Below are 144,179 nucleotides of genomic sequence, written 5' to 3' on the forward strand. Positions count from 1 at the left end.
CAAAACCATACATGCCAACTGTGATGCTCCTTTTGTGAACTCAAGGATTCCCTTGCAACAGTTTGCTTTTACGTACACTCTATGATTAGGTTGAAATGAATTTATTATAAAAATTTGGCTTTAAACTTTTAGTTTTAGGCAAAATAAATGTGATTCATTTTTAATAATTGCAAAATAAATTTAAATAATTCAGGTCCATGCCTTGAAAAAGGTGGTGGGGGCTAACAAAATGTTGGGGGTTCTCGTGCAGAGTCTGTTTTTTTCCTTTATACTTTGTATTGTGTTTTGGTATGTATATCATGTAACATGAAACATTTTAAATGGAATGGTTGGTATAATGCATTAGGTGACTTATAGGATTTATGTAGAGTATTACTTTTTGGTCTTACCTTTTGAATTGATAAACAGATATTCATAACAATCCACTTTTTGTTTAAAAAATTGTGATTTCTTTCCCAAACTCTCCCTCTTTTGGAAATTAAAAGCACCATCTTGCAGTCTTAATAATTTACAAATCCAACAATCGTAATACTAAAACTTATTTTTTTATTTAACTTATTTATTAGAGCCCATATAACCTTAAGACACATTTTGTATCCACTGGGACTAAAGTATAAAAATAATTTCATACCTTGAGGTTCTTGTTTGCCAGGAGAAATGAAAAAAAGCAATCATAGCTATTCCCTTCTCTGATTATATAAGGCTAGAAAAAGAATTTACTTTTCACTCAAATAAAATTGTTTTTTTGTATATCTCTCAGTGTGCCAGAATTTAAAGGGATAGGATTCATCATGGAGCATGGAAACAGAACATGGTCTCAGTTTTGTTGTATTGCATGGATGTAAAGGAAGATTTGATTGTTATTTTCTGATCCCTTATTTAGAAAGCATTAATATGTCGCATTCTGATTTACCAAGGTAAATATGGGATACATGGAAATATACAGGAAATGTAATTAATACAATATTACAAAATAAATCAATGTTTACTGCTTGAGACAAGTCAGGTTCTGCAATAAGGTGACAGGACTAGAAAGGTAACCTAAGATCCAACCACATAAACAAAATAGGCCATTGCCTAGGGCCATTAATTGGTAGAGGAGCCATCGTAATGGAGCCAATAATAATTTTCTCCTAAAATAGCAAGCATGTGTATGCAGAATACATATTTCACTTAGAGACTTAGAAACACGAAGGCCAGCGCTGCCTACATCCACAAGCAAGGTTAAGTATTAATTTATTATTTGTATGGCATCAGTGATCTCCTATGAGTGCCAATTTAGAATCTGAAATCATAGGGTTTGGTGTGTTGACTGTCTAATTCAGGACTCAGAGATAATTTACAGGACATCCCCAATTGACATTGTCATTAAACAATTAGCCTCTTTAAGAAGATTCTTCAATCTTATGCATTGATAGTGTGATAGGTCACCGGTCAGCAAGCAAGGCAAATGTGGCTGCATTTAAGGCTATGATATACCGTGGACTAAAAACACATTATATGCTACATTATATGAATTAAAATCATATGAGTATACCTTGGGGCATCTATCCCAACTTCTTATTCTGTCCGGAAGGGCTGGCAAAGGCTGAAAAGGGGCAATTTCCCATAGGCAGTTATGACAGAAACATTTTATGACATTACCTGAAAATTTTATGGAGCATTTTACTTGCAGTTCTCCATTTGGCCACCTGGCTGTGAAAAGTAACAAGAGCTTTAGAAAGCAATGACAAATGTAATTTATGCATTTGAGTTTAAGTGATGCATAACTACCTATGACACAACGCTAAAAAACTGTAAGAGGTTATTAAAAGATATATGTCCGAAATACAAGATAGAAACTTCAATCACAAAGAATTTGTATGCATTGTTAAAATAGAAGCAAAGGGCGGTAGCAGAGTAGGGAGGATTAGGAGAACCTTCATACAAGGTGACTCAGGTTTATATAGAAAAATAAATAAGTTGTGTTTCATTGTCATGATTATAGGGACGTGCCTGATGGAGAGGGACGTGAACTATTAAAGCTCTGACTCATGGCTTCATGCCCTAAATACATTATATTACATGGAACCAAACAAATAGAAGTTTGCCTATGCTGTTTCATGGGGAGGCATTAAAGGTTTGGAAATCATTATGCACGTTTTGAAATGAATGAAGTGAATTTCATATTTAACGCTCTATATTTCCAGATATATGACAGACACTTACGTTTATTATACCAACAAACGGCATATAATTCTGAAAACTGTTGTCCCACATATATATGGCACGGGCAGCAGCTTTAACCTGCAGCATTTGAAATGTGTTTGGGAAGTTCATGGGTAGGAATCAATTACTCTATTAACACCACACAATCTGTAGGGCAGCATGTTACATGTGTAACAATATGTGAAAAAAGGACACAGTGGTCACCCTAGTGAGAAAACATGTGCAACTATCCAGAAGAGAGATCTGCGCCTGCTTCAGCAGGGCCGCCAGATGTCCTCATTTTCAGGGTACGGTCCCCTGGTTGGACTTATTGGCTTCTCTACGTCTTTAAAAAACAGCCCCTAAGGTTTTCTTAAGCCTCAAGTTAGAGTAACAATCTTAAATAAAGCCTTATGGTGTTTAACATAAATGCCCTTATAAAATTCTGAGCAGAAAAGTTGTTTATTGAAAAGAAACCTTAAATAATATAACAGTAAAATTTAAAAAATAACCTTAACCAATAGTTACCAATTGTGTACCATTTGCTGACGGCCCTGACCAATATTGAAAGTGGCCAGAGTTTTTCTCTTTCTTCATCTCGACAGGACTGAGAAACCAGGACTGTCTAAAGTATTTAGTATAAAAGTGACCCTTGATTGTATCTAGTAAATCTGCCAAACACTAATCAGATTTGATAATAAATCGCAGGTTCAGATTAAAAAGGAGGAGTAGCTAGAACAAGTCTACAGAGTGCATGTGATTATGTTCTTCCTCAATATGTACATGTTGAAAGGGAAATTCCAAAATATTTAGTTTGAGCATAAAATACAGTATTATTTATGTGCAATAGCCCTGAAGAAAACTTGGTTTTATTTAATTTTCTTCAAATAAACCTCCTTTATCTGTAGACCTAGAGGCTGCCATTGTAGGCAGTCATGATATTTAGGTGGCTTTCTCTGTTTAATCCCGCTTTGTCACAATGCTAAATAAATCTGTATTAAGATCAATATTACCCTGGAAATACATTTTTCATAATCATCCCCAGTTAAAGTAGTCATCTGATGACCTTGCAGTATGAGGCAAAAATGAATAGCTTGCCTTGGGCATGGTGGCCAGGTTTCACCTTTAACTGAGGACACTTTAGGAATCTATATACTGCAGAGTTGCATTAATAATGTTGCCCTGTATGATGTATTGTTTTCATTGTCTTCAGTTAAAGGAGCCATCTGGTACCAGCAGCCTTGGGCCTCGTTCAAAGTCAATCCATCTTTGAATGACATATGTGGACTGCAGTGCACAGTTAATACATTGCTATTCACCCTTATCATTTCACAATGTACCTTTATCCTTTAGCCTGTATTGCTTCCCACGTCTGCCCACGTTGTACTCCTCCTTACTTCCCAATACTTTATTTTATTTGCTTGGGGTACTTTTTGGGGGAGGGGAGGTGTAATGTAGAGCCCTGCGTGAGACTGTTTTCTTAATCCCACTCCCGCTGAATTTCTGACCATTACTGCCCGCTCCCGCAACATGTGTGTTCCGCTCACGCAACATATATGTCCAATCCCGCCCGCTCACGCAACATATGTGTCCAATCCCGCCCGATCACGCAAACATCATTCACAATCATTCATTCCCTCATTCACAGATACTCATTCATTCCCTCATTCATGCATACTCGTTCATACAAACTCCCCCACCCCCTTACCTGAACTGCAGATTTCCTACGGACTCCTGCAAGGCTGCCTTCGCGTTGCTCGCATACAGCGTCTTTTCTTTTGTTCCGCCCAGGGAAAGCAGGAACTGAGCAGAGTCATGTGACGTAAATTCAAGTGACACTGGGTTCCTGGGCAGAACAAGAGAAGAGATGCTGTGTGCGAATAACGCGAAAGCAGCCTTGCAGTGTGCGCGGGATTACTGGGACCAGCAGGTACATTGTTTGACCGCCGGCTCCCGCCCACAACACCCGAAAAACTGCCCGCACCCAAAAGTTTTTTGACGGGTCCCACAGGACCTGCAGGACCCCCATCCTGATGCAGTCCTCTAGTGTAATGCAGCACCTCTGGTGGAGTGACTAAAGTAAGGTAAGATTGGTAGATGTTCAATGGAGCTGCTTAATGACTTAGTCTACTGGTGAAACTTGACGTTTTCAATACCTAACAGGTCAGCAGTAAAATGTATTGTCCACTACATTGGCACTGCACACTAATTGGAATAAGAATATTAGAATGATAGGCATGGTGTACATATATAATATATGCTACCGGAGTTTTGGGACACAAAAAAAACAAAGAAAATTGAATTAGAGGGACTCAATTGGCCTATCTATTCTGCTCATTTTTCCCTGATGTAAAGACTCAGACCTTAGTCAGTCCTTGGCCTTGTCTTAGGATAGCTTTATGCCTATTCCATGCATCTTTAAATTCTCTCAATGTATTAACCTCTACCACTTCTGACGGAAGCTTCATTACGTTACAGCTAAAGCTCTGGGACTATGACCAATTGTTCTCCTCAGAAATAAATGTCCTTCCTATACTTTGTTAAATCTATTTAGGTATTTAAATGTTTCTATTACATCTCAACTCATTCTTCTTTTCTCCAAGTTATACATATTAAGATCCTTTAGTCGTCCTTAATAATGTTTATCCTGCAAACCATTCACCATGACTTGTAATCCCTGTGTGTGCTCTTTACAACATAATAACATACAACATAGTCTTTGCAGCTATGCATTGGAGCTGAAGTAGAGAAAAGATGTATATGTCACAAGGCTACATATTCTCATATTTAGGTGACAAGGAGGCCCACACTGGCCATCTTGCACAACGGGCCTTTGACCAACAACTCCTCATACTCACCAGATCTGCAGCTCCAGTTGCAGATCATGTGCTGCAAGGTTCACGTCATGTGAGCATAATAATGTACTTACATCATTAGGCCTCTGTCTGCCTTAAAGTGCCAGACTAGACCGGGTCCAAAACTTCCTTTGAGTCTTGGTGGGTGATTACAACTACAAACCCACCTATGACCGTAGTTATGCTAGAAGGCCACAGTCTGATTTGAATGAACTTGTAAACATCACTAAACTCTGCACATTCTACATCCGTTAAAACATTGCAATTTGTTTCAGATTTTTGTAGAATGTGGGTAGTTATGTGCCCAACATTGGTAAATAATGGATCCAGGAAACTGCTAAATCATTTTAGGAAATGAAAATAACATAGAGACTGTCCTTCCTAGTGAAACTATAACAGTAGCAACAAGTCTTTCATAATAGTAGCCAAAAGATCCTAGCAACAAAGTTATAAGTTTAGGACTTTAGGTAATTTTGATGAGACACTCTAACCTCAATGAGAAAACATATACTATAAATATTAGGATTATGCGGTTGTTTTTGTTTTATTTTACTCATAAATTTATTTTCTGAGACCTCAAATATTTTATCTTAAGAAAACTTCCTGGCCCTGGAAAGGTCTTATCTCTTTTTGAACGATGGGTACTTGATGTGTTTTCCTGCAGGCAGCTCAGTGGAATTGTGTGTAAACATTTACACAATGCAGCTCGAGTATTTTCGGAAATACACCAAATTCTTAACTCTCTACTTACAGTGCAGGCTGCGTGTGCATTCTATTGTAGAAGAGCGAGAGCCAATAGGTGAGCCAGCTAATGTTCCTCCCACTAGGTGGCGCAGTTGCCCCCTTCCCTAGTGCACTAGAATGTGTGTATATGTATATAGCGTGCTCTGAACATTCTCACAAGCTCATTCATACAGATTGTGTCAGCTGCTCACCACGCTGCTTCCAGTGCCTGATTGTTTGCTTGGATTCCTTTTCTCTCTGTCCCGTGTTTCTCATGCTGCTGAGCGGACACTCCTCGGCTTCAGCCAGCAGTGCTCAGCAGCAGGCAGCAGACTCCTCAAGAAGTGTCCGAGCGGACACCACCATTACTACCAGAGGGAGCCCCCCACCAGCAGCCAGCACGGGACAGCAATGTGCAGGCAGCATGGCCAAATGGATCAAGGAGCACCTAGGGTTCAAGAGCTCCAAGCCACCGCCTCCAGCCCCTCCTAAACCGGATTACCGGCAATGCCTAGCTGGGGGAGCCCCTATTCATCATCACCACCACCATCATCATCTTCACTCCACTGGACCTCAATTCCCAGTAGCTCCAGCAGGACAACCGGATATTTTGGCTGCATACAAGCTACAGAAAGATAGGGACTTTGAGGACCCCTATACTCCTGCGAGTGCCACAGGTTCAAGTACCTCTCAAAACTCCTCCACAGCCCCTACATCAGTGCCTGCTGCTAATACAGCTCAGTCGCCTTCATCACCATGTCCTTCACCTGACGTCAAGTATGTGTCTCCCAAACACAGGCTCATTAAAGTGGACACTGGGGACAAAGGGGGCTCAAGTCCCACCAGTAGCACTAACCCGGGAGCCTCTAACCCAGGACAGCAGCCCTCTGTGGTATCCAACATGGGAACACCAGGGATCAAGTCTCCCCCTGCCACATCAGTTGTCTCCCAGTCTGAAGACTGCAAGCAGGATAAAGTAAGTCTGACGTATAACCGAGCTCTTTTGCTTCTGTTGATTGTTATTGTTGTGAGCTGAATCAAGTGGGTGCAAAGATTTTTTGTGAACCATCCCACAAACTATTATTGTTTACTTTTCATCAGGCTACTGTTCATTTCTATGGTGTGTATATAAATACATGTATATTATACACACTTTATTGGTCCACAGAAATCTAGAAGACATTTCTCACGCTGCTTATACGTCTTATATATGCGATATCATTTTAACCCTTTCCCCGTCAGTGGCATAAACAATACGTTTCGCACACTTCTAAGCACTAAAAGGGTTACGTTTCATCAGTAGGCTCTGCTACAGCTCATTACACACCTGGCACTCTTTCCTTACCCATGTGTTAACATCACATATATATACTACTACCTCTAAAGTGTATGATGCGAACTTTAACCGTCAATGAAGACGGGGAATGGGGAATGCAAGGACATATATGACCCCAAATAAAGCCTAAAGGAAAATGGCACAACCTGGGAGAATAATATAGGGGTAGGAATGTATGAAGGTACTGCAGTCTGAATGGGTCATTGTTTTCTTTTGACATGTTAGGTCCTTTGTCTCTCACCATTCTCTCTGGTCTTTTTGTTCCCATTTAGTGGAGAGGAGGGGGGTCTTGCATATACTTCTCTCCCATTTTCTGCCATTCCTTCCTTCTTCTTGTCCCTGGCTGTGCCTCATTGCTGCTCCTTCTCTTTCACCTCTGCAGTACTACAGAGGGGGGCATCCATGATCCCTTAGATGCTTTGCCCTTGTGGCACCCTCTTTTGTAGCCCCCCAAAACTGATTTATAATCCTGTGAATACAACTACTAAGCAGCTTGTCTTTAGGTCAGGATTCTTTCTACATGTTGTCCTCCCACTGATCATTACGTTCATATGGTGTAAAGTTTATAGGTCTGACTTGGCAATGGTACAGGTTCTACAAATTGTATCTGTTCTGATATCAATTATGTATTTTGTGCCTGTATGCAAGTAGTATGCCTCCCCCATAGAGCTTGCAATCTAAAGCTAGTGCTAGGGACATAAAATGCTAACAGAAGCCTTCAACAAAGCTCTACTCTCCCATACCTGCATGAGTAGATGTGAATGCAGATTTAGACAACCAATTGGACTAAAACTCCCATTACACCCATTCAGCTTTGTCTTGGTTAAGCATGATTTGTGTTGCTTTTCTTAGCAGCAGGAATGTCAATAGGCTGCATCTCCTTGCACATTAGTTGATATGACATAGGGTTAGCATTTTGTTTTGAAGACACACTGAATTGTAAGAAGAGGTCGCCTTGGTAAATTTGCCTTGTATTCAGAGAACTGGAAATGAGATGCTGAATTAATACATCCAACTGTCATGTGTGACTAATACCTTCTGCCAACCACATTTTAATCAGCAAGTTTGACTTCCTTGTATCGGAATGCCTTGGCTTTCCTTGGTGAAACTGACATAAAGATATCAAGTGTTATTCATTTTCATGAGCCAAGGGATGAATAATATGTATGGTATCTGTACAACATTGTTTAGAACAGGGAATTTAAAATAAGGACAGGCAGTATAAAAATTACTAATTAAGGGGACGGAATATCGAAATGAATCTGTACACAGCTAGCCTGAATTTCGCCTGTAAATTAATGTCTTAAATTGACTGTTTTTATAAAGGGTTAATTCTGCATATAGGCTAATTCCAAAAATCTCTACAGGAGATGTTTAATGATATGGCATTTTAATATTCTCTAGATCAGTTTCAGTTGGACAAAAGCCACTTCATTTATTATCTTTGAATGAATTAGAGAAAACATTTATATTCTCTCTTCTAATCGAAAACCAGTTTAATAATAGAAATTGCTGTGAAACAGTGGAATATATAGAAACAGTGCGCTATCGCTGACATTTTCAAGGGTGCCATTGATTTTATCACTAAAATGTGAATTTATAATAAATTATTTGCCAGAATATTGCTCTATAGAGGCTTACTGGAATGTCTCAGGATATGATAGGATGCAACATGGTGGGATAACCCAGGAGATGCTAGACAGTGTGTCAGATAACCTTTGTTGAGCCTGCAATGTGTGACTGATCTTTTAATGGGGAAAGAAATGTGTTACCATTATCTAAGTGTCAGTGAGTGATATTGCCTGTGTATCGCAGATTTAGTATGATGATTTTCTTTTCTTTTTATTTTTCTAACTATGTTTGTGAATGTAACATTAAGACAACTTTAAAGCAATGATTATTATATTTATAGAGCGCCAACAATTTACACAGTGCTTAATACAATACATATATTCAAGGGGTATGACAAGACGGGAATTGACAGACTAAGACAAACCGATACATTAGGTGGAGAGAGCCCTGCTCGCAAGCTTACGATATATATTTGTGAATACATATTTTGGTGACTTAGACTTTACTATTTAATTCTGACCAGGCTTTAGAATGATACATGTGCCTAATTATTGTAGAAAAGCCTTCATGTATATAGGGGCACTAAGGGATCCCATTTGTCAAACAGATTCACATTTTAGACACATTTGGTGAATTTGAAATAGAATTAAATAGATTCATATCTTAATCACACACCCTTAAGGAAAAGAAATGAGCAATGCTGAACATGTCTCCTTAACACACTGCTTAAAAAATATACTGGTCAATATTGGGTCATCCTGCAGGACATTAAGTGTTATATATGTTTGTGTGTACACACACACACACTAACACAATGGACAGGTGCTGTTGAGTGATTGTATCGCTATAAAAACCAATTAACTGCTGTTGCTTATTTTAATGCTGAATTTGATTCTTTTCTCTCTACCAAAATCATTTTATCCATAACCCCCATTATATTATGTCTAGGTCTGTCTTTTTTGTAGATTTTTTTTCTGTAGTAATTTATAAATTCAACTAATTTTACTAATTTAATTTCAAGGCCCCCCTACATGTTGATCTACCTACTCATATTGATATTCATGCCTTGTGCAAGGGTAAGGTAACCTCTAACAGTTTAGCTGTTCTGAACTATATCTAACATTTACGCTGTTCCAAGCCACTCAGAGCATCTGGAGCTCTCCAAAGATTGCCTTTTGCAACAGCTAGGAAGGGACATGTTCCCCAAATACTCTGTCAAACTAGTCCACAATTCCCCAAGAAGTCTGCTAGTAACCCACTCACTTGACTTGTCTGCAGCTGCTTTGTTTGAAACACTGCTAACAGCTTCCACTTACCAAGAGGTTGGAAAGATATTACATTATTAAAATATCACAGACCCCCCCCCATGTTCTCTTCCTCTTAACACAATTGCTACTATGACTTGCCTTTTAACCTGATGTACTTGATGTTCTACAATGACAAAACCTAATGATTTTATGCCTGCAGATGTATTTATCTTGCAAGGTTTTTTTCTTTTGAGTTGGTATGATGTCATGTAAGTTAACTTTCCGATACCCAAGTCATGCATTTCTGCTGATCAAACTGTAAACACACACACTCTCTCTAACACATGCAAGAAGAATGTAGTGTTTATTTGATGTGACATACATGTGGTTTTGGGCCCATGTGAAATGATCAGTTGTCATAACTCCTAACTTATCGTACATTCCAACGCATGTGATGGAAATAACACATTATGTAGCACACTTTAGAATAAGGCCATGTTTTCAACAGTGTGGTAGGCACCATCCTGGTTCTGAAATACCCTGGAAGAAGCACATGTTGTAACATGGAGATGGATTAAGATGATGGGCATAGTGTTTTTTCCACATTTAAATTGTGAGCTATCAGAACAGAACAGCTTTCAAACTATTTAAGGAGCCATCCTACAAAGGATTGACCATGGTCATAAGCATTAAGGAAGGACTAAATGAAGCCCAGACTATACAGCTAACACATATGCGTAAAATACGCAGTGAGCTTAATAGTAAGAAGAAGTATTTGTTTTATTTCTATGAGTTTTAGTGTTGGTCTAAGGTAATATAACTTAACTGGTTTGACTGACCTTTTGACTGTTAAAATGATAAATGTATAAATATTTAATTTTTCTGACTTGGATATTGTGAATGAAGTTCTGCCATGTTCCTTGCAGTCCTTCTTTCGACAGCATTGTTCTAAAGGATGTTGTATCCAAATATACAGAAAAACAATGGCAATTTTTCATGGAGTAGACCATATGATCTTAAAATGTTCTTTTTATTTTTTAAATTTAAATATTTGTTATATTGGAGCTCTTATTGAGAGCCTTAAAAACCTGTTGAAAGCTCTCCTGATCCTAAAGGCACTATACTGAAAACCTGATTCAGATTATACCGTACATACATATTTAATACTAGAGATGTATCCAACCCATAGAGACCATACCAGGTGTGCCATGTTGATTTACAAATGGCATCCTGCTCTACTGATTAAACTAGGATAGATACTTATTAACTCCTCATTCATGTGTGGCATCTGAAATACTCATAAAAACACTTGCATTGTAATTACTGCTTATCTACAAATCGTACTATAAAATAACCAGTTCAAGATCAAGACACTGGAAAAAAAGACCCAATTGAAATGCTATAACTAGGTAATAGCTACCAGCAAAAAGGCTAACATTCATTTTGAAGGTGCAGCTGTTCACAACAAAACAGAATTCTCCCCATCTGGCCTTCCTCTGGGGGATCTTTTGTTCCAGGACTAATTTATTGTGGAAATTGGTTGTGTTTTGGGCCAGCTACAAATGGCCTCCAGCTAAAATCAAACCTACGGTTTACGCGATACCTCCTCAACTGCTACACTGCAATAATTTTCACAATAATTTTGCAGTGTTCCAATTAAGTGTGAAAACTTTACATGTTATAACAACGTAATTTTATACTCCCAGCTTTATAACCAATTTGGTATAGATTTGTATATTTTAATCAAATAGATCTTTGTCAGTTATGGTGATTTGTTTCTTGTTTATTAAGTGTATTGTATGTTCATTTTAGGAAAAAGTATTTGAGCTTCATAGGCAACATAGTTTAAATAGGCACAAAACAGTTTCCCTTTAATACAATTATTATGGGAAACAACCTTTCTAGTATATGCAGTGGTTAATTATTTCTTGAATGTTAAGGCATTCCACGCCAAACCAGAAGAGCACTGTTGACTCTTAGATATTCTATTCTCGGCTTTTAGTTATCATAGCTTGGTACTCATCGCTTATGAGGTGTCCACTGATGTTAACAATAACCACAGCACCATTCCTTTTAACATCCTATCTTCCAGAGAACACCAAAGCAGTCAGAATTAAACTCTTCATTGCTGAAGAGACCCACAGAGCTGTAGTAATGAACTCTTTTATTGCTAAAGAGACACGCAGAGCCGCTTTAATTAATCCCTCCACTGTTGTGCAATTTGCATACCCACAGAATTAAACGGCACTTCTCTGCTGGAAGAAGCCCTGGAAATCTGTTACAATTCTTCTTACTACTTTTGAGACTTACTGTATAGATTTTTCAGACTTCTCTACATCCATACAGTCACCCATTAGCTACAAGTACAATGCATAAGATAGACATTGTCTTATTGATGTCTCGCAACGCTAAAGCTTAATTTTAGAATGATACCTTTATTTCTCCAAACACTCCAAAAACCACGTATTAACAATACACTATGAATGCCTTCTGCCTTTCTGGTAAGCAATATGGTCATATCACATGTGATATAGTCATACACAATATTACCACAAATAAATGGTGGAGGAGCGTTGACAAGTATCACACATTAATGGTACGCAAGGTCTCCTTTCTTTATTGCAGATTTGGTACCTGCCAATGAATGTGGTAAACAGGAGTCCATCTGCTTTAAGCAACAGCGTTATTGATATGAGGTTAAAAAATTAAAATTAGATATATTTTTATTCATCATTTTCTCACCCAGCATTATATTCAAGCAGGTATAAAATGAAAAAGTCTGGAGGCTATAGATGTAATATGTTCGATATCACAATAACGCAATGCAACATAATAACTGGGGGGAAAAATAAAAAACTGCTTGTAAAATAGACTTGTTAAAGTTCAAGATCTTTACAAATTTTAAATTAGTCTCTTAAACCAGTGTTTGTTTTTTCCACTTTGGAACTCTCTGTCTTTGAACCCATGCAGTTAACCACAAAATAAAACCAGAGGCCTACTTTTTCTTTTTTTACTTGTTTCAACTAATCGTTGAAACAATAAACCGATTCCAAAGTTTTTACTTTTTTCCCAAGGAAATAAACTGTATCTATGCTGAACTTTATGAAACCAGATCACTGATAAAGAAAAATAATGGTATTTAAATTACTATAATAATCTAAGACCAGGCCAAGGTCTGATTAAGGCCTGAGTCTTTACATTAGGGAAAAATGGGCAGACTAGGTGGGCCAAATGATTATCTGCTGCCAAATTCTATAATTCTGAATGCATTTGTGAATAAACCTAATTTAATCTCAATATTTTATTTGTTACACTAAATAATATAATGACCTGGGATTTATCCATTTTTTTCAGAGTTTCAGGTTTCAGAGTAATGTACTCTGCGCAGTCAAAGGGGATAAAATGTTGGCAAAGGGAGCTAATGTCTCGCATACACAGAAGGAACACATTAGATGTTTTTAAATTGTGAAGCAACAAACAATGCATCTGAACAAACTGATAGCTTCACTGTATATTTTCATGCAGATATAAGTATTTTTTTAAAATTGTAAATCACTTTGAATCTCAAATGAGACAGATGCCCAAAGGATTAACACCTTAGGAAACTACATGAAGGTGGTTAAGCTAGAAGGCTAATTGGATGGGGGGGAGCTCCTAGTGAGCTAACAAAGGCGGCAATTAAAGACAGTTATTCTCACTTTAATAAATATATATATATATATATATATATATATATATATATATATATAATTTGCTTTTAACCAAAATACAGTATATAACAAAGCAAAGAACCCACACATACCCAGTAAATACTATTTTTAAAGTCAGTTATCTGAAGCATTAATATTTAAGATTCTGTCAACCTATCTGGTCATGTATTGCTTCGATTGCCATGTTAAAGTACCCTATATGTGTGTATGCAACGTGATATACGCACACAAACGTGCAAACAGTAAGTTATAAGGTATATAGCTGTACATGTTATAATAAACGTTACCCTACCCAACAACTGGCTTATAAATAAAACAAAAGGTCTTAGTTTTTCTTTTTTTGTTTTTTAAATTTTCTCTGCATAGGAGTATGGGAAGATTGTTGGACTCTCTGATGTTGGTGGTGCCTTCTTACAACTCAATCAGTCTTCCAAAGCGAGATGACTTTATCTCTCTCTTATCTTATCTAGAGGAGTGCTATATAATCTGTTCAATGAACTTACGCATATGTTCCATTCACCCTTCTCGAGTCTTTAAAAAATCATTTACTATAAAAATCAAGTATTTGACTACAGTTTGATACAGTTACAGCGACTTTACAAACACATTATTGTGGTAAATAAATAATTGAGTACTTTGTCACCCCATAACTTATCACTTTTTCTGACATTTCCGATTGGCAGTCTTGTCAACAGGACCTAAAGTATACTCTTGCTATAGAGCTGTATTGTTTTTTTCTAAGCAGCTGCACCGTTCTGTTGTGGGCCTTGCAAGAGCACAAACTAATCTGATCAAGGTCATTATATGGGTTGAATCATGGGATATTTCATGTGTCTGGAACCAAGTATGTGTACCAACAAGATTTTTTTTTAATGTGCACTAGCATTTTTACATAATCCCCCAAATCTTCTCCTTTATTAAACTGGGAAAATCAAACACAGATACTATTATAATATACTTTCTATATATAATGCTCTTAGCTGACATTTGTTTTTTCATATATCTATATTGAGAAGAACTAATACAAAACTCTAATAATAAAAAAAGCCAACAATTCATAACATAGCGAACTGACATTGACTAATACTGTTATGAGAACCGAGTTATTACCAGTGTTTGTTCAATTACTAGTCTCAACTTTTTAAGTGCCTTTTGGAAGTTGACCAAAGATTTTCCCAGCTAGCTTTATTCTTTATAAAATAGTTTTATTGATGAGAACTGATCTCCGCCTTGCAAGTAAAAGAACAGGGTGTGAAAGTAATAGCTTTTAATACACACCCTGTTACCCTTTTACTAGCTGGAAATCGGAAACCTCTAATGAGTGATGCATTTTGTTCTTTGACAGTAGGATATTGTAAACATGAATGCTTTGACATGATTAGATATTCTGTGTCTGTTCTGTGTTACATTCCATTTGCTTGCTTAACGCTGGTTTCTAACATTGTTATGCACATAGTAATGGCATATATCATTCTGAAATGGCCTTTTCCATCCGTCATATTACTTGAAATAACTATTGAGGTCAAAATAATTAAAGGCTGTAAAAACCAGTCACTAAACTCATAATTAAAGTATAATATATAATGTTTACATTCTGGTTTTCTTGCCAAAGTAATTCACATATGCAATATAAAAAGACACAAGTAGCAGTATGGGCACAAATTCTGTGGAAGGATTAATTTGTTACTGTTTGAATACAATTTAATGCTCTGAAGTTTTGCTTATGGACAAATAACCAAGGTTACACAAATGTTATATGGGGCTGAGTTTTTATGGGTGCATAATTATTTTAAATGGTGTTCACTCTGGGTCACTGCCTCTGTCCACATGCAAGTAGTAACTGGTTTCCAACAGTCACTCACTGATCCGTAGAAACATAGAATGTGACGGCAGATAAGAATCATTCAGCCCATCCTGTCTACCTGTTTTCCTGATGTAGAGACTCAGACCTTAATCAGTTCTTGGTCTCAACTTAGATTCAAGATAGCTTTATGCCTAACCCAGGTAAAGAAAAGAAAAAAAAAAAACAAAAACAAAAAAAAAAACATTATGGTACTCCACAGAATTAATCATTACAGTTAACTTGTACATCAAGTTTTTCTCTAATTTCTTTTTGTTTATTTGTAGCCTGATTTTCTCATGATTTAAGTTTATATTTTTTTTATAGGCACAACACGTTTTCTAAATTAAACAAATTAAATATGTTGCATACAGAGGATTCATTTTCATGAAGAATGCATGTTTGTAGTCTTCAATAATTCAGCCAGGTTTTAGATTATAGATATTTTTTGAGCAGGGTCACACCAGGTTAAGCATCTGGTTCTTGTGCTGTAAGAATAATTACTTTTCAGAAACAAAAAGGTAAGGAGGGTCCTGCTCAAATAAACGTACAATCTGGCAATTTGAAGGGTATCCATTGCTCTGCTTGCGACCCAGCTAAGGATTTCTATGTGTTCCTCTGCATGCTTCGGTCCTTAGTGCTTTTGGGGGATTAGAGATCAGGGGGAACCAAAGTATTTACAACACTGATTGGTGGCCTGACATCAGAGGGCCTGGTTTTACCAGGAGTATATTAATTACTTTCCTTATTCACGCCACAGGGGAACAGTGTTTGATCATACCCACTTCCACTTACTTCCTGCCCTTTTAAAGGCCAACTGGGCTAACCTGGCTCCCACACGCAGCTAGCCCTGCTCACTGCCTCACCACCAAGAGAGGGGAAACGCCAGGGAGTCCACCCTGGAAAGATCTCGGGTGTGAAAGTAGCATCTGTTGCAGAATGTTTCACTACTGTATCGTTTTATGTAAAACAACTTGAAAATGAAGTTCTATAACAGGAGAGAGGGCATTCAATAATGTGTATTGTGTAGAACTGAGATCTGAAGGCAGAAGGAAAAGAAACCCCACAAACAGTTAAATTTATTGTGGGTACAGCAAATTAACTGGTATGCATCATCATTAAAACACTTTGACGTAAAGAGAAACTGGGCTGTGGCCTCCTGGATGAATATTTACAAATACCGAGGCCTGTCTGCATATACATATATACAACATTTTCATTCAGGCTTTTAAGACCGGTTTAGCAGGAATGGTTCAATGTTAGCAGGAATGTTCAAATGCCACCCACACTACAGATTTGTGAAATCGCTTAGGGACTTATGATTTAAGGAATGTACTGGGTTTTTTTTCTTCTTCTAACTAAATGATTGAGGGAATTTGCTGGATGCCTCTGCATTTGCGCTTTAAAAGGATATAAGTTGCACTAGAAAGTGTGTTTGTTTATTTGTGGTACAAGTGGCCAGGATAGACAAACAGCAGAGTCCTTGGATACTGAGGATTTACGACGACCTTCAATTCATTGAATAAATGCTATGTGTGATAGTGGAACACCACAACATCATTGTAACACCATGTAGGTCGTTAACACAACTTAGCAACACTCTTATTAAGAAGAAAACACAAGGAATACTGATAATTAATACTCAGTTTATTTAGAACGCAAATGAAACTCCCATGTAGACACTCATTTAGACTTAGCTGTGGCTGTTCTTGCAAGTGATGTACTAGTCCAATTACTTTATTGTCTAGCCTTTCTGTTCCCTTTACTTGTCTTTTTGCTGCAATAGGGTGTAGCTTCCTGCCCTGAGGCTTTAACGCTAACTGATGCTGCCCGTCCTTGTTATATAGAATATCTAGTATTATGCATTTTTTTTTTATTTTTTTTTTTTTTATTTTAAGGTGTGGAGTTTGAAAGAGAAATAATCCAGCATGTTGCATGTTAGGGCAAACGGCTGTAGCAGCAAGTTTATAGAAAGGACATCTGGCATTTATAAGGCAGTTACTACCTGCTGGAGCCTCTGCAATAAAAGCCTTAATGATAATATAATTAGTATCTGAGATACAAAGTTTTCTTTATCTGTTTTTAATGAGTCTATCAGTCATACATCAGAGAGAAATATTAGTGACACAGAAATTCAGGATTTTTGTGCAACATATATATATATATATATATATATATTTTAAATATAATTAACATTATTATTTTTTAAGATTTTTATGACCATTTAATAGCTGAAGAATAAACCTTATATTGCTGCAAGCATCATTTAAGATAAATAGGAAGGAAATATATGTTTATATACATTGAGAGACATTTGCGTGCAGTAAGGTAATGAAGGCCAGTTCATTCATAAGCAGAGGTCATGGGGGTCCCATTCTGAAACATTGTTTGATTCCCTTCTACCACTGCTTGTATTATCCCTTATCCCATCCCATGTGTATTTACCTGTAATCCTAACATTTCTTGAGGTTAAGCCAATGATTGTCATTCAGTTGATTAGAAAACATTAAAAATGAAACCCTTGGCAAAACTCTAGGGGTGGGAGAGCTTCATATTTTACAGATAGTAAACTCTTACTCAACATCTCATTATATGATATCAAAGAGTTTGCAATCTGAATGTGGCAGAGGCGTCACCTTTTAGTGGACTGAAGAAATGCAGTGCAGTTTTGGGAAGACTTTCTTTTAACGCCATCATACAGTCGTCATTCATTTTACTATGTAGTGTTAAGGTGCTTCTGTCTTAAATTTGATAAGGTGGATAACCTTGACTAAGAGTTTAATGAAGGTAAGGGGTACATATGTGTACGATGGCATAAGAAAGTTTTCAGACACCTGCTCGTGAAGAGTTTAGGGTAGAATTTAGTAGAAATGTAAGCCATTTTTGTAGGTGATCTTTACATTAAAAGCTGGCAAAGGCCTTCTTTATGTTATGGATCGGGTTGCCAGTTTTAGTGTGTCACACACTATGTGATTATGTAAATATCTGGGTAAATTGTTGCATTATATTAACGACACTAACAATAATCAAAATGCCTGTATCTCCATAGTCCACTGATGTCATTACGGGCATGTCCCCCAGAAAACATTTTAGACCCCATATATCGTCTCCCCATGCAATAACTTTGCTGCAGGCTTGCGTTTACCCTGTGAAACAAACCAGGTAATGACATACGATTGGGTGTAACCCACTTACAGCTTCCTTTCCTATGGAAATAATATGCTGAATTGACATGCTGAAACCACTAGGAAGTGTATTGTATTTTCCTGCACAGAAGTCACTGTGAGGTTAATGTTATATTTTGCTCAGCATTTCAATTCTAAAAAATAATTTTCATTATATTGTGACATTCTTGTATACTCTTCTAATATGTAACATGGGTTATATCAGAACTTGCTTTCAGAAACTATATAACAAAATATTTTATATACTGAGTGGGCAAAAACTAAGGATTTAAATCGGCACTAGTACTTTGAGTCTTTTGCCTATGGGCTTGATGGCCTTGGCATAATTTGTAGCTTTAGAGTGCGTAACCTAATATTTTGACATATTTTCCTGGCTATTCTATGAACTATAGTAAAGTATAGATGCCAGCTGAGGGAGTACTGAATTTAGTTTTATATTTAAACAATAAAAGCTACCGTGCGGTCTTATATTTCACACATTTAGAATTTTGTTTCAACAAATAATTCATATTTTCAAAAGTATATTAGGAAATGTTACTGCTTATGTGCAATATCTGCAGACCTTGGTCAGTAACTCGGCAGCAGATAATGTTTCATTAAATTATGAGCTCAAATATGCTTCAAAACTTGTATATCATTTTAACCTTAATCAAGTGTTAAATATTTAAATATCTCTCTACAAGGGTGGGGTTGAAACATGGGCTTTTAAAATTGGGTATGCTTCTTTTAAAGGAAAAAAAGATGAAAAAGGAAAGGAGAAACATCATTTTATTACATTTTCAGTTTTAAAAGTGCCACCTCTCATATGTGTGGGATAGGCTTCATTTGTAGTTTGATTTCTATGATTCATATTGTTTAAACAATATCTCACAAGTGAGTACACCCCTCACATTTTTGTAAGTATTTTATAATATCTTTTCATGTGACAACACTGAAGAAATGACACTCTGCTACAATGTAGTAGTGAGTGTACAGCCTGTGTAACAGTGTAAATTTGTTGTCCTCTCAATATAACGCAACACACAGCCATTAATGTCTAAACCTTGACAGCAGAAGCAAGTACACCCCTGAGTGAAAATGTCTAAATCTGGCCCAAAGTGTAAATATTTTGTGTGGCCACCATTATTTTCCAGCACTGACCTTGCGCTCCTCCACGTTGAGGATGCCCCACAGATAAATAGGGTTTAGGTCTGGAGACATGCTTGGCCAGTCCATCACCTTTACCCTCAGCTTCTTTAGCAAGTCAGTGGTCGTCTTGGAGGTGTGTTTGAGGTCGTTATCATGTTGGAATACTGCCCTGCAGCCCAGTCTCTGAAGGGAGGGGATCATGCTCTGCTTCAGTATGTTGGCATTTGTGGTTCCCTCAATGAACTGTAGCTCCCCAGTGCCGGCAGCACTCATGCAGGCCCGGACCATGACACTCCCACCACCATGCTTGGCTGTAGGCAAGACACACTTGTCTTTGTACTCCTCACCTGGTTGCCGCCACACACGCTTAACACCATCTGAACAAAATAAGCTCATCTTGGTCTCATCGGACCACAGGACATGGTTCCAGTAACCCATGTCCTTAGTCTGCTTGTCTTAAGCAAACTGTTTGCGGGCTTTCTTGTGCATCATCTTTAGAAGAGGCTTCCTTCTGGAACGACAGCCAGGCAGACCAATTTGATGCAGTGTGTGGTCTGAGCACTGGCAGGCTGACCCCCCACCCCTTAGACCTCTGCAGCAATGCTGGCCTCATTCGTACGTCTATTTCCCAAAGACAACCTCTGGATATGATGCTGAGCATGTGCACTCAACTTCTTTGTTCGACCAATGGCGAGGCCTGTTCTGAGTGGAACCTGTCCTGTGAAACCGCTGTATGGTCTTGCCCACCGTGCTGCAGCTCAGTTTAGGGTATTTGCAATATTCCTATAGTCTAGGCCATTTTTATGTAGAGCAACAATGATTTTTTTCAGATTCAGAGTTCTTTGCCATGAGGTCCCATGTTGTACTTGCAGTATCCAGTATGAAAGAGTGTGAGAGGGATAACACCAAATTTAACACACCTGCTCCCCATTCCCACCTGACACCTTGTAACACTAATAAGTCACATGACTCCGGGGAAATGAAATGGCTAATTGGGCCCAATTTGGACATTTCCACTTAGGGGTGTACTCACGTTTGTTGCCAAGGTTTAGACATTAATGGCTGTGTGTTTAGTTTATATTTGAGAGGACAGCAAATTTACACTGTTATACAGGCTGTACACTCACTACTTTACATTGTAGCAGTGTCATTTCTTCAGTGTTGTCACATGAAAAGATATAATAAAATATTTACAAAAATGTGAGGGGTGTACTCACTTTTGTGAGATACTGTATATGACCATAGAGTGCTTTATTCTTAATATAACTAGTGGCTGGATTCATTATCTTAAACCTAAAATGCTTTTGGATATATACAACCCCAATTAAATGATGTACTAAATACCATTTGTTAAATGAACATGACACCAATATGGTTTTGTCAATTTTCTCTTAAAAGCATGTGGACATTTAACCTTTAAAAAAAATCCTGCTTTCTGTTTTCTTATATTTTGAGTCTTTCAAGAAATACACTGGAACTAAATATTCTAACAACCTGCTTAACCTATTTTAGTGACTGTAACAGGGCAGCATTCATCTGACATAAAACATGTTGTTGAAGCAAGTATTCTTTGTCCCTTTGCCATTTGAAACGGAATCATTCGCATTTCTCTAGGCTACTTTTGGCAGTATTGTCCAGGGGTTTAAATACATGATTAATTCAATGTTAAACTGAACTTAATTAAACTCTCCTTAATTTCTATTGACATTTTTATTCGTTTTGTAATTGTCAGTGCTATCTCTTAATGCATTCACACTGTGTTTTAATTGGAATATACAGAAGCTGTGATTTTAGGCTGTAGCTAGCCTTTGTGTAGGTGGTAAAGGTGGTACCCACATGCAAGACACAGATTAGTAACACAGCCTCTGTTCACAAATACACATCTTGCTTAATGAAAATTTTCAGTGCTTTCAGATCACTTGGATTAAGTAAATTTGCTTTTAGTAAATTGGATGTACATTAAGATGCCCCTAATAATGGGGTAGGTTCCAGTCATTAAGTAATAGGTTAAACATGAGCGCAAATATTTTCTTATATATATTCTATTCATATTTTTGAGCTGATTGCATATTGACAGCAAAGTGACAGGGGCATTAAACTAAGCATGGAAAAGGGAAATATGCTCTATATTGAGAGTTTCTCACAGCCCAAGGGCACTACAGGTAAATAAATTGCATGTTCAGAAAAATAATCAGACTGGTTGCAGAAACTGACATTGGAAAAATAGAAAGCTCGTCGGAAAATACATGCACGTATTTATTTCTCCAAATACTTACATAAGAACTGTCTGGAGGTGCCGTTTTCCCTCGTGTTCACTTGACAATAATGAAGAGTAGCTATTGAAACCTAGCTTGTGCATGAAAGCAAAGTAGATATTATTATGTAGCCACAAGCCGGTTGAGAGTCTGAGAGTTTTATCGTCATTATAATTAAGGGTTAAATTCACATAATATTTCAGTACCCTAGATGAGTGATTTACGTTATATGTGGTGCTACCATAGACAAGACCAACTAAAGTATTCATTTATAGATTCATAGGAAGCTTTTTTTTTTTTTTTTTTTTTGGACGTTTGCATTCCCCCTTTTCAGATGGTCTTCTCTTCTGACTACTGTTTTTGACATGTATCCTTTAAATGAAAAATAAATGATAGTTCCATTTTCTTACCCATTAGAGAGGCAGTATGGGCAGCATGTCTCATCTTAGATGCAGCATGAAAATCAATTGCTGCTTTGTAGTGACTGGTTATATGTAGACCTGAAACAACGAATCGATAAAATCGATAATAATCGATAACGGGAATCGTTGTCGACGATTTCCGTTATCGATTAATCGAGTGATGGATTCGTCGTTGGAGCGCTCGGCTCCTTTCACTTACCTCCGCCAGCGTTCCCCCGTTTCTGCTGCAGAGCTCTGTAGTGTCCGTCTGCTTGAAGTTACGCGTAATGACGGATGTGACGCGCGTGAACGATGAAGATTTGAATAAAGTTTTGCGGTTGAACGTTGTAAGTGGAACGATTTGGTAGCGGAGGCACGTATAGAGAGAGAGAGAGAGAGAGAGAGAGAGAGTGTGTATATATAATTGCCGGGTGGGAAACTGATGGGGCAGAGTGTGGGTGGGTGCAGGGCATTTCATTAAATTATTAAATATTGGTTTTTTTTACCCGATTAATCGAAAAAATAATCGGCCAACTAATCGATTATTAAAATAATCGTTAGTTGCAGCCCTAGTTATATGTTACATACCCCCCCCCAAATGAAACGCAGAAAGAGTGTGATGGTAGATATGAACCATTTGGCACAATTTTCTGATCTAAGGACTCTGAGCTTAATCAGTCCTTGGACTTCTGTTGGATTCATCCCATGCATGTTTAAATTGCCTTGCTGTTTTAGTCTCTACCACTTATCTACCACAGCCTCAGTAAAGAAAAGCTTTCTAAGGTAAGAATGTCCCTATTTGAGTAGATCCTTTACAACTAACCTCCATCTGCCTCTTTTTTCTCTAAAGGTATCCTACTCCAGGAGTGTAGGTTGTTTTGAGTATATAAAAAACAAACTATTATAATCAACAAAAATGAAGACCAACATAGTTCATGTGGGAACTGGGCTCTTCATTAGTCTTGTATCTGTATGTCAATTACTGTATTGTACTTGTAAAATGTTCATCTTGTACAGTGCTGCGGAATCTGTCGGCGCTTTATAAATAATAATAATATTATTATTATTAAGTATGTGTTCCTTTTTATGGTCTTGATATCGTACTTAGTTTGAAATATACACATGACAAGATGCTGCATATAGGTACTGCAAGGCAGAATCTTGGCTTATCAGACCGGTGCGTTGTAGACAGAGGACAAACAAATCTGTGTGGACGAAGCAAACAGTAATAAAAGACTAGTCAAATTCAATATCTCTTTGTTTTCAGCTGTGTTCGTGTTATGGGGTGTGGTGGCGCAGAAACCTGACATGCTTGGAAATATAAAAGCTGTCAGATTTTCAATAAAGAAACCGTTGCCTTTTATTGCAGCCCCAATTACAATAAACACTTTGTCTCTTCTGAATGCGCTCTGGAGAGGAAAATACAGAATCATGCTGTTTATCTATTGATAGCCTTGTTTATAGGTATAACACTTAAGCATCAATTTACCCTTGTTTCCATTTTCCAACCTTTTTAGATTTTCTTTATTAGTTAAATTTTTTTAACCACTTTTTGTTTGCATGAGCATTCTGTTTACTTGCCATTTTACAGCAATAAACCAAAGCCAAATCTAAAGGAATATTCAAGCACATTTTGTAAAAGTAAAGTTTTAACTGAACATTCAAAACCATCTCTGTCCTACTGACAAAAGCATGTATTTATTTCTTTATGTCCCATAGATTGTACTTTTTATTTTTGTACAAGCCTAAACACTGGGTTTCTGGGAGACTCAAGTACATACAATGTCACGCACAGGTCCACCCATAGAACAACTTGTTTCTATATGTTGTAAGATGCACCATACCTATACCTAGGACCAATCCAGAGCTGTCCCTAGTCTGGGAGTTTTTTCCAGAAGGGAGCAGGGAGAGTGGGTTATGAGTAGGCAGGACATGAATGGGGAGTAGGCCAAATGCCACCTGTCTGCCTGGCAAAAGACAAAAGGCATTAAGACTCGTAGAAGCCAGGCTTCACCTGGAGACTCCCGGCCTTGCAAAGCTTTATTTGCCCATGGTGCTCCAAAAGCTGAAAACAATGGCAGTAATTGTGACACTGGCCATGATAGTTGGCAGCTATAACCAAGTTGTTATGAAGGTCCCAAAATAATTGGTGTGCTTCAATTGTCCAGAGTATAAAATGTTATGTCAGTTATTAAATCAACACAATCACAGAAATAGGTATAATTTTTTTTTAAAATTAAAGAGAAACATGGTGAATATGCTTGTGATATATGAATTTTCTCAATCTGACCTACATCTACTCGTTGATACAGACCCAGTCCGCTTGTTTCCTCACAAGTAGCACTCCATGAGAACACTCAATGCACGTCTAGTTATGCTTCGTCCCTGATGAAAATAAGTTGAATGGGTACTCACAACATCTCAGAAAGATAACACAGGTATGTCTGCTCTTAATCCACATACCTAAAAAAAAAAAAAAAAAAAAAAAAAAAAAGTTGAATCATAGCAGCACGCCTCTAAAAAGCATGGGACACCCTTCAATTTTAGCAACTGAGCTGGAACTTCATTAATAGCAACTGCTGTGTAATAATTATCCTTAAAGAGCACAAGAACCACACATTTTTAATTCAACATGAAATGATAAGACAGATGGTGTTAGACTGTAGAGGAACCCCTACTGGCACAGTAATGTAACATGCGTGTCACTTAAAGTGTGTGTGTGATGTTCTTCACCTTCAACACTTCTAAGAAAGCATCATCTGGTGCTGTGAGAATTAGTTTTTTTTGTAAATATAGTATAGTTTTAATAGGGGTGTTAGGTTTGGAAACATATGACATTTAATTTTGCACTCTTATGAAAATTTTTGAATCATATTCTCAATCAATATAATTACATTTAACAGGAGCCAAAAAAGAGTCTGCTGGGACCAGGCTGAATATATATGTTGAATATGTATGCCTTAAAACACATAAGGACAGTGTGCATAGTTGTGTCTTAAATAGCAGTGTGTGCATCTGTACCACATTGCTACCCAGTGGGCAGCGGCTATTCGTATTGAGCTGGTGGCCATGTCATTTGACGGTCTCTGGTTTTAAAGTGCCAGGGCCTCTTAGTCATCCCCTGTCTGGCCGTGGTGGGTTGAGTGCTGCTGACTAGTCAGTGGTTAATAAAGCAGGCAGCCTAAGATGGCTACTTGCTTCCTTGTCAGTAATATTGGAAAAAAGCTTTGTCTGCGTACTACCATCTGATATATACTTAGATCTATCATGGGGTGGTCGGATATTATGGCATACCAACTGCCCACCCCTCCAACATATCTGATCTCCTCAATGGAAAAAAATTCCAAGAAATTGGAAGGTAAAAGTTTGCAGCCTATAACGCCCATCACCTTTGGCCAGGCTGATGGTGGAAGCTGTAGTCTACAAAAGCAGGTACACCAGAGGTGCAAAATATTTCCCCTAAATTGTGTAAGTATATTCATGCTATTTAACCTTGTGTTATATGTGCCTAAATTGCCATCTATGTCGAGTGTCTTGTCACCTGCTAAAATGAGTGGATTATGCGAAGCCTAGACAAAGTACACTAACTACCAAAAAAAAAAAAAACTATCTATGTATGTGGGGTATTTATGTAATTATGATGTAGTTGGAAATGTTTTGCCTTTCCATGCAGCTGCATTTAATGTGCACAATTCTAATCAATGCAAATGTGTTAGTGAAAAAGGGGTAGAGAAAATCTATATGATGGCTATATTTGTCAGAGATTTGTGGCAAACGAGATATAGGCCTTGCAGAATAAACAAATTCATGGTTAGGAATCGGAAATCGGAGGTTGGTGGCCACCCATGACAAGTGTTTAATCCTCCTAGTAAAATACCCATGGTATTTTCAAAATCAAGACACAGTTAACTTGACTATTTTAGAAACAATTACAGAGGTAAGCCACATGTGTTTTGTTTGTTTTTTAAATATTATTAATAATATTATTATTCATATTACTGTTGGACTATACTATCTGAATGTGATATCAAAAGAAAGCCCTCTCTGTCCTGGTAAAAAATGATATATAATGTGCATGGATACACTAAATTTAAAAGAGCAGAATTATGGTTTTCTAAACCTATGGTAAAATGTGGTGGAAAACAAGTTCCAGGTTTAAGGTAGTTAAAGAAGGAGTTAAAGGCTGGAAAAAATAATGGGCTCAGGGTAACTTCAGAAATCCCCTAATAATTTAGATCTGCCTTGGCGCCCAAAGGCACAGCAGGTGGAAACTGTGTACCTTTCTTTAATTTGGCACCAGTATTCATCATACATTCCTAGCCAAGTTCAGTTTCTTGCTTCTGGCTTATTAATTCAAGTTGCAGCTATAATGTAATTTTACACTTGAGTTAAGCCTATGCTTATAACCTTGCCACTCTTTTTTTGAAGGCTAAATTAACTTCCCTTTGTTCTTCACGACACCTCGGTTAAAGATAAGCATTACAGTTTTTTTCCAAAAGAGCAGAATCATTTTACAGTAATAAATTATTTTACTTGACAACATAATTTTTGCTATATATTCGTGGTTTACAGGTGGAAATTACCTGTTTAATAACTATACACACACAAAACTGATTTCAATGGGAGCACCAGTCAGTGGCCCACTGTGGGGCTCTGGTACTCCTACTTGTAATTTATTTAACAGATTGAATATTGGATATCAAAGTACTTCCAATGTATGCATTCTTTGTTGATAAGGCTGTATGGGACACTAAATTGTCCTACGAAGGTTTTGTAACAGTTTTTCATATCAAAATCATGTATACAACAAGAATAACCATGTGTAACAGGTAGATCTTAACATCCTAGTTTGTATAATTTCAATATTTAAAATTACCTCACTAGAATGCAGGGAAATACTTGCCTATTAAAGTATTTGCCATTGACTTATATAGATCATTTTATTATTTAGAAATTTATATATTTTTTTTTTACTTGGTTCTGTAAGTAAATGCTCAGTACTATGTGTGGGACTTCAAATGGAAAAGTACATAAATGAGATTAAAAAAAAAAGCAAATACTGCGGCCTTCATAAAACCATGTGGTAATAGACTGATTTATTAGGAACATAAAATAATTTGTCTCATCTCATCTGCCCATTTTCTCCTGTAAATACTTCAAACCTCATTTGGTGTTTGATCTTCTCTTATATACAATACAGCCTTATGCCTACAGTGCACATGAAGTTAAATATTCATACATTACATCTAAACCTGTTACACATCTTCTGCACAGTAACTAGCAGGGGGTGAGGAAAGGTTAAAATGTGTATGGGGTGGTTCTGCAGAATCCCCCCATGCGTTTGCAAGGGGACGCCACTAACATACTTGCATTTAAAGGGTCCTCTCAGCTATTATATGCACAGTGGCGTCGCTACAGGTCTCCCCCCCGGGTTATTCCTTGCCCAGTCCCCCCACCACCACCGGATTTGGAACCACCCATCCAGGGCCGGACTGGCCCACCGGGATACCGGAAAATTTCCTGGTAGGCCGGCCGGCGAAGGCAGTCTGACCGCCGCACGACGGCTGCTTTCAATCCCGCTCGCAGCCGCTCAGCGGCTGTCAAGAGTTCCTCGTGACAGGGAGAGGAGGAGGAGAGCAGGAAAAACAAAACACAAAAATGTAAGTATTACCAAAAAATAGAAGGTTAAAGGAAAGCAGACCCATATTCAAGGGAATTGAGGCAGAGAGAAGGGGCTGCTTTACCACTGTGGCTAGCCGAAGCTGAGCTACACCGTGGGGCTATTGTCCTGAAAAGGACAATTACATGATCATAGCAGGGCACACAGCTCTTCAGGAACCTCGGCGGCACTGTAGTATACAGTGAGGTTTACCTCAATAACAAGACGAGACTCATAGTGAGGTAAAACAGGAACTCTTTATTTGGGAAACTCACAGGCTTGTATACAATCCAACACAGGAAAAAGGGCCATAAACCATGTCCACATATCCCCGCCCAGCCCAGACAGTCCAGCGCCATACTTGGGCCACCGGGTCCCGCAATGTCCACCCAGCTTTCAACCATCGTTTTCAGGGTGATCCCGAAGGGGCGGCGGCGATCCCGGAGTACCGATGGATAGCTCGGGGTCCTGAGGATATTCTGTCCAAAAAGCAACACGAGCCGCGAGGTAGCCGGGCACGGGTTCTGTAACCGCACCGGCTAACCCCCGCTCTCCTGGATGTCCCGTCGAGCGGGAATCTAAAGGCGGCTCCCTCCCCAGACCACCCCTGGTCGGGACTCCCAACACCCGTTGGGTATCTCCATATGATAGTGCTGTGGTCGGGCCGATGGTGTCCGGGCAGGGCCGGCTGAAGACTTAACGCCGCCTGGGGCGAAGTTTAAAACGCCGCTCCCCCCCCCGCCGCCGACGTCGTCGTCGGGGGGGGGCATTTTAAACTTCGCCGACGCCATAATCTACGATTCCGCCCCCCCCCGGTACTTACCTTTAAACAGTCCTGCGGCGAGTCTCCTTGCTCTGCCACGGTGCCGGCTTGTAATGCTGAGCGCCGGAAATTGACGTCACTTCCGGCGCTCTGCATTACAAGCCGGCACCGGGACCGAACAGGGAGACTCGCCGCAGAGAGAGAGAGAGGCGCCGAGCGGGTAAGCGAAAACCACTCGGTGCCCCTCTCTCTCTCCTCCGCTTCAAAAAACAAACAAAAAAAAAGCGCTTGGGGCGGCAAAGTGCCGCCCCTTCTAAAGTGCCGCCTGGGGCAATTGCCCCAGTCTGCCCCATTATAGGGCCGGCCCTGTGTCCGGGTTATACAGGGTTAAAAGTCTGGGGGCAGGACATGTGGCACAGAGTAGGACATGAAGGAGAACACAGTATACTCAAATAAACACCACATATATGGGGAAAGTACATAAATCTACTACGACAGACGGCACCGATTAACCCGGGGCCGTCACAAATACACAAGGGGACAAAAATACAATGGGGGGGTTAAAGACAAAGCAGTATAGAAAATACATTTTTTATGCTTCAGTGTGGCAGAGCCTGTCCTGGTGTGTGTTTGGATGTCGGTGTGGCAGAGCCTGTCTTGGTGTGTGTGTCTGGGTGTTGGTGTGGCAGAGCCTGTCCTGGTGTGTGTGTCTGGGTGTCGGTGTGGCAGAACCTGTCCTGGTGTGTGTGTCTGGGTGTCGGTGTGGCAGAGCCTGTTCGGGTGTTGGTCACCACTGTATATGCATGAACATGCATATGATGGCTGCAATGTCCCTTTAATGTTTCTGGATAAAAGTACCTTTTGCGTTCATTATACCCTATTTCCTATATATTTTGATAAATGTCAGAATATGAATAATGTTTGAGGTTGATTTTATATGCTTTCTAGGGTTTAAAAGGGTCTAAACATTGTTACTTCTAAACATCTTGGAAAAAAAAAGAATAATGGCTGCAATAATCTGGATAGACGCTGCAGGCTATGATGATCAACATACCTTTTAATGTTTCATATGTTCAGTAGTTATTTTTTGTTTAGGTTAGTAGTGTATATGTACCTCTTTATATTATAGGAGATTAAACTTGTTCTTAGCGGCTTGCGTTCTCCCATCTTACAAAAAATTATGTTTTAAGATTTGCCCTTCAGAATGTCACTCACGTTTAGGCAGAAGAAAATAAATACATTTATGTGCATAAATGTTGTAGGGCAAAATAATTGCTTAAGCAAAAGCCTTTGACTTAACAGAAGGGCTTCTGAATGTTCTGAACAGAAGCCATAAGACAGTTTTGTTCTCTTACAAGGCATGGAAAGTAAATGGCAGAATTAGCACTATAAAACAACCCACATACATGAAACAAACCCCAAGAGATGCACCAGTCAAGAAATATTCCTTGACTGCAGAAAGGCAAAAATTTCCCTTTAAATAAGCGAATCCTGACTTATATGAAACAATGTATTAACCTGTTTGCACGCCAAAGAAAATCAATGTTAATGTTCCATTCCAGAGATAAGAATCAGCAATTGAATTTTGAACAAAAGCATCAAATTCACATCTGCCATAGCCTTTCACAAAATATAATAATTTACGTGTTTTGGTATCTTAAGTTGTTAAGTAAAATACATGCGGTGTAATTATCTCCACGAGAAGCTGAATTCCATAGATCAAATGAATGAACTTTTAGTATTATTTTTACCATGAATTAAAAAAATGCTTATTATTATTTAATGTTTGGTGGTCATCCTGAAAGGTGTAGAATTTGTTTCTTTTGAGTTTCTATGTTTTTTTTATTTTGTGTTCGAAAAAAAGTCTTAATATTATATACTTCTTGACATTACCTTTTAAATCCTTAATAAGTCAGGCAGAAAACATGATTTCAGAGACAGTGTATTGATATATTTAATAAAACAATATACATTATTTTAAATAAACTGTTTTTGGGGAGTTCTGGCATAGGATCTCCTTTAAGGCATATTTTCCATACCTTACCCTCCTGTACTGAAGCGTGGCACTGCTAAATAAGATTTTTACTTTTTTCATATCCCTAGGGAAAACATGTCAGCTCACTCATGCTTAGTGAATCTTGATGATTCCTAGCACTTGGAGGTTTAATAGACTTCAACATAATGTGAGAAGACCTTTTATTAAAATGCCATTTTAGTTGCCACCAATTTGATTCAGTCTGCTAGAGAACAGAACATTTTTCTTGTACCTTTTTTTTAGATGCTTTCAAATTAATATTGTTTACTTACTGTCAAAGACTTGCAGATGATACTGCATTTTTAGTGAATTTCTAACCCTAACATTGAATTACTCAACACATAAATGGCATTTGAGAAACGGAAAAGAGAATTTTTTTTTTCTTTCCCAATGAGATCTGGTTACATTTTCACAGAAGTCCATGGTATAAATAAACACATTTGTACTGGTGTGTTTACTTTTTTTTTTTTTCTTTTCTATAGTGAACAATATACATAAGCATGTATTCACTAAAGGTAGAGTTGATAGCAGAGTGCAGGCAATATATATTGAACAACCAACCCCAGTGAGCTTCTGCAGCAGGAAGAGCTTGGTTGTCCTTTATAATGTATAGTTGAGTCAGCAAGGTTTCTTCTAAGTCACTGTATACACTGAATGATACATTATACAGGGCCAGCGCAGCCCACCACGCTTGTTTTGGCCCTTCATAATGAATAGTGAAACCACAACTCTTCTACTACCAGCTCTTTCTTTTAGTGAATAAACCCTATAGCTGTTAGATTTGCAGATTTGTCACAGGGTCTTAGGTGTTATCATATAGTATACAGTTGTGTGAAAAAGAAAGTACACCCTCTTTAAATTCTATAGTTTTGCATATCAGGACATTATAACAATCATCTGTTCCTTAGCAGGTCTACCAATTGGGTAAATGCAACTCCAGATGAACAACACATAACATATTTCAGTGTCATTATATATTCAACAAAAATAAAGCCAAAATGGAGAAGCCATATGTAAAAAAAAAAAAAAACACCTTATGTTTCAATAGCTTGTAGAACCACCTTTAGCAGCAATAACTTGAAGTAATCATTTTCTGTCACTGAAGTAATCAGTCTCTCACATCTTTGTGGAGGAATTTTTACCCACTCATCTTTACGTTGCTTCAGTTTAGTGAGGTTTGTGGGCATTTGTTTATGCACAGCTCTCTTATGGTCCCATTTCAATTGGGTTGAGGTCTGGTTGAATGACCATGTCATTGCAACACCTTGATTCTTTTCTTTTTCAGCCATTTTTGTAGATTTGCTGGTGTGCTTGGAATCATTGTTCTGTTGCATGACCCAATATACTTTGGAATGCAGAGGAGTTCATGGTCGACTCAATGACTGCAGCTTCCCAGGTCCTTTGGCTGCAAAACAAGCCCAAATTATCACCCTTCCACCACCGTGCTTGGCAGTTTGTATGTTTGTGCTGATATACTATGTTTGGGTTTTGCCAAACGTGGTGCTATGCATTATGGGCAGACATTTCCTTTTTGGTCTCATCTGCCCAAAGGACATTGTTCCAGAAGTCTTGTGGTTTGTTCAGATGCAACTTTGCAAATCTAAGCCGTACTGCCATGTTCTTTTTAGAGGGAAGATGCTTTCTCCTGGCAACTCTTCCTAACAAACCATACTTGTTCAATCTTTTTCTAATTGTAATGTCATGAACATTTAACATACTGAATCCTGTAGAGTCTGATATGTAGGTCTTGGGTTTTTTTTGCAATTTCTCCGAGCATTGCACCTTGGGATGAATCTGCTAAAACTTCGGCTTGGTGGTCACAATTGCTGATGATCAATTAATCAAGGCCATTTGATTAGCAGCACCTGACTGCTACGTAGTATCTTAATTCTTATGAAAGCAGTAAGAGTGTACTTAGTTTTTCACATATGGCTTCTCCATTTTGGATTTATTTCATTGAATAAACCATGACACGTTGTAATATATCATGTGTTGTTGTTCAAGGTTGTATTTACCTAATTTTTAGACCTGCTAAGGTCTACACATATTTAATTGTAAGCAAACAGATTTCTCACCTTCAGTTATGTGTGGGGATCTCTGAAAGTCTTAGGAGGCCAGTGGTGAAGCTGGCTGATGGTGAGTAAAGCAGACATGTGGCTGAAAACATATCCTGTGAGACAAGGAGCTATGGAGCAGGGAATAAGAGGTCAGAGGAATAAGGTTTTTTCTGGAACCCTTAATGCATTTACAAGGGGGTAAAGTGTTAATTTAAACAGGACGCTGCTATCCAATACATTAAAGTGTTTAATTGCTTGCTCTCCACTGTTTAAAGGATTGATATGTTCCTCTGAGTCCTCCAGTAGGTCATAGACTCTCATTAGAAATCTGCACTTTTACACAGTTGGCTGCCCTGTGCAGGCTGAGCTAGCAGAAGTCAGATTAATAAATACAGAATGTTAGTACTAGTATGAAAGAGATGCAGATATAGATATTGGTCTGATAGGAATACATTAGCTTTAGAGCTTTTATTTGTGTTTTGTAGTCCAGCTTGACACTGTATAATGTTCCTCAACCTTGTGGTCCCAGACATGCTAAAATTCATGCTGCATCTTAATATGTTATCTCTTTATTGAAGAAGAAGAAAAAAAAAAATATATATATTATATTCACCCTTGCAGCCATGTGCCCAAAGGCTTTTTTTTTGCCTTCAAAGCATCACAAGCCTTAGAAAATACTGTCCTTCTAAGCTCTGTTTGCGGATGTCAATACAGACCACATTTTTCTAACTCAATTAATGTGATAGTGTTTAATCTTTTACAGAAATGTCTGCTTTCTTAACAATTTATTTGCTGAGTTCCTAATTTTACATAATTTCTGGTATAAAAATGTGGAAATGAAAATGCAACAGTTTAAATACTTTCAAAATCAGTTGGCTTGCTAAGATGCAGCTATAGGTAGGTGGCATGGTCACTAATACATTACTTTCAATTAACTATTTTTTTATAGTATTTGCATGCTTAGAGTATAATATGATAATAGAGCATGTTTACTTGAGATCTAATTATAATGACAAGGAGAAACTTAAAGCTAATATACAATAACATAAGAATAAATATTTTAGCAGGGAAAAATAATATTTTCAAAATTTGATGAGTTGTGATTTCCTTTAAAATACTCAAACTGTCATAATATAGAGAAGATATATATTTTCATATAACAGGAGGGTCTAAATAAAGTGCATTTCTCTTTTGAATACGTTCTTGCCAGGGCCGGCCAAAGACTTAATGCCGCCTGGGGCGAAGTTTAAAATGCTGCCCCCCCCCGGGACTTTAAACTTCGCCGACGCCATTATCTACCCTAACCCCCCCCTCCGGGACTTACCTTTAAACAGTCCTGCGGCGAGTCTCCCTGCTCTGCCACGGTGCCGGCTTGTAATGCTGAGCGCCGGCACCGTGGCAGAGCACGGAGACTCGCCGCAGAGGAGAGAGAGAGAGGGGCGCCGAGCGGGTAAGCGAAAACCACTCGGCGCCCCTCTCTCTCCTCCGCTTAAAAAAAAGCGCTCCATTGTAGGGCCGGCCCTGGTTCTTGCTACAATAATTTGTACAAACCTTTTTGTTTCCTGCATCGTGGAAAACCTGGTGGTCATATTGCTTTCTGGAGGGCAGTGCTAATTCATAAATAAATCAGACTTATGTTCTGTAAGGGGCAAAAGAAGAGGAAGACCACCTGTATTTCTTTATAATGGGCAAAAAAGTAGCAGCTATCTGTTGCAGAAAATGATTTAAAAATTGTTAAATTCATGTGTCCATTCATTTAAAATGAAGTGATTAAGATGCTAAACTGGTAAGAGGAACCACCAAGCAAGGATGGGGGCACCATGGTTATAGTTTGCCTAGGGAGCTTAAACCCTGGGGAAGCCCCTGTTTATTATAATTATGCAAGATTGTTGGCGCTTTTGGCATATAGCATGCCCATATTGGCCATCTCTCACAATGGTGAAATGCCCAATGGGTGGCTGGCCACAAATGACCCATAATCAACTGATCTGCCACTCCAGTGTAATACTGGCTGATGCAGTGTGTGTTTCCCGGCTGGATATGCCATGCTACGTAAACACAAGAATGTAATGTTCAGCCTCAGCCACACTTAGTTTACTAAAGTGCCAGGGTCGCCTCAATATCCCCTGTCCAGCCCTGCATACATCCTTACAGTATTAAAGTGTTATTGCTCTTCAACATACATTTTCTTTTTTACATACTTCCAATGTTTCACTTAGTAGTAAAGGTGAAAACCGAACAGAAAGTCTATAAAACCTGCGGGCAATGATATTATGAGACTGATAAAGATAGGTTGTTTGATTAATGATATAAGCAGCTTGTCTGTGCACTGCGTTTAGCTACTTTTACAGTGATAAAGAACAAGCTACATAAGTCTCAAAAGTAGATCTAGACATTCGAACCAAAAAATGTGAACATAAAGATATTTCTTAGATTACTTCAAAATCATATATTATAAAATAATAATGTTCTTTTCTATCAGTAGTCTTTTTTTGTTACTGTTATTTTTTTTATTACCAACTTTAATAATTCAGTTCAAATTTTAAAATGTATGGCATTTATATGTCTAACAGTTCCTTTGTGGAGGAATTTTGTCCCACTGCTCTTTACGACATTGCTTCAGTTCGTTGAGGTTTGTGAGTGGTTGTTAATGCACAGCTCTCTTATAGTCCCGCCACAGCATTTCAATCGGGTTGATGTCTGGACTTTGACTGGGTCATTGCAACACCGTGATTCTTTTCTTTTTCTGTTGTAGATTTGCTGTTGTAGATTCTTGACATTTCTTTAAAAAAAAAAAAAAAAAGGGGGGGTTCCCCAATGAAATTCTTTTCTCCATTTCATTAGTCAGAATGTCTGACTATGTGAATAAGACTTGTATTGTTCACTGCAAGGTACTATGATAAGGGGTCAAGGTGCAATTATGCAAAATCTAGAATCTAGAACTTTAAACAAAAAGAAAATACAAAACAAAAAAGCACATTTCCTATAAATAAATTTAATTTGATACTAGTAAGAAAAAGAATTGGTGAGGGCTTCCCGTTAAACTTGTCAAGTTTGATTATGTATTATTTTGCTTGGCTGAAAATGCCAAGGAGAAGAAATCCATAAGACCATAGGAACCCAAATATGACACAAATGCCTTAATATATATAAAAATATGTAGTTTAATGCAATTGAAGCTATAGCTGGTGAGTTGCCTTAATAATTGTTTTTCTTCTTCAACTAGGTTATAATTCTTGAAGACTATGCAGATCCATTTGATGCTAAACAGGTACCTGGCAATCAGGTGGCCCCTGAGAAAGTAGCTGAAAATGATGGTTACATGGAACCATATGAAGCCCAGAAGATGATGGCAGGTAACTCATTCTTAATAAAGCTATGAGGTAACAGGGTCTTGCTTGCATCAACTGATGTGACTTCGTGGGTCTTTTGATTACATGTGAGTCTAAATCTTGTTCTGTTGGCTACTGAGAGTTACCATGTACATTTAAAGGTTCCATCTATTGTGGCTTAATTTGATAGTATACATGGTTAAAGCTTGTTACCTAGTACATTATTTAGATGGTAATTTAGCTTTTTATTCTTTCTACTTGTGGCTACAGGAATCCATACTTCAGTGACTTACTCCTTTAGCATCAGCATCTAGTAACCCCTTCATATTGTAACAACAGACTATCACCTGTTTAAAGTTGCTTAAACAACCACTAGAACCTAGTGTTACATCCTTTATATTTTGCACCAGAGAAGACATTTTCCCACCTGGGTGGTAAGTATGTCTCATGATGGCCTGGCATCTCCCAGGTTATCAGAAACCAACATCTCTGGCTCTAGGATGACAAATGAGGTATAATTCTGCAAGTCAAAATGTTGTCATATACTACTTATGTCCTGCCTACCCATTGTACAGCGCTATGGAATATGATAGAGCTTTATAAAACAATAAATAATAATAAGTGCTCAGCATTATACCTCATTTCTCTACCAGTGATATCAATGGTGACAGGGCCACAAATACTGTGAAACGCAAAAGAGATTTCAGAGGGTCTGTCTATGCCCTGGAATCTCTAATGACCCCTCTCTGCTGTTTGATCACAGTGATCAGCAATGCAGGTCTGCTGGTTGCAGTGGGGATCACATTGTCAAATGGGAGAGTTTCTCCCAGAGGAAATAAATATTGTTATTTAAAACATATCAATTTCTTTAAAATAAAAACATTTATATATAAACCCTGTGAAGTCATCATGACATCATAAGGGATAACATCTGGTTTACAAGCAAGATTCCTGTTGTCCTGTGGTTCATTATATTGCAAAAATAAATAAAACAAACTCCTGTCTTTACGGTGGGACATACCCTTGCTGTTAAAGAGCAGTCTGTGAAAACTCTCTAGGGTTAAGTTTTCTGACATGAAGCATCTCTGTTGGGTAAAAGCCTTGCACTCTGCAAAGACGTTTTCATTAGTATCTTATGCCAAGAAAGAAATTGGGGAAACTAATATATATCCTGCAACATAATTAATGTTTTACAGCCACAAAGTGTGACAAGCTAGATAAATGTGTTTACAAAACTGGTTTCTCTTCAACTTCCTATTAATATGTGTGTCATTGTCTGTGACAGATTGCTCTTTGAGTTCATAGATGCCGAAAATGTTTGTACAGTAGAAACGGCTAATGTTACAAATTAGACACCGCTTAATTGAAAATATCTTAAAGTAGTATTCTAACATTCTCATGCCTAGGAGCAACCGGCAAATGCTCATCAGAATTTTTTTTTTATTTTTTTTTTCCTTCGGAATGTTAAATTGCCTCTTTCATTGTATTTATTACAACAAATTGAAACAGAAACATGAAGTGATAAATGCATGCTGTCAGTTTGTAACATTTAGTAGTAGTTATTTTAGTGTGTCACTTGCTACACATCGGGTTTAGTTTTAATATATTCCACTTGGCCTGGTGGGAATTGGAAATGCTCAGTAGATAAAGGCTTTCCAGACAGCTAAGTGATGAGTGGCACTGCAGACATGGCTGGCTTAATGTTAATAGGGCACCGGCTGCACTCCTGCTGGAGGGCCCTATCTACATTCTATTCATTGCTGTTGTGACTATTAGAGGCAAGTAACAAATCTTAATTTTCCTTACATGAATCATTTTGCTGTCTCTTAAACTACCCCCCCCGTCTGACTTATAGCTTTTCCCTTTAAGTTGTGAAAAAAGTGATGTATTTTTTAATACATACTTGATCAGATACTGCGGATTTAAGCATACAGCCTAGCCAGAAGAGCTGGCATTCACTTTGAATACTGATAGATAAAACATATTTGCTACATGGCAACTTGGTTGAAGATCTGAAAAAAATGTGTTACTTGCTTGAAACAGACTGAACAGTGACACATTTAACTATGAACAATAGTGGTTTACTTTGGGTAGTATTCCTTGCTTATAAGGGCTGAACTTGTAATGCATAATGCATAGTTGTGTTTTGGCCCCTGATGCACCAGAAACTTGCTAGGGTTGATTCTTCATTATGCACAGGTTGAATAAATAATTTGAATTGCTTAATTTTACATCAGATTGTCCACAACTCATTGTAGTAAATGAGCCCTTGGAAGATTGATAAAGTAGGTGCTGAATATGGCAGTTTGTTTGTGAGCTCTTAGTAACATTGGTAAAATACAGAAAAGTGAAGCCCAACCAACTAAAATATGAAATATTTAATAAGCGCTGTTTTCATTCTGAACTTATTTTGATATGAGGCTCTAGATTCACAATTTTGTAAATTCTCCCAGTAGAATTCTACAGCAACTTCTAATTAGTTACAAATGTTTCTTTTGTGTCTGAATAAAGTCCCTGTACTGCCCAATGCCTTCTCATTAGTGTCCCCTCCATTTGCTGGCTTTCTTTTAGCGATCTCATAGGACATGTGTTCAGCTGCATAGCGAGAGGACACCAGCTGTGTACAGTATTAACAGTAACCTCTGCTCCTTGCAAAGCAAAACCCATAATGCTGAATAGTGAGGTTTCCTAAGTAAGAACTAATAAGGTTAATTGATTCATTTCTGACGGCTAGAAAAATACGACTTCGACTGTAATATTCCTTAACTTTTTTTCAAGGTCTATTCAAATTAATCTCCACTAGCCTATCAAGATAAGTCTTCAATTCATTAACTCGTATTGATTTGCTCAAAGCTGCTCATCAATTTTGGTTGGTGTTTTAACATATTAGTTTGTTCTGCCTCAGTAAAACTGTTTTCTCAGGCAATTCAGTGAATCTTAATCTTCTCATTTCAGTGGACCATTTTGTGATGCTTGGCTAAGTAGTGTCAAAGGTGGAATACTCCCTTATGACATTAAATAGTGATGTGTGCTTTAACCCTATGATTGTTAGAAGATCAAAAATCATGTGTTTTTAGGCCTTGTAACGGTTAAAATGACTTGATCTAATAGGGTGTGGGCTTGAACAAAGAAGCAAAATAGGAATAGCAAAAATTTGGATTTTCATGTTTCGTGTACGCTTTTGTGCATTTGAGACCTGTATAGCATTGTACTATGTTTGAAAGAAAACGTTAATTTGTTGAAGATGAAACCTTTATTGGCCAATTGAAGTGTAATAGAGTGTACGCTTTTAAGGCTATCTAGCTCTCTAATATACCTGAAGAAGAGATCTAGATGGTCTCTGAAGTTTAATAGATTTCAATCTTTTGTTCACCAATCATCTTCACCAAATTTGCTCTATTATGGAGACAATTGACATTTAATATATTGGTTTCTAAACTTGGACATTTAGTCTGTGCCTCTATGATCAAGGTAATTAACAAACCATACGCTTTCTATAGTCTGGTAGTTTCGGGCTATAGACAGGGGTCACTTAAGCAATGGGATGTGTCTTGACCGAGTCACATCGGGACACTTGTCAGGGCAGCCAATAGCTGGTGGTGATCTTGGCAAATCTGTGTCTGTTGGAAGCAGTGCAGCTATAACACTTACAGGTCACGTAAGTTTTATGTGGTAGTGAACAGTGCACTTATGAACCTACGTGATATTTTGTATTTAATTCCGATATATGTGGGTAAAGTGTTTTTTTGTATGAATGCTTAAAGTTTAGTTTATAAATAACTGTTTAACCATTACCCTCTCTTTACGGAAAAACCCTGGTACTTGGAAATCACCTTTCCCGCACGCCTACAAAATCTTACTTGCTTATGTCAATAAATTACTGAGAGAGATTAAATTATTCAAGTTTGTAGTGTCTAAACAACTGTCTTCAGTCAATATAATTGATCCATGAAAAAAAATTACAATTAGCAAGTGTTATGGACTTGAGCTACTTTATAGGATGGTGCTTTATGTTATCAATTTACCTGAATAGTTTAGTAGTGAAAGGTGCCAAGTAACCTCGTTGGTAATCTGATAGATACATAACTTTTCTCTAGGTTATGAAATGTATTTCCCATGGATTTGAATCAAATTGCTTTAAACTCACAGACAAAACCCGCTTGAGTGACATGGCTGGACCCCTTACACATGCAATAGGTGTGGGGCTGGCCCCCTCCAATCACCTCAGGTCCTAAGCAGACACCTAGGTCATCTTGTGCAAAATACAGCTCTCAATAATTAAACATTGTCAATATATTAACATTTTGTTGGATTATGATCCTCAGGCGGCCGTCATAATCAGGTAATGAAATGGCCATATAATCAACAGAAAACCAAAGACAATGTGGTCAGGCGCTACAGGTTTCTAACAATCCTCTAATATGTAGCTCCGGTGGTATTGTTACAGTAAACAGCCCAAGAGCGCATAGACGCTGTCTTGGAGTACCTAATACTTTTATAGTGCCTTATTGTGAGCTCTCGTATATGCAATCTCATAGATATGTTCAAGTAAGCCTCAGTTGCTTTTTATAAATCTTTTATTGTCTGATGATACTCGCAATGTGTCTATTCTTTTCTTATATATTTGTTATATACAGTATTTCTTATATGCTGATTGATACTGTCGCATCCTGTTATTACAATGCCGAAAGCTGGATACAATATATCAAAGTGTGGATTTTCTCTAACAACTGCCAGTCCTCTTCATATTTAGCCTGTTAACACTAGAGCAGTGCGTTACTTTGCGTCTGTGAGTGAGATCCTTATTAAAACTGAAATGATAGTTTAATCTTTTTTTTTGCCTCAGTGAGCACTGTTGTCTTTTTGTATATATTTCTTTCTGGGTATAATTTTGACAAAATTCTATGTGTCTTTTGAACAAGTTCATTGTGGGTTCATTATTTACACCATTATAAGTACAGTATTCTATTGCATAGTACGTAATTCCAAATTGTAGTGCACACTACAGTATAAGGTATACGCAGTATTTTTGTGCACCTTGGCCACTATTGGTACAAACGTACAAAGACAGCAAAATGACTTCATTTTCTTCATTTTCTTCATTTTCTTTAAGCTGCGGTAGAATCTATTCCGTTTAGCCCTTTGTATTTGAGATATAAGACAATAACCCCCAAGTAAGAGATAATGGAACATTAACAGTTTTTTCTCTGCCTTAATGATGTAGAGGTGGAATGATAATTTTAAGGCCAGGCATTGCTCCGTAAGCACTAAACTGTATGCCTGGGCCCTGCGAAAGCGTAACAATGTAACGTGCGGCCTCTCATACCCAGCCATCAGCCGCCAGCCTTAAAATGCCCGGGCCTTTCCTCATCGGTGGTTGGGCCCTGATCATTTTAGCCATAAATTATGAAGGTAGGTTACTCACATATAAGTTAAATACTGTAAAACAAAAAGAAACAAAGTTTGCAAAACACGCATAACCGTAACAAGAGAATGGAAACAGGAAATTGCATAAGGGGAATGAAAACGGCTGGTAATCATAATTTTGCACATTTCTGTGAAAGATGATTATTTGAATACCACAATTATCATGCACGTATTCTACCCACAAACGGCATCTGATTGCTCTTTGCTCTGTCCCCTGGAGATTCCTATCTCATTCCATGACAACCTATCAACTGAGATTTTTACTGCCAAAATACCTGTATTTCTTCTTAGAAAATGTGGTGTAAGCAATGTTTGCAGTGAAAACAAAACCATGTCAGTTTCACCCATATATCGCAAAAGTAGGAATGTTTAAATAATTTGCCTTTTGTTTTCATCTGTTGTCTTCTAAAATAGCAGCATGAACAAAGGTTCTTTTTGAAAGTGCTGGAATTGTATAACATGAAAAGGGGGGGGGGTTTCTGAAATGTTGTGTAGCAAAAATAGTTTTTGGGCATATAAATTCAAACTTCTATCTACCTATCTATCTATCTATCTATCTATCTATCTATCTAATGCATGTGTTTCAATCTGTCATCTGTTGCACAAAATCCACTTAAATTGAAGTCAATACGAATGGACACAAGGACAAGGTGTGTTTCAAAATCAATAAATAAAACAATAGGAGAAAGGCATATCCCTAGGCATATTAGACAGTCTTTGGTTGTAAAAACTTCAAGGGTCCTATAAGTCACCCCTGTATCACCTTGTTTTCTTTATTGTTGCAATCATAGAAAAGCAATGGAAAACTATTCTTTTTAATTTGTAGTTACAAACCTTTTGCCCTTAAAGCAATAACACAACTTTATCCAAGGTCTGAAAAGCTTTGGAATGTAACAAAATTATTGTTGCTTGTAAAAATTGTTAATATGATATAAAAACAAAATTGTACACCCCTCTCCAACGATTATAGGAAGATGTGTAGGCTTCTGCCACTTCAATGAAATTTTGGACTTTCTGCGTCTGTTCGTTTTTTAGATCATTTGGCTTCACCCCAAAGTCCCAAGAAAACAGGAGGGAGGACAATAAAGAATGGTCGATTATCTTCCGTGAGTTAGGCATACCTCCCAACAATTCAAATGAACACTTTAAGGAGTATGACCTGGGCTGGTGCAAGGATTTTTGTCACCTTAGGCAAAACCTTATTGTGCTACACTTCTGGTGCCCTGGCCACTTTATGCCATGCCCTTGGGGTGGGTCATGTGACCACATCATACATATCTCTCTCTTACATCTTTCTCTTTATCTCTCCCTTTTTTCAATTTATTCTATACTATCTCTATCCATCACTTACATTTCTCCTTTCTGAAGTCCTTCTTCTTGCAGGCCTCCATCATGGTGTGCCTGACCTATGATGTCCTATCCCAGTGTTCGGCAGTAAGATTGAATGTACTGCCAGTTAGAGGGAGATCAATAATCTCCCCAACAAGCCCTTCTCCCCTAGCAGTGGACAGACCAGCCCAACACATAAGAGGTGCCCCCAAGCTACATGTGCTCCAGGCCTACCTTGCTTATAGGTAGCGCCAGCCTAGAGTATTGCTATGGGGCCAGGCTTTACAAAGAATTTTTATGTGAAGCTGTGACCCATTGCATTATTTATTTGTTTACATTTTTATGTAACATTTAATGGAGGAAAGTGGAATAGGATGACTAAAAAGAGGGACTGTGCATCGTAGAGTGCTTAGGTCAATATTTTTCATATTCTATATGATAAAAGGGTTACGCTGTTATCCTCAGCACTCTGCCGATATGACTGAACTATCAACCACTTAAAGGCATGATTTCCTAAAAGACTGAGAATTCTTGAGAAAATAACTGGTATGACAAACATGTGGAAATGTATTTTAAATACCCTGTAGCTATTTTATAAATTGGGTTCTGGACAAAATGCTTTTCGGTGCTGTTGGAAGTGGATTCCAAGATTAACCTTCACAGGGTTAAAGCAGGACCTTTTTGTTTTGTCTTATCTTCCCACAACAGGCTGGAGTAAGTGCCAGATTAAAAGAGAAATCGTTCTTAACCCATCACCTTTCTACATAATATAAATGCCCAGGGGACATTCATTTGAATCTCGTCTTACAGCGTTGTGAAAGAAGTTGTTTACATAAATAGGATTATGCCTTTTCATATTTATTTCATTATGATGTGACATACCTTTCTCACAAAAGAATATAGAAAAATATAGCTGCCCATGAAAATAAAAGCTTTACAGTTTATGCAGTATTCCCCTATAAGGCATAACACTGGTTTATTTGGAAACAGAATTACAATGATGGATATTATTATAATTATCTTTTATTAAGCACCAGTTAACATATACATAACAGTTATAGTTCCTGGCAGAAATGGTGGGCATTTAAGGGCCCGCTTGTGAGCTTACAATGTAAGGAGCTTACAATGGCAATGACGGCAGTAATAGCTCTTTACATCACTGTGGAGGAATGTTGGCGAACTCTTATTGGCAGAATTGTTTTATTTCAACCACATTGGAAGGTTTTTTTGAGCATGAACTGCCTTTTTAAGTTCATACTACAGAATCTCAATCAGCTTCAAGTCAGGATTTTATCTAGGCTGCTCCATAACCTTCATTTTGTTTCTTTTGAGCCATTCAGAGGTAGACTTGCTTGTATGCGTTGGATCATTGTCTTACTGCATAACTAAACTGCACTCTGCCAGACATTCTCCTTCCTGATTTTCTGGTAGAGAGCAGAATTCATGGTTCCGTCAATTATGGCAAGTCGCCCAGGTTCTAAAGCAACAAAGGAGGCCCAGAACATACACTACCACTACTGTGTTTGACTGTTGCTATGATCTTATTGTGGAATCCTATATTAGCTTTATGACAGATGTATCAGGACATATGTCTTTCAAAAAGTTCCACTTTTGTCTCATCAATCCACAGAATATTATACCAAATCTCTTGGGGGTCATCAAGATGTTTTACGCCAAACATGAGACGAACCTTTGTGCAAAAATGTAATCCGTGGAAGAGTTGCAAGGCCACATAGGCCACTAAATATAGCCACATAAAGAAGCAAAGGCACTGCTTCAGACCTGAGGACAATAGGAAAACTATTGAAAGATTAACTTTTAAGTATTACCTTTGTTATTGGACTAACATATCATTGCATACCACATTACTCTGGTGTTTTGGTATCTTATTTATATATATTTATTTAGTGTTTTTTCAGTGGCATGACTTATTAGTGCCCCCCACTTTTGACTGTGGTATCTTATGTGTGCCCCCCCCACATATATTGTTCCTAGAGTCACCACTGCTCTTGTTATCATTGTCTAGTAGTAAAACTAGTCTCATGGCCGAAACTTTTAAGTGTTTAAATCAGGAAGGCGACAAATACATTTCACATCACTGTAGTCACAGTCCGGTATAATTCTATTGAGCCCAAAATTTCTTCCCTCAACCTAAATATACAACACTGTTCTTAATTATTCAATATATGCCTCGTCCAATTAAAATGCAAGCTACCCTGGTATAAATTCAGTTCACCCAATTTAAATACAACCTCTGCACTCACGAGTACATGCCCTCTTGACAGAGGTATTGAAATAGACTATACACAAACTAGGTTGCAAATTTGTTAAGAAGGACGGTCAAACAAATCTGAAGTCATGGCTGGCAGCAGACAAATTGATCAGGTGGGAATCAGGAATACCAGGGTCAAACACGTTGCAGGGCTCACTTGCTGCTTGGATTCCATGATGAGGCAGAATCCAGACATAAAGATATAGTTCTCTTTTTTTCAATAGCCACATTGTTTTTGGTGTTCTGTTTCAAACATCCCTCGTCTTTACAAACTGGCCCATATTGTAACACAAAACCATTTTAATTACAAAAAAACAGAGCATTTATTCTTTACTCGGCTAGTGATCTTATTTTTATTTCCTTTTTTTTTTTTTTTTTTTTTTCTTCCTTAGAAGGATTTTTATCCTAACATTTTTTTCTACTTAAAATGTTACTTCACTGCCTTGGCTGCTCCTTCTTGATTTTCCCATCTGGTTATTACATTTCCTGCCATTAAGAGAGCTTCTGAATATTTTGTACTATCATCTGTTTCTTGAAATTCTTCAGAGGGCATTTCCATTACAAGAACCTCTTCTATGTGCATTTTAATTGATGTCTGATTTTGATATATGCTATCTGTATATTCGCCACATCTGTTAGTATACACCTTCACATAGACTTCAGTTTATAGGAATTTAAAGCAGTATAATCACTAAAGAGGTTTCAAGCATGGTAACTAAATATTTCTCATGCCCCTTTTAGACGCCATGTTCAAGGAATAATACTGGAGTTACACAGGTTGAAGTGAAACCAAGATAATTGTAATTTTAAATTCAGACTCATGGCAGTTTTTTCATATTACTAAATTGGAAATGCTTCCATACGTATTCGACTTCTATTCTCCGAAAGCTCCAGGTTTTGCCCTACATAGGACGCTGCTAGCTTGGTGGGCCTCACCAGGAATAGGAATTAGGAATATAGACCCGAAGGAAACTGAACATTTTACAGAAGTTAGAGAAAAAGTTATGGAAATGGCATGGACTAACAGAAAAGGCCATCCCACAAAACACTGCACGCAAACAATGAGGCTTGGAGAGGTAATTACACATATTGCAGGAGCTACAAAGATCATTGGCTAGGAGAATCTGGTTCTGCCAGAAAGCATTGTAGTGGCCCAGCTGTGAGGTGGGAAAGAAGCTTTTTGGCTAAACTCAAAGAAATATGTGTCGCACAAACTTAACACTGCCTATTATTCAAAACACAGAAATGATGGCGATGATAGCTACACGCTGTCGGGATGCTTCTCAACAGCAGGGACTGGTCATCGTGTTAAAACTGAAGAAAAATAGACAGAGTAAGATACAGAGAAATAATGAGTGAACCTGCTTTAACAAAAAAACTGAAGTCTGAGAGGAAATTAAGCTGGCGGCACTTCCGAGCACAAGTCCAATGTAACATCGGCGTGGTTGTAGAACAAAAAGTTCTGGTCTCATTCCCATTTCAAATCTGTGGCACTATTTGAAAAATTCAGTCCACAAACTCCATCCAACCAACCTTAAAAACCTGGAGTAAAAATGCTTAGAAGCATTTTCCAAAATCACTCTGACACTGTGAGTAAAGCTGATACATACATCCAAAAGACTGTAGCGAGAGATGGCTCTACCAATTATTAATGTGTTAGCGTTGGATATGTAGGAAAGCAGCATATTTTTACCAAAATAAACCAACGTTGCCTTTCAGTAACTGATTTTGAGTTTGTTTTCTAAAATAAAATAGCCTAAGGAACACAATCCCAAGGTACCGTTAGTAATTCAGATCCATCCTAGATTCAGATCCATTCCTTGAGAAAGCTAGCAGGGCGTCAAGACAAATGTTGGGGTTGTCATGGAGGGTCTGTCTTTTTGTTTTTCTTTTGTCATTTTGTGGTATGTATTATAAGAATTACTGTATGTGAACTATGTAAAAGTGATACAATACTTGAAAAATGATATAGCATGTATATAATTGTTTTATGGTATGCAGTTGTACATTTATAAGTAGTATAGTGATTCATTGTTGTTAGAACATTGGTAAGGCACCTCAATACTTTTACAACACACACATATTCTGAACCAAGTTATTATACATTGTTGCAGATTGTATCTGCAAAAGAGCACAAAAAAACATACAGCTAATGATCTTCCGACTCACTGATGCAACATATGGCATTTCGTATTTAATTGACTGCTCTGGTAATGCTTTCATGCGAGATGACACAATATTATTTAATTGAAGGTCACTAGCAGGTGTGTTTATATGTTTGTTTTTGGTTCACTTTAGACCAAAATGATTAAGTAATTTTAATAATATAACCATTGTTAAATAAAGTAACAACTTAAAAGTAAACAGTCAAATGCCTGACTTTCCCCATTGCTAATGTGTTTCTGCACAAAACCTTTTTTATTTCATTTAATCATTATATACATGTCCTTTTATTTTATTTTTAATGGCTGTACCTACCTAAGGTATTTTTAATAATGGGTTTATTACAATACATTTTATTTATTAAAGAGCCAGCAGATTCCACAGTGCTATTACAAGAGGGAAGTGAAAATTAATAATTGAAATTGACAAGATGCTAAACCGCCAATAACATTAACCCAGGTTAACTCTGACAGAAGGGAAGCTGAGCTGTGCCCTTGCAAGCTTGCAATCTATTCAGATTCATAAAAATATTTGTAAAGTCTATGTTGCTAGAGGCTATTGCAAATGCTGCTTAAATGATGCAGTAAGAGTCCGAAAAGTATGTTACAACTTCCTGATTGGGTCTCCCAAAGGCAGCCTTTGGAGGTGACGTATGTGATGTTAGAATTGGAAAATGTTAAACCGGTAAAACTATTTTGGATTTCTGGATCCACAGAAAAAGAGAAGACCAAGCAGCATTTTATATTTAAGTTATTCAATTTGTCCATCTAAATATCATAGATCAGAAAATTAATTAATCATCTGCAAGTGTTTGGATATCCCACTGAGCACAGCTGGGGTCTGTTGTATCACCGCAATCAGCATACCTGGGAGCCCCTTTGGTTTGAGCCAGAGTTAATGACAGATTACTGCTTCCCCAGGTCTCTGGGTCAGTTTCTGACACTCATGACTCAACTCTGGAGCTAAAATATATAAACCATATTAATGTTTTCAAGAATAAAATGTTTTTTTTCCCATAATACTAATGTGTAAAAATAAAAATGCTTATTTTATAGGTTTTCTATTTTATACCCCATTCTGGAAGTTGGTGTCACAGTGACACCAACAGGAGCTCTCAGGTACCTGTAAAACAGACAAAGTAGTTTTTTTGTAGGTATTAGTCTTACTATGATGGGGGTATGTGTGGTTTGGTGAACATATGTGTGACAGAATGAGCTGTCATACAGGCAGGGCCGGCCCTATAATGGGGCAGACTGGGGCAATTGCCCCAGGCGGCACTTTAGAAGGGGCCGCCCCAACCCTTTTTTTTTTTTTTTTTTTTTTAAGCGGAGGAGAGAGAGAGGGGCACCGAGTGGTTTTCGCTTACCCGCTCCGCGCCCCTCCCTCTCTCTCCTCTGCGGCGAGTCTCCCTGTTCGGTCCCGGTGCCGGCTTGTAATGCAGAGCGCCGGAAGTGACGTCAATTTCCGGCGCTCAGCATTACAAGCCGGCACCGTGGCAGAGCAGGGAGACTCGCCGCAGGACTGTTTAAAGGTAAGTACGGGGGGGGGTTGTAGATAATGGCGTCGGCGAAGTTTAAAATGCCCGTCGGCGGGGGGGGGGGGGCTTCGTTTTAAACTTCGCCCCAGGCGGCGTTAAGTCTTCGGCCGGCCCTGCATACAGGGGCCCAAGGTACTCAGAGATGGCTCCAGCCTGGCTGCCAAACAGGCAGGAACTCCATTGTTAAACTAATCCCATTAACAGGATGGCTACCAGGGGGATATTCAGTAGCTAAAGGGGATTAAAGGTTGGGTTGTCTACCTGTTTATCAATGTTAATTTATGTTAATGAAGGTCTGTGGCTATATCAGTCTATGTTTTACATCAATAAACTGTTCATTCCTGCTGTACTCAGTTCAAGGTAGTTGTGTCTACTTATTGGGTACACATAGCAGGGTTCCAAGGTGCGCATGCTGACTGGTGCTGGAAGTGATTCCGGGGACAACAGGAGGATACTGGGTGATCTCTGGGAGTTAGTACAGCTCTCTTGGTGAACCCGTTACAATATGATATAATGACACTGTCCATTATAATGGCTCACACCATGTAGAACAGAAAATAGTACCTATATACACACCAATATTTAGGTCAGACTTACTAGCAGAAGTATGAACTGATAAAACATTTGATGTGCCAGTATGATGACATAGGGAACACATGCTAAGGAAAGTGGGAATTGAGGCAGGGACACAGTCTTAATGAAAGGGTGGCATGAGTAGAGAGTTGACCAAAAAAGCTGAGGATGGGCAAGTGGGGGAAGCTGGAAGGTTAGGGGGAAAAGGCTGGAAGACGATACAAGAAAGAAGGGAGAAAAGGTGGCTTGGTGTACAGCCTGAAAATTGAGAGGGTCAAAATTAAAGGATTGCTGGGCGATGCTCTGCACTGAGAGTCTGACCATGTCCTGTAGTAATTTGGTTGTTCCTGTGTAACAAATAGGACGCTATTTGTAAAATTCATTTATAAGAATTGTACTAGGAACAGGTAAAAAAAGATGCTTTTTAGTTTATACCGTTAGTAGAAATTCAGCTAGGGGATGTGTTTGTAATTTTTTTCCAGAAGCCACAGGATGGATGTAAAGGTACAACACTAGTAGATTGTATTGCCATAGGTCACAAAGACACTAGCACACCAGCACTGACAGGCTGATCTATAAATAAATGACAGACTTGGGTAGAAAGCAGTGGGGGAGGAGAGTTGAATGAAAGAGCAGGAAAATGCCTGCTGTTTTAGTGTTTAGCTTGGAGCTGACGATGTAATAGCCTTTTCCTTGTTCTTGCTTTAAAGCAGCAAAAGTAGATCTTTTTTTTCATATATTTTGTCCCCCAGCCTGACATGTTTTATATGTTCTTTTAAAGCTTAAGACTTCAACAGAAGAAAAGAAAACATACATACACTCACCTATATAATATCTAGCTTCCTGAACAGCATTGGTTAGCGGTCTTTCTATAGTGGTTTAGCAGAACAGCATGGGGAGCAACATGAACAAATTTCACTATTTTCTTTATTTATGTTTTCTATGTATCAGCTCAAGGTATTCTAAGAATCCCAGTGCCATGTTTTTTGTTTTTTAACTATTCCCTAATATTTTCTATTAGGCTGCCTAATTCACTATTCACTATTGTTGGTTTGGTTTGAGTTCCTTATGTTGCTCACTAAGCTTTCATTTTAATACCTGAAAGCCGGGCCTACAGTAATATTTTTTTTTCTTACTTTATCCTATTCAGTCCCCTTGGGACATACTGGTAGACTCATTGTGTTGGCATATAACCTATAAAAAGTGGATGCCATCGAAAAATATTTCATCCAAGCCCAACAATAGAATACATCATCATAAACTCTAATATAATATATTATTTGGAACCAGAGCATGACACTATGATTATTGAGCCATCAGGTACATAATAAGACTTTTAAAGTCATTTCTTATTTATTTTAGAGGGACAGGCTATTTAAATGAATTCAAGTACACTTCACTGGTTCTTCATTGGGGCCAGGGCCACCCTGGCAACCCCGGCACTTTAAGACTGGCTGCTGCCTAACCCCTTAAAGACAATGGGCGATCCCTAAACCCATTGAAAACAATGCATTTTGTGCCCGTACATGTACGGGCTTTGTCATTAAGGGGTTAATAAAGTAAGCATGGCTGACAGTTGGATATGACAGGACACTTGTTATGTTTTTATGCTTATGCAGTGTGCAGGTGGGCATATATAGCTAGTTGCAGCCAGAGCCGGCCTTAAGTGTTCTGGCGCCCTGTGCGAACTACTCCTCTGGCGCCCCCCCATCCCAAACAAAAAGAGGAAAGAAATCTCCCCCCTCTGCCCCTTCTCACTATCTACCACCTCTGCCCCTTCTCACTGCCTTCTCCCCCTCTGCCCCTTCTCACTATCTACCCCCTCCTCTCCTTTCCCTATCCTCTCCCCTATCCTTACTTACTTACCGGAGTCCTGCGGTGGGAGCGGGAGGCGTCCGTCTTCCCGCTCTGCCGCGATGCGCGCTTCACAGCTAATTCCGGCGCTCAGCATGAAACTCCGGCACCGCGACGAAGTCACGGAGAGTGAGGGGCGCTGAGCGGTTGCTGAAAACTTCACAAGCGACCGCTCGGTGCCCCTGCCCGGGACTTAAGTTAAAACACTGTGGAGGATGTTAAATAAAGTAAAAAAACAAACAAACAAACAAAAAAACCCGATGTTTTAATTTAAGTCCCGGGCAGGCGCCCCTGTTGCCATGGCGCCATGTGCGGCCGCACAGGTCGCACACACCCAAGGCCGGCCCTGGTTGCTGCACATTATAGCACCCGATCGGCCGAAGGAGCAGCAGATTGGGTATACATGGACCAATGTCTGCCATTTTCCCGGTGTTCCAGATGGCCAGTCAGGGCCTGATTGGGACAATGACATACCATCTAGTCTATCCTAGTATGCAATAGAAATTTACAAAAATCTTTTCAGCATATTATCAAAAAAGTGCACCTTTTATGAATACAGCCTTCCTTTCATATAATTAATCACTTCAGTTATGCATTTGACGTTTTAAAGATGTTTGCAGAAAATATCTATAAAGCATGTTTTTAAAATTGCTTAAAATTAAGAATTCCAGATCAATATTTATAGCAGTCCAAAAGTAGCTGCCATTATCGGTTGGGCTCTTTTGGCTAGGGTTTGAGACTGTCCATTTGTATTTATTACAGACTTTCATAAATCAAGACTTCTATACATTGTTAAACACCGATTGATTAAAAAAATAATGCAACGTTTCATAGATCAATTTTAATGTTTTGTTGGTGTCATCTCTGGCTTTTCTTTACTAAGGTGGGGTCTACCGTAATTCAGATCTTTGCCGTGGGGAATACTTTCTGGAATATGGCTCAAGCGTTTTACCTATTACTTCTGTATGACAAAATATTATTATGCTGCCTACATTGAGCCATTTATTGAAACTGTTTATTTTAAGGTTTCATTAACATAATTGTTATGCATTTATTTTAAGACCACTTAAAGGAGAGATCTGTTTATTACTCCACTTGTGTATTGGAACATTACATTTTCTTATTTGCTAAGTGAAATCCCATTGTATTCCACTATTTGTACCCTGCTGACTATTGTATTAATTGATCATAGTTTTTAATCGCATAGTCCTTCAGGCTTATTGTTGGCAAGAGTTCTGCCCCTTTAAAAATCATTTGACCTTGACAATTGGCTATTGCTTCTGCTTGTTTATCTTGGCTGCCTACTGAGTAATTTTACAAATAAATAATTAAACATGGCTAAGTTAAAAGGCCATGCTTACTTTGTTGTCCAAGTGTATTTTGCACAAAATACCTGGATTCCTGATCTGTGTGGATGAAAAACAGGTTATAGTTTTTTTTTATGGAGCAGTTGGGATTTTCTTTGTTGATGTCCCAAAGTAGTGCATTTAAAAAACTACAATTCCAATTGACTGTATTCGGGAATTAAATAAAGCAGAAAAGGAAAATAAGAAATAAGAGAAAAAATAATTAGTCGGAATTTTCTGGAGCTAGAGTCTTTAGTTATTATTAGCAGCTTCTGCTGAATAACCTTAATTTCATTACCGCTTTTGGCACTTTAAGTATTCTGATTATTTAGAAAACTGTATTGTATAAATATGTTATTTCAGTGTTGGTGGGAAAGATATGAACAATGGCAGGTTAATCAGCCTGCGCTGTGAAGTATTTCACCCAAGCAATAATTTTCAGTGCTTAAAATATTTATTTCAGAAGTATTCGGTTTTGATTAAAATATTTTCTTTGTTCAAAACGGAAGACAAACGATTTCTGTATTAAAATAAGTGCAAAATAATATAAATGTTTATGATTGATTTCTGTAAAATATTGCTAAACTGTTTTTGTTTTATTTTGGATTAAATGCACCATGTCCAACAGGGACACAATAATATGGCAGTTAATCTGATGGTGTGATGATTTTTCTACGTTTTTATATTTTTGAATATCTTGAACAAAGATAATATTAAAAAAAAAAAAAAAATACTCCTGAATGAATTATTTTTAGTAAGAGGAATATTTTCTGATGACATGAAGTGCCCTTGTGTGTCTTGAGTTAATCATAGCTGTATATGCTCATAGCAGATAAAGTGGGCAACTCTACTGTATGCCCAAAGTGTCGGGGTGCAAAGTATTTTGTGGTCAACTACATGACAATGTGTGTGTATGTATTGGATATTAAAGTTAAACTATATGAATGAATTTTAGCATCAGCACGAAAAGTTGATAAACAGAAATATTAATATAATTATTATTGTTGCTGACATGTTACTCAAACTCAAATAGCTCCCATACACCCACATTCTTGCAGTATACTTGCAGGATCCTCTCTGCGAGGTTATCTCAATGTGCTTTTCTTTACTGCTGTGGAGGGGCAACTGGATTACATAAATGGGCTGGTTGAGTTATATAATGATGTCAGGTGTGACCCAGATACTTGATTTGCATTAGCCATCCATTACATATATATATATATATATATTGTCCTGTTCACATGATACAAAAAGAGACAGATCTGTAGGCTATTGTTTGGTCTATTTTCTTTTCATATTCGCTGTAAAGGTCTTCGTCTTTTATTTATTCTGCATGCTTAAATCAGTTTACATGTAAAATGTGTAATATATAAATGGTATATTAAAATCTTTTGGTTTTGATCCCATTGTTGCATAGTAAGTGTAAATAATACACAACTTCTGTTGAGCGGGAATCTAATGAAACGATTTATATTAAATGCAACCTTGTTTAAGGCAAACCGTGCATTCAGTCACATATAGTGGTAAAAACAAATAAAAAATGATTTACCTATAAATTCCAAACAAACCGTAAAAGGAAAGGTAGCTTAAGTTACGCTAAATGCTTTGAGAAGTGTTCTCATTTACGCTGATAAAGCGGTGTAATATATATATATATCTATATATATATATATCTATATATATATAGATATATATATATATATATATATATAGATATATATATATATATATATATAGATATAGATATAAATATAGATATATATCTATATCTGAGTGGTCCCTTTAAACCTACATTGTGTCACCTTTGCAAATTAATGTGGAGATTCTGCAGATTTGGTTTAGCTGAATGCATGTACTGATGGACCATGGATGAGGCATTCCCGAGCTCCAGCTTCTCTTTACGCTAAATATTTTATTTACTTTTACATTTTGAAGAATTTATTTTAAAATGCTCACAAAGCAATTTCCTATATACTTTTTGTGAGGCTACCTGGGAAATTAAACGGTCACTTTAACCATATACTTTACATGAATAACACTAGCGTGCAATTAAAATTACACAAAAATAATTTTGAGTAATAGTTTCCATTTAAGGCAATGTATTAACGATAAGAATGTACTGAATATTTGCATTTTTGTATAATTAAAGCAACATGGTTTAGAAATAATGCATAATCATGAACACGACAGCATGGTGGTATAAATTGAATGGCTTTCCATAATTACTTTTATGTTTCGAGTCTTGGGCAATTTAAAGTGTTCGATTGTTTTGCCCAACCCCCTCTAAAATGTATCCATACATCACAGGATGTAAAGGTCATCTCCTCTGGACACTAACTCTATCATAATCAATACAAGTTCATCACTTCACGTGCGCTCATTGCCAAGAGGTTTCTTTTTTGCTGGGTTTCCCACCATCTTGCCAGATGTATACGGAAAGTGCAAAGCTTGGGTGAGATTGTGTTGTCACAGCCAAACTAAAACATTTATTTAGTAGCGTTGAGGTTTTATATTGAACTTCTAATACATTGTAACTTCAGATAAAAGAGACATCATGCATTAAGTAGTAACAAAATACAGTGTTTTCTACCACATACAGGCAAGAGTGTTCTTTGATGTACATATAGAATGATATCATATCTAATGACTGTATCTCACTTATCACTGTTTCTTTGGCATCTCAGCAGTAGTTTGATGAGAAAACACTACTCAGTTATCAGCACAGGTCCCATTGGAGCCAGGCGAGGGCTTTTAGCATAGGTGCCTGCAATGCAAGCTGGAGTATCTCCAAAGGGTAGGGACATAGATAAAAAAGCATTCTGTTTCTCATTCAGCTTTACTGTGGGGCAGGCTAGGAGATTTAAATTATTTTATGATTCCCAGTCTATCATTGTGTGTAAGATAATAGAAACATACTTAGACATATTATACAAGTAATTAAGTAAAGCAACATTTAATAATTAAATGCAGGGCATTGTACAAAATATTGTGTTCATTTTTTTTCAGCATTTTTACAAATATCTGAAAGATTTACATAAGCGGTGAGCAGAACAGTATTAGAACAAGCCTTCACAAGTTATATCCCCTGTTGAGGTATTTTAATTACTTTCATAAGCTCAGTGTGGAAAGTGTCAGGCTTGAGGTCAAAGCATTGTGTATTCCCCAAGCTACCGGCATTCTGTGTGATTTCTTCAGGGAAAGCTCTGATGTTTAGTGGATGACAATCCCATCTATGAGGTCACCTCTGCACCATGCCCTTCTCAAGGAATTATGCCGTGTTAAAATTCTGGCATACATTCGTTTGACCAACACTGCAGCGAATATAGCTTTCTCTAAAAGATTAAAAGAATTATTATTCGATTTAGTGGATATGAAAATCCACTATGAAAAAGTATGAAAACACATGACACATTTATTCTAGATTCAATGATTGCATTATGGTTGTTACTCAGTGTTAAAGCAGTGTTGAATGCAGAATATACACTGTATAGACAAAAGTATTGGGGCATATATAGACATTAATGTGTAGTTGGTCCCCCCCCTTTTGCAGCTATAGCAGCTTCCGTTCTTTTGGGAAGGTTTTCCACAAGATTTTGAAATGTTTCTGTGGGATTCTTTGCCCATGTACCTAGTAGAGCATTTTTAAGGTCAGGCACTGATGTTGGATGAGAAGGCCTGGCTCATAATCTACATTCCAGTTAATCCCAAAGGTTGAGGGTTGAGGTCAGGGCTCTGTGTGGGCCAGTCAAGTTCTTCCACACCAAACTTCACCCAACCATGTCTTTATGCACCTTGCTTTGTTCTCACAAAGTTGGAAACATAGCATTGCCCAACATGTCTTGGTATGATGGAGCATTAAGACTTTCCTTCACTGGAAGTAAGGGGTCCAGCCCAACCCCTGAAACAGCCCCATACCACTATCCCTCCTCCACCAAGCTTTACAGTTGGCACAATTCAGTCAGGCAGGGTAACCTTCTCCCAGCATCCACCAAACCCAGACTTGCCCATCAGACTACCAAACAGAGAAGCATGATTCATCACTATACAACATATTTCCACTACACGAGAGTCCAGTGGCAGCGTGCTTTACACCACTCAATTTGATGCTTGGCTTTGTACTTGGTGATATGGGGCTTGCATGCAGCTGTTCGGCCATGGACACCCTTTCCACGAGGCTCCCACCTCACTGTTTTTGTGCTGATATTAATGCCAGTGGAAGTTTGGAACTCTTCAGCTATGGAATCAGCAGATTGTTGGCGACTTTTACGCACCATACGCCTCAGCACTTGATGACCTCGCTCTGTGACTTTATGTGGTATTCCGCTTTGTGGCTGAGTGGCTGTTGTTCTTAAACGCTTCCGCTTTACAATAATGCCGCTTACAGTTGACCGTGGAATATCTATAGGGATGACATTTCACAAAATGACTTATTACAAAGGTCTCATCCTATCACAACCTATTTTTTCATAAACGTTTGACTGCATGGTTGGTGCTAGATTTTATACACCTGTGGCAATGGGTCTAATTGAGACACCTGAATTCAACGGTTTAATGCCTTATAATATTAATGTTTACAAATACACAGGTAGTGTTTATTTACACAAGAAGTCATGCAACTCAATATATTGTCACCTACAAGACTTAATTTTGTTCACGCAAACAAATGTACAGTTATTGTGATGAAGAGATATTTGAATGCTTTTTCCAAATAGTGAATTTGTTTTATTTGCCATGAAATATGTCTATAAATGTGTATATACACCTTGACAGATGTATTGATTACCACAACATAGGGTGTCTGCCACAGAAAACAAAATCTCAGTGAGCTTTAATTGGAGACTGTCAGCCGCTCCAGGGATTAAAATGGTTTTATGGAGACCTTCATCTCTGCACACACATTTAGAAGTAGGTTCTTAGATAAATTAACCAATCTCATAATGTCCACTGGTGTTCACTGAGCACCTTCATCAGAGCTGTTAATTTCAGAAGTCTTTGAACAAAGTTAATCTATACCAGCTGGATTCCAAACAGCAGGCCCTCATTCTATTACTAAACCAGTCATTTCCTCAGCTCCAGATTCCATGGGAAGGCTTTGAAAAGTAATTGGACATCCATGTAGAATATCTTTACTCCTGTACTAATATAAATTCATAGTTTACTAAGATAATAAGAAAAAATACCGAGAAGTTATACTGAATTTGATTTCATACCACCTTACCCAGGAGCTCTTTCCCTATCTGGGTTAGTGGCTTCACCCATGAAAGTATGGTATTCATACCAAAATTTCAAATGGCAAAAACTGTGCACTTTAAAGGAAGAAAGCAGACCGACCTTATTCTTCAGCTCTTTAGATGAGTCTTTAATTTTATAGACATTTATGTCATTGAGTAAGAAATGTATGGCTGGATAGTTGAACATTTTAGCTTTGTGACTTCAGTATGTATTTTATAAAGTACCACCGACATTGAGCCTGGTTGGTCCATCAGTCGATGGTTACATCGGTGAGATTTCTTCATATTCTGCATAGCCTGCTTAGTCATTCTTCCAGAAGAAACTTGCCAATGCTGGTTTTACATAATATAATGTACAGTTCAAACTGCTGCTCTTCTGCAAACCTATGAAACTTGCCCTATATGAATAAACTCACTACGAGAGTTGATCTGATATGAAAACGTTTAAAAAAAAAAAAAAAAAAAGGCAAATCCTTTCTATTTTGCTTTAAAAATGTGGTTAGGTACTAGAATATCCCTTAAATATAATGTGTATTGTTTGTTTCAAATACCCCTGCATGAAAGCTATTTCGGGCTCTAATACTAGCCAGCCATATTTCTCTTTCACAGAGCTGCCGTCCCATGAGGGTAGGTTCAGGTGGCTACAAAGCAGATCTCTCAAAGGATAGCTAATTTAAATTTAGCTACAGTATTGCAAATATGTTTGTGTCTTAAAGCTTTAAATGGTTGATTCCCGGAAAGATCATTTGAAGTGGGCTTCTTCCTCAAAATTATTCCTGAGAAATATATACAAATAAAAGTGCTGCTTATGATTTATGATTAAAAATCATCTACCAATAGATGTATTACCTTACGGACCCTGTGTGCATCTTTTTCCAACATATTGCATTGCAATAATGTAAATAATTCTTCTTGATTTTTTTTTTGATCAGTTAATATAATACGGGCATCTTGACATGCCTTTTCTATGTCGCCTTTTCTGTGTCCCCAAGCAGATAAATCATTGCTTGTTGCCCAAGGACAGATGTTTCTCTTCTTTTTTGGACCTTACTGCCTTGGTTTTTTTGAAACTTCTATTCTGTTATGACTTAATAGAGTTTATATACGAAATGGTGAGTTGTGGTGAGATCTAAAATGGTATCTTATCCAATTAGCAAATCAGTATACAAATCCAGCAATGAGGAGTTTTACCTGCAAATTGGCCCTATATAATCTATAGTTAGACTAAATAGCATTTTTTAAATGGCTATGTAGAGACAAGCTCAAAATATTGTGTTAATTTTTTAGTAAAGAGAAATATATCTTATAAATGGAATACCCTGATTCAAAATAACACAAATAAATATCATCACGTATATGTATGTTAATGGTTTTGACAATGTGCTGAACAAATGAATGTTTGTAAAATAAAATTGACATGAGAGAAGCTAAAAGAAGTCCGCAGTTCCCCTGACTGCCGAAGTGGTTAACACAGTCCCCTCTGTTCCCGAGCACAAATAAGCCATCTGGAAATTCAGAAGTAAGTGTAACAGGTTGCCAATCAAGACCAGAGAGACATTATTGTTGCTCTGTGCTTGTCCTTGAGTAGTCTGATCTAATTTTGAGAAAAAATTTTGGTTGATCTGCCTCTGATTTGTATTCAGTCCAAAAACACAGACAGAGGAGAGACATCTATGTTCCTTAAAGTAACATCATCTGTTAAAAATAGGTATTTTATTTTAGGAGGTTATTCCAGGTTATGTTTTGTAAATTCCATGAATCGTAATGGTTTGTTATTACCTAATGTGTGCGTATTTGATCTGTTAATACATAACAATATCTACCTACTGTAAAAGCAGAACTAAAGTTGCAGGAAATCACATGCTATATGAATATTCTGTGTGTGATTTTTATAGTATGAAATGCCCATCTTTTTAAGTAACATAGGCACACAGTGAAGGTAGTTCTTACTAGACTTGTGCATTTGGATTCATAATAATTTAAATAAAGTTTGCACATTTAATTAGTGTATACAAATGTCCGAAAATGAAGAGGGATCCCAATGAAACAAACCAAGCAGAGAACTCTGAATTTTCATTTGCAATTTTTGGGGGTTTTCATTTACACGCTCTTACACCCTCTCTCGGCGTCTCCCTACCTTCTCTACGGACTGCTTCTGCCCACTGTCTCCTTTTCTGCAGCTCTTTCTCTGCAAATTATTCTCTGTCTTCATTATTCTGGCCTCTTGTTGTACTTCCACAAAAGGGTGCACTACACAGGACAGAATTGAAGAACAAGGAGAGGCAAGACAAGAAGCGGAACTGTAGAAATGGAGACAGGGGCAAGGAAGCAATTGGAGGAAAAGGTTGTGAGAGAGGGTGATAACAAATTTTGCTTCCAAACAAAAAAGCCCTCTGAGTTTTATCCGAATTTAAAGGGCAGGAAACGAAATTTGTTGTCCAAAAAACAAATGAACCAAAAATGAAACAAAAACAATTGTTGGTTGAATTGTTTTTAGTCCAGTTGCACAAGTCTAGTTCTTATGACTTGCAAGTCTCTTGAAAGTTGAAAAACTTGCACCAATTGCGTCACTCAAGACACAGGCTCATGTTAATTTTGTTCATGTTTATGCTGTGGATAGCAGCAAATGTCCAGGACAAGCCACACATTGTCACAAAAGTAGGTACATTAATCTTTATTTGCAACAATATTCTGGCTTCATGGAAAGTGATTGGCGTAAGCTCAGGCTAGTACTGCTCCTAGGGTCTGTTCACTAAAGGGAGAGTTTTCAAGAGAGATGTCGACTCAAGTTCTTGACTTCATTATACGTTATAAAGGTGCAACCCCAACGAGCCTCTGCTGCAGGAACAGCTTCCCTTGTATAATGCATCATTAAATTGGTCAGATTGCGTCAGTCTCCTTTCCTGTTGAATTATGGATTATACAGGGTTGACTCATCCCTTCACACTGGGGCAACCTGCCAATTGAGACCTTCACAAATAGGGGTTGGTTAAGATGAAAGTGGACTTACCAATATCGAATGGCTCTGCTTTGCCAACCACAGATCACATCAAGGTTTATTAAAAAAAAAAAAAAAAAATTGTTTAAATGTCAGAGTACTTCATATAATATAAAAATTCCCATTGTTTATATTTTTCATTGTTAGCCAATGTAAACTAAAATATATTTATTATTTAAATTTGTACGTTTATTCAGCCCACCCAAACTCTTACCAAAAATTTGACAAGAAATGTGTCACTCTTTCAGTTTTTATTATTATAATATAGAAGGGTGCATTGTAGCTATAAAAACAAACATGAAATTCTTGGGGAATCCGTGCCTTCTGTGCTCATTTGCCTTTCAGTACATACACGTTGTGTATGTCACTTGGCTAAACGTTTATGAATGTGTTTACTAAAGGAGGCTGTGAACTGAGCAATTGTTTAGTATTCAAAAATCTGTTTTTGTGCCTTGTCTTTATGAAGTGTTGAGTCTGGAATAAAACCCTGTTGGTGAGCAGAAAATACACCACCAGAGCACAGGGTTGTCTAACAGAATTTGCAGACTAGAGCTTGTTTAAGCATCATAAACCCAGTGATATCTGCAGAGCGTGAAAACAACCAGAAATGATCTACTACAGGCAAAACAGCAATGAACACTTCCATTTTCTTGCAGCTTTTTGGCAAAGAATTGCAAGTAAAAAAAAAAATGCTGGGTCATAAAACAAGCTCCATAGATGTTCTACGCGTGACCTTGTTTAGAATTTAATGGACAAATTCATCTTTCAGTGACGGACATTTTTTTTTCCAGGAACCAAGAGAGCTTTTTTTTTTGTTTGCTGTTCTGGAATCTTGTATATAAATAATGTGTTATAGAGATTCATAAAAAAGTCTAACAAATGAAGTTGGCTATATGAGTGCTATTCTTTATTCAGTTTTCCAAACATTCCAGATCTCTCTTTCTCCTATGTATCTGTATTTCCAAGATATGATGTCATTCCGATAAACCATCTGTGTCTGCTATTGGAGTCATGGAACATGCCTATTGTCGCATTAGAATAAGGACAGGGAGTAATATGAGAGACATGATTGGGACATCAAGAATAATGGGGCAAGCAAGGTTGTAAATGCAAGGACTTGAGAAAAGTCTTAAAGGACTAGTGTAACTGAAATTACAGTTTTCCCAGCTGATTTGCCATATTTTTTCTAAAAATCAAATAAAATAAAAGGAAACAAAAATTCAAATACTATACTATGTTATACTATTAGAGAGACACCTATTTATGTGACGTACATTTAAGTAGCATTTGACCTGAACTGTGGGCTGTATTGGAGGAATGCATTTTTGCAAAGGAATATTATTTGGATGAATTCACAGAAGCACCAATTGCAAATTCTGTAATATTTTTTTTCCAAGATGCATTGTTATGCAAAATGATCACATTAAATGCTGCAGGTTTACGTAAATATTCTTCTTCTTAAACTGTACAATATGTCTCCGTGGAACAATGATCTGTTTGTTGTATTCATGATTTCCTCTCCATTACCACCCTGAGATTTTTTTCAGCAGATGTTGTGTGAACACTGGGCAACGCCACTCGTTCCAGCTCGCTGCTGTCGACCAGACAGGCATGGCCTGCTCCCTTGTCCTACATTTCTTTACTTGCCAGCTTTTTTTTCTCATTTTACTGCCAATGGCATAACTGGGACTTTCTGTACATCCTTTTTGAAATCACCTAACCTATTCTGCAGTGCAGCGAAGCATTGGGCATAAAGAACAGTGACAAACTGCATAGGAATTTCTAATATATAATAACACATTGTCAAACATAGGATGCGATAAAGGATTAACAGAGCATAGAAGGAAGGCAATGCAAGCATATTGGTCCTCTGTGTGTTCTGCAGGTTACTCAGCAGGCAGTTAGGGACTGCCAGTGCTGGAACATAATGTGATACTATATGAAGGTAGAGAGTAGCAATCTGAAGCTAAAGGGAAATATCTAAAAGATCTGGAACAGCTTTTTCTTAAGTATTTTAAGTATTGAGGGTCATTGACAACCCTTATATCTACCTACATGAGCTTCAAAGAAATAAAAAAATGATATATATACTTTTGTCAGAACTAACAAAAAAAATGGATGTAAGAGAAGGCACAGGTTTTGTATAAAAAAACATGTATACCTAAATCAAAAATATATTACAATATTTTATGAAAAAGACTAGTGTATTTAATACATAAGGTAAGGGTACCTAATCTGGAGAATAACGCTCTCACTGGTACTTACCCTTTCGGTTCCGTCATTATTGGGTGTCTGAAAAGTATTCTGCTATTTTTGGAACATATCATGCACAATTTGAGGAGCAAAGAACATGTTTAAGAATTCCGTAAAGATGGTCATGTGTCTCAATATTAATAATAATAATAATTTGGTCCCATTTTGTTATTTTTTTTTAATCTAAGACTATTCACTCACAGGACAAAATAGGCTATGTAAATAAACAGCATACAAGCTATATGTAGAAAAGAGAAAACAACTATAAAGCACTAGACTAATATGCATGATACATTTAAACTAGATACTTCAAAATAACCCTTACGAAAAAATTACTGCAGTTTTTCTGAAGTAATACTGCAGTTTTTTGGACATGAAAAAACTGCAATACTGCACTTTTACCGCAGTATTACTGCACATTTACTGCAGTTTTACTGCATTTGTACTTCACTGTACTGCAGTTATTTTTGTACGGAAGTACAAATGCAATAAAGCTGCAGTATATTGAATTACAACTGTAGGTTTGCAATATAAAAAAAAAGTGCAGTAAAAGTGCAGTATTGCAGTTTTTTCATGTCCAAAAAACTGCAGTATTACTTCAGAAAAACTGCAGTAATTTTTTGTAAGGGAATTGTAATAGAACATCTATTACTATTAGAAGGGCAGAAATATTTTAGGGTTTATTGAAGCAAACAAATTTTATTTCACTGTGCCAGTATTTCTGACATCTCAGAGGTATACAGCCCTGTAACTTGTCTTACAGCAGCATGCCGTCATAGTTTTGGTGAATGATCTTTTTTAGTTGGGTGTTCCAGGTCAGGGCTTGCATGTGGAAGCATGTGTTCATGCGCAAGCCCTGGGTATTAGTTATCTGTCCCAGACATCGATTCTACAAAGAAAGGGTGTTGGTTTTTAAACTATATGAAATGGTAGTCCCCAGCTGTACACAAACTATGTAACTATTGATGATTCATTAATACTCACCGAGGAGGGCCCCCTCTCACAATATATTTGCTGGAAATTGAATTGGTGAATCTTCTCTGCACCTCAGGGACAGCATGTTTTTCTCTATGTAATCAAGAGTCGCTTAATTGGAGTGGCTGTTTTATTTCACTAAGTGATTAAAAGCCTTGGTTACAGACCACTGTCCATCAGCCCGCTGTTAAGCATAATGATTTCATCTATAATTAGATGGGGCTATAATCAACAAGTAAAGCAATGAGAGAAACTGCTGACTTGGGACCAGCGGATTTAATCACAAACCCAATTTCTAAAAAAAAAAGATGTGGTGCTTATTCTACAGATATTCTAACACTGCACAATTTGAAGGTAGAGGCTGGCAAGAACTATATAATTTGATTTTGGTCAATGGAAATAAAGATCCAATAAAAGTTCTAATTCTGGCTATGCAAGTCAGTGGAAAGCGAGTCTTTGAAAGATGTTCTCAATTCTAGTTGGAAGCCAACCATTCTCTATTTCAACCCAGTTCACATAGGATCCAACCATTTTATTCGTTTTTTTATTCTTTGAAAACTGTAGCAGATTAACAAAACTTTTTCTATGAGATCCATGGTCCTGTAATAATACAGTTTTGCAAATGTTCACATTGTTTAAATTTTACTTGTTTAAAATTTACTAAAATAATTTGGTCGTAGTATCATGGGGATAACAAAAGGTATAAATGGGTTTTTCAGTTCTCTGTTACTCTAGTGAGAAAACAATGAGTGGAAAAGTACAGTGGACAGCCTCTTCTTGCATATGGGTGCAGAAATTCAGCGTGGCTAGTGATAGAGTTCTACTAGAACTACAGAAGAAGATGGATCAGGTCATGATGCTATTGATCCTCTGTGGTCATAGCCAGTTCATCCATCATTTGTTTAGACAAAAAAACAAGCAAACCTTGTGCTACGATATACAACCGATTGTCTGAGCAATTGTGTCATTATTGATATTTTGTTTTTAGCTCCATAGGAATATACCAGACTTCCAATGATTAAAGATAACACACAAATAGATCATCATTGGCTAGAGTCTAGACCTCCTCTACTGGAGATGGCTAGGAACAGATCTAGGTAAAGAATTAATATTCAGTTACTGTAATTTCATGTATTTGGCCTTTTCAGGTTCATTTGGATGTAAACACACTCTGTAATCAGTTGAATTATTTTAAGAAATAATAATTATAAAATTGTATGATATTATATATATTTAAGTTCATTAAGCAGAACATTTTAGTAATGTAAAATCTTTTGTGTAACACAATTTCTGTATATTCTTATTGGGCGTATTATATACTGTATATGTGCAATATAGCAGACACTTTTCCAAAAAATGTTCCCATTCTTACCTAGCACATTCTGCTTACCTAGGCAGTTTTCACTGTCTGCAAGGCATTCATAATATATTCAGGTGTAAGCCCGCACAATGCAATTAGAAGGGAGGTTCATGAAGGAAATGTGTACCTCTTCAGGCACACATCTATATAATGCACTATGCAGAGGTTTTAATGTGCAGATCATTGGAGGCTCTCCCCATCTTCCACTAGACCACCATAAGGAAGAGGAAGCTCCTCCAGTAACGCAAAGCAAAAGATAGATTGGGACAAGTTTAGACTGTCCAAGCCAGTCATCCACTGGGATCAGCCCCACAGGGTGGCTTTCCCAGAATGTTTTCAGGGGAAAATACTGAAGTTATTGTCGTAAAGCACAAAACATACAGTACAAGATGTGAGCTAAACAATGTAAGATTAGGGCCAGGGTATATAATAGTTTTACAAAACAAAAAGTAGAAACTCTTGATAGTAGGCGATGCTGTAATATAAATGCAGATAGCTAAACATAAAACCATTTTCCAGCTAAAATCTAACATTATCTGTTGGATGTAGCTGATTAACATTACATGATATTCAATAGCTGGAATAAAAACAATAATAGATACATAGATCATGAACGTGTGTGGAATTATTCATGTAAAATTCCAGGCTATTTATTTTTTCCTAATCTGGTAATGGCGCTTTTCACAGTTATATTAAGGGCATAAAAACAAGATGCTTAACTCCTGCTGGGACTTACTCTTACACACATTTTTAGCTTATGTTCTTAAAAGCTTAATGCTAGAAAGATCTTCTTCTTACATGAAATACCTTGAGCTATGGGCAGATATAACTATAGCATGGAAAGAATCGCTGCATGTAAATCTGTACAAGTACCAAAGATCTGGATATAGAAATTAAGGGATCAATGCTAACCGGCTTGGAGACTCTTTATCGTTTACAGCAGTCAGGAACTTTCACATTTATTTTCCTTACCAATAGAACCTGGATGATGACCTTTACATTTTATTAGAAAATATATTCCATTTATTATTAGTATGTGTCGTATAACAGGAAACTTGGTTCTTTTGCCCTTTCTGTCATATGATGAATTCCACTATCTACCAAAGTCACTTTTGGTACATGGATGATAGGAATTGTTCCACCGTGAAATTATATTGAGATGTATAAATGAGTCCATATCCTGTTATATTTTGTAGTTGTGTTGATGATGCTCTGAATAATATATATATATATATGTACTTTTTTTTTTTGTAGAAATTCGTAGAAGAGAATCCAAGGAGCTGCCCTGTAAACCATTACATTTGTATGATACTCCGTATGAGCCCTCTGAAAATGGATTTGATTCAGAAGGGGAAATATCAGCAAGCCAACGGCCGCGTGAATCTAGATTGCCACAAGATGACGAGAGGCCTCCCGAAGAGTACGACCAACCTTGGGAATGGAAGAAAGATCGAATCTCAAAAGCCTTTGCAGGTCAGTCAACATTTGTCTTAAACATATGAAAATAAACAACCAACATGGTGGCACAGGGATACAAAGGACATTGTGTTGTATTTAATACAGAATGAATAATGGCCGAAAGGGAAAACCATGATAATGTTTTAGTGCATGTTGGATTTGTTGTTATTGCCCATCATACTTGAACTGAGTACATCTTCCTGCCTTACTCCTGTATTTCGTATTGTGTAAACAGGGAAAAGAAAAAATGTTGGTGCGCTAAGCTAGTCACAGGCTCAAATAATACAAATGTGTAATACGAGGCCTACCAAACAGGTGTAAGCATGCAGCAAGAAACAGTGTATTGGCTGTACAATGTATACAAAAAACAGAAGCGCAGACAGTTTTTGTTTTTCAGATTGTGTACACAGGTATACAGTTACACAATTGACACATGCTTTGTTCACATGAGTACATTGTATGTTAATAACTACATTGTATGTTATTTCAGTGGCAATAATTATTTTCTTTAGTTAGCTATCTGAGACACTGTATGCAAAGGGAAGGTGAAAAATGCACATACCAGGACATTGGGTTAATGATAAGGCCCCTATGGTAAATTGGGCATTTACCTCCAAGCTCCAGTTAAATATGCTTGCAATTGGCCAAAATAGTAGAATTTTGCATATGTTAACATGAGACTAGTCTTGTAAATGTCTTCTAATCTTGTACATTTTGCATTTTTTTGTCACTTCAGCTGTCATGGGAATTATATTTATTCTCACAGTTTTTATTATTATTTTTATTATTTTGCTAATTGTTTCATAATAAAAAATCTGAGCCTTTATCAGATGTGGGAGTCAATCCATTACACTACTTCTATTTTTGTTTGTTTCTATTAATAATATTTACAGCGTGCTAAAATTTAACAATTAAAATGCACCATTAACCTGAAATATAACAATCCAGTGAGAAAAAAAAAAGATTTTAGAATTGCATTTCTAATTATAATTCACTTTGGATTAATTAAATAGAGACAAGAAAGTATAATATCTACTTTGGCACATCTGAATATTTTTTTTCTTATATTCATAAATCACTTTTATGCATATATGATATTTATGTGAAAATATATATTGTTGAGCTACCCTGCATTGCAGTAAAGAGACACATTTTACAATCTAATTACGGCTGCCTTCATGAAGCACAGAATAGTAAATAAAATATGGTTAGGACCGGCTAGTGCGAATGCTGTTTGTAATGAACAATCTTTTCATTTTTAAAGGCGAAGTCCCAATATATTTTTTCTCCTAATATAGTTACTTCTAGGGATGATTATGCTAGAGTAACAGCTGAAGGATACCATCCCTTTTCGTATGAGCTGTGTACAGTGTTGCATGTTTACCAGTTTTTAAAATAATAAAAAATGACGACCGTGATATTCAAGCTGACACTGATTTCATTTTAAATAAACAGTTTTGTCAATTTATATTTTGTTTAATTTTTGACGCAACCCAAAATGGAATTCCCTCCTGCCCCACAGATTCCTTTACAGATGGATTTTTGTGCTAATATCATACTCCTGTTTCACAAATCTCGAGTTGTAGTTGGGATGTTGTAGTCATCCCTCCATAATATTGGACAATCTGTTTCAGAGGTCCTGGAATTTGGAAATCTATTTACAGAATCATTTGTTTTTATTTTTTAACTTTATCGTAAGTTATTCAGTATGCAACAATGTTGATTTTGGTAAAATAGATATGATTGAAAGGGTAAAATGTGGGGACAGGTCATTCTACACTAAACTGCTGTCAACTACTTTAATTATTTAGGGATATTGTAGAAAATTATCAATAACTCATAAGTATCCTTTCTCTGCCAAGCCTTTCACAGTCCCTTGGGGCATAAAGGAGATAGGAGGGAGATCGAAAATCATCTGATATTGGATTATGTTGACATTTGTTTTGGTTAATGTGTCAAAGTTAAAGTAAACACCAGTTTAACTGGACAAGTATCCCTTAGATCAGGCATGTCCAAACTTTTTTCGAAGAGTGCCAGATTTGATGAAGTGAACATGTGCGAGGGCCGACCATTTGGCCTGACATTCTTTGAACCATTAAAATTAAATGCAAATTTAACTGGGCAACTTATCTGTGGGGCCTTATCAGTCTGGAACGAGGGCCGCAATTGGCCCGCGGGCCGGACTTTGGACATGCCTGCCTTAGATGTTGGTATGTTTAAACCAGTGCCTTAATGGCCCAATCAAGAAGAGAAACTACATTGCAAAGTTCATCACTAGAGGACATAGAAGGCCACGTGGTTGGAATAAGAACATTGTGCGCTTATTAAACTTGTGTCTAATTGTCATTGACAGAAATGACAATAACATGTTCTGGCCAGTTAAATTCCGGCATCCAGACTCCCGCAGAATGGGGAAATATCATTAGCTCTCATTAAACTGACTAATTCCTAGAGACACAGTTAATAAGAAGTATTCCTCATTTGTAATAGCCAATTTAGTATGTAGTAGGCTCGTCGTCTGGATGGGATTACGTTTCCTAGGGATCCAAATCACATAATTTTTATAAAGATTTTTCTTTAAAGTTTATTTGTTTAATAACTGTAGTTATATTTTTCCTTTAGCATGCAGCTTTGTGTGTAATACGACGAACAATAACAGTAAAATACTATATATTACAAACGTTTGATGATACAGAAATGGCCTAGGAGGAGTTATTATTTGTAGGTTGAAAGGAAATAACTATTAGTTTGTTAACTTAATAGTGGATGGTTGACTATCATTATGTCTGCAGCCTTACCTACTTCCTTTAGGATGTGGCCATCATCTGGCTCTTTCTGTAAGTTTTCACAGTGGATACTGAATTTGATCAAAATAATTTACTGTATCATCTAATTTGTATTCTTTTGGAGCTAAGAAATCCATGTTCTGTGTGTGTTTTATATATTTGCACACATATACAGTACTATGTAGGTGTGAAAAAAGGCGGTAAAGTCAGAATGCATTCAAAATAGACATGCAAATAGTTTTCTTTTATCATTTAACAAAATGCAGAGTGGATGCAGAAATGAAAAGTCTAAATCAAATCAATATTTGGTGTGATCACCCTTTGCCTTCACAACAGCATCAATTCATCTTACACTTGCACAAAATCAGAAATTTGGTAGGCATATAGTCAGATGTATGATTAAACAAAGCGGTGCTAATGTTCATCAATTTAAAATGTAGGTTGTAACATAATCATTAACTGAAACAGCTGTTTAGGAGGAGTAAAACTGGTTGAGTACCAGCGAGGTTTTGCTGAGGAGTTTAATATAAAAAGTTATACACCATTGCAAGACTCGGCCCAGCAACAAGAAACAAAGTCTCTGCCGGGCAGAAATTTCAAGGCAGACATGGGTTTCCTGATGTTCTGTCCAAGCTCCTTTGAAGAAACACAAAGAAACAGGCAATGTTGAGCACTGTAGGTGCAGTAGTCGGCCAAGGAAACGGAGTGCAGATGAAAGACACACCATGCTTACCTCCCTTCACAATCAGAAGACGTCCATCAGTGAGAAGTCTGGTCAGAAGTGGTCTTTGTGGATGACTTGCTGCTAAAAAGCCATACCTTGTAAGCAGAACCAAGGACAAGCAACTCAGGAACTGGGGTTGCATAAAAATGGCAGCAGATGCTCCGAACTGAAATATTTGGCTGTGGCAAAAGGCAGTTTGTTAATAGAAGGGCTGGAGAGCGGTACAAGAATGAGTGGTTTGCTAGCAGATTTGGGGCTGCATTTCTGCAAATGGAGTTGGGGATTTGGTAAGAATTAATGGTCTCCTCAATGTTGAGAAGTACAGGCAGATACTTATTCATCATGCAATACTATACGGGAGGCATCTGATTAGCCCCAAATTTGACTGCAAATATACGGCCAAAACATTAAGAACATTAAGAAGAGGTCCTGGAAATGATGGTATGGACATCATCGGGTCTGCATGGGATTACATGAAGAAAGAGGCACCTGAGGTTGCCTAAATCCACAAAAAAATGTAAATCATTCTCCAAGATGTTTGGAACGTCCTACCTGCCATGTTCCTTAAAAACCTGTGTGCAAATGCACCTAGAAGAATTGATGCTAATTTGAAGGCAAACGCCAAATAATAATTTGATTTAGATTTTTCTTCTGTTAACTTACTTTGCATTTTTGTTAAATGCTAAAGAATAGACTATGAATGTGTCTATTTTTGAAAGCATTCTTAGGTTACTGCATTTTTTCACACCTGCCTAAAACCTTTGCACAGTACTGTATATTTATGAACTTGATTTAAAAAGCCTTCATGCAGTGGAGTGAAACATTGATGTTTTTTTCGGATAAGAAGACCTGTGGGTGTGCTCCATCTTTTTTATGATTTTAGTTGCTGCATCATCCAGCCATCTAATATTTGTGTGGCTGAGTGTAAGGTCATTGAAGATTATTTATCTATGTGATATGTTTCTAGTTCCCCTGTTGTGTCTTGGAGTTTCTCTGATTAGTCAGGGGAGATGTTGCTGCTCTGGTATATATCTCATTTAAATATTATTTTGTAATCTCAAATCAGGTGTAAGCAGTGTTCTCAGTCATGTAACTGTATTATTCACCGTGCTGTATAACATTTGGAATATATGCATAAATATTTAAATTATGCAAACAATCTTAATTAAGGTTTACTGAGCTAAAAGTGATACCGTGCATGTGTGCCATGCGCTAGCATGCCCTCAGCCAAGGTCAAGTAGATACATTGTGTTTCTTTATAGTTTAAATGCCAAAAATCAAAGGTGTTTGCTGCCAATAGGATTGCTAAAAGTGCACCTAGAGCGGTGAAGAAGTATCAGAATATTTTGTTGCACTAAATACAATAGTGATATAACATAATGTATATAGTTGTAATTTTGTTACTGGAACTGTGTCTACCCAGATACATTGTGTTTCAAGTTCTGTTTACTTGAACATATGGAATGGATAACATCTGTAAATCATTTTAAACGTCTGAACATTCATGAAAATACCCACTTAAAAAGCTTTCTTGACATTTAAAGCAGTGGTCACCATGAGGACTAAAGAGGACAATTTATATGATGTCCGGAGAGGCTGTTACCAGATGCACTCCCAACCTTACAGATTTTGTTTGACAATGTGCCCAGATGGTATATAGACGTTTTACAATATACTAAAGACCCATCTGTTCATGTTTTTAGTCAAAGTATTTGAGGTGCGTAGTCACAGAACAAAGACCCACAAAAATACAGCTCAGTGTTAATGTGTATGTCTATCTAATGTGTATGCCTATGTAATTTAGTGTGTCGTTTGGCCAAATTAATTAACAGCTGTAGGTATTAATGATGTCACGGGTTATGCACTGCCCAAGACACCAGTCTTCTAGGGTCAGTCCCTACAGCAAGTGTTCTTCCTTGAAATGCTTGGTGGTATGTGTCCATCATAGACTGGACTAAGCACTTGCTCATTATTAGCATGTTGTAATGAAATGAGGTTAGACCCCGCATGTGCAGTAGATAAGGGAGTAGATTTCTGTACCTCTGCATTTTAGAAATGGAAGAAATATTATTGATTTTTATTTGCGGTCCAGCCTGCTTTTGTATTGTACTTTGGTCTCACCGTTTGAGCAGCTGTTCCTATGCACCTGTATGTTGTGCATTATATGCTATATATACTTTATGCCTTGAGCACTGCATTGTCTGTCTTGTAGTAGATAAGGTACCTTACTAAGAATCGGTGTATGCAGTTTAGTTAGAAGAGGCCACAACCTTGTGCCTAAAAAAGTTAGTATGGGAAGTAATTTTCTATTGCTTTTAGAAATCTAAAATTGCTAATTCCATTTACAATTTCCTAACGTAGACACGTCTACAACTGTCATTCAGGTGTTTCAAAATGGTTGAAGCAGTCCAGAATGTCTCATGTGAAGGGATGCATGGCTGTGGGCAAACTGATAAGCCCTCGTATACTGGGCTGGTTGTGGAGGCTTGAGGATGGGAGGGGGTGTTATACCCTATTTAAGTTAGGAGAGGTGAGAACTACCACCTTTTCAATAACAGCTGACAAGTTTATCTCCCTACCCATTGGTTGTTATGTGACAGCCGGTTTTAGGTTTTTCTACCCTGGTATAGTGCGGGAAGCCATATGTCGGTGTGGCTTTACTCTTGCACGGGTGCACGGGCTTTTAATGTGCGGCTCGATATACACAACTGCAGGCTGAGTAAGTGCAAGTGCATCATTTAGTGGCTGCTTGCCTTAAAGAGCTAGGGCCGCTTTTCTTCCCAAGTCCAGCCCTGTACAGCACCAGTACCATATAATAAAAGTAATACAATGCCGACATTAGGTCATTGGCATTCTATCAAGATGGAGCCGGAAATAATTTAGTCAAGTATAAGGTAAAATGTTAAAATATATTTTTATTATTCTTAATTCGGCAGCACATAAATAGGTCGCAAATATTCAAAGCCCTAACGCTAGCTTCTAACCTATAACAAATGTGTGTCTCCTTGACCATTTCAAATGTTGTTGTACATCAAAGGTGAGCACCTACTTTGACTATTGGCAAGTAAGATGTAAAATGGAAATTAAAGCAAAAAATGATGTGTTTTCTATAGACTTTATAGGAAAATAAAATGCAAGGAATTGCCTTGAAACCCCCTACTTTGTCATATAATTACACACCTTGTTCTTTTAAACATTACACCTATTTTTGTTATTCCAAACCTTGTCTTTCTTCTCTTGAGTGAATGGAAAATAGGTCTTGGATAATGTTTGACAGTTTTGACAGCATTTTGTAATGCATGTGTATTTAGGTATGTAATTAAAATGTGTAATGGCGTTAGACCCATTTTCAGGAAAAAAGTGAAATTATACATAAGCACTCAAGGGAATTTTCTGGCCTACAGAACCTTGACATAAATGTATTATATCAGCTAAAACACTCGGCTTTTACAAACATAAGTTGTTGTTACCATGCAACCTAATAATAACAGAATATGTAATACGGCACCTTTGTATTCACATTAAAGAGTGTGATTATACAATGTCATTAAAAACCCCATCCTTCACTCTTGCAGAAATTAGCTACAAGTATGTTGACTAAACCAACATTTAAGTTACTTCATTCTGGGCGAAACGGTTAGATGAATATCCGGGCGCTGGTTGAAATCGGCTAAGCAGGAGTGCATTTCATGACTCTATGCTCTCTCTACGTGGAGGAGCTTTGAGGCAAGGTTAGGCCTATCCAGCCACTGTAGAAAGACATGTTAACATGGAAAAGGATGAGATTATTTGGGGACTTCCCAGAGTAGGCTACCCGCAGCTATCTCTCCTGTGGTCGAGTTATTTTTCAAGAGTGGATGTGGCCATATCCTGCTCTCAAGACCAGAAAAAAAAGAAACTGACCCAGGGAATCAAGAATTCACCCAGAGACTTGAGGTCAAACTTATAGAAATCCCATGAATAAATATGTTGCAGACTATATAATACAAAAAATAACTTTTTTTTCCCTTTTTTGTTTGTTTTGTAGACTGTGCTTGTGCCAGCCTTATATAGGCCACTCAATCTTTTTCATGCTTGCCTTCTCTGCTTCATGACTGAAATTAATCTTGAAAGTATCTATATACCAGAGGGAAATTTTCAGCACATTAAGCCGCATAATGTTTATCCAGCTTTGGATATTTGTAGACCTTTTTTAATATTTCATTTGCCGTAGCAAAGGTTTTGAAAATGTGCTGAGCTGAGAAGACTTTCTTCCTTATATATTTTTTATTAAATTTGCAAGCACATTTTTGTTTACCTCTTTTAGATAAGATTACTTTTTATTTATTTATTTATTTAAAGTTACACTGTGGTGTAGTCACTGGTGACGATAATATTTTTGGGTGGCGCTAGATGCCCAAGGGGCAGGGTTCAGCCTATATAGGGATGGGGCTAGTCCCAGATGTCTTAAATCTGTATGGGAGTTGTGGGGTACGGCGGAAGAAGGAATGCTTAAACTCTGAACCAAATGAACCTTATTAATGTGATAAAAATAGTAACAACATTTACAAAGTCTCATTGAGCAAATCAACAACAATTAAGTATCTTGGAACAAAATGTAACGGGGAGCAATAATGATGATAATGAAGTCCTGAGGACAGGAGGTTGGCAGGTTTAGGTACACAATGTCACTTTTATGATAATCACTTTCCCAACTAATTGGAAAGGGATATTACACATACAACAATTGGAGAATTTAGTCCTAAAATAAGCAGTGATGCTAACAGTGCACCACTATCCGCTATAAACAGAAAGAACCAGCATCTATACCACACAGCTACAATAGCTGCAGTGATGGGGATTGTGTAACACTACTACAGAATGAGATGAACACAAATGTGTGTGCACACGATGTGTACTCCATACTGTGATGCAGCAATTATTATCTCTTGTGGCTTTTCAAAAGTTCAGATCTCACAGTTCATGTATGGGGTTTCAGTGTAGCAGACAGAAAAATCCTGAAAAAGAGACCAAATAAAAACGACAGTAGTGTGTACTGTTTGTCAAAGGTAGCGCAGGCACGCTGGTTCTGGGGCATATAGATAAAAAGCTGTTTCTAAGATGCGGGAATAATGTCCCACTGATGTCTGGGGGCGCTCCTGCTGACAGCGTGGGACACATGCTATTGTAGGAAGGGAAGTAGAGAGTTCCCAGGTATGCTAATACAAACAGTTTAAATTAAGCAACGTATAAATGCTATAAATGTAAGTGCCTTTTATATAGGTTCTCTATAGTATTAAATTATAGGAGTTGGGATAAATGATTCACTTTAAATGGTATATCCATCTTTCAAAGGCTGTATGGGTTCCAGCAGCAAGGGTATGATAATGCCTAAGACAAATCAGTGGCAAGCTGTGAGGGGTGTTAATGCAGATGCAGTAATTTAACACTTTATTCATTCGGGTTTAGAAATGTCATCATTGCTAGTAGTCTTGTTTGAGAGCATTAATAGTAATTACAGTACAGGGAAAGGTTTGGTCTTTCTAACAGGTCTAATAAAGTATCCTTATAATTGCTTATATTTTTATAATCTTTTTAAAAATCTCCTAATCGTCCCCATTAATGAGTAGGCATACAGCTATTTAATATCACAGATGTAAGATCATTGCTGGTTAGTGGCAAAAAACGTACGAGGGCCGCCTTTCAAATGACAAAGCCTATTCTGTTGAATGCCATTATTACTCTAATACTGTATGTGACCTTCTCTAGGAAATGACACCAGCCTACCCAAAAATATTGACGAAACAGTGGTGCTGAGAAGGAGGGATTAAGAAATGCAGGCTGACAGCAGCTGCCTGTGTATTATTAAGTGATGGATCATGTAGTTAATGTCACAGAATCCAGTCTTTGGGTTGTATCTACCATTAAACCACAGCAGATGCCTCCAGCAGAGAAGGTGTGATGGAAAGAAGGGCTTGTCAGAATCACTTTGCAATGCACAGTACAATAAGAGTCCTTGTCTTTTTGAAAGTATAAATGCTGCAGAAACACGGAAGGTTTTATGTAATCTAAACCGTGGGCCAAGCCTCCTGGGGACTACGAGGCTATTGCAGTTAATTCTGAGGTCATTAAAATCTTGCTAACCCGCTGTTGATGAGTGATGCATAGGTGAGTTTGTCTCTGATTAGGGTTCTTCAAAGCTAGCAAGCATCTGCTGCCATATCCTCAGAGAACAGTTTAAGGTTCTTCAAAATGAAAAGCACATAGATTTCAAGTTCCCCGCTCTCTTTGAAATCCAATGCTCTATGGACCTCTTCCTTTAGCTCTACATACAGAACTAAAAGAACAAATAGCTTAATTTCCAACGAGGAGGCAGAACCTGAAACTGTTAAAGCAGATTAATAACGGAAGGAAAAACTACTTTACGCTTTCACCTCTGAAAATATTGCATACTCACAAAAACAGTCTGTGTATTTGGATTCTATCACATCTTAATAGTTTCCTTTAATTACTGTATTTTTTTTTAATTAAGCTGATACCTAATAACCATAATGCTTTTATTGTCGTACATTGGAAGATATATAATCAATGTGACAAAATACATCATAAATAACTTTGGCCTCCTCCTTTCTTGTCCTCATTGATCATGTGAAGCTGCTCCCTCACATTTATACGTACATACATACACTCACTCATTTACACATACATACATACATACTGACAACTGATTATTATTATTTACATTACTTTTAGATTGGTTGCCTGTGATAAAGAGTTAAGAGTAGTAATTACGGGGTTCTATATTTTTTTAGAAAATTATTTTGGATGAGTCACAGCTTCTTAAATTACCTCTTATTACACCGTCTGTTGAATAAGCCCAGCACATTACTCCATAGGTTATATTTATGGGCATTAACCTTTTTAAGTGACTAAGGACCTGTAATGGAATTCTTCGTCCTCTGCATTCAGAGGGGTGATGTCATCAGGTTTCCTTCTGTCAGATAGGGTGTTGAAATGGCAGCTCTGCATATATTAATGACATATTCCCAGCTGAGTTAATCAGAATGTTCCTGAGCCAGGCTAAAGTGTGAGTAACTAAAATAACATTACCACAAAAAGCTTCTGAAGCGAATGGTCATTAAGTTTTAATAACGGACAACTACAAAATGTCTTTTTTTTTTTTTTTTCCTTTTTTTTCTTTTTCATATATACACACACAGTTGCATATATTACCAAATACAGCACAGGGTATGAAACAAATGTTTTAGAGTAGCTCTGTGATCTATAAAATGTATGTCAAATTGTTCTTCTGCAGAAATGTATTTTTCCTGAATTTAAACTGAACCTGCCTTTTCCAATGGCATCTTCAGTACTTTTTCCTACTAATTAGAGGCATTAGTACTGCTGAATTTGTCAGGATAGTCCTAAGAGTGGAACCCATGTTCTGCTGGCCACCAGTTCCAACAATTACACCTTTAGATCGCTGGGAGATGCTAGTAGCCCGGAGTGACTGGAAAGTAAATCCAGAGAAAATGTAGTTAATGCTCACAATTATTTTATGTTTTGGGGATCATTACCTCTGAACTGTATAATTAATATGAGGTTTTGTGATGATGGACTCGCATAACCATCATATATATGCAGTGATGTGCAAAGATTTTGTGAGGATATCCTTGTAAAGTAAAAAAGAAATGCTTTAAAAATAGACATGTTATTAGTTTACTTTTATCATTTCACAAAATGCAGAGTAAACAAACATGAAAAATCTAAATAAAATCATTATTTGGTGTGATCACCATTTGTCTTCAAAACAGCATCAGCTCTTTGGTTTATTCATTTACTTTTAAATGATGCATGCTTATATTAAGATTTTCCCCAAATCCCCGCTTTGCAGTCTAGCCTTTTAATTACATCTCTTAACCGTGTTTCTTCCCACTTTAGACATGAATATCTATCCTAATTAAGTAGCGTTACATTATGTATATTACATCATTTTATTCAACAAAATACAATTTTAATGGATTTTAACCAGTGTCTTTAATGTTAATGAGACCTGGAACAATCATTCTCAAGTGGGCCACTCACATGTCCTCCAACAAACCCCACTTCTGAGCAGCCCTCCCTTTCCTTGGTCTTCTCTTCATAACAGAGGAGAGCTGTTGTGGAGAGCTTAGAACATGGACAAATGTCCCTTAATAATTACCCTGATTCAACCAAAATGTTGGTATTTAAATTAATAAATAGGAACCTAGTGATGTCAAGGATCCCCATAGTATATAACATTTTACAAGTAACCGTGTTAACAAAAATGTTAGAGTACCATGCTTGTATGAAGAACAAGATGACTGCTCCTTGTAGCCAATGAATAAATCAGTATATTGATTGTAAATCAGGCATGCCATGGCCCTCGGTAATTGCAGTGTCTGAAGCAACCATGTAGAAGTGATATAATTCTGTTAAATAGCACTATCTCTCTGGTGCATTAGTATGATGGATGTTTCCTCATTTCTGTACTTTCTGCTTCTAACACCTAGATTGTGGCACTCTCTGTCTATTCTCAACCTGTACTTGTTTCTTTGTCCTTTCTTTGTCTCTTTTGGGCTTCCTTCCTGTCTCTTCTACTACTGGTTCTTCAAACAGTTGAAATGAAGGTAATCCAAGACCTTCCTTGGCCACCGCCAGTGGGACAACTGGACAGCAACATGGCCAACCAAGAAAGTGATACGAATGCGTCATTTTCGCAGCAGCCTCCATCTTCTCCATACTTACCATCCCAGGGCAGCCTTGAAGACACCAATGGTGGGTTTCAGACTTAAAACAAATATTGTACTTTTCTAAAGTTCTAACTAGAGTTCAGTCAGATAACACTTCATTAGGCAATATGCAGAGCCATCCCCAGTGATCTTGGGTCCAAGATAAATAGTAAGACTTAATGAATGTTACTAACTGATTGAACTATGCATTGCACAGGGCCATCTTAGCCTTTCCTTTCAAAGAAAGTGACAACAGTTGAACTCAGAAAACTGAAAATGTTTTATCTTATCGCAAACTTATGGTTCACTGGATAACCCCCTACAAGGTTAATACTATGCCCTTTTTAAGAAGTTGATTTGTGCCTTTTTGGGACAACATTTCAATAAAAATATGAGAAATAAGTTCACATTATGGCTCTATAGAAATGTGTTACTTTCAAGCAGGGGTGCCAGAGTGCCTTTTTTTGTTTTTGCTTCCCCCAACAAGTAACACACATACTTACACACACTAACTCATACTAACATCATATACATACACAATATGCTAACACACACTTACTCTAATAACATATGTTAACTCACCCCTATACGCTCTTAAAGCATACATACTCACACTCTTAACTTGCATAAAGCCTATCACACTCTGTGCAAGCTGCCACGCTACGATTGCAGGGTGACATTGCATTGTGTTAAGTGACCCAGCTGTACACCTCGGCTATACCGAAGCCTGGGCGTATTGTGCCTGCTTTAGTGGGTTTAAACAGAAGAAGTCACACATTACTTCCAGGTCACTGTCTGAAAAAAAAAAAGGACTGATAAGGTACAGGTCCCTGTGATCTAATTAGGTCCATAAGAGAAGTATGTGTTGGGGGAAGAAGGCAGGGTGAAGGTGACTAATAAAAAGCTTCATCAGAGAAGAGAATGATAATCCCACACAAGCATTCAAAAAGAAAGCATGTAATACTAGACACCAAGACAGAAGAAAATGTCCCGTTATGATTGTGAGCTGTTAGTAAATGTAGGAAATCTTATGTGAAGTTGTAGTCAGGAATCCTAAATCCATATCTAATCTAGTTTCTGTCTTAAAGTGGATTTGCCAATAAACTGACATGGCTATCCTCAACAGCAAAATAATAATTCTATATACTATACGTATGCCTCACAAAATACTATCAACAGCCAATGCCTTGCAAGTAAATTAATGACCATAAATTATTTAAAGGCAATACTTTAAGATATCCAGGAAAAGATATGCAGATGGGCTGCTGGCTGAAAGTGCCAAACACTAATTCGATCTGCCGCTCCACAGATGTGTAGACCTGATCTATACCAACCTCCATATTTTATTTCCTTTCACCAAGTCATATGCTACAGCTTCCATATCATGTCCTCTTCTACCAAATAACCAGCACCTGGTTTCATATGATCTCTCTTCCATCAGATCACTTTAACTCTTTATTGTCCCTGTCAGCCCCAATCATAAACCAAGCCTCTGCCATGTCCCCACCAGGTCCACCCCGAGCCCCTGTCATACCCCCTTCAGAACCCATGTATTGTCCCCACCAGCCCCTGTATTGTCCCCACCAGCCCCTGTATTGTCCCCACCAGCCCTGTCATGTCCCCCCAGCCCCTGTATTGTCCTCTTCAGCCCAAGATTGAAATTGTTAATTTGGAATAATGGGTAAATTAAAAACACATGGCTCGCTAACTTTTGTTAAACAGCAATTCCTGAAAAAAAATAAACAATTCTGCAGCATTATAATTCATTATAAAGGAAAAGTGATTGGAAGAGCATTATAAGAAAGCAGTGTATTCACAAAATCTAATGCATAAAATACTGTAAGGTGGTGGTTGTTGTTGTTTTAGAGATTTACTTTCAAAATGGATTCCACAAACTTTGGTCTCATAAAATAATGTTGTGTTTTCATTGTGCCAAATTTCAGACCGAATTCCAATGTCAGAAATGAAAGAATTGAAGGAAAGGGTTCATGTACTTGGCGGTTTCTCATTTTTTCTGATAAGGGGTTTGTAATTATTATTATAATAATGTACTACTATAAGAGTTATGTAGGGTTATAGCACTGCTTTGTAGAAGTGATACCACAGATAAGCAATAGATATGGTCCCCAGTTCTCAAATATCAAATATTTACGTAATCTTTTTGTGCTGCTCAAAATATATCAGTCTCTGCTATTCCTCCCGGCCGTCTGCTCTTTTGCCTGGAAATGCAACCTTGCTTGTGTCCCCATCCATTATGATGGCAAAGGACAGAAAGGCCCATGAAAAGCGAAATGACTGCAGCTTATACAAGAATGGATGAAATGTGGGAGATGAAAGACGAAGTGTACTTTAAAACTGCTTAGAAGCTGTACATGCTATGAAAGATAAATGAGATCTGCTTTCTTACTTCCATTCTTTTCAAATACTCCTAATGATGCGTAGTGGAGTTTAAAAAAATGGTGACTTATCTAAGTCTAAAAGACATAAGCAGATTAGAAAGGATAGCATTAAGAAATAAGACTTAGATGCTCTAGATGAATCGACACAGTGACTAATGATTGTTGTAATGCACATTTTGTAATGTAGGGAATGAGTTGCTGTTCTGGGGGTGACCTTTTAAACCTTCAAAATCTCCCCCAAAAATCATATATAAAGTTAAACTGCACAATGCTGTTATTTTACTACAGTGTCAGTTTACATAAGTTCATGTAAGTTGTTTTTCTTGTAAATTTCTATATTCTTTGAGTAGAAATGAGATATCAGAGGGATTTGGGAAGTGTAAGCGTGTGATACATTGAAGATTGGAAAACACAAAGATCATTTCCTTTAAAGTGTATATGTTTTCACTAAATTAAACGTTAATATGATGGGTACATTTAGCAAATGCACTAAGGTTATAAGATCTCTCCCTTTTATTTCCAATGGAATGAACAAAATACTGCAGGAAAAATAATACATTGTATTATCATTGTTTTCTTTTTTTTAACAATGTATAGTTACAGGACCCAAAATACAATTTTAGCTATTCTCCTTAACCTCAGTTGTGAAATATAAAGACTTCTTGTGGGTCCAAAAGCTCGCTTGAATGGTGAGAAGAGGGACCAGAAAAGCAAAGTGGTCTCCTGATGTTACCCAACCTAGTAGCAGCTATTCATGTACTTTTGAATAGCTACAGCTGTTCTCTGATCTTATCCTGAAGAATGAGATTGAAGGACAGCTGGATTTAATTTTGCCATAGCACACAAAACGCTCCCAAGCATATTTTTCTGCCTTTTACCGTGGCTCATAAAGACATGGCAAGAACAACTCTCCAAAGGGTCCAACAATTTGTAAGCAGGTGCTTATTTGATTTTCATTCATGTTCCCTGAATAAAATTACACATGGTGCTAAAGAATAAGAAACAAAAGATACAAAATTAATTCAAAATATTTTTCAGTCAAATAAGAAATGTCCTGAGTAATATAATAGTATACCGTATGGCGTCTATCCCTAGCCTGCCTACATAAAATGAAATATGCATATAGAGATATATCTGTTTTTTTGTCTTACACATATTATTAAGCTACCCCTCGTGCATGTAAAAAGCAACGTGACTGATGTCATTTCTTCAGCAAATAGGGATGGTTCATGAATCCAAAAAAACTGTTTACTGCAGATGATCAGCCTGTAGCTCCTGGTAATTTAAATGACAGCTACATCTGGAACAGTCATAATAACCCAATACAGAGATTGATGAATCAACCCATTATCCATTCTGACATGAATTCCTCTAGCACTGGATAATCCAAGTATAATCATCAATAAAATAATTCCGTAACATTTTGGATGAATTGAGGGCATTTTTTACTTTTTGTACTTTTTCTCAGTGAACGTAACTTAAATCTGTGTGTGTGTTTGTAGTTGTGTTAAGAAAACGTATAATTGGATCAACAAATCCTGCCTATAGCGCAAAGCTAGTGAGGTGTCTGGGTGCCGTGGTGTATGACAGGATTGTTCAAATAGGTATAGGTGTTAATTTCTTCACCGGAACAAAATATACATAATAAATTATATATAATTTTGTTGTTTATGGAAAGGAAGTTCTTTCTTCTGTCTTTTACAGTGTCTGATCGTATAAAGTATGTAAAATTCATGCATGCAATTAACAAGTATCCTTTACACATATATACAATTAAATGAAGTGTGTACAGAAAGAAGATACATGTACACTTGATTTTTTTTTTATCATTTGAGAATACATTGTCTTGATTTTTGAGCTTTTAGTGCATATGTGATGCTGAGGTGAATTTGGTAAGGTCCAAGCTGCCTCAAGTATATATTCTTGTGTCTGACAAAATCTTCATCTCCAGCTGTGATGTACTCCCTCCCTACCATTGCATTTCACAATGAGTATTTGTGAAGCTTGATTAGGAAGGCGCTATAATAGGAAGCCTAAAGAGCAAACATGCTATTATTTGTTAACGTTAACAAGCGACAATACTGAGCCTCAAATACTACTTATAATAAGTTGCGTAAATACAGGCATATTGCTGGCATATAAAAAGAGAGAGAAGATGTTCTATATCTTAGATTGACTTCCTTTTTCATATAATTTGTCTGGTTGTTTTAAGGTTTGGTATATTTGGTTTAACTTTATGGGATTATGCTAAGATTAATATGCTTAAAGGCACAGTTTATTGTCCCTGATACTTCCATTAAAGAAGAATCCACATGAGTTGTTTTTTTTTAAGCATAATAATATTTGACAAGGGTAAGTATAATTGTAAACCACCTCTTATATACAGTACTTTGTGCCAGGAAAAGAAAAAAACATTAAACAGTGATAACATGTTTAAAATGCAGATATAAGGATTCTGGTAATGAGCCTCCACATATTAGAGGCAGCTCGTCAGGCTGAGAATTCCAAAAAATTAGGCATGAAGGTTTTCATGGAGCAAATTAAGTGTGCATCATCTGATTTAAAAGTCAAGCATTCACACTGGATTCTTTAGAATGGTCTCCTGCAAGTTTGATATTTCCAACTCATTTCAGCAATACAATATAGATAATTAACTTCACTTTTGCCATGACAGTGTGCTATAAAGTGTGGAAGAACAAGCCACGCAGAAAATGTGTTTCTTGCGCTGTCACGCGTCCCAATAGAGATTCGTAGCACAGCTATTTTTACCATCGGCTCTGAAATTCAGACTTGCAATTGTTTTTGAAAATCAATAAGCCATTCCAGAAATTATGACTTAAAACAATAATTGACTGGAATGAAAATAATATAATCACTTCTGAATTCATCCTTGGAGGATAAAATAATAGATGAAGTTCTAATATGTCTGGAAATTTCAGTTTTGTATAATTTGTACAGAACACACGTGAACTGCATGAGAATAAAGACAGAATGTTATATTCTCAGTACATACTATATATATATATATATATATATATATATGCGTGAATGTTTATAGATAGTGTGTGTTTATCCCATATTCCCAGTATTCTAAATATTTTTTGCATACATTATATTTAATAATGTGTGTATATATAGATTGAATTTGTTACTCATTTCTTTATATGATTCACTATAAACCTAGTCTAAAAGAACATAAATACAATGAAACGTATCTCCAATAAATACCTGTAAAATAAATGACTTACTGTTTTTTAAATCTAGTCTTGCTTTTTGAGAAGATGGGTTTAGTAGGCCCCAATTACTAACTGGCTTCTGGAATAAAACATGGGGTTGCTCTCTGTTTCTAACTTTAGTGATAGTTGCAAGGGGTAAGTGGTCATAATATTAGCTCAACTGATGTTGACATTAAGCCAAAATATGTTTATACCAGATACACTTTAAAAATAAAAAAAACCCTCCACTTGCACATGATAATTATAAAACCCCTTACTGCGTACATTTTTGGCTTGACACATGTTATCTACTTCTCAATTTTAAAACAGTTGAAAGTCTAGCACAGATGGTCGTTTGGTGTCGCGTAGTCATGTGACATCTAAATGGAGTCCCCTGTAAGAAGATATGATCTCCTTTTCCATCATGCCATATGTATTTAGTGTTAGGTTTAATATCTGAATCTGACGGGTTTTGGGAACGGGGTACTTTGCAAGTATGAGAACACCACTGGTTTTTAGCTTATCTTGGTCACTAGAGGTCTATTACACAGCCTGATTAACCAATTAGTTTGAATCTTCTGTTTTGCCTAATTCATGAACCGCAATCCCGTCACAGTTTCACTAATGAAAATGCAGAAGCTTAGAGGATTAACAATTCAAACACACCGAATCTCAGCAAAGTAAGGCTGCTAACTATTCATTGAAGTCATTTGCTTTTAGAGATTTTTCATGTTAATTAGGCTGACAAGATTTAGGATGGCATCTGTTTGAGAATAGCTGCTGTATAATACTGTGTAACATCACCGAAAGAATTAGTAATATCTCTCATAACATCATTTTGTGGAAGGCATACAGACATTAGCTTATGTTGTCAAATTCTGCTTTTATGAATTTTTATGAAATCATTACATCATATCCATTACCAACTAAAGTAACTAACTGCAAATGCCTTATGTTGCAGCATAGCAATCAAAGTGTTTCACATTACAGTAGAACCATCACTTATTGTTTTTGATCACTGAACCTGTGGTAAGTGGAATATTCATCTCTAAATGAATCCCAAGAGAACCAATTGCAGATTCTACCAACCTTATAGGAAAAGTATTCTAAATATTTTTTTAAATATTTTTTAAACGTCAGATCCACACACCGCCTCGCTATTCTCTGAGAATAGTTGGCATATGAGTAAAGCATACAAGCAGGGGTACAGCTGGAATCGGTGTTGGAACCGCAGGGGAAGGTATGCTGCCCCCAAATGCTTGTGCATGCACACTTATGTAGAGTTTTTTTTTTTAAAATATGTTTGTTTATACAGCTCTACAACAAGTTTGTATAGGAGAAAGGTGTGGATGGCCATGTATATTTAAACCTTCAATCTAAAGGTAGATAGGAAGTGTACCCAAGCCATGTTACCATAGTAAATAATGTGAAAGCAGTTAAAAACAATTCGCTTTGTTGATCCATTAAATATGTTTTAATTTCCAACGAAAAGGATTTTATTTTATGCCATTAGATAGGAGTAATCTTCCCTTCAGAATGTTTTACGGTTTGTACACGTTATGCATCACGAAGCCTTAAATGAAGACCGGCTTAACATGTCTGTATAACAGGGATATGTATGCCTTGCTAAATGACTTTTTCTAAACCCTATTGGCACCCAAAGGGTGTATTAAAAGGATGGCGTAATGGCCACCCAGGTGCAATAATCATTTTGAGCTTTTTTTTCTTCCCTTAATTAGAGAAGATGAGGGAATAGAGACTCGGAAGAGAGAGAGATGTGTAATTTGGGGATAAGTGGAAAAGGTGATAGAATTGATGTCTGGGAATACATCCAAGCTGCATGTCTCGTACAGCAACGTAAGAACGCATCTCATAACTTGGCCACATCTGGGTAAGATGGTTTTATCTCCTCGCTTAAGGAGCTTGAGTATTGAAAATCGCAAAGGTAGTCTTGATTAAAAATGCCAGGTAAATTCGCCCTGCCTAATAGAATCAAGTCGTCCATGGTTGTAAGACTCATACATTGCCAGTGAGGTGCGTATGATCCACATACTGTTATAAGCACTCTCAAATCACACTCTGCTTTTGAAGATGTTCCTGTGGCCGATCTTTCAGTGAAGCCATTTACTGTAAATAAAGTCAAAGATTAAAACTTCTTCAATAAAAACTAAAGGATTGATTAAAGTAAACCAGAATAGCACCATGCAATCTGATGTGCAAATAATTTTGCGGTCAGGAATACTTTAAGGACGAGCTATGTATAGGTGTAACAGATGACTGAGGCTTGAGTTTTTTTGGAATATTTTTTACTATTGATCTCAACATTATTGCACATTATCATTGTGTGCTCTTATCTCAACCCCTCAAAAAAAATAGCATTATGAAGACTACACTATATGAAAAATGGTGATATTACATTAAATAGAGTTCAATGCTGCCACCTGCTGTCTTATTCTGTATTATAGGTGATTAAGTCAGTTAATGGCCAACTAAAGTTTTTATGATTGTGATAAATTGTGTATTGAATAGCAATGGTGTTTATCTTTAAAAAAACAATACACTTACCATAGAAACTTTCAGATCTTAGAATGTTAAGCTTGGCACAGATGGTTAGCGCTGATAAGTGGGGAATGTTATGTGTAGGGAAGTTATTAGTAGTATTCACCATACAAACAATTTGGTAAATCAACTACTTTCACTTCATGTATTAATAAAGAAGTTAATTGAAAAAAAAATAACCCAATTAGCTTGTGAAGCAAAACTTTTGGACCAAAATGAACCTTTCAGAAATAGACAGAAATCAATGACAACCTAGAAAAACTGTGTAGAAAATGACAGCATCAACATTCTTTTCTATAAAATAAACCCCTAACCCCCAAGGTGCCCTCCAGAAAATAAATAAAACAGTTTACCGATGTAAGGAGAGCAGCCATGGTAGTGTTTAGTAGTCCAACACTGCATTCAGCAGTTCCTTGGGGGGGCTTTAGCTCAGCAACCATATGGTCCTTGGGATAAGCAGGTAGCTTGAAATGAGTTGGAGATGCTTTGTGGTCCTGTAGCAATGCGTTTATATATGGCTGCTCTTGCACATCATCAGGAGCAGCGCAATAGACAGCCTATTCAAAATCACCATGTAACAGGTTATTCTGTGAAATCTAATTTCACACACGTTACAATATCAGCTTCCTAGAATGACATAAGTCTCTACTACTTCTCCATCATAAAGGGCTGGTCCTGCATAACGCACAATTCAATGTATGAATAGACTTTGAAGCCAGGGCAAGCCAGGCTGTTCCTGCATGGCAATCTCATAAGGATGGGACCTGTATAATGTATAGTAAAGTAAAGGAGCTAAAGCACAACTGTGAACTCTCATTGCAGCTCCCCCCAGCCCCAATCCAGCTCTGTGTATATTCTTGTATAAACAGTATACTTCAGATATGTAGTTGATATAAAATGTAAATCTCATAAAACAAATTCACCTCTAATATCTGCTAGATTACTCCAATGCAGAAATTCTTATGCAATGTTCATTATAGTTTTTTTAGTACAACATACCTTCTTATGTATGGTTGTGTTTAGTAAATTACCAATGAAAATTAAAATGTTAATGAACCACTTAAGCAGTATTAACTCTAACTGCTGGCTAAGCCCAGCCACAAGCATAAAAAGTGATACAATGTGTTGTGAAACTACATTAGAGCCATCAATATCTCTGTATCCAGAGGGATCCCAACAGACAGAAATACTGATCTGATCGCCCTTTAAACAGTAATGCATTCTTGATCTGTGCTATGTACACAGTAATCCCTTGCCCCCTCCAGCTCTTTACTATTGATTTTTGTCATCTGGTGTCACCATTGTACTGATAGACTTTTTCCCCCCCATCAACATTTCAGGATACATTAAAGATTTTACTTCAAGATAACAACCTTTAGTGTCTAAGATATTGTATTGGGATTCAGCACGAGAAGAATCTATTTCCCTGCCTTTCTTCATTTCTCTTTTTTATATCTATCTTTATTTTTTTTTTGTTCCTTTGTGTATTTTTCTGGCTTTTAAGACCTGTCTGACTTCTCTTCAGTCCATCGTCTAAGCAATCAATATTGCTTTTTTGTCTTCATATGCTTTCTTATTTACATTGTAACTGTTAAATATGTACTATAAATAGAGAATAATTCCCCAAACTACCCCTCAAAGTTGTAGGGTATCTTTTGGAACTGTATTTTGAAAACTCCCTTAGTTTTTCTACAGCTGTATAGCACCAGTTATAAAGCATAACCTTCTTTTTAAGAATTAGTCTTTTTTTTGTATGACTGTTATGCAAAAGGGATGAGTGATGGGCCATTTTTTCCTACCATATTTCCCCATGTATAAGACACACCTTTTTTCGAAAAATTTGGGGTCTAAAAACTAGGTGCGTCTTATACAGTGGTTGTAGGTTCATTTAGGGGCAGTTATGGTTAATGGGGCCTTTAGGGTTAATTTAGGGGCAGTTATGGGTAATGGGGCCTTTAGGGTTAATTTAGGGGCAGTTATGGTTGATGGGGTCTTTAGGGTTAATTTAGGGGCAGTTATGGTGGATGGGGTCTATAGGGTTAATTTAGGGGCAGTTAATGGATGGGAGTGATGAGGATGATGAGTATGAATTTAATGATAATACATTTTTTTTCAAATTTCGGGCCCCAAAATTAAGGAGAGTCTTATACATGGGGAAATACGGTAATCTGTTAAACCTATTATAATTCATACTTGTAAATAGTAATCAGAGTTTACAGTATTCACTACATGCTCCCTCAGCAGCATGTTTTCTATTCTATTTTCTCTCTTTTGGAAATAAGAAGGTGATCCATATTGGTGTATAATGGCAACATTCCTTCAAAGGTCCATACTGTTGGCTACTTCATGATGTGGAAACAACCAAATTGTCAACTGTCTGCCTGAAGGGAAACCAATTGAGCTACTTACATAGTGGCCAAATGCACAATTTGCACTTTGGGAAAAGGGATTTCATAGAAATTCCTCAGAGGGAGGAAAATTAGGCCTCATCTTTTATGATATAGATGCCATTTTGCCTATAGCTGAAGTTTAAATTCTAAAAGGAAAAATAAATGTTTTGATGAATGGCCCTCATGGGTTTGTTGTTTCCTTGCCATCTAGTGGCTCTCAATCACATTGAGGGTGCATCTATATTAGTTGTACTAAACCAGTGACGTTCTCTAGAAATAATACCCTCATCCCATTTGTGTTTTTTTTTTTTGTTTTTTTTTTTTTAAGTTAGCAGCATAGTCATAGGTCTCTCTTTTCTCCCTCAGCCCAGTTTGAGGGTGCTGACAAAACAGGCATGTCACCATCCAAAGACGACAAACTCAGACACACGCACAGGCATTCAGCTGGAAACTTGAAGGCAATCAAGCATCCAAGTGTAGAACACACCAACTCAGTGGGAGAAAGAATAGATCCTTCACTACCGTTAGAGAGTCAATTGTAAGTATAACTGTTACTTTTAGTATGAAACCCCAAAGGATGAAAAGAGAGACAAATGGCATTTATACTTAGAGCCTGCAGTACATTCTGAAACGTATACAAAAAAATATATAATTATACTATTTCCAAACTAGAAAGGTCTGTTGAAGGTTCTGTAAAGCATTTTTTTACTCTGCTTCCCATGTTTAGTTGCGTACGATTTACTTTTGGATCCCAAATCTTAATTTATTTTTTTTCCCTTCCTTCATAAGGAAACCAAATTAGCTCAGTCCAACTCTGGATCCACATCAACTCACTCCCTATATAGTATATATAGTATAGTCTTATGGTCATAGGCATACATTCCCCTCTAGATGACTCCAATATTGAAGAAACTAAGGTAAAGTTAGTGCAGCATAACGATGCCCAGCAGTTTGTAAAATAAGATCTGATTACTATCAACGCCAATTCATACGATAGGGCCTTATTTACGTAATATTTTTTACTTAACTTCCTTGGTCCACTGTGTTTTGTTTCTGCTGCATGTTAGTTTACAGTGGAGTATGTTTACAGTATAAACCAAATGTGTCGGATACATGCATAAGGTGTGGTCAAAAAAGAAAATGAAACAAAAATTTATCTGTGAGGATTGCTATTCAATTGCATAGGAAAGATGTTCTTCCACAATGAATCCAGCCCACTATTTGCTATTTCTTGCACAATCCCTTTCCTCTGATAAATTAGTAATGTGAGTAATCCACAGTATTTAAGCTCAAAATCCATCTCATTTAACCATGGTTATTAAATGCAAAGAGAAGGGATTAAACACTCGAATGTTTCTACTTCTCTTCTGAGATTACCAGGCTTTTCCAGTCGTGTTATGTGCAAATGATGTTGATACAGTACTAGCCTAGACACAGTCATTTCCCCCAATTAATACTTGTAACATCAGAGGTTCTCTTATAGCCTACTACCAGCCTTGCTAACCCACATTCTGCTTTGTTGCTGGATAGAAATTCCAATTATCCTGATATTTTTGATAAGGCTAATGGGACTTGCAATCCAGCAGTAACTTAGATGCTGCAGGCTTCTATACACTGGTTTAAAGAGCCATGGAAACCTGTTCTCTATGACAGTCAGCAACTCAATCTAGGCTTTTATATAATCATACAGTTCATTGTACGTAGAGTGGAGTGAGCTTTTAAGGATGACCCAGATTGCCTCCATACGAGACAAACAGTTTGTTAATCGGTTTCCTCACAGCTGGTACCATGGTGCAATCAGCCGCACAGATGCAGAGAGCCTCCTCAGGCTGTGTAAAGAATCAAGCTACCTGGTTCGAAACAGCGAGACCAGCAAGATTGACTTTTCCTTATCCCTGAAGTAGGTGACATTTTTTTTTTAACAGACATACAACAAGCACACAACAAGTACATAATCTCCCATGTAGATGCATTTTTCATTTTACGCTGACCATTGGCAGTGTGGCTACCTTTAATTAAGGTGTTTAAAAATATGTATTTCTCAAAAGGAATTTGGAGTAGCCATGCTGTATAAGTGGCCTATAAGACTCAATGGGGATCTGAGCTGGTTTGGGGGCACCATCGCTGGTGTTGGCAAACAAGCTGGCCTTGCAGGGAACAAGGCCATGTGTCCTGACAGCAGGGTTTATTTTAAACCCTGTCTCCCAATGGAGATTTAAGATTTCTGTAGTTAATACAATCAATTATTATTGTGGGCCTTAATGCTAAGTGACAAATATTATCCTGTTGGAAATATTATAATGTTGGGTCTTGTACACTTCAGTAGCCTCACTAGAAATTGATTTTCCCATATTTACGCCTTATTTGTTAAAATTGTTATTATAAAAAAAGTGTCATTTATGTAGGGCCAACTATGCTTGGTGTGCCAAACACAATAAGTAGTTCATAAAAGAAAGATTATGCAAACATGTGAATTACTGTTGGACACTTTTTTTTTTTTTATATAACCATTTGTTAGATTAATTCTGCACATTGTACAATATAGTATGGTCTGGTATCTCATGCATCTCAGTATCTCATGTCAGGTTTCTATGGTTTTGCGTCTATTTCTGTTTTTCAAAAACCCATTCATTCTTTCTCTCTCACCAACCTGGTTAACATTATTTATTACCACTGTGCCAACTCAACCACGAAAATGAGAATGATGCTCATTGTCTCCTCAGGCCAGTTAGATGAGGATTACATTTGCTCATTTCTCAGTTCCAAGTCATTTCTAAGCAGCATGCGACCCTTTAAGGCAGTGTAAATTACTGTCCTTCTTAAAGAACCAGCTGTGTCCGCTTCCAATGTCCGTTTTTCCGTTTCCTTTTTACCCCCTTTTTACTGTCTTGGATATTTTCTGTAGCGCAGCTCCATATTTTGTTTTGCATTGCATCATCTGTGAATCCTATTAATATCAAATATAATTAAAAGACAACAAAGATACAAAATATTAAGCATCATTAAAACAAGCACAAATACAAATAAGTCACAAACATAAGAAGCATACATAACTTATGTGCGTGTGTATGTGTAGGTACATTAAATCTTTTAAAAGGTGATATGTGTATAATTAAATAACTCCAATCACATTCTATGGAACACAGTAGGCTATACATATTCTTAGGATATGACCGCACTGTATACATGGCATTGAATCTTATTGCCAGTGAGGTATCTCAGGCGATTTGATGACCTGCTATCTGGGTGTTATCGTAAAGGATACATAAAACTAGTGTGATTGCATTTTTTACATAGTGATTATTACTCAGTAGGGGTGTAGTCATTTAATTAAAGCAGTGCAACACGTGCGACATGATTCATATAAGTTCCTGTTAAACCATTTCTATTTAGTATACCATTGTGTACCATTTAAAGTTCTCCACTGATAACAGAATAACAAAGTTGTGATCAGATTTAATTACAGATAGGTTTGTTATAGAATAATACATATTAAGTTAATGCAGAACAGTAATCACACCAAATTAAGCCAAGATTAATTTGAGAAGATTTTATCCAAGCAGTCCCCTACTCCTGTATTATTTCAAGTAACACACAGTAAAGTAATTGTTTATTTCCAAACATTGCTCTTTTTATGAAATTATCTCAATTGGCTGGGTCAGGATGGAACCCTATTGAAACCCGGCAGTGGCATTTTAAAGTTTGCTTGCTAAACTGCCATCAAAGTTACAGGGGCTGGCACCTACATATTCAACAGCGTGTTTTTTTATATGCCTGATCCTAACGTACATTCCTTTAATCCTAAAAAATATTATGATTACAGATTAATGTATGTGTATTTCAAACAATAAGTGAGTAATGTGTTCTAAGCAAATGTAGTTTTTTTACACATAACCTATTGTGAGCAAATATTAGTGCACCACATAGTGACTTAACCAGACTGTGTGATCCTCTGTGTATATATATATATATAACACAATAATACTATGGTGTATCATATATATATATATATATAAATACATATATAAATACTATGTTTTGGTAGTATCCACATTAACATGTATTAACTACACTTTTTCTATCTCTCTCCAGTAGCTGTTCATTTAATGTTGCTCTGCGTCCTTTACTTGCATTTTAGAAATTTAGCTCTTATTTTACTTCACTTTTTTCCTTGTGAAATATATTATTTCATTAAATGGAATAATTATACTTTTTGGAAAGTAACATTTATGATACCGGTAGCAATAATCATTAAAGTTTATGGACTTCTGCTCTGAGAAATTATCATAAAACGGTCTCTAACCTATAAAGTAGTAAAGTTATTCTTGTAATATAGCACAAAGCATCTACTCTCCTCACTTTGTTAAGCGAGTTTCCATTTTTAGTCTAAACTAAATCCAAATTGTGTTTTCCAATGAATTAAGGATGTAAAATTCTAGCTGGAAGAAATGCAACTGTCTTGGGTCAAAAGTATGGAAAAAGTTGATTTTTTTAACCTAGATTTATTATATATTAAGTTAAAGTAAAATGAAAAATGTTAGGTACATACTGCATAATAATAAGGCAAAACGTTTTGTGAGGAATAGGCATCTCTATAGATGTGAAGAACAGCATGAGGACAACCACCAGGATATCTACTCTGCAAGGGTCAAGAGCAAGTTGGAACCAGTAGTCTTTCACCCTCCCCCTCTCTTAGTTTTAATCAATCTCTTGGGTAATCTTTCCTAGTGCATATGATGTTCCCTGGATGGTCTTCAGGGAGCCAGCTCTGGGTTCTCCAGGTAAAGGGAGTGGGGCTGGCCTTTCCACACGGGGAATACTCAGCCATATACATCTTTGCAAGGGGGATGCCCAGTATGTAATAATCTACTAGAAAGCAGTCAAGTTCGCCTTAGGGCTTTAGTTAAGGTTATGGCTTTGAAACATGGGGGTTATCAGTGATGTCTTACTGAGATGCCTTTCTTTACATAAGAAGGTAAGAGTTTCACTTAAAAACTTGGCTAGCTATAATCCACCCAAGCCATTTCCGTAGAGTGTTTCACACAAAATGTAGTCTATGGAGAGGGAGAGAGGGTGCAATGGTATACTTATATTAAAGGAACAGCCCCGTAGAACAAAAAATGGCCTAGCTAATGGTTAACACATTATAGGGAATATTTTCCTTGTGCATATCTCAAAACCTGTCTTTAAAACATTTAATAATTGGCATGTCACTTGGGAAAACAGTGTGTGCTTAGGATATGCTCGCACAGGGCCGGCCTTTGGGGTGTGCGACCTGTGCGACCGCACAGGGCGCCACACTCCAGGGGGCGCCGCCGCGGGGTCCGCCGCCGCCGCGGGGTCCGCCGCAGCGCGGTCCGACGCCCCTGCCGCCGCGGGGTCCGCTGCCGCCAGTATGGGGGCACCCGGCACCCCTCCAGAGACGGACAGTAATGTCCGCCGCTGGAGGAGCAGGCTCGCAAGGGAGCAGTATCGGAGGTCTTTAACAGACCTCCCATACCGCTCCCTTGTGATCCCCGCGGCAACAGCTGCTGTGCGCCGGGGTTTGCTGTCAGATCCCGGCGCACAGCACTGAAGCCGCGCCCACTGCCGTCCGTGCCCTCTGACCCGGAAGAAGAGAAGACAGAAGAACTAAGAAGAAGAGCGAAGAGGAGGCAAAGAAACTGAAAGAGGAAAGGTAGGAAAGCATAGAGTGACAGTGAGAGTGGATTGGTGTATATGTGTGGATTAGTATATATGTGTGGTTTGGTATATATGTGTGGTTTGGTATATATGTGGATTAGTATATATGTGTGGTTTGGTGTATATGTGTGGATTGGTGTATGTGTGGTTTGGAGTATATGTGTGGATTGGTGTATATGTGTGGTTTGGAGTATATGTGTGGTTTGGAGTATATGTGTGGATTGGTGTATATGTGTGGATTGGTGTATATGTGTGGATTGGTATGTGTGTGTGGATTGGTGTATATGTGTGGATTGGTGTATATGTGTGGATTGGTGTATATGTGTGGATTGGTGTATATGTGTGGATTGGTATGTGTGTGTGGATTGGTGTATATATGTGGATTGGTGTATATGTGTGGATTGGTGTATATGTGTGGAGTGGATTGGTGTATATGTGTGGATTGGTGTATATGTGTGGATTGGTGTATATGTGTGGATTGGTGTATGTGTGTGGATTGGTGTATGTGTGTGGAGTGGATTGGTGTATATGTGTGGATTGGTGTATATGTGTGGATTGGTGTATGTGTGTGGATTGGTGTATATGTGTGGAGTGGATTGGTGTATATGTGTGGATTGGTGTATGTGTGTGGATTGGTGTATATGTGTGGATTGGTGGATGTGTGTGGATTGGTAAGGGTGTGAGAGTGATGGGTGTTATGCTGTACCATTTCCAATGTATTTTTCATTATATAATTATGCTCTAAAGTACATCATAACTCCCATCACTCTATACTGTTCCATACAGTGGCAGAGCTGGGAGGCAGAGGCCTTGCACTCACCGCAGGACTTCTGAAAGGTAAGTGAACTTCAAAGAGGGAGAGGGTAGATAGTTAGGAGGGGGTAGATAGGGAGAATGGAGTGAGACGGGGTACATAGGGCAATCATACTCCTATCATGCCAAGTAGTCTACGAGTACATCCTGGAATCTGCGGGCATGATAAGAATGTGATTGCTGTTAATCATATATATATATATATATATATATATATATAAATATTGTTATTTAATTGTTTTGTTATGTGTTATGGTGTGTGGGGGGGTCATATTCGGTTTCGGCCAGGTAAATGCTGCACTTTTGGTTTCAGTCCAGAATTCGTTTCGGTGCATCCCTACTAATAAGCCAGACAATGAAGTGGTAGGCCTACACCACATCAATGTTTGGCGTAGTATATAGTGATTGGGGTTTTGTTACAAGTTTTGATTCCTTTCTTTTTTTGGGATGGGGGGGCGCCAGACGAGTAGTCCGCACAGGGCGCCAGAACACCTAAGGCCGGCTCTGTGCTCGCACTGTATGCTGTTCTAGTACATGGCATTGAATCTTATTGCCAGTGAGGTATTTCAGGCAATTTGTTGACCTGCTATCTGGGTTTTATCCTAAAAGATACATAGAACTAGTGTGATCACATTTTTGATTATTACTCAGTAGGGGTGTAGTCGTTTAATTAAAGCAGTGCAACATGTGTTATATGATTTATATACGTTTCTGTTAATCTATTTCTTTTTTAGTATACCATTGTGTACCATTTAATGTGCTCCACTCATAACAGAATAACAAAGTTGTGATCAGATTTAATTACAGATAGGTAGCTATTACTCTTCAAATATTTTCAGTGATATTTTTATTAAGCATAATTAATCCCACCCACCTATACATGCTTTTAGATTACATTAATATTTAAAGGTAGTTATTTACTAAAATTCAGTTTTACGATGCTTGGCAAAGATTATTATTATTTTTAGAATATATAATCTCAGACATATTTATCCAATGGCTAAAATAGGAGTTGCCAGCATTCATTGTTCATGTATGGAACATGGAGGTCCACAGTAGATTTGTGGTGAGGGTATCCCCTGAAAAAATCCTGTCCCACCCCAATACTTCCTTACCTTATCCCCATTGCCTATCTTTGTTGGCTCAAGAGAGGGGTCCCTGGTGGGAGGCAAATGTTGGTTACCCATTAATAGGAAAAATGATATGACCATGATAGCAGTAGCTAACAAGCCATCATGAGTTTGCGCAACATAGAACTTTAATTCGTTTATAGTAGCTGGGGTGGTACAAATTAGCATCAACCACCTCATTCTAGATTGTAAGCTCTTCTCTTTTTGTACCAGTTTGTTGTGTTGAACTTTAAACTATTTTACTGACTTTGTTGTAACAACTCTATGAAATCTGGTGGCCCTATAAAAATTTAATCCAATTGTGTTCAGCTCATAGGAGCTGCAATTAGTGTGTAGTGAAGGCCACCACAACCACAGTCTATCACTACAATTCCCATGAAGTTCAGGCAGTATTGTAGATGCAGTCTACAAAAGTTAGTGTTTGTACTGAAGACTTATTGTTGGCCTTCATATTTTGTAAGCTGTGATATTTTATCTTGTGTTGCAAATAATACTTTAGTACAATAATATTTGGGAAGCTGAGGTCTTTTGAATAAAAATGCCTTATAGACTGTGAATTTTGTAAAGATCACATTTTATAAGCAATCTTATTTAAGTATCTATAAAATACTTAGATTTTTGTTGGGTTGGTTGTTCACTTCTACACTATGGCAAATTATTTTTCCTACTACCGGATGCGGCTCTGCCTTCAATTTTTTGATGGTACAGTGTATTCTGCCCATGGAACTTTCCATCTTCTCTAGTTTTCGAGTTCAGGCATTGTGCATGCTAAACTACTAGCAATCTCCATAAACTGGTCATTTGTAAAGACAGGCATCAACTGGGACATAAAACTGGGGCTGTTGGCAGCTATGCTATGCTGTGGTACATCCTTTCCTGGGAATGCTACATTTGTCTTGGAGCCTTTGAATTTTCTATGATTGGGCAACATGTATATATTTGACAAATGTCCCTCTTCTGGACGCAAATGTCCTTTTTTCCTACTTTTATGTACCTCTGATGATTTATTTATGATTGAGCTCCACAGCAATAAAACTCATGATAATGGGGGTTTAAACCTTGTTATTATATATTGAATGATAGGATATATAAACATCTGGTGGCACGCATGGCGGATCCTATATTTGGCACCCTCTATACACACTTTAAAAAGTAAAAAATACCCTCTCACTCACTATTACTCACTCCTTCACAGTCACTTACTCTTACGCTTTCAATTATACTTGCTCTAAATGATTTGTTTTTGAGAATTTGGACACCATATGCTAATATATGTATGTAGAATTTAGATCAGTTAAGTTGGGGTCCTTCACAAGTGATTAAGCATTTTGTACTGAAGCAATTAAATTCCTTCTGAGATAGATCTGGTCAGTTTGTATTACTTTTCTGGCTAAACTAATGATAAAAAGGAAGCATCGTTTATGTTGCTTTGGCATGTGGTTTGTAGTGCTTAGGTGGCACGTGTATTTTACTCCTGCATGATGTTACTCTGTATAAAGCATACTTAAATTTGATTTTTTTTTAAGTCTTTTTACCAATACATATAGAGAACCAGCAAAAATCATTCTTATATGTGATACCTGCCAGGGTTTGTCTTTAATAACACACAGCGAAATCAAGAGTTCAAAGTGCAACTATGCTGTAAACTGCTTGTTGGTGTAAATGTTTACAGCGTTCCTCGAATGTTTTTCCCATGGCCCAATGGAGTTTATTTACTAAAATTTTATTTACTCTCCTAAGCAGGAGAGTTTAGTTAAAAGCTTTTGTTTTAACCTTCTTTTTTCCCTGTACATTATGCGGACCAACACTAGCATGTTTCTGCATTGTGAAGAGCTGTGTTGTCCACGGAGTTTAATCTTTTTTTTTTTTTTATTATTATTTAAGTTAATAAACCTCAATGCATTAACATCACATATCCTCACTATTCTATTCATGTGCTTACATGGGAGGACATGTTATTTTTGGCCCACATGGCTAGCCCAGCCAATTGACCAAATAATAAAGTGGATCCTAAAAACTATGTAGAAGACAGTAGCAGGCACATCTATTATTTGTATTTCATTGCCCCAAATACCTTGCAACAACATTATTACCTATAATAACACACGTACTTCCACTATGATTAGTATAGCCAGCTAGGAATAGTTTATGCCTTGAATGGATGTCTCCTGTTTGGTTTCTCAACCATTATTGCAGCACCAAGAGCATGTTCTCTTTGTTCCCTCACTCTTTTAAAAGCAGGTCCCTTGCACAGCTTTCCTGATGCTGTGTGCCAAAGACGTGACAACATCCTGGTGCTCAGTCCAGTGAGGGCAGAGAGCCCTGCCATGACACAGTGATCTTTCTACCCAATACCATGTTCTGTCCTTAAGTGTGAAGAACCCTAGGCTAATTGACTAAGGAGGCAATTGTGCCACCAATCATTATCACAGCTGAAACACTGAATCAACGTTTTAATGTATTACTAAAAACGCTTGCAGAAATGAAAGCAAATGTAATTGCATAACACCGTGTTCCCAGTCTTTCTTAAAACAGTTTACTTGAAATATGTCTGCACCTCAAATGTTTGGTTTAGTTATAGCATTGCTTTTCATCTTGGAGGCGAGAAGACATCTCTTACCTTGAGTCATGTCCTTGACACCAATCAAAACACACTCGAGCTGGAGCTGGTAGGTGTCATCCTGTCATAACCTTAGGCGCCTGATCAATGGCTGTAGAAGAATTACAGTTGACAGGTCTAAGGTGTGCAGCCTCAGTCATTCTATTATAGATTTTTTTTTATTTCATCAGAAAATATGAGTTTTGTCTGTATGGGTTCATCTTATAACTGTTAATGTGAGTATTAAAGTGTTCTGTGTTTTAAACTCTAAGTAGTTATTTTAAACATAGGATGGGCTGTTCCCCCTGCCTCTCCATAAGTAAGACAGACATGGTTTTTTAACAAAAGGTTTAAATATATTCAAGAAAAGCATATAATGATAAAAATCGGTATTGACCCGATATGAAAACCATTGCAATAAGATGGAAATAAGTAAGGACTGAGATAACACATTTATAATAAAGAAACTAACTAGAAAAGAAAAGAACAGCATAACCTAAAACATAATAAAAAAAAATCTTAGAAGTGTGATATTAAACATGAAATAAAGCAAAATTAATAGGGTGTAGCTGTGAAAAAAAAAAATTCTGGCTGCCCAGAGGCGATTTTTGTTCATTGTTCTCCTGAATCATATATCTTTCTTGGCAACTTTGTTTATGTGTTTTTCTAAATAAATAATTTCTAAATTTAAAATGGCAGTATAATAAGACTCTATACAATGTACTGGGAAAGGACGTCACAAATGATTAAACCTTTTAAACTAAAGCAATTAAATGCCTCTTGAGATAGATGGCTACTAGTTTACAACTACAGCACTGATCAGTTCTCATTAGCTAGGGGGTTTCATTTTTAAATGCTCTGGAAAAGGATGTGATGCGTAACTGAAATGTATTTTACCGACTGTCTTTCAGAATATAACAATATAAACCACAATTTATTATCAGTCTTAACAGCATTATATCACAGCAGGTCACATTTATTGTACTGGCCTGTAAAACGTAAGATTCGGGAATGCGATATGTTTAGTTTAAACAAATATGGGAACAGAGGACAAACCGCCAGTATGGAAGTAAAAAAATAGAAATACTTTGAATCTCTTTATGAAGACAAAGCAAGCTTCTTCTGAAAAACAGGCTGAGCTAGCCCTGTATAATGCATAGCTGACTCATTGAGGAGATCTTTAGGAAACTTCCTGCTTTACCTATGCATTAAGCAGGGCCAACTCATACCTTCTTGTGTGAGAGGCTCTCTGGGGTTTGTGCCTCATAATGCATATTTATAGCAGGTTTCAGCTATCTTCCAGACTTCCTCTTTCGTGAATAGATGCTAATTTTTTTGGAAAAAATACTATGGATGCCCATCATTAGGTACTATTCTGAATTAGAACTATTACCATATGGTTCTTTAGAATCTATCATACTGTTATTCGTAAATACATGCACCTATGTCTCTCAGTAACAGCGCTTTCATTATTTGTCCAAGCAGTTGTAAGCAGAAAGTAAGGAATATAGATTAGATGCTAAACACACCTGATTTAAGACATATGGCTATCCCAATATAAGGAACAAAAGCTCAATTTAGGTTTTAGTCTTTAAACAAGAAATCATGGAGAGACTAGAGAGACGTAATGGCTCATTGCTGTCAAATTATATTTGTATCTAAAACTTTGCACATATGAACATTTTTCAGAACTATCCATCGTTGTCTGAAAGCATTTTACATGCTTCAGAAAAGTGGTCTTAGGTGTAAAATTACTTATATAATGCAATATAACATCTACAACAGGCACAATCAATACTTCAAAACTGAGTCTGAAGTGTGTCCCCCCCCCCCCCCCAGCATATGGACTACCAAATCCAATACAGACTTGGCCAGAATGCTAGATTATAACTCTACCTCTAAATAATAATCTTTATCCTGAATAGGAAGGCATGTTTAGAATTAAAGCAACATGCGAGGAGGACCTTAGGCCTTTGGGCAACCCATGGGAAACATTGGATTCTTACCTGAAAATTCCTTTTCCTTGTTATTTCCTGGTAGCACAGGAGATGGCTCCGCCTATCCGAATAAGACAGGAAAGAATAAAAACCCCAGAACCTCCCTCTTTACCCACAGTGAATACAAAAGACCAAATATGGAATCGAAAAACGCTTTTATTTAGGGAGGGCAAAAAAATTGCTACCGGGAAGGAACAAGGAAAATAAATTATTTCCCTTGTTACTCCCGGTAGCACAGGAGATATAAAAAAGACACTTAGGGAGGGCAAGAAACCATGGACTCCAAGACTCTTCTACTGAACTTGGCAACATCCAGACCGGCAGGCTGCAGGCCTATATATATATATATATATATATAGTGTGCGTGTGCTATGGACGGTTACTAAAAATGTGAATATTTACATTTATAACAAGTCCTGTGAGCGCTTTTTCTTTTGGTGTTATAAATGTGTGTGTATATTTAGATAGATAGATAGATATACAAACACACACAACACTAGTAGTCTCTTATGTTTGGAATATTGCATTTAACTTTTGTGAGACTCACCTTTGACCTCTAGATATTAATATGTGTATATGCAATGTCAAATAACCTTGTCCTGAATTTTTTTTCTAGAATATTGCCGATTTAAATTGTTTGCTAGTTTCCAGCTAAAAGCTTTTATAATAATTCCCTGGAGGTTTCTTTTAGAAAAAAGGCTGTCCTTTCAGCCTGCGCCAGATTAATTATACATGATTACAACATGGCTTTCAGTAATATACGTTGGCAGAACCAATGTACAAGATTAAAATCTTTAAACCGAACGGAAGAGCAGCTTATACATAATAAACGTAAAAGCTTTTCATTATCATTTGGTAGCAAACGACAATGAGCACATTTTCATTTACTGAAAAAAATGAAACGTTTGAGCGCTAGGGTTTATTTTAATTACCTCTCATCTTGCTCAGTATAGCTTATAATAAAGGTCTATGTTTCATATACAGTTTCAGGACCACAATATCATTTTTATTTGGTTCTCTCTTGTGTGTAGGAAGAATGATCTTCGCAAACAAACATACTCAACTATATTATGTGTGCTTGTGATGTGTTTATGTGCATTTGTGTGTAAATTAGTAAATACTAATTTGGTACAGATGTTATAACTAATCAAATGAACCTGGCATATGTGTGTGCGTGTATATATGAAGTATGTATGTATAGAAATGTGTGTGATTACAAGTGCAGGAAACTCATATATTTTTTATACTAGTGTGTGTGTGTGTGTGTGTGTGTGTATATATATATATATATATATATATAAAGTCCAAAATTAACAATTGCACTCCAAATGCCAAATTTCTGCCCGTTGCCAAATAACTGCAGCAGTAAATAATATAAAGTCCAAAAATAGTTACCGGCACTCCAGGGACTTTGCAAATGACCACACAAACAACTTCGGTTTTCAAGTCAACGTTTCAGTCTTGTTTATTACAGACTTTCATCAGGACTTTCATCAGGACATATATATATATTGTCATAGATTTAAAAACTAAGGGAACTAAGAGTCTCTCACCTCACTGTTTTAACTAATTAATGATATTGTATTTATTTTACCAAGTTAGTATTTATATATGGTTTTTCTATAGTTTTCTGTAAACTGAGTAATATAGTTCTTTTTTGTTCTTGTAGTGACCATATTATAGTTTTTACTATTACTTAACAATAACATATTTGTTTTTTTTTTACAGTATATTTTTTTTTTATAAACTGAGTTGTACAGTCCTTCTTAGGTTCATGCGGGGAACTCTTCTTTGTGTATAATATTCCCAAAACAATTCACACTCACTGAATAACAAAACCCATACAGTTTTCATAAATGTATTTCATTGTGCTGCTCTGTGATGACAACATTTACAGAACACTCTCAGCTTAGTTTGTCCTGATATGCTACTGAATAACATAGGCGAAGCTTAAATGTTACTGTGCCCAGGGGCGTACCTAGAGTATTTGGCACCCGGGGCGGATCCTGTAAGTGGCACCCCCCCCCCCCAAAATGTAAAGACATCTACAAAATGATGTTGGCAAGAATATTTATTGCACCAATTTGTAAACTGTATGTCAACTGTAAACAACAAGAAATCTGAAAAAATAACTTATAAGTAAAATAAACAAGTTTAAATAACATTTACTGAACATATAATAGTGCTTTCTTTAATAACCCTCCAAAAAAAAACGGCGTCCACATTGCCCACATAGAACCTGACCAGCACCCAAATTACACACACATAGGACGTGCCATATTTGCCCCCAAACAGCCCAGCATGAGTCAGCATTGTTCCCAAACAGCCGAGTGTACGCCATCTTTGTCCCATAAACACGCTACCTGTGCCATCTTTGTCCCATAAACACCCTGCCTGTGCCATTTTTGTCCCATAAACACCCTGCTTATACCATCTTTGCCTTTTTGACAAATCAACTGTACACCTATGGTTAACACAAACACTTTTACAGTCACTCACTAATTCACTTTCATTCACACAATAATTTATTCTCTCACACAAATTATTTACACATATTCATTGATGCATTCTCACAAATTCATTAATTCTCTCACTCATTCACACAATTCATCCACACATTAATCCATTCATTTTCGCTCTCTCATTCTGACTCTTTATTTCAATATTCTTGCTACCCTCCTTTCTCCCTATCTACCCATTCTCACCCCCTTCTGCCCTATCTAGCCCTTCTCACTCCCTTCTTCCTATCTACCCCCTATCCCCCCCCGTCTCACTCCCTTCTCCCTATCTACCCCCCCTAACTATCTACCCTCTCCCCCCTATGAAGTTCACTTACCGTTCAGGAGTCCTGGGGTGGGGGTGCAAGGCCTCTGTCCCCCAGCTCTGCCACTGTATGGAACAGCATGGTAAGTGTGGATTGGTAAATGTGTGAGAGTGATGGGAGTTATGATGTACTTTAGAGCATAATTATATAATGAAAAAGACATTGGAAATGGTACAGCATAACACCCATCACTCTCACACATTTACCAATCCACACTTACCAATCCACACTTACCATTCCAGATACCACACATACCAATCCACAGATTCCACACATACCAATCCACACTTACCAATCCACACATACCACACATACCAATCCACACCTTCCACACTTGCCAATCCACAGATTCCACACATACCAATCCACAGATTCCACACATACCAATCCACACTTACCAATCCACAGATTCCACACATGCCAATCCACACATACCAATCCACAGATTCCACACATACCAATCCACACATACCAATCCACAGATTCCACACATACCAATCCACACATACCAATCCACAGATTCCACACATACCAATCCACACACATACCAATCCACATTTACCAATCCAGATTTCACACTTACCAATCCACACATACCAATCCACAGATTCCACACATACCAATCCACATTTACCAATCCACATAATCCACACATACCAATCCACTCTCACTGTCACTCTCACTGAATGATTTCCTACCTTTCCTCTTTTCTTCTTACAGCAGTCAGCTCCTTTTCTTTCTCTTCGCTCCTCTTCTTCTGTCTTCTTCCTGGTTCAGAGGGCACGGACGGCGGTGGGCGCGGCTTCAGTGTTGTGCGCCGGGATCTGACAGCAAACCCCGGCGCACAACAGCAGTTGCCGCGCAGATCGCGAGGGAGCGGTATCGGAGGTCTTTAACAGACCTCCGGCTCCCTTGAGTGATTTTAAGCCGGTTCCACCGGCTTAAAATCACTCAAGGGAGCCGGAGGTCTGTTTAAGACCTCCGATACCGCTCCCTTGCGAGCCTTCTCCTCCAGCGGCGGACATTGCTGTCCGTCTCTGGAGGGGTGCCGGCAGGTTGGCACCCCCTGATGAGCGGCACCCGGTGCGGACCGCCCCCCCCGCCCCCCGCTAGGTACGCTACTGACTGTGCCCTTCAATTTCAATAACCAAGGAGGTTGTTTTCTTGGATAATCAATTTAACTTGCTAATTTTGGGTGACTAAAAAGTCAGCTTCATCAGTAATTATTTTACTAATATCTTTAAATTCAATAGACTATTACCATCCAATTTAGTCATTTGCACATCTGCCTAGCATATAGGCAAACCAACTGGCTGCCTAGAGTGCTGATCAGGTGAGGAGCACAACTACCATGTCCTCTCTTAGATTAGCAAAAGCGCAAGCTGGGCACAGGGAATATGGTTCACCTAGACGAGGCTGACGTTGCTTAATTGTTACTTTTTCAGATACAGATTCAATGACCCACAGTTATAAAATCTATGACGTCAACCTTTTTTGGTAGATAAAAATTATATTGACCTTACCCAGCAAGGACCTTTCTTTCACTGTACATCCTTTGTCTACTGTACTTTGCAATCAGTAGAATTTGTTAATTTTTAATTCCAAGTAGCACAGAGCCAAGTGACCTTTACTAGCTGTTCACCAAGCACGTGCTTACTTTAATAATGTTTCAAGCAGGGAGAGCATGCGGCTCTTTGTGGAAACAAATTGAAAGTAACGGGGCCATTAGCCCATCAGATGGAATTAGTGGAGGTGGTATTACACTATGTCAGTTCTTTATCTCTTGCAGAGTTCTTCTAGCTGCTACAGGCTGAAATAGTGCTTACTCATTGAGTTATAAGAATTGTTATTACATCTAATGGAATTAATCTGAATAAGTGCCAATGGGTTAGAGGAGCAACAAAAGCTGGGGAAAAAAGAGAACATTATAAGAGAAGTGGAAGGAGGGACAAGGGCTGCAAATAGAAAAGTAAAATAGAAATGATAACCAAATGAACTTGGTATAACTGACAAAGTAAAGAAGTGAATACTATATGTATGGCGAGTCCCAAAAAAAAGTTTGTTTTTATGTATTGGTTTCCTAAAAGGTTTATTTTAGGTTAAAGATACATTCTGTGTCTGAAAGAAAAATGAAGTGAAAGAACACAAGCTGGATGTCAGGTTCATTCTGTTTTCTATAAATTACAGATATAAAAATATTAACATTGTGTATGTAGAAGGTTCTTGATCTGACCTGTGTGAGTGAGTTTTAGTGTATGTTGTTAGCATAACAGTGTATGGTGTTGGAGTGTTATGGGTAAGTTTAGGATTAGTGGTGCCTGAAGGAGGGGAAGAGAGAGAGGTGGGAGCAGTAGAATGTGTGTATATGTAAGTGTATGGTATAAGGGTGAGTGTCTAGAGTGACGTTAGTGTATGGTGTTAGGGTGAGTTTGCATGTTAGTATTGGTGTGTGTTAGCTGCAGGGGGAGAAGCTGAAACAATATGATATAAACATCTCATTTTCTACTAAGCAGACAAACAGTTTGTCTTTTAGATGCTTTTAATGAGGTCTCCGAACACCTTTTCAATGTCAGCCTATTTTCCATTTTTATTATTTATTATGTGGGGTGCTACTTGAACATTTTTTATGTAGTGTTTAAGTATATGTGTGTGTGTGTGTGTGTGTGTGTATACACATAAATATATATTGAAGAAACAAAGTATCACACAAGGAATGTTAAACACATAACATACTCTTCTCTCAAAAAGATGGCATTCTGATAACAAATCCCCTTTAACACATAACATCTACAGCTACATGATGGTTTATCTTTCTTTTAAGAGGAAATGTCAGTTAAATGCCAAAAGTTCCAGTTGTACGAGCTCATTAAAGGCAGAGGACATGAAATGTCAGCAGCAGAAAATGAGCCGGATATCTGGGGGGTATACACTGAATCACAGAACCATGGAAAATATATCAGCACTAAATGATATTTCAGGAGGAAGTTTTTGACACATTTTGATGATGAATCATACCTAAGTCTGTAATATAAACTGAAAGTATTGGGATCTGTTTTTCCAGCTCATGAAGTCTACCAAATTTATTTTAAAGTTTATTTCAGATTAAATTAGTTTTTTTTTTCTTCCTAAAAACAAATGATTTGTTGCACAGATAAAATCACATTGCAGCTTTTTTTTTTTTTTTTTTACAATGAAATGCTTTTACCTTCTGTAGCACTATTCAAAGTCCCTATATCTTTTTCTCTTATTTCTCTTAATTTTCTTAAGTGAAACTTACATACAGCACCAGGTTTTGTGAATCATATGCTAAGTCCGTGGAGTGCGGAAGTTATTGAAATACTATATACTGGTGTATATATATATATATATATATATATATATATATATATAATTTGTTTTTTAATAACATTTGCACAACGATTTTAAGAGACTAAGTGAAAGAAGCCCCTTAATTACCCTTCAATGTAATTCCTTTATTATCAGATTCTCACTAGGTGGAGGTGAAATAAAAATGTGTCAATACAGCAGATTTTTCTCAGAACACACTCCACAATGTTTGTGCGAATAACAGCTGCGGTATTGTTAGCAATATAAGACATGTTGATGTGTACTGTCGTGTCTTCCAACTCACAGATCATGTCTGCTGAGCTCTTTACAGAACCAGCTTCAATAAGTACCAAGCCGGCATTGACATGACCAGATCATGTCTGATACTTTCTTCCACAATTTTATGGAGATACCTTAAATGAAAACCTCATGATGGCTGAGATACATCTGGTATGACAAACATTCTCATTTGTGTCTGAGCAGAATTCTACTTTGGTTCTGGCAGATTAACAACCAGCTCACAAGATAAGATATGGTCTGCTTTTCTTCTTTCATACTTAGTGGCAGGCAAAAAATGGCTTTTCAAGTAGGAAAGATAGCTTTAAATTGTGACTCTCTTCAACAGAGACAAACAAAATGGATTTGAAGTGGCACCAGTGTTGCTCTATAAGTACTGTTTAGTTTAAATCCAGTTGATTAAACACCAGATGTAGGGGAGCATGATAAATTTATCTCTGCACTAAAATAAATGTCCCCTGTTAACAATGCAGTAAGACAGAGATATAGATGAGCTTTGCTGCCATAACTCTTAAGTATACAGAGTTGTCATTGCTGGTTTAAAGGCTTTGATAGAGCAACAGAATAGATTTCTTTATTCACAAAGAAAACAGAATTAATAGTTTGCCCTGATGCTTCAGTATTGTAGGGTTGTATCACTAATCATACAACTAGACGGTGGATGTACTAAATTTCACAGGTTAAAGAGACAGCACTTTTTAAAAGTAACTAGCTCATTTTTAAGAGTTATTTTTATAATTTCCATTGCAACACATGAAAAGTTTAATATATATTCATAAGAGTCTCTCATTCTTCTTTTTGGGTTGTCATTCTTACTTCCATTTGATATAGAACTATAGAATATATAACGATATTACATGCACCAATTTTCACCCCTAGTGGCTAATTTTCAAAATGAGGATCTCTTGACTGCAGGTCAAAATCCAGAGCTTGAGTTTTGAATTTCCCTGTTTAAGGCTATGTAACTCTATAAAAAAAATGTTTGAATAGGATTGATTTGTGTTCATGCAAATATGTACAGAATTTTTTAACTGTATGGGACCCCCAAAGACAGATGTTCAACATCTCTGATCTAGAGTAAGTATTTAGTTCTTTGAAACTTTGAAACAAAAGGAAATTGACCCTTTTGTAGCTATATTGACTTCCACTTTGTTCTTGATTAGACTTGTCATTTTACTCCTATCTATTACACCATTCGAAATTTTACTTTTGATGTGTACAAAAAAGCCAATCTTGCTACTAGCATTAGGATAACCACGCAAACATATTGGGGTCATATTCTTTGTTTTTAGAACAAAACACATTTTAGATAGGTGTGTAAAATATTTGAGTAAACAATGCTTGTATTAGATATTCTCATTATCCAACATGCTGCTGCCCAGTATTTTATTTCTAGTTACTGGGAATGAACTAGTTAATTAAATACTAATGCAGTCACTGTCCCTTCACACTAGTGAGACATTAACTCATTGTAGTCATATCCTCTCTAACACTTCCCAGCAGCTCCCTAGAGAGCCATACATTCAGCAGATGGTTTGAAAGCCAGGACAGTGCTCTCCTGATAGCCTGTCTGAGTTTAATGAGAAATGACAGTATAGCTGGCATAGTATACCTTAGATCACTTAAAGTGTGTCTGCATCAGCATTGCCTGCAATGGATGCCTAACAACTAAGAAATTACTGAAAATATAAGGTTATGTATCCTGAAATCTTTATGTATAAGCATTTCATTGTAGTTATTAGGATGGGCAACATTAGAACTAGAATATCAGGCATAATTTATTTTCCCTCTATCGGTTTGAAGAATTAAATGTATATCTCGTGGAGGTTAAAAAAGTGACAAGAAATAAACATACATAGGATAGGCATATGGAATTGAGTCTTTAACACTTGGAATAGACAGACTAAGTTGGAGCAAATGGTTCTTGTCTGCCGTCAAATTCTCTCTCTCTCTCTCTCTATATATATATTTAACTTTCTCCAACTCCTTTCAAGAAGGGCATGTAGCAGATTATTTTGTTTTAATTCCGTAGAGCTTGGGTTCAGTTGTCAAGGTAGAATAACATGGCACAGAAATCACTATTCTTTCTCCAGTTATTCAGTGTAAGAGCATCATTGACATCTTACCTACTGTGAATAATATATTAGCAATATCACTAAACTATAAGTAGTTAAAGCAGCTTGCAGAACAGGCATGTTAATCGTATTATATAATCCCTGTAGAATTATTTAAAATGCCATATCTTGGACCTTAACCAAATATAGTACAGGTCAGTCAATGTGGAGGTTTACAGTACTAAATCCTACATTAGAAGCAGCAGACTGGAACTACAGATGACCCTCAATCAAATGTAGCAGCTTGCTATGAAAAATAGCTTAACATTTGCATATATTCCAGGCACGTCAAGTCTTTGAAAATCCGGATCATCCTTTATTAAATCTTGATTCGTCATATAACTTTTGTGCAATAAACTATGAAAGAAATATATTTTTTGGCCAACAGGTCTTTTCGTACAAAGTATACACAATATATTAATGTTGCATATACAAAATGACCAAAACTATTGAACTATCCTGAATATAGACCATGCCCGATTATAGGCCGCACCCCTAAATGTTAGTGTTAATGTACACATTCCAATTAATTAATTAATTAAAAGGACTCTGCTCAAGCCACTCGAGTTCATCCACATCAATGTTGTCAAACGATGTTTTTTTGGACCTTGCTTTGTGCTCAAGGGGAAAGTCATGCTGGAACAGGAAAGGGCTTTCCCCAAACTGATGCCATAATGCTGGAGGCATACAGTTGTCTAAAATGTTTTTGTATGGTGAAGCATTAACATCACCATTTACTGGAACTAAAGGGCCTAGCCCAAACCCTAAAAACCAGCCCCTGACCACTTTATAGTAGGCACTGTGCATTTTGGTAGGTAGCATTCTCCTGGCATCCCCCCAAAACCCAGTTTTATCCATCGCTCCAGAGAACATGTTTCCACTGCTCTAAAGTCCAGTGGTGGCGTGCCTCCCTCAATTCCTGCCAATGCTTGGCATTGAACATAGTGATCATTGTGGGCAGTTGCTCAGCCATTGAAACCCATTTCATGAAGTTCCAGGCACACAGTGCTTGTGCTGATGTTGCTTCTGGAGGAGTGGGGCTACAGAAGACATGCCATTTTTAGGGGTAGCATATTTATCCTAATTACTACTAACAACTTATTATTATTATAGACACCAGGGTCTTGCTTTTCTAATAACTAGAGATGCCTTTAGGAAGCAGTCTTGTACATATTATTTTCTTACATGCAAAGGTCCTAACTTTGCCCTTTCAGGATGGCACTGAACTTGTGGCAGCTTATGGAAGGTGGAGCTGCTCAGAAAATGATAAATGTCATATCACAGAGCTTCACCTCTTAAGCATGTGTGGAGACAGGTACAGCATGCTATGGCGTTATGCAGGCTAGACACAGTCCTCCATAATATAAATGTTCTGGTTAGGAAGATCAGAGATCTGTCCTGTAACCAGTCCATTGGGCAGTGGCACACTATAGCACCCCAAGTGGGCAAGCTGTCCCCGGTTTTGCAGCAGGTTTGCTGTCCTCCAGACCAGTCCATCTAAGCCTGAATAATGTTCTAGTGACCAGTTTTCACTAATTATGTAATTATGAGGAAAATTGTCTTTTATCGTGTTGAAATATAACATTTTAATAGCTCTTATTTCAGTTTGTTGTTTTATATATATGCCACATATATGCTACATGTAAAATTTGATCAACACTGTTATCAATTGTTTTTAATATTATCCTAATCCTCAACAGGAGCAGTCAAGGATTCATGCACATGAAGCTCTCTCGTACCAAAGAAAGCAAGTATGTTCTTGGACAGAACAGCCCACCATTTGATACCGTGCCAGAAATCATCAATTACTATTCCAGCCGCAAATTACCAATAAAGGGAGCAGAACATATGTCTTTGCTGTATCCAGTTGCAATCCGGACATTATAGCACTCTGCTACTGGATACCACCAGACGCCCAATACCGACAGACTAAGGAAAGGTTCAATATTGCTTTTGTTTTACCATATGGGGGATATCTTTTTGTTCAGAAGATGTTGGCAAGGAATGGTCACCATAATACAACTGCACAAGGTTATGCCAAGTGTTACCGAAATCTGACCAACTTTAACATTTCTATGCCCCCTCAACATTTGAAGTAAGGACATGTACAAAAACAGTTAATTGATGGTACGTAGTGGATTCAGTAAAATACACATTGGCTTTTTTAGCTTCTTATGTGTTATAAGAGATAAAATTATAGATGCTCAAAGTCCATCCTTGCTCCACCCTCAACAACAAAAACAGATGGATCTTTCTGATGTTCAGTAAATCTTCCAGATCAAGATTCAATATCTTGAAAGAACATACGTGTGGCAAGGTCCTTGAATGTTATCCCGGTCTGAAGGCCTAGAGACTAACTTTGAGAAATGATGGGTATGAGAAAGTAATCTATTTTAGCAGGCTTAATTTTTGGAGCCTGTTTAACTAAACTCAAACTGTAAAGATGGGATTGTGGGTCCCAAGTGTTGCAATACTACTAGATCTTCGAAGTGCTTGTTATTTAAAATTAAAACCTTGTTTTTATTTCTCTATATTCTCTCGCATTCGTTCACTGTTGGAAAACTAGAAAATACATTGTACACCAGTTTGCAATATTTGTATGTATTAAATCATTTCTGCCAATGTATAGCAATACTGCACCCTTGTCAAGATGCGGAGGTGTTCAAAAGCCAAGTTTATCTGTTGTGTTCAATTGTAATTTTGTTGGGTCAGTTTCCTCATTCTTATCAGTTATCCTCTTGTGAAATTTTCATGTTTCCCCCTTTAAAACATTAACAGTATATGACTGAAGCAGTTTACTAAAATTAAAATTTATTAAAAAGGTTAATAAGGGAATAATTACTAAAATGTTTTGAGACAAATTTTATAAAACCCCTGAAACAGCACAGATTTTGACAAGTTTCAGGCACTTATATTTGACAAGTTTCTATTTGAATATTATAACCTGCAGCAATGGCTACTATGTCTACATACTACAAGGCTATTATGTGACAGTTAAAATGCCAAAATTAACCAATGGTCAAGTAAATAAATAAAGAATGTCTATTGAGGTTAAGATCCTGAGCCTTGGGGAAACTCTTGCAGGAAAAAACTTCTTCCCATATGATTTCACCAATGCATAAGTCACAGCATTGTGACCGCAGGGGGATGGAGTTGAAATCACAGTGTAAACTGACTATTTCTGCCCAAATTTAACCAGTTGAACAATTATGATATTATGGCACAAAATATCAAATCATAAGGGAATTAAATTCAAAATGAAAATCCAACTTAAAAGTTTTAAGAAATTGTGAATATAATGAATTGTAAACAAACTCTAGCCATATGCTTTCACAGAAAAATAAATTAGATTCAAAATAAGGCGGATGACTGTAAATATGACACATCGAACCCAATATTATTTGTATGTTGCATTAATGTGTGTTAACATCCTCCTACCCCCCAAAAAAATATATACAATCAGAGGCCTTTCTTTTTTGCCCAGAATCATATTCTAGACCTGTGTGTCCTCCACCATTGATATAGGTTTTGTATAGAGGATTTAAACAAACCAAAATAAAAAGCATGTATCAGTCAAGGTCAGTGAAAGGTGTTTCTGTAAACTGCAAAAGTTACTACTTTTTGCCTAGATGTCATAAGTCATCTTTAAGTGGCCAGCACTAAGACATAGGAGGGTAATTTTGCAGTTCATTAATATTATGTATATTTTCAAAATAAAATAGTCCCTTATCAATAATATTTAAAAATAGGCATGGATAAAAGAATGTAATGTCAGCTCTGTTGACCTGTTACGTGAATTTATCATGAAAATTTTTTTTAATTTTTTTTAAAGGGAAATCTAACATTTAATGATCCAGTATTATTCAGTGACTCAGTTATTCAGTATCTGACCTAGCACCTGTAAATTGCACCAGACATAAGCATTGTCAGTATTCTATTTCATTAACGTAATCAAAATACAGAAGTGGTGCAAAAGAGTCACAATTGTATTTTTAACCTTTTAATGTAATTTGGACATTTTAGCAATTGGCTTCATTTAAAGGGCTGTGCCTGTTTCACTTTATGGCAACAGTGTGTGTATATGCCTCAGTGGATGATTTAGTCATTCTGACATAGACATCCATTATTTATTTCAGCCAACTCGTGACTGTTATTTTTTTAGGAATAAGAGCTGATGATATTACAATTCTACCAAAATACAGCATCTTAAAACATTTTGTACAAACTTGTACTAAGATTAAAGCTAAATTACCCCAAATGTCTTTATATTTTTCAATGATAGATTTACATGGAGGAATGTCATAACAGATTACATTATAATCAATATTTTTTTTCCCGAACATCTTTGCTCTGTCAAGTCTTTGTCGCATCTGTTGTGTTACCATTGCCCATTTTCTTGCCTTTCAGGCTGCTGGGTGAGGTGTCTGGGTAAATGTACCTGCTGGTTGAGAATAGGTTCTCGTTCTTACTTGCTTACCATTTTGTGTTTTTACTGCTGTTAAAATTTTTGGTTTGTGACTATTGCCTTGTTAAATAAAAAAAACTGTCTATTTAATGTAACAGGTGTAAGTAGTGTTTATCAACATCTACTGTTGGAAAAACTGTTGAAAATTAATGAGACAAGTTGGTCTGTAATGTGTAAGTATTTGTTTGATTCATGTTACCTTATTGTAAGTATAAGGGAAACATTCTTAATAAGAGATTCCTAGGACATATCAAATGAATGCTACAGGAACCGAACAGACAACATAACCACACAGATAATGGGGGTGGGATTCTCAGAGATTTATTTTTGTAAATTAGGGGTCATATAGGGGTAACATATCTCTTGTGTTAGCACTGGAGGGCTGGCACCTACTGGCTTGAGAGGCGAGTTCAGCCAAATGCCCCCTTACTATTCTATATCGGCCCCTATCTAATCCTACACAGATACAGCTCTCACCCACACACACTAACTGAATAACAGCTTACCTCTCGTTCCTGGCTTTCATTCTGCTCACGCGTTGTGCAAACTGCTGTGCTATCATTGCAGAGAAACCTAATGTTGCTTTACGTGACCTTACTGAACTCCTGCCTCCCACAGAGCGCGTGCCCCAAGTTAAAGGTCATATTGTGGACTGGGTGACTGACCCTGTTTGAAGCATTTAAAGCAGCCCCTGGGGCAATTTCCCCCTACACTAGCCTGTCACTGTGTCAGATAATAAAATCATTTTTAAGTGATAAAGCTTATTGTGTCTGTAGCCTACCTCATCTAACAATGGTCTTAAGTTGTGTAGAATGCATGTATTAGGAAACTGGACTATTATCTTCACAAAGGAGACAACATTAATTTTTTTTTTTTTCCTAACAATATTTCACACAAACAGCTTGGGTTATTTGTGATTTATCTTTTACATATTTAGTGCTGTTTAACTGCTTACATACTACACAGAGCACTGTACACAAATTTAAATGTTTCCTAATAACCTCAACCAGTTCACGAAATTGCCCTTGTTACAATCAACTCATCCTCACATAAGGAGGCTTCTCTTATTGTCTCCTCAACCTATAAATAGTTTGTAAGAACTTCTGTACCAGTATGTTATGTCTGCTATTGATATTTAAATAATAATTATTTTCTCTGTACCTTATTATAACAGCGCTAAGGAATCTGCTGGTGCTATATTAGATAAATGTAAACATGATAGCATGATTAAAGAGCAGGTTCTTTAAACAAAGGGTTACATATCAAAAAGAAAATATATATTGTTTTTGGAAACATAGAAAGTCGTTTTATCTTGCTCCTGTTGGGGAAAAAATAAATCTTTGTAATAAACATATCTGATTGCCAGTCCATTTTGTATAGAGAAGAAAGATACAAGTAGAGTTGTGAGATGCGCAGTGTTTTTTTGTGATCCTGATTAGTTTGTTGCCCAAAGCTACATAAAAATCCAAGTTAAATGCAATAATGCTGCAAATTGAGTTGTATCTGTTCCAAAACAAGGATAGCAATGCATTAGAATTTAAATATACAACACCCATCTTGTAATCTGAGTACTAGGGTAAGAGCACAAAAAAATGATAGAATGGAGGAAATAGTCTGGCACATGACATCTTCATTGCCTGGCAAGTGTATGTAGCAATTCCAAGCTGAGATTGACTCAAATGACATTTAGCTCGCTCTGTGTTTAAAGTGCATTTTGACAAATAGATGGCACTTTCAACAAGAGCAGACAGCTTCAAGGATTTCAGAATGCCATCTTGAAATGTGCATTTATTTTTTAACTGTCTACTGTACGATAAAGGAAAAATTCTCTATTTTACCGACCTCTCTAATGCTAGAAGGTAGCGAGGCATCTCCTTCTCATCCTTCAGTTTATTGAAGTCCTCTACTGCAGCAGTGAATTCATTTTCAAAAAGCCTTTCAATTTTACTGATGGACAACAAGGTCAGCAGCTGGGTAGCTGTTCTGCACAATCCCGCTTATTTCACTTTAAATCAAAAACCTCTTCACGCTGTGATATTAGTAATGGAGGTGAATGCTTCAAAAGTAAGCATACATGTTATGTTATAAAGAAATGGCATGGGCACATGTGTACAGTGAAGGGAAAAATTATTTGATCCCCAGCTGATTTTGTATGTTTGTCCACTGACAAAGACATGATCAGTCTATAATTGTATACGTTTATTTGAACAGAGAGACAGAACAACAAAAAATCCAGAATAACACATTTCAAATAAGTTATAAATTGATTTGCATTTTACTCAATGAAATAAGTATTTGACCCCTTTGCAAAATATGACTTACCGTATTTCCCCAAGAATAAGATGCTCCCATGTATAAGACGCACCTTAATTTTGGGGCCCGAATTTTTTTTAAAAAATATCACAAATTTATTGTACTGGCTGCCTGGGCATTATGAGTGTGATTGATGTTAGCTGCTACCAATTGTTAACAATCACACTCCTGTAATGCAGCCAGTGCATGCATATCACTTTCAGCCTTCCTGTGCTCCTTCCCTGCGACCCCTACACACGGATCCATGCCATCACACACACACACATATTCATTAATTTACTCCCCCCACCCTTACCTGAACTGTAGATCTTCTGGTGCCGCTCGCAGACTTCCGTGGGGGTCGCTGTTTCTATCTGCGTTGCTTGAACAGGAACGGAGCGGAGTCATGTGATCTGGTGTACATTCACGTAACTCCACTGGGTTCCTGTGTCGCCGCGACTGATCAAGAGATGCTGCTGAACAATACAGAGGTAAGCAGCAGGTCCCCGGTAAAAAAAAAATAAAAAATCTACCACCACTGTATAAGACGCACCCAGTTTTTAGACCCCAAATTTTTCTAAAAAAGGTGCATCTTATACATGGGGAAATACGGTAGTACTTGGAGGCAAAACCCTTGTTGGCGATACACAAGGGGTTAAAACCACAAAAGACATAAGCAGAGTGGAAAAAAAAATATGGTTAGCTTAGCCTGTCCGGATGCGGGTGGCAGTGTGGCAGAGCCTGTCCTGGTGTGTGTGTGTCTGGGTGTCGGTGTGTGTTTGGTCATCTGTTTCCTGGCACTTTTACTTACTGTAGGAATAAATTGAACTATGTAATTTTTACTTATTCAGAGATAAAACACCTTCCTAAATTTGTAGTCACTTAAGAGAACAAAACTTTCTTGGCCCAGAAATCAGTGAGGGGAAAAAAAAATTTCATCCAAAATGAACAGGCAGAAAATGGAATTTGTCCACAACTTTCCTAAAAACAACTGCTTTCGGAAACAAATCCCAGATTAGCATTTTATGTATGAATCAACTTTGATCACATACACTTTTTGGCTGCTGGTAAATGATAGGTTTGCTCATTTATTTGTCACTTCTGCTGAGTAAAGCCCTACTAGGCACTGAAACTAAGAACTAATTGTCAGCAATCAAATTTTTGTTCATTCTTTGAATATGGATGTGGGTCACTGCCCTTTGGTCACAATCAAGTGGTCATCTGAGGATACAAACCTACTTAACTGTGCCAAATTTTATACTAAGAATCATGTTCCTAGCATTTAGAAGCTCCAAATAGAAATAGATTTTTCTACAAATTTCAGCAGTTTTATGGATATGGTATTATTCCACATGTGAATGTAACAAATGCCACTTCACAGAAGAGGGGTGCTGGCATTTGTTATATCTTTAGGGACATTTTTCCTTGAGCTCCTGGATTTGCCCAGTTTGATTTTGAATTGTAAATCTGATTAATAGCAAGTAGAAAATCCACAATATTTTGCTTCATATGTGAATGTACTTTGCCTCAGTAATAGACTAGTCACCATCCCCCCTCCATCTTTATACAAGAGATCAGGCCTTGACAAACCCTGGGTGCTAGGTCACCATGGTGACTAGAAATCATTTACTGGTGCCCAGGGTTTTGCAAGACAAGGAGGAGGATAGGCCAGAGGCAGTCATTGGGAATTCCGGCCCTCTGCTTTGGTGCAGAGGCACAGCAAACTGGGTGTCATGAGGTCCCTAGAGGGCTAAGTAAAATTAATTAGGTGACCTCAAAGTTGTAGACAGGCAGCGGTGCTGCAGGTCGCCACAAGTTGAGAGGGAAGGATGGTAGTATGTATGTGCAATAGATATCAATGTGGTATTAGTGTGTCACAAGTGCCACTGCGTGAGATTTCACCTCTCGCAAGATAGTGGCATCATTTCCAAGAGGTTCTCTCCAGACCCTCCTGAGAACTCTCGGGTGCATCCAACTATGCAAGTCAATGTGATTACTAAAATATATTTAAAAGAAATGTAAAAAAATGGTAACATGTAAAAATAATTCCCCACTGATGACACCATCAGGGGAACCTTCCAGTTCCAACAAAATGTAAAAAAAAAAACAAAAAAAAACCGCAAAAGCCAAAAATAGGACATGGGCACATACTGACCAGATGTGAAAATGAAAAAAAATGTGTCCCTCCCAACTGGGGCCTTTTAGCCCCCAAACAACCTAACATATACATGGGTGGTATCACTGTACTCAGGGAATGTTGCTGAACATTGGGGTGTTGTTTGTCATATACCAAGAGCTATAAATTCTTACCTAAACTATAATGTGTGTGGGGGAAAAAACACAATAAAATTACTACCACATCTATGAGATTCAGAAAATTATTCAGTTCCTTTTCTGACACAAAGGTCATCCTCCTGAATATGTTCCAGATGCTCCAACCACCCATACATATTTTATAGTTATATTGAAAACCCAACTAATAATCCAGTATCTCAGTTATAAGGGAATCAATTTGTTTATGGTTGCCAAAAGATTACTCATTTGTGCATCAAATCTATGAATAATAAACCCACGAAAGAAACATTTAGTGAAGTCTTTAGGAGGAAGTCACAAAATCTAATCACTAGGTTCAGATCTATCCATTTTGTTTAAAGAGCTTATGCATATAGAAATTAGACTAAATTATAATTTCTTACATTGGTAATGGATGTCCTACAGATATTAAAGAAGGCTTGAACGACATTAAAATCTTCAAAAAACTATGCATACATAATTATGTCAATAAAATTCCATCACTAAAGTAAAACAGTAATTTAGGTTGAAAAAAAGATGCAAGCCCATCATCAAGTTAAGCCCTGCTGTTGATCCACCTTAAATGTAAAACATTAATGTGTTAACGTATGATCACACTAATTCAGAACACATACTATCAGTGTAATAATGGCTGCAGACTGGCTTCTTTCTCCCATTTCAGTTTTTTAGACTAATTTTATTAATCAAAATGCTTGGTAAAATACTGTAATTGTCTTTGTCAAAACAATTATATTTTTGACATATTTTTTTGGCATCTGTACATTTGCTACAGGTTGTCTAGGTCAGTCTGCTAGACAAACACACCAACAGTTTGTCATACAGCTTCCATGTAAACAACAGAATATCTCAGTCTTACTTTCCCAGTACGACCTTGACTTACCTGACTACATGACTACCTACAATGGTGACTGTCATATCTTAAAATAAAGGAACAGCTTTTTTAAGAACTACACAACATCACTGTATATAACACTATAATAAATATTTCTCATTCCATGAAATGTACCCTTCAACCCCCTGAATACCAGCGGCAATAGCATAACTATGGGAGTTGCATCAGTCGCAACTGTGACAGGGCCAAGGTCACACCTGCAACCACTTGTTCCTGTCTCCTTATGTCTCTCTGTGTCACTTCATCATTCAGAAAGGGCCCTTCCAACGTGGACTGTGCCCTTTCTAAACAATTTTTAACCTGCACGTAGAGAGAGAGGCTCACAGCAGGGTCACATTACATCACGTGACCCCACGGTAAAACCAAGGCTGCAGGAGACATAATGAGTGGGGCATGGGAGGTAGTGGGTATGTATGTTTGTATGTATGTGAGCATTGATGTCTGTGTATAAGTGTATGCGATTATGCATGTCTATGTATAAGTGTATGTGACCATGTATGTGGATGAATAATATGAATGTGAGCATGGATGTGTAAATGGTGTGAGATGGAGTGTGTGTTAGCATGAGTGGTGCGAGAGAGAGTGTATGTGTGTGTTAGTAAGTATAAGTACCGTAAGTGTGTGTTTAAGTGTCTGTGCCATAGTGTATGCTGGATGGGGGCAATGACAAATAAGCTGTTTTGGGGCATAGAGAAGCTGTTTGGGGCACTGATAAGCTACTTGGAGCAAAGGTAGCACTGCTAAGCTGTTTGGAGGCCAAGGCAGAACCAACAAGCTGTTTGGGGCAAAGGTTGCTTGATTAAGTTTTTCACCAGGGCCCTGTGGTTACCAGTTTGCCCCTGAAAGGCCAGGCAAATTGTTACAGTTTGCTATATTTTTAAGTGACAACCTTATAACCTACTTACACTCTATATAAGGGAAACCTGTATCATTTATAGGAGTTACGCATGTTATAAATGCTTAGTGCCAGACAAACAGTGTACCCTCAGGTATTGGGAAAAAATATATATACCATATATGTATAATTTATTTGATAAAGGACCATGATGTGGTCCGAAAGAAACGTTGATTTGATTCTCCTTATCATGCTTTTTGTTTGCTGAATAAAGTATTATTTGGAGACCGGTGAGTGCAAATATATATAGGCTTGTTCTCCATCCCACAAGCATGAGATTATTCTATTATCCAACTCCTGAGGAGTTACAGGTCATTAGGCTCACCTGTTACCTATTACACAGAGCTTATATATTTGGAGAGGACACTGGGCTCTGAGCCAGTTATGGACCTTAGCAGCTAAGGCAAGAGGCTAAGAAGCTGTTTATAACTCGTTTGGGCAGTGTGGATAAACAGACAACCTGCTTCACTGTACATAGTAATCTATGTATAGTATGTGCTCAGAGGAGCCAAGGACTTTTTTTCTTTTGTTTCAACTACAGCTCACTCTAAGACACAACAAACAGAACTTTGGTCTTTAGAAGAAAAAAAGACTGGGATATATTGAGAGCAGATTTGATGCTAAAGAATCGCCGCTTCTCATCCGCTGCTCCACTATGCCAATCACTTCATTGGCTCCCCATACCCTCCAGAATCAAATTTAAACTTCTAACCCTGACCTATAGAGCCCTCAACAACTCGGCACCACCTTAAATCTCTATCCTCCCATCCAAATACACCCCGACTCGCCCTCTTCGCTCCTCTCGTGACCTGCGGCTTTCTTCTACTGTTGTTACCTCTTCCCACTCCCCTTTCCGGGTTTCACTTGCGCAGCTCCCATCCTGTGGAATTCCCTTCCCCATTCCGTCAAACTTTCTGCCTCGACTTTCAAAACCTCTCTGAAAACCTACTTGTTCAGGGAAGCGTACAACATTCTTTTACAGTTCTCCCAACCATCATCCTAATCAAAGCCATCTGAACAAACAGCTTCAACACATCATCGCAACCAGATCAACTCATCCCCATCCAAGCAGTCCTCTCCTATTGTCTCACTCCCCTCACCCACCAACTAGATTGTAAGCTCGCAAGAGTAGGGCCCTCTTCTCCTTTGCACCAGTTTGTTATCGTATGTGTTTATAAATTGTTCTAATGAATGTAACAGCGCTGCGGAATTGGCCGGCGGTTTATAAATAAATATAATGTAATGTAACCAAAACACAGCAATCTGTTTTTAGATGAGACAATCTACCGTATAGCACTTACATTCTGTCATATGGGTTTGGAAAGGCTCAACAGTAGAGCTGTGCCCAGAGGATCATTACAGGTCTTTAATCATCATCATAGCAGTTTGCAGAAAGCTACATTGTTTTTCTGTATGAGAAAACTAGAAAGAATACAATAATTAAAAACAGCCATTAAATGTTAAGTAAAATGTTACACCATTAAAGATTCTTTCCAGTTTATTACAAGGCCAACATATGTAAGCATATGAAATTATCCCATTAAGCTTTCTTAGGGAGCATTACTTATTTAAATGAAAGTATGTTTCTTGGCCCCAAAAGCATTGCTAGTTCCCTTTACAAGCGTGTATTTCCAGAAGTTATAATAAAGGCTCCATATTTTATAGGGTAAGCTCTCTAGGGACAAAAGATCTTTATGTGAGCTGCACATAGGATGGGTCATAAAGCAAGACCTTAACTTATACCCTGACATTTATGAAGCAGCACTGAAGAGTAAGTGATTTTTTATTATAGTAGGCAAGAACTGTTACCCATAATTATCTGGTATTCGATACTGAAAGGGTTATTCAGTTAGTACTATTCAATTTTCTTCTGTAAGACAAATATTTAGTGAACTTCACATGGAGTAAAAGAGTTAATAGTATTTATTTTTGGAATGTTCCTATAATTACTTCTAATTACCTAATTATCTGAAAATAGTTATTTCTGTTGGACAGCTGTGCAGACACATTTGTGCATTAACTCCCTTTAGTACATATTGCATTTAAACAGTTCATTACAACATTTGAAGAACGCAGGCAGTGTTGTCTGATTGGACAGATCACATATGCTCCATATGTCTGTGCTCCCAAACCGCACAATAAATGTTATAGAAACATAGCCCTGGATCTTTCTGTCTATACTGCAGCCAACAGTTTGGTTCTCAAAGTGCTCATCATCAAACCTCCCTGTGATATGCATTTAACACACACATCCTCAAACAAACTGTAAAAAAGCCCATATGTTTCTTTCCTCTGCAACATATTGGTGTCTAAAAATCAGTGTGTATTTTTGTTTTGTTTTCATTGTTTCAATATAGGGACAAGATAGCAATCTAAGACTATTAGCTGTGCCATCTTGGAATCAGAGCACGATAAATATAATCAACTCAACTGTATGACTTGGAGAGACAGAACATGCCACCAAAATCCCAGGCTCTTCGCTAGATTCAAAAAAGGTATTTAACCTCATTTGGACTACTAATATGACTTTGCAAGTTTACAAAATTATTTCTTGTCTTATTATGTATTTTTTCCAGTATAAATACCAAATAGATACATTTAGGAACATTGTTTCTTTTTGGTCAACTGTTTACCTTTTTCAAACGCACATTCCTCCCCTCCTGATTATTTCCCTCTCTGGCCTCCTGCAACCATAAATATTCCTTTCTCTTATTGGATAAGTATATTCACAGCCTCTTAACATGTTTCATGGAGCAGGTCACGGCTTCTTTAGAAGAACATTGGCAAGTTGTTACCTGATCACAAGAAACACATTAAGAGGCTTTGAATATACTTATCCTTACTTTATCTGCTGTTTTGTCCATGTGCTGAATTTTGTAATATATTCGATATTGCCAATTATGCACTTATTTAACTAAAAGTGCAAAAACATTGTAATGATTTGGTGAGGTAGGACCCCGGATGGCGGAGTGAGCCAGGCCAAACAGTAACCAGAAAGTCAGAGAACCAGCTGGGTCAAACAGGTAATCAGGATAAGCCAAATCAGAATCCAGAGACGAGGTCAACAAGCCGAATCAATGCCAGACGAGCAGGAATCAGGAGCCGAATCAGGAGACAGGAACGAGGTCAACAAGCCGAGTCAAAACGGAGCAGTCAGTCACAATCAAATGCACAAGCAAGTAGCAAAATACACCAACCAAGGTTGACCCAGATGAGGAGGTCCAGGTTTAAATAGGGAGAGGTGGAGGCGTGTCTTGCATGAAGAGGTCATCCGAGGTTATTAAGTTTTGACCACACGGTGGCGCTGTGCTACCAGTTTGCCGCGTGGTCGCCATGAGGTGAAGACACCGACCGGGTAGCGGTGGTAATCGCTGCTCGGGAATGTGTTTTCTGAGAAATGTCTACACGAGGCTAAGCAGAGGGCATTGTTACACGTATTGCAGGATACCAGTAGGCCTAAGAAACAACGCATCCCCTTTGTAAATAGATTTTATTTATTTTCAGACAAGATAAGGGATACCGTATTGAGAAATTAGCATATCCTCCAACATGATAGACATATTATTGCTTAAATTGAAATCATTGCCATGAGATAATTACATTTGATGTATGTATGCACCCAGGGATAGAGAAAACAATACAATTGAGACAGCTTTTAGAAAATCCAAATCAGAGACCTTAGGCATTTCAGAGCGGAAGGTCACAGTGTTGCACACCTAAAATATCAGATTCTGGAACACGTACCCCGATTGAGCAGGTGATAGGATTAGGAAATTATTACAAACGACAGGTATGTTGATATTTTGTTTTTAATCGGTGTAGCATTCCTTGTCAGTCCTTGATGTCAGGATGGTGGTATTATGCAATGGGTGTATACAATTTGGTGTATTTAAGTGTGTTTGTTGGGATTGGGAGCATTTGCACATTGAGAAAGAGGTTTGTGTTGAGGTCCACTCTCCCTGCAAATAAAACTGTGATTATTTCGCAAGCAAACCTGCGCGCCTATGTGTCTTTTTATTGTGATGTATATTTTGGCAGAGCGGGAGCCGAGGCCGAGCTTGCAGACGGTTGCACGATATATTATTAACACATGTTGTACTTGAAGTACGACCCTAACCTGTGGATTTACAGGAAAGCAGTTTTTGAAATTAAAAAATCTTGAAGCATCTGTGATTATATCCATGTAGCAAATGTTTATAAATCTTGGCACAGCGAGTGATACTGCACTGGGAGTTCTGCCAGAGAAAAAAAACATGACAATTCTCTACCATATTTTAGATATATTACATTGCTCCATGTGGTGGACAGGATAACAAAAATAACTATACTCAATGAATTATGAACCAGCTCCTCTACACATAACAGATAAATGAAAGAAGGGTCCCAGCTTTCTATGTAGAGAAAGGGGCGAATGATACCCAGTCTGTAAATTTCCCATAGGAGGACCGTGCCTAAACTAGAAGGGAGCTAACCTGAAACCCACGAATATAAGCCCAAATTCTGTCAAGTGCTTTATTCTAAATCCGCATGGAGTGTATAGGCATGCAACTTAGAAACAAATAGAATTTAAACAGTAAATTCAATGTAAAGGGAATGTATTGTTTTTATATATATTAATAAACATTCAATAGTGCAGAAAATAAGATCCAGGATTTGTAATGGAAGCTCAGTACATCCGCCTTAACTCTGGAATAATAATTATTAGTACACCCCTCTGCTGAATTAGATTTATGCATATAGAAATAACATTATGGGAATAAGGGATTAAAAATGTATAGGTATATGTCAAGGTTTTTGGCAGAAATTTTCCCTGGAAAGAAAAGATAAGGGGAAAAAACAATACCAATGATTTTACGATTATAAGATTCTTAAATTTAGAAAAGCATTTGTTGTCTTCCTTTTTTCTTTCTTTCCAGGGTTACCATCTATTTTTTTTTTATTTTCATTATCACCTCTGAGGAAGCCCACAGATGTTTTGTTTCACAGTTATAAGACCAGACACATGCTTTATTTTAACTTGTTGCCTTCTAGTATATTCATGTAGTGTATGTACTGTGTACATTGTAAAATATTAGCTCGGTTAAATATATAGTTCAGAACCCTCTTTTTTCTATGCAGGATTGTACAGTCATAGTAAATAAAATAAAATAATAACATTTTCTTTTGAAAGAACACAAAATGAGCATTGTTGAATGTGCCCTGTAATAGAATACTCAAAGAAAGTAGACCTGTGAAGAATGAAATATATTCAGAAAAAAATGTCTATATCATGTGTTGTCTGTTTTTAATCAGTTCATGATACAGATTTAGTTTAACTTCAAAACTGACTTCACTGGTTTCACAAAACCTGCTAAGTTAATCACTTCCCTGTCCTGAACTCACCTTCTTTATCCTCAGTTCTCCTTCTAAGGCTGCCAGAACCAGAAACAGCTTCCACTAAAACTGTGGGGCCGCATAGAAATCTGCACGGCCGGCCCCTGGCCCACCAGATACCCCCTGCTGCTTCTGGCATAGATTGTGTGGGAGTCATTACATATTATATTTTTTAAGCTCAACAGACTACATTTCTCAAGACTTGGACACACTATATACAGTGATACACAACGCAGTATATACAGTAATGTATTTACACAACGCCTTTGAATGAAGCCTATGGAAGCTGTACTGTGCTGGCACAGCCGCCATATCGTAAAATCATAGGAAACACTAGCTATATACAAGGACAGAGAGAGTGAACAAACTATATAATGAATTTGTAGCAGAAAGGTATAGAATGTAGCCAGTGACGTTGAAGTTTTAAGAGCTGGTAGATCCCAGAAACATGGCAACCAATCCTCCTACATAATCATGTCACTCGAAAACAAAGCATAAATCCTGTGCATTAGACTATAGTTTTGCTTTTTCCGTTAACATTGTCAAAGTATTTCTATACACTTGAGTGATCCAATACCTTAGTCGGAAAATTATTTAAAGCACATGAAAGTTATACCTTGGTACAATACTTATTTTTACTTGTTGTCAGACTAATGGCAATAGAATTTGTGAAACAACAAAAACCATAGAAGCTAAGAGTTAATGTACCATTTTAATACAATGGACCTGGGGAAATATAATAGGTTTACGTTTACATTTCATTAGAGAGAATTGAATTTTGCAGAATTCCCCACAACAATAATGGTTTGTTTGAGAAATCTAATCTTATCATCATCTACAGATGTACAGTGGAAATTGTTAGTGCACCCACTGGCTCATGTAAACACGATATGCATATACTGTCAGTGGATATTACTTACACTAGGAATTCCTTTAGCTCTACTGAAAGTTAAACTCTCTAGCATATTGTGTCTGCTTTAATGCACCACATTAGTTGAGGGCTACATCTGGACAGGGAAGAACCGTGTGCTGGGTAATGCTAAAAAGTGTTTATAATTAACAGAGAGCACTTCTCTGATTTTGTAAACATTTTCATCATTTCACTTCTTTAATATATAATATTTTTTTAAAGAAAAATTCTAAGTATTTATTTTATGAGTCTGCTACTCAAGAACTGACATATGAATCAGAGTAGACCTGAAACAACGAATCGATAATAATCGATAACGGGAATCGTTGTCGACGATTTCCGTTATCGATTAATCGAGTGATGGATTCGTCGTTGGAGCGCTCGGCTCCTTTCACTTACCCCCGCCAGCGTTCCCCCGTTTCTGCTGCAGAGCTCTGTAGTGTCCGTCTGCTTGAAGTTACGTAATGACGGATGTGACGCGCGTGAACGAGGAAGATTTCAATAAAGTTTTGCGGTTGAACGTTGTAAGAGAGAGAGAGAGAGAGAGAGAGAGAGAGAGAGAGAGAGAGAGAGAGAGAGAGAGAGAGAGAGAGAGAGAGAAATGAATATATGATATATGATTGCCGGGTGGGAAACTGATGGGGCAGAGTGTGGTGCAGGGCATTTCATTAAATTATTAAATATTGTTTTTTTTATCCGATTAATCGAAAAAATAATCGGCCGATTAATCGATTATTAAAATAATCGTTAGTTGCATACCTAAATCAGAGGGTAGCAGGGTGATCGCAAAAAGGGAGGTGTGAGGAAAACAATGAATGGAAGGCAAGGAAGGAAAAGAAAGTAAGTATGGAAAGGATAGAAATGCATATGAGTATGAATATGAAGGGAAAGTAAATAGTGTTAAAAGGAAGGAAAGCATGAGAAGGGAGAAGAAAGGAAACTAAAAACCCTAAAATACTGTTACGTACCCGCTAGTAAACCAATGGGGTAGGCCACCTGCTAGTGCTGTGGGGTCCACTCACCCAATCCGCCGCCAGGGATGTCCTCAATTCACTGTCCAACACACTGTCCTCCGGCAGCTGCTTCCTCCAAATTTGGTATTTTTTTAAAAACCACAGTAAACCACTACACCTTGCCTTCTGATGGTCGTATCTGTGCCTGTCATAGTGTATCCTATCCTATTGCATTATCTGTTATTGATCTTGTGTATTTTATTTGGCTTGATTCTGACTATCCATTTTCTGGCTTCCTGACCTCAGCTTTGATATATTGATTACCCTGAACTCTGGCTTCCCTTCTGTTCCACATACATCATCCTCCCATCCTACATTACTGTGAAGTCTAGTCCATCAGAGGCAATATTCCCATCGATACAGAACAGTCCACAGGAGATAAAAAGAGGTGGTTTTTGCATACACATAGATAAAATCATGGTATGGTTCATATATACTAGTCGAGATGTACAATTCTTTTTCTCCCTGAAGGCATCGTTGAAATATTAATAAGTTAATTCATGGATCAAATATTAACCCTCTATGTGGTGTGTAATTGACTTATGAGGATATCATCATAACAGTAATTTGTACTTCAAAATAAGTGTATATAAATATAAGTGTAAAGTAATATAGCATTCTTATGTGTTACATAATAATATGTTTTATATTATAAATATATGTGTTAGGGCATTGTGTATGTGTTAATGCATATGGATATAGGTAAATTAGACCTTCTATGTGATACGTAATGTTACATTCGAAAAGGGGAGGGAAAATAGGATGTGAAAAATATAGATATAAATAAAAATGAACACTATGTTGTGGTGTACCAGGATGACGTTCTCATCTCCTCCACCAATGTATCAAACCGCAAAAGTCTTCAATGTACTTGCCTGTTTACATATCCAAAATGGTTTGAGGTGAATCTAGCAAAACTCCATACTGTCCTAGATTGGTTATAACCCACTGGGCTCAAACCTTTACAGCAGTTCCTTGATTTTGCAAACTACTACAGGAAAGTTATTCACGACTACTCGCCGCTCCCTTGACTACCCTAACCAGAAAGGGAAGTGATGCCAAATTGTGGCCAACAGAGGCTATATAGTCTTCCAACGTTTGAAGAAAAAGCTCACTACTGCACCAGTATTGCAACACCAAGACCCTCAACAACCCTTTGTTCTTGAGGTGGACGCACCCAAAAGCCACGTGGTTGGAGCCACCTTGTCCCAGAGTCGACCTCTACATCCTTGCGGGTTCTTTCCATATGGATTCTCGCCAGCCGAAGGAAACTACGATGTGGGCAACAAAGAGCTACGAGCCATAATTGTTGCTATCGAGTAGTGGAGACACCTTGTGGAGGGGGCACCAGTTCTGACCCTTATTCTCACGGATCACAAGAACCTATAGTACATTGAGAAAGCTAAGTGTTTAAACCCCACAACAAGCGAGCTCTTCTGGTCCCGTTTTCCATTTGTTATCTCCTGGGAACTAAAAATACCAAGGCAGATACCCTCTCACGGATGTATATAATAGAGGAGATCCAGGAAGCAAAACCCATTGTTCCAGTTAAACAAATGGTGGCAGTAAGCTTCAGAGGACAGACCCCACTTCTCGAGCCGATTACAGGCCCAGGCGCCGTCTTTCTTACCTTCCGGGAGGCTATATGTTCTTGCAGAGCACAGAAGAGCAGATATGCAGTTGTCACATGGCTCAAAGACTGCAAGGCATCCGGGTGAGACACGCACCAGGGAACTCATTTCTTGTACCTTCTGGTGGCCAGAATGGTGCAAGGATCTCAAGATGTACGTACAAGCCCGTGCTACATATATAGCCAACAAGGTGCACCGAGTACGTCCAGCATGATTTCTTCAGCCTTTTCCGCAATCGATGGACCTCATGGTTGACCACCCTTGTTCCAAGGAAACCACAGTGGCCTTTACGATTGTGAACCGATTCACTAAAATGTCTCACATAGGTCTGCTCAAGAAGTTTCTGCTTCTATCGTTCTGCTACTGTAACTGCAGTAGTAGTCTCTGATAGGGGCGTACAATTTGATGCACGCTTCTGTTGCAAATTCACCAAGGCACTCGAGATCTCACTCACCTTCTTTTCTGCTTATCGCCACCAGTCTAATGTGGAAGCAAAGAGCGCCAACCAGCATATGGAACAGTACCTGCATCTGCTCATCAACGAGCACCAAGACCAGCTTGTAACAATGCTGTTCAAGGATCCACAGGAAAAACACCATTCTACTGTCTGTACGGCTTTATCCACAATCGTCTCCTAGTATTCAAACTCCTTCAGTTCTGGCTCTGGAGGATCAACTGGGGACTCTGCAAGCTACCTGACTTTCTGTCAGGCTTTGGAGGAAGCTTCAAGATGACAGAAGAGACAAGCTGACATAGGCAGTCCCTGTGTTATGGAACCATTATATATATCAGCAAGAAACGCTTATTGCTTTAATGAATATAAGCTGGCCTCGACCAATAAAGGGTTACACCTCACGCAGATACGTGAGAGACGCAAGTAGCAGTGTATTCAGTTATCTATATTTTACTAACCGCAAGTGCCATTCTGGCTATATCTTGTTGCAGGAAAGTATCTAATATTTGTTTCTAACGGTTTTCTGCCTTTCTGCCTATTTCCGCATAGTTTCAGGATTAACCAATTAATAAGCTTTACGTAACCTGACGTCCCTTTTTGACGTCCCTATATAATCTATAATATAAACAAAATAAAGCAGAGTGATTTTGGACCTGACCCAGAGTGTGTCGTGTGTCTTATTTTTCTCTCCGTGCACGTACATTTATATTCACATAATTTGGAGCAGTTCAACAATTGAAGAAAGGCTTTATTGGAAAGCATCCAAAACAGTTGGCGCCCAACGTGGGGCTCGAGGAAGCCGTACCTGTCGGAGGTCCCTCCCGGGGAGAGTTCACGCCGTGAGCTGACGATTAGACCCTGGGACTGCAGCCCAGTTACAAGGTAAGATCGTTTCTTATCTACCTTGTGTGTCTCTCGTTACTCACGTGTGTATTCGGAGGAGGGAACTCAGGTGGTTGACGCACCCTCGAGAGGCAATAAAAGAACCCTATGTAAATCTACTGTATAATCACTTGTTGAACTGTGGTGCCTCCCTTTTGCTGGCGAGCACACTGTTTCGGAAAGGTTTCGGAAAGTGTTTCAAGTCTACACCGGATCAACCCAGTTGCTCTGATCCCCAGACGGTGCTGTAAGACTAACACTAATTTGGACAGCCTAGTCGTCTGTCCCTAGCACACTGTAGAAATCGGTAAAGTGTTTCAAGTCTACACCTGATCAACCCAGTTGCTCTGATCCCAGACGGTGCCGTAAGACTAACACTATTTTGGACAGCCCAGTCGCCTGTCCCCAGTGCATAATATTACTACAGTGTGTGTGTGCCTCGCTCGTATCAGAAGGTTTCGGACGGTTGCGGACAAGGTTACGATACCGCTGCGGAATGGGGAACGATAACAGCGTTCCAAGTGGGTTCTGTACTCCCTCCCAATTAGTTGCTGACAGACGAGGGAAAAGATACATTAAGCAATTATCTAAGTTGGAAAAACGATATAAAGTACCCAGAGGAGGAACCTTATCAATTTGCACCTGGCAAAACCTCCTAAATGAAAAAGCAGGAAAATTAGACGACGACGGATTGAAAGATACTGTTAAAATCTGGCTAGATTGTAGCAAAGAATTTAAATCGTTAGATGGCGAAGAAATGTATGATGAAAAGCACTCAAGATATCTGTGTAAAATTCCAATGTCTTATACGCCACAGCTCTATAATGGCGCCGAGTCGTCGGACAAGGGGTGGAGCTGCCCAGCCTGTAATGCAATGACGTCAGGAAGCCGTCGCTCTTGTCTGTACTGTGAGGCCCCCCGCCCCCCGTCTACTCCGGCTACTGTGTCGTGTCTGACACAGACACCAGCGCCATCTTGTGACGCACTTCACCAACTGTCTTCAGTGGAAAATCCCCACCAATTGCCTGCCCCGCCTTCCATGTTAAATCCGGTACAGGCATCGAGGCCATCTTTGTTAACTGACAACGCCCAAAATTCTGGCCTACCTCCAGCTCCGTTATCTTCTATGTCTATTCCCACAGTGTCATTGTACCCAGTAGTTAATCCGGATGGCACATTTGTATTACCTACCCAGATTACAGCACCCAGACATATGGTCCCAATCATGATAATGGCAAGCGGTGAGGAAACAAAGAAGGAAAATATATCTACTAGTGCTGTTATGCTTCCGGCCCAACACCAGGCTGAGGAAGGCCTACTACTCCAGGAAGGCAAAACACTAGAAAAACCTCAAACAGTACTATTTCCACCCACTCCTCCCGTAGTTACACCCCCGGTACCTACACCCAGCACTACTGTCCCGTTAATGATGATGGGCCCAGGCGACAGTCCAGAAGGGGAGGAAATAGATACGACCGAGGGCGCAACAGCTGCCCCAACCCAATCCGATGCCGACAGCAGTATGATACTTAAAAAGGGAAAAAGGTTACCTAGACCGAAACCAATAACTAAACCCCAAAGAAGAACTAAGCCCAAACACACACAGTCCCCCTTGGTGGGTTTTGACCCACCTGTTCTCCATGCTGAGGAGATGGGAGCTAGGCCTAAGCACCAACCTATTTTCACTGATGAAGAAATAGGCACTCATGACAGTCTATCAGAAGAAGAGGGCTCAGAGGAGGGGGAGGAATCCCAAAGTATTTACCAGAGCTTACCTTTTGTACGTTCTCCTATAGGCCATCGCCGTATAAGATATACTCGACATAATCGGGATAATCTATTTAATTCTTTGAATACCATGCTAGACCATCTTCCAGCTACCCTATGGGCCTCTGGACCTATGGACATTGGACGTCTCAATGTCCCACCGGTACAAGTTGTGCTTAAGGATCCTAATGTTCTTCCATACAAGGCCCAATATCCTTTATCAGTGGCCCAACTAGATGCAATATCTATTCAAGTAGCTGCACTCCTAGAATCCGGTGCAATAATACCTACTACTTCTCCTTGCAATACTCCGCTGTATCCAGTCAAAAAGAAGCAGATCAAAGGCCAACCTCCAGTGTACAGGATGGTACAAGATTTACGCGCTGTCAACGAAGCCACGGTTCTGGATACCCCTATTGTGCCAAATCCACATACTCTTCTATCCAGTATTCCACCTACGGCATCCTGGTTCACTGTAATTGATCTTGCTAATGCATTTTTCTCCATTCCATTACACCCTTCGTGTCAATATCTTTTTGCATTCACACATGCTGGTCGGCAATACACCTGGACGGTGATGCCACAAGGAGCTCAAAACAGCCCGTCCAGTTTCAGCAAAGCTATGTCTTCTGTGCTTTCTTCATGGCAAGACGCTCACCCGGAAGTTGAGCTCCTGCAATACGTGGATGACCTACTTCTTTGTGCTCCAGACCCATCCACGTGTCAAGAAACTACCCTGGACCTACTCTATTTTCTAGCTACAGCTGGCTGTAAGGTCTCCAAATCAAAACTACAGTTATGCCTTCAAAAAGTGATTTTTCTGGGACACTGTATTACCAAAGGCCGTAAACACCTTACAATGGCACGAAAAAAGGCCATCCTGGAGTTGGCTCCGCCAGAAACTCCACATCAGCTACAGACCTTTCTGGGTCTCATTTCATACTGTCGTCCCTGGATTCCCGACGCTTCTGTGCTAATGCAACCACTCTATGACTGTATACCTCGAGAACTACCAGCAATTTTTTATTTAACACCAGAGGCACTGGACTCATTCGACGCTCTACAACAAATGATTGCCTCATCTCCAGCTTTAGGAATTCCGAACTATTCTCTGCCGTTCCGTCTCTATGTTATGGAACGGCAAGGCCATGCCACAGGTGTTCTCACTCAGATGCACGGTGGTCGACATCGTCCCCTCGGATTCTACTCCAAACGATTGGACCCAGTTGCTCGCGCGACACCTTCCTGTGTAAGGGCTATTTACGCTGCCAGCTGTCTTCTGGACGTCAATTCAGATATTGTCCTCGGACATCCCTTGACAATTCTAGCTCCACATGACATCTCAGCTATTTTACAACAGACTCAACCCAGACATCTCACTGCTCAGCGTCATCTTCGTCTCCAAGGGAGTCTGTTGTTGCCCGACAATGTTACTATTCAACGATGCAATGTTCTCAATCCGGCTGCCCTCCTTCCACTTCCAAGGGGGGAGTATACTGATATTCCGTCTACGGATTTTATTGATCTAGCCACAGAAGAAGATCTTCAGGAACAGCTATTGTGGCATACACAGTCATCAAATGTCGATTTTCCAGATGTACCACCCGAGGACGATCCACATGATTGTCTGACCATGACGCAAGCGGAAGTCGGTTCGCCTCCGAATATACAGGATACCCCACTCTCAAACCCAGAATGGACCCTATTTGTGGACGGCTCCAGATATGCCGATGACAAGGGTCATTTCCATACGGGAATGGCGGTTACGACTGACACGACTGTACTCTGTGCAAAAGCTCTACGACCGGATCAGTCGGCTCAGGAGGCTGAACTAGCTGCCCTCACCGAGGCCTGCATTATGGCTAAAGATTCTACCGCGAATATCTATACGGATTCCAGGTACGCCTTTGGAGTTGTACATGATTTTGGAGTCATCTGGAAGGCAAGAGATTATATCACCGCAGCAGGGACTCCAATCAAGAACGGGAAAGCAGTTGAAGCTTTGATGACTGCGGCCCTACTCCCGAAACAAGTTGCAGTGATCAAAGTCAAGGCACACTCACGGGCTGACACTATGGAAGCAAAAGGAAATGCCTTAGCAGATAGTGCAGCCAAGCAAGCAGCTCTCGATGAAGACTCAGTGGTCCCTTTAATGACGGTGACCAAGAAAGCACCAATGGAATTAGACTGGGATATTTTAATTCAATTACAACAACAAGCTTCAACCAAGGAACAAAATCAATGGATACAAGAAGGAGCATCCGAGGATGAGCGGGGAGCCTGGGCCAGAGGCCAATATCTTTGTTTACCCCGGACTTTATATCCTTTAGTCGCATCACTAGCTCATGGACCGACGCATCAGTCTAAAACCATTATGAAGGAGATTATCGACAAAATCTGGATCGCACCAGGAATCACCCCAATGCTAGCACGAACCACCGAATCATGTTTAATCTGTGCTCAGTGCAATACCGGAAGGACAGAACCTACACCATCCAAATGTTTACCGAATGCTCAATACCCTTTCCAACGGATTCAAATTGACCATATTCAAATGCCGATGTGTCAGACATTTCAGTATGTACTGGTAGTGGTAGATGTGTTTTCCGGATGGCCAGAAGCCTATCCAGTACGAAACCAAACCGCACCCACTACCGCAAAGAAGCTTATTCAGGAACTCATTTGCCGGTTCGGTGTCCCAGAAGTCATAGAAAGTGATCAGGGACCTGCATTTACGGCAAACGTCACTCAAGAAGTGTGGAAAATCATAGGTTCACATCTTGCTTTCCATACTCCCTACAGACCGCAGAGTAGCGGGAAAGTGGAAAGATTAAATGGCATAATCAAATCAAAGATATTGAAAATGACACAAGAGACTGGTCTAAATTGGGTACAGTGCCTACCCATCGTACTTTTTGCTATCAGACATACGCCAAAGGCGTCACACAAACTGACCCCACACGAAATACTTTTTGGAAGTAGCCCTAGGTTAGGACAATACTTCCCACAACAGTTGCAAATGAATTATGAAACAATGGCAAAATATGTTATTGCTTTGACTACTCAATTATCTAATATATATACCCAAGTTTTCTCTTCTATTCCAGATCCCAATATCCTCGAAGGTACTCACTCTCTATTGCCTGGAGAGTGGGTGGTCGTGAAGAAACACGTCCGATCTACTTTGGAACCGAGATTCGAGGGCCCTTTTCAAGTGCTACTAACGACTCCTACCTCAATAAAAGTTGAAGGGAAACCCACGTGGATACACGCATCGCATTGCAAGAGAGTCAAAGGATACGATCCTCCAATCAATGACTCCTAGAATGCATATCCTTTGCAAAAGAGTGGGCATCCCACTATTATTATCATTCATTTTCCAACATACATGGGGAAAACCAGCCCAAGCTATCAGTCACCAGGGGGGTCGGGTAGCCATTACAAGAGATGCAAAACAAGCAGGTCCTCCCATTTTTTGGTACAACTCCAGTAGCACAACAGTAGCCACATACTCATTCCAATTTTGTCACATTATAGATTGTGTTTCTAAACGCTACACCAATGTATATACCGGGGTGATGACACAAGAAGGGGATACCACCGACAATTTTGACCCCGGGTATTGTGATGTTCAAATAGGAGAATGTGTTGGGTACATATGCTATGTTGGAGGGCAATGGGGGGACGACTGCAGGTATTGGGGCTCTGTTATAACTAATTCAGGAACCAAATGGGGATATAAGCCCCCTGAAGCCCTAGCCCTCAAAGATCAATATGGTAAATCATTGCTCTCACGAATGACTCTCATATCCACCGGAACTGGTGATAACCAACGATACACCCTTACTATAGAGAATCCCCGGCCAACTGATGCTCGAAAATATATTTTCGGGATTTACAAATATGGTTTCATGAGCGGCAAGGCCCCCTTCTATCTTAAAGATATGTACAATAGTTTAGAATGGGAAGAGCCACAAGGTAAACCATCAAACCAACCAGTTTCGAAACCACCGGAAATTCCATATGCTGTTCTGCGCGCCATTCAAAGTATGATAGCTATAGCGAATCCCACTTATGATGATACTTTAGCCATAGAAACTGGATATAATGATATTAATCTATGGCTCGAGTGGATGCAATATTTTGCTATTAAGCACAATAAGTCCAATTGCTATGTGTGTGGTAAAGCCCGTCCACATCTGGGTACAGTACCCCTACAGTTGCCCTATCAGTCACTACTATGTCTGTTGAGTCTTTATACCAATACCAGTAACAAATTCACCGAATGTGAGAAATGGAAAAGAGAATATCCTCTACTAATCGAGGCTCCCAAGCTCAACGGAGGAATTACTATATATTCTGGCACTTATATTTGTATTTCAAACACCAAAGGAACAGGCAAATTTCTTGGTAAATTCTCTAATGGTAATTGTGCTGAATACAGCAATTTGACCGGTCCCCCCACACAGAATCAAGTATATTCTCTGGGAGACATCTATTGGCTATGTGGAGATATGAAATTGCGCACCAGATTAGAAGGTAGTTGGACTGGTGAATGCGCACTGGCCAAAGTTATAATGCCGTTATTTATAATGTCGGAAGAGCCAGAAGCTGTTGAGGCCCAGTCTACCCTGTTCCGTAAAAAACGCAGTGTCTCAAAAGCCCCCGAAGGAAGTTTCGACCCCCATGTGTATATAGATGCAATAGGAGTTCCTAGGGGGGTCCCAGATGAGTATAAAGCCCGAGATCAAGTAGCCGCTGGTTTCGAATCCATTTTTCCCATTGTTACAATAAATAAAAATGTTGACTGGATTAACTATATCTATTATAATCAGCAGAGATTTGTCAACTATACCCGAGATGCACTCCAAGGACTTTCGGATCAATTGGAGGCTGCAACCCAGATGACTTTTCAGAATCGTATGGCATTAGATATGATTCTGGCAGAAAGAGGCGGGGTCTGTCGAATAATTAGAGAAACTTGTTGTACTTTCATCCCAGATAATACAGGCCCCGACGGAAAAGTGACCATGGCTATTAAAAAGTTAAATTCTCTAGGAGACGAATTAAAGCGCAACTCCGGAATCGATCATCCATGGGCCGAATGGTTTGGCTGGCTCAAAGGATGGAAACAAGCTCTGGTCCAGCTGGGAATAATTTTACTGATTATTGTGATTATTGTTGCTTTTATGCTATTCTGTGTAGTCCCTTGTCTTCAACGCCTATGCGATAAAATGTTTGCAGTAGGCGAGACTATCCCGTTAATGCTTATGTACGATGACACGATGCCAAGCTTTGCATCTTCTTATGAAACACCATCTAGTTCGATAGTTCCCCCTGACAGTAATCCCCGCCCCGTGTAGGGACATATAGATCCGAGGGACATGTCCAAGACCTGAAACCGGGATTTTATCCAATAGGGATAATTTGTCGCCACTGCAGGTGAAGAGGATGCGGGATCATGTCCGGTAGGATCTGTCAGGATTAGGGACAGTCGGCCATCGTATATTCAAGGGGGGACTGTTATGGAACCATTATATATATCAGCAAGAAACGCTTATTGCTTTAATGAATATAAGCTGGCCTCGACCAATAAAGGGTTACACCTCACGCAGATACGTGAGAGACGCAAGTAGCAGTGTATTCAGTTATCTATATTTTACTAACCGCAAGTGCCATTCTGGCTATATCTTGTTGCAGGAAAGTATCTAATATTTGTTTCTAACGGTTTTCTGCCTTTCTGCCTATTTCCGCATAGTTTCAGGATTAACCAATTAATAAGCTTTACGTAACCTGACGTCCCTTTTTGACGTCCCTATATAATCTATAATATAAACAAAATAAAGCAGAGTGATTTTGGACCTGACCCAGAGTGTGTCGTGTGTCTTATTTTTCTCTCCGTGCACGTACATTTATATTCACATAATTTGGAGCAGTTCAACAATTGAAGAAAGGCTTTATTGGAAAGCATCCAAAACACCTGAACCCTACCTAATAGCCTGGTTACCGTGTGTGATTGTCCACCAGGTACCCGAGGTTGTAAGGTTCCATCGATGAAGCTTCCCCCGCACTTTATTAGTCCCATTCCAATCGGCCGCAGGATTAGCCCCGTGGAATATAAAGTGTGCCTTCCCAGAGCTCTCCCATGCATACCATGAAACCTTTAGTTTGTAGCTGCTCTACTACACTGATTCCAGCTCCTGCTCCTGTACAACTAGAGAACAAGGAGGAATATTTGGCTCACTATATCCTCCATTCTTGTTTTCAGCATGGTAGCTTCCAGTACCTCATACAGTGGAAGGAGTGGTCCTTGGTTCCTTTTGCTCGTGTCCACACACGGTCCAATGACCAGTGAAACTTGGCAGGAGTCACTATTTTGGAGGGGGTACTGTTACATACCCACTAGCATGCCTGTGGGGTAGGCCACTTGCTGGTGCCATAGGGTCATCATTGATCCACTTTCCCACACACAGCCATGCTACATTCAAGATGTCCGCAAATGGACATCCTATACGGAATAATATTCCTAGCCCTATATAAACCTCAGTAACCCACTACACCTTAACCTCTGAATATAATACCTGTGCCTGTCATAGCGTGCCCTGTCCTAGTGCATTATCTGTTATTGTTCCTGTGTATTTGATCCAGCTTGATCCTGACTATCAGTTTTCTGGCTTCTTGGCCTTGGCTCTTATATATTGATTATCCTGAGCTCTAGCTTTCTGACCTTGGCTTTTGTATATTGATTACATCGAACAATGGCTTCCTGACCTCATCTCAGATATGTTGATTTTATTGAACTCCATCTTCGTGATTTCGTCCCATCTTGTATATCCTTTCTGTGCGCACTTACAGTCTGTCCCTGGTCTCGGATGATCATCAGAAAGTCCCATGGTCACTGAAACATAAGCATTTCTGAGATCGACGGGCTTTATTTTATGGGGATACAGTGTCCTAGACTGCACCAGCATTTCCCCTGGTATGATGCAACAAAAAGCTAGCAATCTGACTACCCTAAAATAAAGATGTAAGAAAAGTGATTTGATTTAATAAGAAAATGGGTGTCCGAATCAAACCTTTGGTTGCTCTACCATCTTTGTCGCCTCATTCCCTGCTGCACCTAAAACTTCTCTCTAGTTGTATCTTAACATTTAGTCCTTACACGTCATGAGGGTATGCATCTAATTCATGGTGCCTAGATGCTTTATTCTTTACGCAAGCTGCCGTCGTGAGATTGCATCTGACTTTTGACCCAGAGGACTATTTAAGGCATATAATCCCCCATGTAGTGAGCCTTTTGGTGATCTTTTGAGAGAGTCTCTTATTGATTTACCAGTATTTTCAAACTCTGCTTTTCCTGTGACATTGCTTAACCTTGGCCAGCCCTAATCATTTTGGCTTGTTATCTAGTCTAGTATTCTTCCTGCCATGACCCTTTGGCTTTCTTAGTTTTGCGTAGGTTTTCCCTTAGCTGTTGGATCATAGGGCACAGCCACTATGTCCTCTCAGTCACAGAACCTGGGGGTTAAACAAAAGGGGTAAATCACTGAAGACCTCCACCCTCAGGGTTTCCTTAGTTGACTTAGACCAAACGTGCATACATAAACTTTGAGATTGTTACAGTGAATCACAAATATCCTCTATTATTATATTAATTTTATTCTGGCAAGAAAGGCAATAGCTGGGCAGTAATAATAATGTTGTTTCTTTCTTCCCAGATGATCTAAAAAGTACAAATGTGCAGCCTTTCCACCTCATTAAAGGCTGCGTACATACACCTGAATTATAACTGTAAACCAAACGGAAAATCTATTTGGAGGGTGCAATATAAATGCAAATTGAGATAGCATCATTGTATTCTAGAGCATTCTCAGGAAAATTGATTGAACAATGTAAGTCAGCTTCACATTTGCAACATCTTATTAAACTTTTAATATATTCAAACACCTTGATATCCTTTCATTTGGTTCTCATTTGCTTTAGTGTCTTCCATTTAGTGCTAAATGAAGGAAAACAGCTACAGAGCCAAATTATCTAATTAGCTTTTTTTCCAGTTATTACAGCTGGCTCGCAGTTGCAGTCATGCAACAAAACTGAGATATACTGTTTTATTGAGGAAAAGCTACAGATACCCAAACCTGTTTTATATAATTATATAATATCTGTGGAAAGATGTGTCGTAATGTCAATGGTTAAGTTTGCATTCACATCTTGGGCATTTGATTTATAAGTGTTCTATGCATATAAACATAGGAACACAGAATTTGACTGCAGATAATAACCATTCGGCCCATCTTTTATGATGTACTCAGACCGTAATGAGTCCTTATTTTAGATTCAGACTAGCCTTTGCTTATTTCATGCATGTTTAAATTCCGATAATTAAAAATAAGGCATTCAGTCCTTATTAGAACAAGAATTTCCTTTGTTGCATTCTATCTGCTGACAGCGTATTACAATATGTACAATAAAACTACAGTGTACAGGATTGGAGGATCAAGGAGGACGTCAACGCAGTCGCAATCTTTGAGTGTCACCTTACTAATGTACTCCCAGATGCTCTAGGTTTCATCCAGGATGGTGGCTTTTGACACTGCACAAGCATTCTTTCCAGCTAGTGTACAGTCTTTAGGTGTTGGACTTGGGGTGAAAAAACTCTCTACATTCTGCCAAGCCTCTGGGTCTTTACATCAACAGCCTCCATGTCTTCTTATGCCAGATCACTATCCTGGCTCTTGATATACTGCTTGATGCCATCAATGTATTGGAGGTAGCTGATGGTAGTTCCCGTCTTGAACTTGTACCCATATCCATTCCTTGTGATTATCTGGCTGAGGGAGTCTAAGCATTTGCAGAACAGTAGAGGGGACAGTGTATCACCTTGGTAAATGCCACACTAGTGCTAGCGGTTTTCAGTTGGTTTCCAGTATTGTCTTTCAGACTCCCATTGACTCCCATTGAGGAAGGTCTTTAATGTCCTCTTGACTTTGTATATTACCAGGCATTCACAGATCCATGTATGTGGCATTGAGTCATGGGGTTTACTGTAGTCAATTCAGGGTGTACTCATTTTGGTCTGTCTAGACTTTGAGTCTTGGACGACTGCTTTGTTTGTGAATAATTGGTGCTTGGAGCCTCTGGTATTGTTCTGAGTGCCCTTCTAAGCTGTGATCATGTACTGGCCCATGTGGTGACTATGATGCCTGATAGGACTTGTTTGGGGAAGCTGGTTATAGGATGGTAGTTGGAGGATGTTGTACCCTTATGAGGGTTATTCATGATCAGCACTGTCCTCCTGTGTGTTAGCCAGTCTGGATGTGAGCCTAATGCTAGCAGGTGGTTCATCTGTGCTGCAAGGCACTGCTACTGTCATTTACTTTAGTCAGTAGATATGGACTATGTCTGGGCCAGGTATCATGTTTTTGACTCGCTGTTAAATGTCTGGAACTGTGCTGGTGACTGGTTGATGTTCTGTGAGATTGCTGTGGTCTGCTCTGAGGTCATGCAGCCATTTTGCATTGATGTTATGTGTTTTTTCTTTCTCTTCTTTTGGCCACTTCTTCTCTGGTGTATCTCTTTAGTCTGGTTGGGAGTGATTGTGAACCTTTGTTTAGCAGTATCTAGAGCTTCACATGGAACTAGGTACTTGTATTTTTCCAGCAGACAAGTTGTCGTTCTACCAGCTGGCTAACTTCTCTCTGGGTTGCCTTGATCTTGGCTTCCAATTTCATTTTCCATAAAGGGTATTTTATATTGTCCTTTCTCAGTGTGTAGTCTTTCCAGGATTGCAACAGCTGTAGCATATATCATCCATGACATTATTCGGGGGTGTAACTAGAAACCACTGGACCCTGGTTTGAAAAACTGTCCCGGCCCCCCAACTTCAACAGCTAGTATGTGTCATCATTACCCCATGTGCCTTCTTTGTACCTTGCCCTCTTCCAACATATAACATATGTAAACACACTTGCACAAATTACACACACTTATACTCACTAACACATACTTTACCTCACCCCCACTTACACATCCATGCTCACACACACACAATTACACATCCATGCTCACACACACACACACAAGTACACACCCATGCTCTCACATATACAATTACACATCCATGCTCTCACATATACAATTACACATCCATGCTCTCACATACACACAAGTTCACATCCATGCTCTGACATGCACACAAGTACACATCCATGCTCAAACACACACACAAGTACACATCCATGCTCTCACATTCACACGAATACACACCCATGCTCACATACACACAAGTACACATCCATGCTCACACACACAAAGTGTATATATATGTATATATATGTATATATATATATATATATATATATATATATATATATATATATATATATATATATATATATACCTCCCGCTCCCACTTACCTCTCACCGCTCCTGCAGCTTGCTTCTGCAGCCTCAGTTTTACCATGGGGTCAGGTAACGTGACCTCCGATACGCTCCTGTCTCACCATCCTGGTTGAAAATAGTTTAGAAAGTGCCCTTCTGACCTGCATTGGTGTGGTCTAGGTCGGAAGGGCCCTTTCTAAACAATTCTGAACCGATGCGAGAAGATAGGAAGAAGGAGTCGCACCGGACCCCCTAGAGGTATC

At 38.1% G+C, this 144,179-nt stretch overlaps 1 protein-coding gene across 3 annotated transcripts; it reads left to right on the forward strand.

Annotated features, from left to right (window-relative positions):
• The first annotated feature begins 5,972 nt into the window (after positions 1-5,972).
• SHF (Src homology 2 domain containing F) lies at positions 5,973-113,241 on the forward strand. Of its 3 annotated transcripts, XM_053461852.1 has the most exons (7): positions 5,973-6,741; positions 36,180-36,309; positions 66,858-67,076; positions 79,191-79,349; positions 90,233-90,404; positions 91,647-91,766; positions 112,350-113,241. In XM_053461852.1, exons 1-7 carry the CDS (start codon positions 6,040-6,042, stop codon positions 112,534-112,536), a joined length of 1,689 nt encoding a protein of 562 aa, XP_053317827.1. In that variant the 5' UTR covers positions 5,973-6,039; the 3' UTR covers positions 112,537-113,241. The 3 variants fall into 3 exon arrangements, with proteins under 3 accessions (XP_053317827.1, XP_053317828.1, XP_053317829.1); XM_053461853.1 differs by lacking the exon at positions 79,191-79,349; XM_053461854.1 differs by lacking the exons at positions 90,233-90,404; positions 91,647-91,766 and having other exon boundaries at positions 112,350-112,521.
• The last annotated feature ends 30,938 nt before the right edge of the window (positions 113,242-144,179 follow it).

The sequence above is a fragment of the Spea bombifrons genome, chromosome 4, assembly GCF_027358695.1.
Source record: "Spea bombifrons isolate aSpeBom1 chromosome 4, aSpeBom1.2.pri, whole genome shotgun sequence".
NCBI lineage: Eukaryota > Metazoa > Chordata > Amphibia > Anura > Pelobatidae > Spea > Spea bombifrons.

What these genes read in the sequence shown, in the direction of transcription:
- SHF (XM_053461852.1), top strand. Translation starts at nt 6,040, where the DNA reads ATGCTGCTGAGCGGACACTCCTCGGCTTCAGCCAGCAGTGCTCAGCAG. An exon ending in AAGACTGCAAGCAGGATAAA is followed by an intron (nt 6,742 to 36,179) that starts GTAAGTCTGACG and finishes TTCTTCAACTAG; the next exon opens with GTTATAATTCTTGAAGACTA. An exon ending in AATCTCAAAAGCCTTTGCAG is followed by an intron (nt 67,077 to 79,190) that starts GTCAGTCAACAT and finishes TTCTTCAAACAG; the next exon opens with TTGAAATGAAGGTAATCCAA.